The following is a 144,179-nucleotide window of genomic DNA, read 5'->3' as shown; positions in this document are numbered from 1 at the left end:
CCCTGATGAACTCCCAGTCTTAGTGGTGAAGCAGCCTGCTCAGACAAAACATGACGCTGCTGTCATGCTGGTGACAGCAGCCTCATGATTGGCTGGGAGCCAGTGCACAGCCGAGAAGAGGAAGAGGGCGAGGACGGAGGGGATACAAACCTGTCTTCCCTCCCTCAAAGGTAAGTGTTTTTTGTACTTTTTGTTTTCACCCTGCCCTCACCCCGCCCCGCCACTCCTGTTCAGTGGCAGCCGCCACTGCTGTCTAGTCCGTGGTAAGACCACCATTTCCTCCAAACACTTGCTAGCGCGCCTGGTCCTTAGTAAGTAAACTTACAAAGGGACGCATATAGGGGGCGATGAACCTTTTGATTCGCATGGAGTATCCTAGCCATGTAGTTATCAATAATCAATGTAACCAATCAATAAGCACTAAGAAAAACATCAATCGTTAGTCAATTATATTAGCATTTCACGAATAACCACAACTCAATATACGCTTTAACAATTTTTATTTCCCTATTTGTTACAATACTAATCCATATGGTTAATTCAAACTTTATTCAATCAGCTAAGAATTAGTTCATTAGTGACCACCTATAACATAATCTAATCAGAACTTGAGAAAACATATGCTCTAATGCTTCCGCATAAGCCAACAAAGATGAATATATCAACATGAATAGCAGAGTTCAGCAATCAGTTTATCAATCATTTGTCAACGTCACCCAAAGGAAACCTTAGCTAACCCAGATTAGCATTCGCATGTGGGACTTCAAGCGAAAACAATTTAGAACATGAATTTAGAAAACATCTAGCTAAGAGAAAAAAAAAACTTTGTAAGCAGCGCAGTTGGTACCCAGGAAGAAAGGCACAAAGTTAATCAGTCACATTGTCATAGGTACCTATTCACGCAATAAGTAAGCAACAAAGTCAGTCTTCGTCTTCAGGTCATCAATCAATCAGCACTGCATCGGGCTCTCAAGAGCATGAGCCCAATGACAGAATCTCAAATCTCTTCGAACGTCCATGCATAACCTCGATCATCTGAAGTTTTTCCCCCTTGTCATGACTTTTTATTAAGATTACCCAGTCCACCCCCCTAGTTCCTAATTGATCAGTCAATCACCAGTTATTACCCTAACCAATATTGCTTATTTTATGAATCTATACACCTCCGCTCTACACTGGACCGACCACAGCTGTGTCCACTTCACATTCCGACGCGAGACCCGCCACCTCCGCACTCAACCCATCCCTCGTCGACAGTGGAACAAAATCCCCGAAGCGCAACTCTTCTCCGCACTCGCCGCCAACCAACCCACCCTCACCACCGACCCCAACGACGCAGCCCTCAGCCTCACGAACTGGATCTCCAACTGCGCAGACAACCTTGCTCCCCTCAAACGCACGCATCGACAGGCCAACACCAAAAAACCTCTCTGGTTCTCTGGCACCCTCAAAGATTCGAAGAAAACTTGTCGCACCCTCGAGAAGGCCTGGCGCAAGGACCACACCGGTGACAACATGACCGCCCTCAAGAACGCTACCCGCGAACACCACCACCTGATCTGCGCTGCCAAAAGGAACTTTTTCACCGACAGACTGGACAAAAACAGCCACAACAGCAGAGAACTTTTTAGCATCGTCAAGGAGTTCACCAACCGCAACGCGAACGCCAATGCCGTCACACCCTCACAAGATTTGTGAAACTCCCTCGCCACCTTCTTCCATCGCAAGATCAGCGACCTCCACGACAGCTTCGGACACCAGACCCAACCAAGCATCACCGAACCCGCACCCCCGGCCATCACCCTCAACGACTGGACCCACATCAACACTGAAGAAACCAAAACCATCATGAACTCTATCCACTCCGGCGCCCCATCAGACCCCTGCCCTCACTTCATCTTCAATAAAGCCGACGACATCATCGACCCGCACCTCCAGGCCGTCATCAACTCTTCTTTTTCTTCTGCTACCTTCCCCGAATGCTGGAAACACGCCGAAGTCAACGCCCTACTAAAGAAACCTACGGCTGACCCGAGCGACCTGAAAAACTTCCGCCCCATCTCACTCCTGCCCTTCCCCGCCAAGGTAATAGAGAAGACCGTCAACAAACAGCTGACCACCTTCCTGGAAAACAACAACCTGCTCGACCCTTCACAAACCGGATTCCAAACCAACCACAGCACTGAAACCGCCCTCACCTCAGTCACAGACGACATCAGAACTCTGATGGACAACGGGGAAACAGTCGCCCTCATCCTCCTCGACCTCTCGGCTGCCTTCGACACTGTCTGTCACCGCACCCTAATCACCCGCCTCCGCTCCACCGGGATCCAAGGCCAGGCCCTGGACTGGATCGCCTCCTTCCTCTCAAACCGTTCCCAAAGAGTTTACCTCCCACGGTTTCGCTCAGACCCCACCGAGATCATCTGCGGCGTACCTCAAGGCTCATCGCTCAGCCCGACACTCTTCAATGTCTACATGAGCCCCCTCGCCGACATCGTAAGCAAGCACGACATCATCATCACCTCCTACGCCGACGACACCCAACTTATACTCTCCCTCACCAAGGACCCCGCCAGCGCCAAGACCAACCTACAAGAGGGCATGAAGGACGTCGCAGATTGGATGAGGCTCAGCCGCCTAAAGCTGAACTCTGACAAAACGGAAGTCCTCATCCTCGGCAACACCCCATCTGCTTGGGACGACTCCTGGTGGCCCACGGCCCTCGGCACCGCACCGACCCCCGCAGACCACGCCCGCAACCTCGGCTTCATCTTGGACCCTCTTCTCACCATGACCAAGCAAGTCAACGCCGTGTCCTCCGCCTGCTTCCTCACCCTCCGCATGCTCCGCAAGAGCTTCCACTGGATCCCCGCCGACACTAGAAAAGCCGTGACCCACGCCCTCGTCACGAGCCGCCTGGACTACGGCAACACCCTCTACGCTGGGACCACCGCCAAACTCCAAAAACGCCTGCAACGTATTCAAAATGCCTTGGCCCGCCTCATCCTCGACGTACCCTGCAACAGCCACATCTCCGCACACCTGAGACACCTGCATTGGCTCCCAGTCAGCAAAAGGATCACCTTCCGACTTCTCACCCACGCACACAAAGCCCTCCACAACAAGGGACCGGAATACCTCAACCGATTATGCAGCTCACAGTTCGTTGATTGGTTCACTGTACGATGTCCTCATCATCCGGTTCATCAGGTATCCTAAATGTTGCATCTTCTTCTCCAGTCAGTGTCTATATTGTTCGAGTCCTGGTAAAGTACATCTAGCCTGCTCTTCACAGTCCTTGTTGCAACATTTATTCCCACATCTCCTCTCTGTGGGTACATTGCAGAAAATTCTAGCTAAGCAGACTTTGTTAACATCCTGTAGTACAAGGTCAGTTCAACACATTTGCTTCTCTACAGTACATGGTTATTCCGCTGCTGCAGGAGGCCTGGCAAAACTTTGGCTAAGTTAGCTCTACAATATAATGCAAAACATACGTTATACATCTTAATATGACATATTACTACATTATTATTGCGCATTTTCAATATTTCATGCATTTCCTTTTCTTGTTAATCAAAACCATTAATCATTAATAATTTCAAATTAACATATTTGCTTCAACACCCTCTTGTATTTACAAGGACACCCTTGAATATTAGAACGTGTTTTACTCTTTCAGACGTTGCAGCAAAAGCAAACTACACACGCAGGCAACCCTACTTAGTTACAAACAATTCATAGTGGATAAAAACATACATAAAGCATTTCAACAGTCTGCCCTGCGTGTACTGCCTACGTGTGTCGAGGCCTGTTGATATGCAATGCAATATCTCCGATCTCTATGTTGTAGCCTGTGTATGAGTGACAGGTGGAGCGTGTTTTAAATACAGCAAAAAAAACAGCAGGGACGTTCAATGGAATTAAATCTCTGCCAGTAATTCCATGTCACACACGTTTATTCGTCTCCTGATTTTTCTACTTGATTCCAAACTCTCCCGTTGTTCACTGAGTGTGGGTGGTCGGATTCAGCTCATCTCGCTAACCAAGCTTGTCGTCTGACGAAACGGAATGGGTTTGGACGGCTGATGTGACTGCTGATAGCGCATCCAGTCTTTATAAATTACTTGTACTCGGACACGCTGGAGGTCGGTGGACCTTTTAACCTAGTTGGGCTCTCCTCATCCAAGAATAGTCGGGTCACTCAAATCAATCATCGTTAACTAATTATAATCAACAACTGATAATCGATTAATAATCAATACATTAATAATCAATAACAATCAGTATTTTGACTCAACATGACCTTTCAGCCATGAATAACCACACCCGTTTACTAGAAGTTAGTGAATTTATTTCCCTATAGTAACAACGCTAACACAATGTATATAAGTCTCAAAATCAAATGGTATATGTATACGAACATTACTAGCTGTCCATAATGGCGGAAGAAACGCAATCTACGCAAAATCTGAATTATAATGCACTCTGTTATAGCAATGCAAATCACTAATATAAGCAATTGAACTTGGCTAATTGCATACATCAGTCAGCATAACAAGATTTCAGTTCAACATGGTGCATCAGATGAATACCTCAACTAACCTCTAATTAGCATTGGCATGTGGGGCTTCATGCGAAACAAATTTAGTCAACACAATTTTAGAAAACTTCTAGCTTGGGCCCTATCAAAATAGCAGTTGGTACCTAGGAAGGAAAACACAATGCATAATACAATTATCCTTTCATATTTACCAAATACAATCAGCATTCAAGAAAAGTCTTCGTCCTTCAGGTATCAGTTCGATCAGCATGGGGCAGATTTCAAAAGGGGAAAGTTAAGGGCAAGTTTCCTTGCGGCAGCAAGGAGAATGGGGGGCAGGTTTAAAGTTAAAGTCTCTAGGGTGAGAATTCTTTAAAGTCTCTTTCTCTGCGACAGAGAAAAGGGCATCAAGATGTCGTCTAAGATGGCGTCTGGCATTTGGCTTCAGAATGGCATCAAGGAAAATGGCTGACTTCTCTTTGTCCGGTGGGTTTAAGTAAGAAACATTCCAAATACTTCAGGGTCTTCCATTAGAGGGTTCATATGGTGGCTTCAATTTGACCAATTGAAAAGTGTCTTTCTCCTAGTACTCATTTATTCATACATTGTCCTTGGAGCCTTGGAACACAAGTTGCAACAAAGTTTGCCAATTATTTTGGTATCAGTACTTTTATTGTCCACACCTGCAGAAACTGACCTTGCTAAAAAGGGATGAAACTAGCCTAGCACGAAACCTTGAGATAAAAGTACTAGTCATCTCTACTGGAAAAATACAACCTCTAAAATAAAATACTGTCTTTGTTCATGCAAGTGAAAACCACGCAGTTAAATTTGAGACCAGGTGACTTGGCCAAAGCCTCTGCTAAATTTAAGCTAAGCATACAGGGAGTGCAGAATTATTAGGCAAATGAGTATTTTGACCACATCATCCTCTTTATGCATGTTGTCTTACTCCAAGCTGTATAGGCTCGAAAGCCTACTACCAATTAAGCATATTAGGTGATGTGCATCTCTGTAATGAGAAGGGGTGTGGTCTAATGACATCAACACCCTATATCAGGTGTGCATAATTATTAGGCAACTTCCTTTCCTTTGGCAAAATGGGTCAAAAGAAGGACTTGACAGGCTCAGAAAAGTCAAAAATAGTGAGATATCTTGCAGAGGGATGCAGCACTCTTAAAATTGCAAAGCTTCTGAAGCGTGATCATCGAACAATCAAGCGTTTCATTCAAAATAGTCAACAGGGTCGCAAGAAGCGTGTGGAAAAACCAAGGCGCAAAATAACTGCCCATGAACTGAGAAAAGTCAAGCGTGCAGCTGCCACGATGCCACTTGCCACCAGTTTGGCCATATTTCAGAGCTGCAACATCACTCGAGTGCCCAAAAGCACAAGGTGTGCAATACTCAGAGACATGGCCAAGGTAAGTAAGGCTGAAAGACGACCACCACTAAACAAGACACACAAGCTGAAACGTCAAGACTGGGCCAAGAAATATCTCAAGACTGATTTTTCTAAGGTTTTATGGACTGATGAAATGAGAGTGAGTCTTGATGGGCCAGATGGATGGGCCCGTGGCTGGATTGGTAAAGGGCAGAGAGCTCCAGTCCGACTCAGACGCCAGCAAGGTGGAGGTGGAGTACTGGTTTGGGCTGGTATCATCAAAGATGAGCTTGTGGGGCCTTTTCGGGTTGAGGATGGAGTCAAGCTCAACTCCCAGTCCTACTGCCAGTTCCTGGAAGACACCTTCTTCAAGCAGTGGTACAGGAAGAAGTCTGCATCCTTCAAGAAAAACATGGTTTTCATGCAGGACAATGCTCCATCACACGCGTCCAAGTACTCCACAGCATGGCTGGCAAGAAAGGGTATAAAAGAAGGAAATCTAATGACATGGCCTCCTTGTTCACCTGATCTGAACCCCATTGAGAACCTGTGGTCCATCATCAAATGTGAGATTTACAAGGAGGGAAAACAGTACACCTCTCTGAACAGTGTCTGGGAGGCTGTGGTTGCTGCTGCACACAATGTTGATGGTGAACAGATCAAAACACTGACAGAATCCATGGGTGGCAGGCTTTTGAGTGTCCTTGCAAAGAAAGGTGGCTATATTGGTCACTGATTTGTTTTTGTTTTGTTTTTGAATGTCAGAAATGTATATTTGTGAATGTTGAGATGTTATATTGGTTTCACTGGTAATAATAAATAATTGAAATGGGTATATATTTTTTTTTGTTAAGTTGCCTAATAATGATGCACAGTAATAGTCACCTGCACACACAGATATCCCCCTAACATAGCTAAAACTAAAAACAAACTAAAAACTACTTCCAAAAATATTCAGCTTTGATATTAATGAGTTTTTTGGGTTCATTGAGAACATGGTTGTTGTTCAATAATAAAATTAATCCTCAACAATACAACTTGCTTAATAATTCTGCACTCCCTGTATAACAGTTTTGACAAGAAAATCATAGAATACATTTGCAATTATGACGGATTACTACATTTTCAATTCTTCATGATTAATTAAGCTTGTTTATAATATTGGCGAACTATTCCGTGGGCACAATTTCCCACGTACATTATTTTTCTTTGCTAAAATCACACTACCTTATACGATTTTGATTATATGATATATGAAAATTTGTTAGACCTTCTTTTCTGCGTCATCACTGCTGTGTGGCCTTCCATAGGGACGCAGACTACGCTGCCCAAAGGCCACATTCTATTGAGCACTACTTTTCCACTGCACACCAACATGCATTCCTATGGGTCTAAACAGCTGTTGAAATGCAAACCCTTCCTCGAGTAATGGGTTTTCTGGTCTTAATGTATTTTTTTTAGATAAAAATTATGTTGATGCAATTCATTTAGTATTTGCTAGAAGACACATTTTGAGATTCAAACAAATAATTCCTTGTGTTGTTATCATTTATTGTGACCTGTTACCTGTCATCCCTGATCTCTGCTGGGGTTTCATGAAATCGTCTTCTGCTGATGAACTCATACTGTGTTAGTTTTCAAATAACTAATGATGATTTTGATTGCTTGCGTTCACAATATCAGTTAACCTTATTAATATTTTCAATTTCTCCTTTTAAGTAATTGTACATAAAAGAACTGCTATTGCGTCTATTTATGTGCACAGCTCATGCATCATAGATCCCATTATCTTGTACAAGAACAGTATCTCACTCTATTGCCTGATATCAGCTGAGCGACATAACAAAGACAATTCTTGTGTTTTAGAGTGAAACATTATATGAGAACTCCAGGTTTTAATTCCTCAGGGAGAACTTTTTAGGAGAACCTTTTGGATTTCAGGTCACACGGAGGCAGTCAGCTGATCACTTTGCCCATGTACTCTGACTATTAAATCAATGAAGGGAGTGATCACCATCGGTGACCTAGGCAGAGGTGTAAGCAGTGGCATATTGAAACTTGAGGGGGTCCCCCTGCAAAGTTCCTTGAGCGTGGCCCATTCCCCGTGCACATTGTACTGTGCTGGGGGGCCCCACTGCAGCTGAGGGGGCTGTGGGGGCCTTTGTTATGCCACTGGGTATAGGAAAAATGAGACGAGGTACATTTCATTAGAACTTCAAATAATGGATGTTTCAACTTTGACGAAAATGTTTAATATTGATATTTTAATATTCACTTGTGCTAAGGCATTTCTAATATTAACTTGCACATAGTATAAGATAGACAGGTTATAAGCAAAGAACTTTAAAATATGAATACAATTTTGGTTTTCTTCAATGTTTAGGAACAAAGCTAGGATCTCAAATATCTATTTTTACCCTGATGAAATTCAGATAGATCTAAGATAATATGCAAACTGGCCCATCTGTGAGTCCTTCGGTCATCAGAGGGCAGGCGAAACTCTTATCTGTTTTCCATGCTCTGCAGATTCACAGACTAGTTACATGTCTCTAAGGACTAAGGGAAATCTAACCTGATGACAACAATTCTGGATCATGTCAATGTCAGAATTCACTCATCCTTTAACCAATGACGTTCCCTTTAAATTAAAGTACTGTAAATTAATTGGTCTGCATCATAGATCTGTGTTATTTATGCTGAGAGGAGCCCTGCATTTGTTTAAAAAGAAATCTGTTTTCTAACAAGCAAACAATAGCACTAATTGGACCATTCAGCCAAACTTTAATGCATACATAAATATGCCGGTGAGCTCATCCTCTGATAGAGAAGCATGACTTGCATAACGTCTGTACTAATATTGCTTCACTTGTCCTAGTTTAGCAAATGTCAGATAGTTTGCACATATGCTATCAGCTTTACAACTCTAAGACCAATTATACTGCTAACTATCCTTCAAAAGGGCAATCACTCTCTCCTTCTCACTTCTGCATGCCTGGCAAAAAGTAATTAAATGTCTCATCACGTCATTTATTTCTTGGATGAATTGTGTGTGACTTTGAAGACCTTTCCTCCCAGAGATACTCAGGACACCAGTGACTTTCACCTCATCTGGTTTCCTTGCTCTCTATGCATATACCCACATGAATATTCTGTTGTGCTTTTTATGCCTTTAGAACACAAAACAATTACTTCATTCTTTCAGACATCGCAAGTATGAAGATAATCAAGGCATATTATATAGACAGGCAATAGATTTTTGGCTGGTATAGCAATTATTATATGTAAGAAATTGGAGTATTAGTTGAAGGGATTCAGAACCCATCTCAGTTAATAAACAAAATCATTTTCAGGGTGAATCGTAAATATTACTAGACAGCCTGTGATCAACATCCCTAGTATGAATGGTCCAGAGAAGGGAGGCTTAACCTAAAAGCAATGTGTAAAGTATTTATGCAGTACTCAACAAGAATAAAGTGAAAACACAACATAATGAAACCCCCCCAAAACATATTGCAAAAAAAAGAGAATAGTTTAGTAAATAAAGTGAAGAAGAAGAAAAGGTTTTTAATCAATAAAACACAATGAAATCAACAAAATCTAACTTATAGAAATGGGGTTATGAATTTTAAAGTTTTAATTTAAAACTAGTGCCAAAAGGCACTAAGTGCCAACTGACGACAACCAGTCACACTAGACTGGGAGAAGGGTAAGACTTAGGGTTAGCTTTTCACTTAGAAACCTTTACGGAAGTAGAAAGTCTTCAATAAGACTATGCAGCCAATTGAATCCTAGGAAGTGATCAAAGATGATGGGGAGCCACTGCGTGAGGTCTCATAGTCAACCTGAGGTGGCTTGGCCTTGGGCCTGGTAAAACTGTCAACAAAGATTTGCAGTGTTGCTCGGATGCTGCTCAGTATCAAGTCCAGTGAAGCTGTTGATTGGGTACCTTTTGGTGTCTAGTCCAGTGAATCCACCAATCAGTTGCTGATGGTGGAGCTGTCAACAAAGACTGTCGGTCGCAATTCTTGTGTTGATTCCGGTGAAGATTACAGTTATGGAGGGAGGAGTACACTCTGACCATGATCATGTACAGCCAGTGCTTCGGGTCATAACTCAACCCAACAGAGGCCAATAGAGAGGATCAAGTCAGGTCCAATTGGGATTGGTCATCTGGCAAGCAGGAATCGGCCTCTTGCAGCTTGCTGTAGCCCTGTAGCTCAAAACAAAGGTCAGCCATCTGAAACTTGTAGTCACTTCTGGGGTCCTGGGTTCAAGGCAAGCAGATCTGGTTTTCTTTCAGGTTCTTCAGAAAGCACAGCATTACTTCTTCTGATTATTCTCAGGTACAGGAGTGTTCTGTGGAGGATACTGAGTATGCCACCTTTATGCCCAGTGCCAACCAGTGGAGGGGGCAATCACTGGCCACACCCTGGCCAATGAGTTGAGAGTTCCCAGAGATGTCCCCACCCATTTTTACAGCACTTTGTGTGAGTTTTACTGTAAACTCCCCTTGTCGTCTCTCCAAACCAGTTTAGGAGTAGCTCCCCATCCCTCTGAGTTTGGAGCCAAGTGGATTAGATGGACAGAGGAAGGGGAAAGGCCTGGTGTGAGGTTTATCTGTTTGTGAGAGAGCAGACTCTTTGAAGTAAAACGTGTCCTTGGGAACAGCCCTCATGCCACCCTGTCAAGAGAAGGACAACACCTCCACACACCACACTCTTTGTTCTCTGTCTCAGAGCAATCCACATCTCACCACAGGGTAGACATCAGCAGCCAGGCGAGAGTTGAATACTGGCAGAAATGCCTCCAGAGGTTTAGGCAGGAAAGATAACTTTTTCTAAAAGTACCTTTTCCAACATAGTCAAAATTTTATGTGACCAATAGATTGGATTTTTAATAGCTATTAAAATGAGTCCTTGATTTAAATTTGTCATTGATTTGAAATGGAAATTATCATTGTAAGGTGGTATAATGCAATCAAATGTTTTTCTACAGGGCAGCTAACCTTGCTAGAACAGAAAGCGCTTTTAGGCACTTTCACTGTCAGTACATCTGTAAAATGAATTACCACGTGCCCTACTTTTCAACACCATGCACCCTGATTTATTGGGCATGTTGAAATGGAAAAGCCCCTCACCTGGTGGTATATGCGTATCCTTGCCATGAGTGCCACTGCTGCAGTGATAGCTGGGTCTTTGGTAACAATTTCTAGTAATGAGCGAAACTTGATCATGAGTGTGCACTATGACCTAGGACTGTTGAAAGGCTCATGCAGTGGGAGCATCCTGCCTTCGCTGGGAGTTAAGTACAAGTGCGGTGGTGGCCGCATACTCTGTTTTTAGTGATCAGTAGAATGAACAGGCCGTTTTACCTGAGTCAAGGGAGGGGTGTCTCCTGGCCTACTCTGGCAACGTTTACCTGCTGTGTGCCTGAATCAACCCTGGCCTACAATTGATTGTGTGCAGCGTTAGGATGTATGTGTACCTGTGAAAAAGGTACAGTCCATCAGAAAATAGTGTATATGATTGTCTGTGCATGATGGTGTACCTGTGTGCCTGTAGAAAGGTGCAGTGCATCAGAAAATAGCATGCATGATTGCATGTGCATACTGGGAAACATGTGTACCTGCAACAAGGTACAGTACATCAGAAAATATCACACATGTTTACGTGTATGCACAGGCTATATGTGGACCTCTGAGCTGGCGTGCGGTCTTACATGAGCTCATTGGGATGTGTGGAGGTCCATGCAAGGGCACAGTACATTGAAGGCTGCGCACCTGTGGGAGTGCTTGCAATAGACACAACACATGAAAGGCACTGGGTTCTATTTTGAGAGTCCTAGGGCTTGCCGAAAGAACAGCGAGAGGTGGAGGTATCCACGGACAGATTTGTAGATTGCCACATTGCTGTAAATTGTGTTGGACATACACTGGAAGCCAGGTTCTTTGGTGCACATCAATAAGGGCTCTTTGATTCTGAAAGGAGATCTAGGCACATACGAGTAGATGGGGGCAGATAACAGGATCATAAAGAGTAGGGCTGGGGCCCTTTGGTAACCTTTTTATTCATGTATCACTGAGGCTAACATCCAGAGGTAGGCCTCTAGGCGTTCACTGTGCTTGGGGCTATTAAGACCAGAGACTGCCCTGCTGTGATAGACTGTTCTCTGGAGGCAGAGCACAACAGAGGAGTGGGACACTTTAAAGTGGACAACCTCCAGAGCATGACTTTCAAAGACAGAGACACTACATCACAAGTGTGTCAGGAAATGGATTATAGAAAGAGGAGCTTGACACTCTCAAACTGTCAAACTGAAGCTGTACATCAGCATGGAGAAGGTCAGCACACGTTCTGCCTGTTGTGACCAGGACTGGCAACTAATGGTTTGCCAGTCTCCCATGGTAGGTATGGAGACATCACTCAGGAGAATTGAGAACACTTGCCTGGATCCTGGAACACCAGCTTCTGTCTGATCCAAGGCCAGTGGGCCCTGTGACAAGGAGAATGCCAGGAGAGAGTGATTCCAGTGGGGGGGTCCTACTGAGAGGAACAGAGTATGATATTCTGGTCCATCAAGAACAGTGTGCCAATTGGGTGATATCCCTGTCCATGCTGTAAGATCCTTGTATGTCAGATGGGAGTTAATGCGATAACTGGACTGCTGCCCTGATAATATCATCTGCCCATATGTGTTGTGTGACCTCTTGATTCTAGGTGGAGGCTACTTCTGTGACAAAAGGCTGCCTCAACAGTGCCATACTGCCACAAAGTCATGGCTGTTGCCCTTGGTGGTGCTGAGACCTGAAGAGAGCCATTGCCTTTCAATGCTGTTAAAGGATTCTCGTATGCCAGGATGGGATAGTGGAAAAGGCTTAGGGCTGTCACTTTGTATGTGCTGTGGTCAGTAGGGGGCCATGGTTCAATAGAATAACACAAATTAACAAGTCTAAAATGTGCACATCAAATTCAGATTTCAAAGCAGATGATGGTGACATCATTAAATCATAAATCAATCAATCAGTGCTCTTGAATAGCATGGCTAATCACCCGTTAGGGTCTCAAGGCGCTAGGGGAGGACAGTTGCAGTTCAGTCAAAGAGCCAGATCTTGAGGTCCTTCTTCAATTGCGGCAGTGAGGGTGATTGCCTGAGATGTAGTGGAAGAGCGTTCCAGGTCTGTGCAGTAAGGTAAGAGAAGGATCTTCCTCCGGCTGAGTTCTTGCTGATCCTTGGGGTGGTGGCCAGGGCAAGTTCGTCAAAGCGGAGGTGTCTGTTGGGTGTGTAGAAGGACAGGCGGTGGTTGAAGTATGCAGGTCAATGTTGTGGAGGGCCTTGTAGGCATGTATTAGGAGCTTGAAGGTGATTCTTTTGCTGATCGGGAGCCAGTGAAGGTCTCTCAGGTGAGTGGTGATGTCGCTGCAGCGGGGAATGTCCAGGATTACTCTGACCAAGGCATTCTGGATTCTCTGCAGCTTCTTTTGGAGTTTTTGGGTGGTGCCTGCATAGAGTGCCTTTCCGTAGTCTAACTTGCTGCTGATGTGCACCTGGGTGACTGTTCTCCTAGACTTGATGGGGATCCATTTAAAAATCTTTCGGAGCAGTCGGAGCGTGTGGTAACAGGAGGATGAAACAGTGCTGATTTGGCAGTTCATTGAGAGCAAGGAGTTGAGGATGATGCCGAAAGTTGCGTGTGTGGCCAGTGGGTGTGGGGGGCTTCCGAGCACTGAGGGCCACCAGGAGTCATCCTAGGCAAAGAGGGTGGAACCCAGGATGAGGACCTCAGTTTTGTCAGAGCAGTTGATGGTGCGGCATAGTTTGGAGGCGATGGTGGGGCTGGCTCTATTGAAGATGTGGTGGGGGCATGAGTCCAAGGGGGCTCCAGAGTGAATGGTTTTTATGATCTTTAGGGTGTAGACGGTGGAAAGGGTGGTCCAGTTGAGAAGGGTCGGCTGGCAACTGGAGCCCTTGGGTGTGGTGGTTGTGGGTGGAGTGGGTCTTGGGTTGCCAAGCTGTTGTTTATGTCTAAGATCTTGTAGTAGAAGAAGGTGAAGAGGTTGAGCAGAGGTTTTAGGGGGTGTCTTTGGTGTCAATGCTGGGTTTGGTGAATTCCTTGAGCACAGTGAAGAGTTCTTTGCTGTTGTGTGTGATGGCATTGATGCGTTCCTGTCCGGCCATTTTCTTTTTGGTTCTGATGAGGTGGTGGTGTGTGGTGACAGTGGTTTTGAAGGCTGCTCCTCCATCTTCTCACCAGCCATCTGCAGGTGAGCTTGGACTCTTGGAGGGCGGGGCTGGCTTTCTTGGAGGATTGTTTGTCAGAGGGTTTCCTGAGGGGAGCAAGTGTATTGGAGCAGTCGGAGATCCATCGGTGGAGGTTGTGTGCTGATGTGTTGGTGTCGTTGGTGGACAGCGGTGGTGTTTGACGGAGGGTGGTGGTGAGTTGGTCTTCCGAGAACTTGTTCCAGCTTCTGCATGGGTGGCAGTGGATATGGTGGTGTTTGGTGGGTTTGGTGAAGGAGAAGTGGATGCAGTGGTGGTCATTCCCATGTAGTTCAGAGTGGTGGGTGACAGAGATATTGTTGTTAGCTGAGAAGACGGGGTCGAGCCTATGTCCTGCTGAGTGAGTTGGGTATGTGACCAGTTGTTTGAGTCCCAGGGTGGGGAGGTTCTCCAGTAGAAATGATTTGTTGTGGTCACTGAGCTTGCCCTGATAGAAATTGAGGAGGATGTAGGGCGTTGAGATAAGAGCGTGGTATGCCATGACATCAAAATTAAGTTAATCACAATTAGTTTCAGGACTGGGCCATCCTTATCTTTAATATGAATTTGGACTTGCATGTGTGGAAATGGAGTAACACATGCTGGCAAAACAAAGAAAAGACAAAAATAATTTGGAAAAATCATCTAACTAGGGTAACTCATTACAAAAAATACACTGGTATAAGTATCTACGCAGAAAAGGAAACAAGAAACCTCATTAATATGATATCTCTCCTCGCGGGACAGCAGCATCAGGGCAGAACACGAGCTGCATTTAGGGAAGGTCAGCAGTTCAGAATTTATTGGCTATAGTAGTACTAAACAGAATAAGCAAGTGGTACAATTTGAAAGAATGACTTTAATTCTTTATAAGGCATTTAAGCGTCATAGGGATTAAGGAGAAGAGAGTGCAGCAACACATCAACAATCATCAGTCAGCTTTGACTCTACTTGACTAACTAAAGATTTTAAAAGTCGCTCCCTAACTAGAAATTTCCACGAGTTTCTGATTGGTCCTCCAATTGGGCTCATCTTGCATTCAAGGATCAATATCCAAGAAGAATTCCACACGTCCATCAGGTTTGCAACTATCTCTAATTTTCTCAGGGAAGATGCATAGTCATCTCGATTAATTCATACAGTTTGGCCAAAATATTACATTTATTTGTCCATTGTAACTTTGGGATTCTTTCCCACAGCTCACAGGATGCTTTGAACAGTTCTCATACGAAATCAATAAGGCTTCCTGTCTTGTACAACAGATAGAACAAATATTGTTACATTTATTAACATCAAAACATGGTCTTGGTCTTTAATACAATAGAACATTCTCCAACAAATCAGCAGCCTGGAAAATAATTCAAGTTAAAGGGAAACAGAATAAGTCAGTAATTTTCCTTTGCTGCTGCAAAGTGAATCTTCAGGCCTAGTCTAGCTAAGAAAGCCTAAATACATATTAATACAATGAATACATATAAAACCTATTGCGCACCTTTCAATTTGAATCAAGTACGCAAAGCAAATTATTTAATTGCAAATGCTATTCATGACACTAGAAACAGTTTAAACATGCATTTATTTTTTTGCACACATGTTAATCATGTTAATAGATTCATTCAAATCAATATAAGTAAGATTAATTCATGTTTGTTTAATGCTCATAAAATACTTCATCTCTACTGTTTCTCTAAAAATAATACTTTTAACATTAATTCATGGTAATAGCTCACTCAAATATGAATGCGCAGCAGCTTTTATGTCATAACGTGATGTCAAATATAAATGGAGGCGAGATCGTCCACCATAATTCAAATGTGTACATTTTACATTTCATGTCAATTTCTCTGTTAGGCTTTTTAAATGAAACTTGCAAGTCACCATATGCTAACTTCTATGCCACTAATGTATTAGTAAATTTTGATCTCTATTACCCTTTGTCAAAGAATACATGCAGGAGACTCAGGACTGTGATCCTAGCAAGTGCGGGTTTGATTGACACCAGGCTGCCAGGCTCTGGTGGAACTTGTTTTGACTGATGTATCCAGGCACAGTAGACCTTCATAGACGACCTCACTAGCAGGTCCTAGCTGGGATGGCGCCACATGTGAATAGGAAATAACCATCATCCATAGGTGAAGAAATTGGACAGGAACTGACCTGGGTAGCACTAGCTGGTATGCCTTAAGAAAGCTGTGTATACTATATTGTTTGCAGTGTGTTGTATTGTACTTTGTGTTCGTAGATAAATTCTCCCTTTTCCATAAAAGCAAGTATTTGACTGGATAATCATTTGTTGAGGTTACTGGGTGTATTTTGAGAAGGGAGTCTGCGCATTCCCTTACACCTGTCTCCTTCCTGAGAAACTTCAAACTGTTCGATCCACTCTACTATTGAGAGTCAGGTGCTGAAGTGGTAGTTGGCCCAGTTGCTCAGAGCCCATTGTAGGCCAGGCCCCGGGAAATCTGGAGTAAAAGGCCTGAACCACCACAGCTGAGCCCAGTAGCTCTTGCTTTGCCCTTGGCCCCTCTAATAGGGCTTCTAAAAGGGCAATAAGGCCTACCTTAGGGGAGACATAAATACTTAAAAGGACAGTTTAGGCCTACCAAAAGGGTGATTTTGACACTTCGAATTGGCACTTTAAAAATGCACCGCCAGGCTACAGTGACAGGTCTAGAGACATGCTTTATATTGCTACTGTAGTGGGTGGCATAGTGAGTGCTGCAGAACACTAGTATTATTTTATTTAAAGGCCCTGATGCCTGTATTACCCTGTACTAGGGAATTAAAAGTAAATTAAATGTGCCAATCAGGTGCATGCCAATTTCAGTGTGTTTCAATGAGGGCAGAAACATTTTACGTCTGGTTAGCAATAGTAAAATTTGCAGTGCTAAGGCCAAAAGGCCAAAAAAAATAATGTTAACATCTGGGGGAATACCACGCACCATACGGTAATTTCCAACAGTACATATATTAACCATATATATCGTATAGTTAGGTAAAACCATTACATCCTATCCGTATATGAATATTCTTTTTACAAATTAAACTCATAACAAAACAACAATGCAAATAAAGAAATACTAATAGGAAGAGATTAATTCAATATGTAATTTATTTTGTATATCACATTGCATTGTTGTTTTTATGAGTTTTCTGTGTAAGAGGGATCTTCATAATTAGATTACCGTTAGAATTCGTGTAGCTTTGTCATCACGGTGTAATGGTTTTAACTGTCTATATAATTAACGTATTTTTGTGGATATTGCAGCATTAAATGCTAATCCACTCTGGATTTTTCTGTGGTCCACCTGCCCGAATGCGAATACATTTGCTTATCTGCAACAGAATTCAAAAACGTGAATGAGTGCGAGCTCGAGCCTGCTCCTCGTGAACCGCAACCCCCTGCGTAATTTTCCCAATATGCCGGTATAACTAGAAATTCAAACACGTTCAGTGGCAGAGCCTTATCTACTTCAGGCAATTGAAATTCCGAAGTGAGAAATACAGTGATCCTCCGCATACCAGGGCGTATTTCATACACTTTAATGGAACGTACACGTGGTATTACACGCACATATCCCTCTGAAGCCCTACCGCCGAGTGACAAGGACCCAAAGCAATAACGTGTTAGATCTAATAGAGCCCTGATGCTAACCTTGTAATAAGATGTGATGTATGTCTTGATAACATGCAGCCGACACTCCTTTAACCCAGAGAACGTATCTCCTTCAAAATAATCTTATTGCAGGGTCCGTGTCCCTCTTTCTCCTGCTCACAGCAATTTAGTTTATTTATCACCAGTCAAAGAAAATGAATTTCCTTTAAATGGGTCTTGGGTGAATTGGGAGCTGTGTATCTGGTTCTGCGTTTATAGATAACCAAAAGGTCAACAGAATATCTTTCAGAGCGCTATACGGCTGACTCTGAACCCCACAGGAGGAGTAACATATCCCTTCGCCTTGGGGCATCTCTCTACGACTGGGCGTGAAGGGGCCTGTCTGTATCTCAACCCATCAATGAAATCTCTCGCCAGCCGACAGCCCGAACCCTACTGTCTTGCGCCTGAGGATTAATAAAAGCTCTAAGAAACGTGTGCATTAAATTTATTTCCCATTATTTTGTACCTGAAAATGGATTGTGCCACATTGCCCATCAACTTTCTCATTGTAGTAGTCATTTATGCAATATTTTTCGAGACATATGGAAATATTACTTCAATGTTCATTCTCGGGGGGGGGGGGCGGGGGGTGCGCTGTGCTCGAGCTGTGAGAAGCCGAGTCGCAGGCTCAGGCACCGGCCTCTCTGAATCGCAAGTAGCTTCCCCCGGGGCAACACAGTGACATTATAAACCATGAAAACTGAGCCTCGTTAGTTTATGAAGTCACACACGCACCATTATTTTGCTTTATTGCGACGCTGCAGTCCTCTTAAAAATGTCAAGCTCCTTCTCCAGAAATATATATTCAGGAAAATAAGAAATTCACTTAAGATTTTAAGGTAAGCTCTAGTTGGGCCAAGCATGATTTGCTTCTGGTGAATGAGGTAACCTTTCTTTTAATGTGTGTCTTTCCTTTGAGCTTTCGCCTTTGGTTTTAACTACTGAGAGAACCATTTTTAATATCTGTATTTTGTAATGTACCATTTGGTGTCATTCCTCATGAAGTAAGCACACAACAGACAGCGTATGCTGCTAACATCACACGTACAAAAGGCTCTAATGTTCTCCAATAAGATGTTGAAAGTGACATTCAGAAAACAGGAAGTGGAATAACCAAGTTCCATAAACTAGCCAAGGATTCCCAGAAACCTCAGGAGACTTGCCCTTGCATCTCAAAAATATCAGAGCCCTTCTTCCAAGTCCATGGGGAGCTGGGCTTGCTTCAGTGGAGATGCAAGAAGAATTCGGGCCGGGTAAATATTACCAACTTTCAGAACGTCTTTGATTACCCCTCTTCAGTTTTGAAAGCGTGATACTTTTTGCACCACCAGGGGCAAACAATTCCCTTAGGGCTATATTTATACTTTTTGACGCAAAACTGCGCCGACGCAGTTTTGCGTTAAAAATGTTACCTCCGGCTAACACCATTTATTTGCGCCGCTCGGGTGTCAAATTTATACTTTGACGCACGGCGGTGCAAACCACAGGTGTGAGTCATTTTTGTTTTACTCAAACCAATGCGTCACGTCATAAAGAAAAACTACTTTAACGCATCGAAAATGACTGTGAGCCAGTTTACGACGTCGCAAACCGGATACATGCCTTTTTTTGGCACAATAGCATCAAAAAGCGGCGCAAACACAGCAAAATGTGCTAAGGAGAGCCAAAATGGAGCCCATATGCTTGGACAGATCCCAGGAAGATGACAACAGACCAGGAACCAGCCAGGAGGACACACACAAGACCCAGGAGAGGGAGAAGAAGAAAAGAAAGTGTTGCTTCAGTGCAGAGGAGCAGGACATTCTGGTGAAAGAGGTGACGGAACACCAGCACCAACTTTTTGTCACCTCAAAGTTGCCAATTAGTAGGAGAGAGGCAATATGGCAACAAATTGTTGACAAGATTAACAGTGTGGCAGAAGTACGGAGAACAGTCATCGAGTGCAAGAAACGCTGGCATGATTGCAAGCGCAGGACCAAGGAAAAGATGGCCAGGAACAGGAAGGCAGCACTGCAGACTGGAGGTGGGAGTCCAGCACCGCAGGAGGCCCTGGACCACATGCAGGAGATGGTGGCAGCCGTCATCCCTGAGGAGATCGTCACATGGATTCAAGGACAGGACAGCGCAGACTACCAGGAGACAACACAGATGCAGAGTAAGTCGCATGGGGAATTAAAATGCACAAATGTTAACTGCAAGCGGGGGGGGACATACCTACTACACAATGCATGTAAGTCATGATATTCAGGGAGTGGCATGGGTAAAGGGGCACGGCACAGGGGCATGGGCTGTTCAGAGGAAACCTGGGGCACAGTACTACACTACACCAACAACCTTTGCATGGGGGTATGTTGCTATGCCAAGGATGTTAGAAGGGTAAAGCCAGTCCAGGAGGGTAGGGTACAACATAAAACTGGCCTGCTGTCACACGACAGCTGGTATTCTCCCTACATGAACTAGGGCTCAATTAACAGTCTCAGGCCATATCTGCAAGTGGAATTTAACATTGACAACAGTTGCCATTACCACCTCTGCTGTGTGTGCAGGTCAAGTAGCTAATGGCAGTAACGTCCCCATGGATCAAACACACCCAAATTAGAGGGTTCAGAATGACAATGTTATCAATCTCCTGTAATCAATACAAATATTCTAATCCTCAAATGTGAATGTCCATAGTTGCTACAAACATCAGCCATTGTCATAAACATTAATAGGTACACAGCACTAATGTCATACCCATGCTGCATATGTCAGGGTCCACCCCCTGCCTGGGTCACAATAGCTCCAATGACACCATGCAACATCCCAAATTTCATACTGCTCAGACAACAGCATTGAGGGCGAGGACATATGTCACCGGCTAGTGAAATTCACACTCACAGTCAGAAGAGGACATGGAACATTGCTAGGACCATCAGTACAATCCAAAGTAGCACACATTCCCCAACATCAACATTACACACTACCAATGCTGACATCTGTAGTGTGCCATGCCAATGCTATACATGGTACATGCTAGATCTCAGCAACATATAGCTGGATGTGAAATATCTGAGACTGGCTAAGTTCCAGATTGTTAAGTGTGGTGCAAGTGCCATCAGAACAACCACAGCCAGTGCAAGCCCTCACCATGAGAATGGAAGTAGACGGAGGGTTGAGTAGGACATGAAGGTGGCAATGTACAATTTGGCCAGAAACCAACACCTAGAGGATGTGATGCTGACAAGTCCCCAAACTGACTACACCACATGTGAAATGCAGGTGGGGCATAGACTGGGGAGAATGCTAACATTATAGACAGGAATCAGGGACAGGAACCAAGATCACAATGTGCAACAAATAGGAAGGCAGGCACGTAACATTACAAATCCAACAACACAGACACACTAATTTTACAATATCTCATTGCAGAGGACGATGGCTCTCCTGGGGATATGCCTGTCCTGGACTTCCCTGATGACATGGATGACGAGCTAACAAACATCAGCCAGCAGACCACACAGATACAGCAGCCATCACAGAGGACCCACCCACCACCCCAATTGTACGACCTGCCAGCTCCAACCCAGCTGAGGAGTCTGACGACACTGGCACCAGCTTTGAGAGAACTGTAGTTGGAGTACAGCGGGAGCTGGCCAAGGAGGTGCGGGTGGGGATGGAAAATATGGCAGCCAGCCTAGAGGGAGTGCATTCATGCATGATGTGAACTGCAGAACAGGCAAGCCATGCAAGGGCGAACATCAATCTTGCAAGAACTTGAGAAAAGTGTGAAGGAAATCAGCACAGCTGTAAGAGAGTTGACACAACACCTCCAACAACAAACTTTTCAACACATGCACAAATGCAATATTAACCCCCTCAGGGCCGACCTGTCTGCCTACCACAATGATGTGGCTGCTATTCTTAAGAACCAGCAGCTCCTCCTTGCTGCAGTATTGCCCTTCGTAGCCCCACAGTTGGCAGCTACCGGGATGTCTGACTCCACATCTTCAAACACTGAGGTGTGTGTTGCCCCTTCACAACCACCACCACCAAGGGCAGAGGAGACACCACACACATCAGAAGATGAAGACGTGGAACAGATCACCTTCACCCGTAAGAGTACCCAGTAGCACTAGTCCCTGCCACATGGCCACTTATAACCAAGGTTCTGTGCTTTGTAACATGCCAGTCTTGCAACAGCGGCTCTCAAGCACTGTTCTCCAGCCCACTGTTTATCTTGTCACTCTGCCCTGTGATTGTCTCTCACTAACTCATTGGCAAATCATGTCCCTCTGCACTGTCTGTCACTTCATCCCAGCATGTCCAATGACATGTCCTTTTGCACTTGTGTAGGATCACAATGGAAGGTGTCACACTAATGGACTCACAATCATGGGCAATGTAAATATAGCACTACAGCACTTTGTAATAAATAGCACTTACACAACCACTTTGTCTCTGTGTAATGTGACACATCAACCGTTACGGAGATCAGTGATGTTTGCCTCATGTCAATGATTATAGAATGTTATTAAAACTGCCATGAAAGAATGTGGGCTGATAACTATGCACTGTGTTCTGGATTGTACCATCATCTGCCCTTCCTGAGGGTTAATTCCCAGGTAAATAGAAACTATACAGTATAATGATGTGTTGGACAGAATAAGTCTTCCTCAAGGGATGTCTAAGCCAAAATGTATTGTCTTCAAATTGTTCTTCAAGACAATCTTTACGTATGTCCCATTTGGCCCAAAATTTTCCCCACACACACCATACAGCAGGAATGGATATGTATGAGTATATGTGCAAATAAGTAACCTGGCTGAACTATGTAACAAATGATAGGTGTGAGGTATGTATACCATACTACATGAGATCATACCACCACTCACCATATAAGGCTTCACTTGAACATCAGGCTGCAGGCAGACGTAACACAGTGTCCTCAATACCAAATCTGGTCCCAAAGTATGTGAGATTGAAAACATACATCAGAAATTAACAACACATTGGAATCCATAGTAACCTTGAGTGGTGGGTGTAATGTATGGCAGAATTTTAGCAAAGTTGCTCTGGTGTAGCTGCCAATGTGACAGCTCATTTGGGAATTGGTTGCAGGATGGGATACAAATGCAAATACTAAAGAGATGTTGTTCAGCCATGGCAAGGCCCTGATCCCCAAGCATTTGACACATACTGTAAAGGAGTACCTAAATATTTATTTACCAGTAAAAAAGGAAGATAAAACCTGGGAGAACACCTTAACTAACCGAACCTATATCCTAACTACACATTACCCACAACAGGCCCTAACTAACCTAAGCTAAACTTGCTTATCACATTTAACTAAACACTCTAAACATCAGCCCCTAAACCCCCCTTATAAGATGGGACACATGGAGGACAACATATACTAACCTAAACACATACTATCTTATACTAAACAAATATATATTTTTTTGTATTTTTATATATATATATATATATTTTTTTTTTTAAACACCAAAACCTCAACATCATCCAACACCCACCCACACACATAATAAAAAAACATTTTAAATTATCTTACCCCCAACCCACTACTACTAACTAAACTCACAGCCCATTCTAACCTAACAATAAGCCCCCTAAACCCACTAATTAAAAGAACCAGGAAAGAGGAGGGAGGAGAAGGATTCAAGGCAGAGTGTATAATTTTCACAAGTTCGCCCTCCACAGGGTCTTCTTGATGGCACGCACCGTCTTATTAATTTGTGACACCTCCTGATGCAGCCTGTTCATTCTCCTCAACATACGTTGCATGTCACGTTGCATCCTTTGGAAATCTGCAGGGTCAATGACTGCAGCAGGGGTGGTCTGGGTGCCAGTTGTAGATGTTTGTCCGGTTGTTGGGGCCATGCTTGTAGGGGGAGGTGCAGGTGGTGCTGTCATAGGTCCGGGAGCAGTGGAGGTCAATGGTCCTGCAGTAGTGCCTGATATGCTTGGTGCCACCGGGGTGGTAGTGGTGGTGCTGGTGGTGGCGGCTGTTGTGGACACCAAAGGGCCCCCTTGGGCAAATGCCCTCCACACTCCGGAGGCTCTTTCATGGCGATAATGCCTTGCCATGTGGTGGAACCCAGACTCCACATCCAGAATGTGGCGGTAACACATCGCCCGGCGCTGAAACTCCGAATCTTGATGGCATTCATATTGGCTGCTGTTAAAAAAGATAAAGCCAAACATTAGGTACTTCATTGTGTGATATAGCTACTGAAGAAAATCAGACAATACATCTAATGTAGCTGAAACAGGCCATATCACCATACAGATCACAGATTCACCCTGAGGAAGTACATGCCAACGCAGCCTACACATGTCCTATCTAACAGCACAGCAATGTTCTAAAAGATGTGTAGCAACTTAAATGACCTATGCATCATTGTTCAGCCATTTTTCACGTGAAAAATGCTGCAAGTCCTCCACATGTGACAGGCCAACTAATGACTATCTTCTGGATGACAATCAAGGGCCACAAGATCTGTGATTTGTAAATGGAATTGCAAGGATGGAATGCAGTTCGCTAATCATGGGTGGGTATCCTAGTTTTGGACAAGTGATTTACAGATTTACATGTCTGTGTATGGTTGATCATGGCAATGTTCCAAGACTAAGCCAACACCTGTCCTGGAATGTTGGATTCCACTTCCTGGTCGCTTGTTTCGATACTACCCATGAGTCAGGCCTTGGAAAATGCTATGTTGGTACGGTGTTTGTGACACCGAGTCCCAAAACCAATCCACAAATGTAATGTCACTCCACAGTTTGAGTCGTATAAATGACCTATGTTTCTCCTGTGGCAGTGGAGGACCAGCAGATCAAGCAGCACCTGTTCACATATTTCCAGTGGTTAATTGCACAAAGGTGTCCAGTTCAAGTGTGTGGGACCATGTGTAGTCTGTGTCATTATTGGGGTCCATGTTGTCACAGTTACGTGCAGGTCTAGTCATGAGTTTGTGGAGTGATTCCCTGCATTAACAAAATATCCTTCATAGGTGAATTGAACGAAAGCCGAAGAGGAATTGAGAAGAACACATGTGGATAGTCCAGCTATGGCACTGCAGATGTTTTATGAGACTGACAACAGGGCAACCTTGGTGTGCTCACAAAGTTAATGGATCAGGAATTTTAAACCGGCAGGTTTCATCACAACATTTGTACACAGGGTAGCCTCTAAAATTCCCACTGCAGCCTCTGTGCCTCTGTGCTGATTGATCTGATAGCTATTCACCATGCAAGCCCCTTCAATATGTTGGGGCCGATGTGAATCAGTGTGTGGACCGTCAGGGTACAAACATGTGTTGACATTTCATGCACATTATCTAACCTTGTTTGTTGTGCTGGAGGCACCAAACCCAATCCATGCATACAGCCATGGTACACTGTTACTTTTTGTCACTCATGCATACATGAAACCCAGACAATGGATGGGCCGTGATTAGGCTATTTGAAGACAAGTTCCACCCCATGATATGATAAGTAAACTGATTATGCTATACAATGTATCTGAGTATTCATTGTAGACCTACCTGACACAATACCCCAGGAGGAAAGTGAGGGCATGGAAAACAACTATGAGACAAATGTTGCCACAGGGAACCTTTATGATAACGCAGACAGGAACCAGTCAGGCTAACAGGATGCAGGGTCAATCAGGAACAAAAATCAACAAGGCAAATACGCAGTGAGCAGACTGAGACTGGTCAAAGCTGGAACAACACTGTGGAAAATGTATACTGTTTTTGTCCTGTGTGCTGCAATGTTACACAATAACCCAAGGCCTGTGTTACACAAGTGATTTATACGGTAATGCATAAAAGTGATATACATATAATGGCAGTTTCTATGCTGTTCCAGGCAGCTGCAAGGGCAGTGCATGTTCAAATGGCTGGTCTGCATGGAGGTGCTCACAGGTATGTGCAGCCTCAGTCTCTCACAAGTCCTGTAGGTGAGAATCAAGTTCAAAGGGCCAACAGTACCTTTCACATGGGAAGCAATGGACAGGTGATTACAGGTCCTACAGACTACAAGGCAGTTCATTATCCGACCAGAAGTCCATGCAGACAGCTGAACAATGACTATGGCATACCATACTAGAGAGGGAAGCACACTGGAGTCAGAATGTGAGTCAGGGTGTGTGTAGGTGAGGGATTATCTGGGTACAAATAGTCAATTTCCAGGCCCCCCTCGAGAAGGGTGGGGGGAGACAGAAAACATGGCAATGGCAGGACTTATGACCTGGGATGGCATGTGCAGTGGATGTCTTGTGAGCAATGCTAGTCATGCCTGGGGAACTAGTGCTATCCGTTTGCTGCTTACATGGATTTCTAGTCACACCTTCTCCTTGCAAATATAGCTGATGTCACACTTACTGCTGTCAAGGGTCTGGTCATACATTCCCGTCACCTATGCAATAGCACATCCACTGCCTCATGTATGAGGCATTTCTTTCCATATTGAATGATGGTGTCTTTGTTGTGTTCCATATGCTGCAATGAACCATGTTGCCAACATGTATGTGTGAAATAGCTGTGGTCCTCTGCTATTGCTCTTCAAATGTGAAATGGACAGGATATATGTCATTTACAGTGTGTGTGAAGTTGGCTGTACATTCATACCCATCAAATGTGATGTGGACTTTTCAGTATCCTAATATGTATTTCTGCAATGCTCCATAAGGCTACACTCTGATTATGAATCTTAGGGATAATGTGATGCAAAAATGATTACCCAGACCATGATATAGTGATTAGAATAGGTGTTTAATTACATATGGTAAGACAGTGGTGATGGTGACTATAGTTAAAAGAAGTTTTGGACAATGTGTTGTCTCCGACGCAATCCTGTAGCTGTGTTTGGATGGTCCCCCTCATGTTGATGGACAACGTCCTCCTCTTCCTCCTCTTCAGCCATTTGTGGGTCTGGGTTATAGAGGGGAATGTTCCGCCTTACTCAAATGTTGTGCAGGATGGCACAGGTCAAAATGATCTTGCAGACCATTTCTGGTGAGTATAGGAGGCTGCCTCCGGTGATGTCGAGGCACCTGAATCTTGACTTCAGGATGCCAAAAGTCCTCTCAACTATGGTGCGTGTCCTCCAATGTGCCTCATTATAGGCACGCTCTGATACTGTGTTTGGGTTTGGAAATGGGGTCATGATCCATGGCTGGATCCCATACTCCTGATCAGCTGAAAGAGAAAATGAGTGAGACATTTTTGATGTTGCTTGCTCCATGATTATCACTTTGCATGGCAGTTGTTCTCTTGTGTTGTCTGTGACTCATCTGTGTTTGTGTTATTGTGTGGAATCCTAGGCTTCTAGGATGTACCATCAGCACTGGGTTGTTTCATTATCTGAACTGGTGTTTGGCTGATTGAACTGGATGTCAGCGGTATTTTTGTAGAGTTGCACTACATTGTGTACTCCCTTGCATTATGCCATGTGAAAGAGGTGTCCATGTGTCTTAACTGGGGGTGACATGATACTTCCATACACAGAATCAATTCAACAGTGGTGGTAACACGGTTGCATCTATATGGCCTGGACATCCCATCCAATTTAACATATGCAATGGAATTTGTTAAACATCAGTGAGGACCTTTGATTTGGCTAGGTGACAATGTACAACACATCTCCATAAGTTGTCAGCACTGAATTGTTGACAATTGACAATGCACAAATATCCCATGTGTGACAAGTTCTCTGCAGACCTATTTCTCTGCCCTTGCCGAGTTGACTCATGTTCAAACGTGTACCTATACTATTGAACCTGGTCCAGTTCAGCTGGCTAACTTGGCTGTGAGGTTGACGTTTTGAGTGTCAGAAGGTCCATATGCCTGTACATCTGTTGTGTATATGTGTAATTGTATCAAACCGTATGTGCAGCAATGTGCACTTTCAATATTATGACATCAATATGTGTTCTTAGCACAGTCCACTTGCTTTTGGTAGTGGGCAATGTCAGAGCAGGAGTGATGTGAGATATTGGTACTGCCTCAATGATTCCATGTCACCTTCATTAGAGTCATCATCATCATGCTATGTGTCTCATGGTGTTTGACCTGCAGCAAAACACATTGCACACCCCTTACACAGTTTTTATTGGTTGGATGTTTGATTGAGTGTTATTTATGTGATATTGAAAGATTAATCTTCCAAGTTGTACTGCCAGTTAAGGCCCTGTCATTGTCATTGTGTTGTTTTAAATTGTTCTCTTGTGTCTGTGGAGTGGCATCTGTTGTTATTTGGATCTGTCATTTGTCCATAGGTGTGTATCCCATTGGGTCAGGAATTCAAACATGCCTAGCAGTGTCACAACCTCAGTGTCTTCCTGGCCATGTGTCAATGTAGTGGTGTATGTACTGTGTGTTGTACAGGGTTGCTGTCCTGTGTGTATATAAGTAGGTTTCTGTACTTACCAACAATTAGGCCATTTCCATATCGTCCATCCTGGAAGGGTTGATTGATGGTGCAGTGGCGGAAGTTGAATGAATCATGTACACTCCCAGGATACTTCGCCACGATATTGGTGATCAATCCCCAGTGATCGACAATGGCCTGCACATTGACGGAGTGTGTGTGCTTCCTGTTGCGGTATAGATGTTCGGTTGCAGCGTACATGTGTGCAGTCAATGGCACCAAGCACGTGTGGGAAGCCGTTTATTTGATAGAAGCCATGTTTGGTCTCCTGCTGCTTCAGCTGTGTGTTGGGGAAGCTTATGTTTTGAGGGAGATGATGGCATCCAATATCTTGGGTAGGAAGGCAACAAATGAGGGCTGTGAGATCCCAGCAACCGGGGCACCAGTGGTTTGAAAGGAGCCACTTGCAACATGTGGAGGACAGCTAGCAGCTTGGTCTCTGGTGGAATGATGTGGGGTGTCTGCAAGCTGGGTGCCAACTGTGGCTCAATGTTACGCAGCAGCTGCTGAATGGCTTTCCAGTTGAGTCTGTACCTCTGGATGATGTCTTGTTGCCGGAGTCCCAGAAGGATTGTCCTGGTGCGGAATATCCTCTCCTGCTTTCTGCGTTGCCTTTGGGGTCCCTGCTGGTGTTGTGGAAGCTGCTGTTGTTGGTCCTGTGCTCTGCATCTTCGCGCATGCTGGATAAAAAGCACCTTCATGTCTTCCTTTTGGAGCTCTGCTGTTGCTTGTGTGTGTTTTCCTGAAGTAGTGGTGTGTTTGCCCTATTTTAATGCCTGCCCTGATCCATGCGTTATTTTGTACGCAAATCGGGCTGTGCGCCATTTTCCGCCTCCGCCTCCCGGCAGTGCTGGATTTTTACGTGGTAGCATAAATATGGCGCACAGGTGTTTAAGTAATTTTTGGGACGGGAACGCCTCCCTTACATGTCATTAACGCAAGGCGGTTTCCAGCATCCAGAAAATGATGCACATGGCGGAATTTTGGCGTTCGTGGGGTCAGGCGTTATTGGATAAATATGGTGCAAGGTTTGCGCCAACTGTGCCTCAACATTTTTGACGCGCATTCAGCGCAGACAGAGTATAAATATGCCCCTTAGTATTGTAACATTTGCGGTAGGAGCTAACGCTGAACGCCAGATTTCCTGAATTCTCAGGTCTATGTCAATGGCTACACATCATTCCACATCACATATTGGTGCTTGGAAAGTGGACCAATCCTGTTTTATCTGCCTAAAGTAGAAGTTTCATAAAAAAGGAACAATTGCATATGCACATCACACTTTCGAAAGGTAGAGTTGCATGACAATGGTGCACTTGTAAATACTAATTTGGTATAAACATAACTTGCTGTTCCTCTGATTTTGCGAAGTGTAGGCACGGCTTTCACTTCCTGTATCTTTATTCTAACATGTTGGTGTGTGTGTCAGGTAGAGATGATTTTTCTGTCCTTCAGCAGACTTGTACTTTTACTCTATCTCTCTTGCACTTGTCGCCCTAAAATATATTGGTGTAGTTAATCATTCAGTCACGTTTTAAAAAGATAATGTTTTATATATGGGCACAATCTCAAACGGCAGCATCAAAGGTTTAGGTGCGGGAAAGGGAGAGAGGAAAACAAAGTTGGCATACTTTAGATTACCTTGGGCTATGTATGCACCTTTCACAGTAGTGCAAAGCTGTGCGTGGGTGATGTCGGGCATAGGTTTAATATTGAAAGCCTACACTTCCTGTAAAAAATACCATGCTTAGACATAGTTTAAAACCAAGTTCCTATGTGTGCTGTACTTTATACTAGGCATGCAAAGTTGGAACTGTTTTGAGAAAGTTATACCTGTCTCAAGGCAGGTGAGAAGCCTTTACTACTTTTTTTAGTGGATAGAGCTTTGTATCAAAACCCATGGGTGGTTGTCTGGCTTCACCCATGTGACATGTCTGTTATGCCCTCTTGATGCAAAGTAGCATAAAGTTTTGCGCTTTAAAGTAAATCTCAATTCTACATTTTTGTGATGCAATCAGGTGCACAGTGCTAGTAAATCTGGGCTAAAGTATATATTTGGAACAGCTGTAATGACAATGTCATTGCTGTTATCGCCAACTCCTTATACCACTATCCCTGTTCATAAACACTTTCATCCCTACTACACTAACAGCATGGAACAGTTCACTTTGTGATTCCACCTATTCTTTCAGGCCTTCAGACAGAGGAGGGTGTCTCAGCTTCCATTACTCTTGCGCACACAAGAGCGAGTGGATCAGCCATCCCAATATCTGTTAGAAATGATGTCGATGTTTCATTTGAAACTCTAAAAAAGTTGAAGTCTTTATTAATATTGTTTACTGCTCATTATATTTCTGATGTTTGTAAACTTCTATTTGATCTGTCTAATGTATTTTTATCAACTTGTAAACTGTGTTGCATTGTTTCTTCCTTTTCACTTTCTTAGTTTCAATGTCTAGTTCGCCCTTTTTGTTTCTGTTTCTTGACAGCATAATCAAGATCTGTTGAATAAGTTCCTGTTTCATTTGTGTGATAAATGACTCAGAAAGGACTACTGCCTCATTGTCTTTCAAAAACGTGATTTTCATAATGCTCAAGGTGGATCCCACAATGCTATATTATTTTTGATTCGGCTTCTGAAATGTTTTTGGAACTTTCATTAGAGACACAATTTCGCATGGATGTCATTTAGGGGGAGATTAGGGGTGGCAACTGTCACAGCTAGCATGTCCTTTGCTACCCTTTCACTGCTCTCGTGACCACTGATATCTTGGTCATAGGGATATCCTCTGAAACATATCAGTTTTTACAGAGTGATGCTCACATTCTGCTTTGTTAGGGTGCATCATGTGTACATAGGTGTGGGAGTACATTTCAGAACCTTAAACATGCCTAAAACGACTCGCAAACGGGCCAGGGCGATGGGAAGAAGGAAGAATAATTTAGTGGGACAGAAAGAAGGGGGCCCTGCGATCGAAGTCCCATAGTAACATTGTGACATTTCACGCACCAATCATCACAAGATGTCAATGTGAGGAAGGTAAATTGAGCTTTTCTTTATTACACAGTGTTTTTGCCCTACATATCAGCCATTTAAAAGCCTGGCTTCTTAACCAGACCTTGAAAAATATATGCAGAATGTATTTCAGCACGCTCGGTGACTTTGCAGAGATCACTCCCCAGGGCATACCAGTTTCCCAAAACAGTTATGTCATCAGGTGCAAAGATCCAATGAATTCACTTCCTGTAATTCCAACAACATAAAAGGTTATGTAATTTCACTTGCTGTGATGTCATCACAAATGGCGCGTGACATCACGTCCACTAATCCTAGCATATTTGTGAAATGATGTTCATGTCTTTTCAATATGTCCAAGGACTGACAATGAATTCTAAAACGCTTCTGATCTTAAGGCCCATATTTATACTTTTTGACGCAAACCAGCGCCGGCGCTGGTTTGTGGCAAAAATGTTACCTCCGGCTAACGCCATTCCTACGCACCATGCAGGCGCCTTATTTAAGGAATGGCGTTAGCCGGCATAGGGGAAAATGGGGGTTGTGAGTCATAAAATGGTGCAAGTCAGGTTTGAGGCAAAAATCATGCCTCAAACCGGACTTGTGCCATTTTTTGACGCACAACCCCCATTAAAATGACTTCTGTCCCCTGGGCATGGTCATTGGGCACAGTGGCATGTAGGGGTGCCCAAACAGAGTATGTTTGCGTCGAATGTGCGCCAAGAATGTTGACGCACATTCAGCGCAAATTGTGCACCATATTTAAACTTTGACACCCAAGCCCGCAGATGTCAAAATTCCTCCATGTGCACCATTTTTTAGATGTGGGAAACTGCCTTGCGTTAATGACATGCAAGGTAGGCGTTCCTGCCCAAAAAATGACTTTAAGGCCTGTGCGCCTTATTTATACTCCTGCGTCATTTGACGCACAGGAGGGGGCGAGTCTTAAAAAATGGCGCACAGCCTAATGTGCGCCGTTTTTTATGCCTGGTTGAGGGCAGGCGTTAAGGGACCTGTGGGCTCACTTCCATGGTCCCTGACCATGGAAGGAGTCCAGAGGTGCCCTTCCCTGCCCCCAAGAACACCCCCTGCCACCCTCGCCCACCCCTGGAGGACATCCATGGATGGGGGGACCCATCCCAGGTAAGTACAGGTAAGTTGAGGTAAGTAGTTTTTTTTTTTTTTTTTTAAGTGGCATGGGGAGCCTAATTTGGGCCCCCCTCCATGCCACTGTGCCCAATGACCATGCCCAGGGGACAGAAGTCCAAGGGGGCATGACTCCTGTCTTTGTAAGACAGGAGTCATTTGAATGGGGGTTGTGCATCAAAAAATGTCGTAAGTCCGGTTTGAGGCATGATTTTTGCCTCAAACCTGACTTGCACCATTTTTTGACGCACAACCCCCATTTTCCCATACGCCGGCGCTGCCTGGTTTGAGTCCATTTTTTTTTACTCTGACCAGTCCGCAGCGCCGGCTAACGTCATTCCTTAAATAAGGCACCCACATGGTGCGTAGGAATGGCGTTAGCCGGCAATAAAAATTTTGACGCAAACCAGCGCCGGGGCTGGTTTGCGTCAAAAAGTATAAACATTGTCCTAAGTCTCTTTTTCTCTTCATTGACTCTTAATGATCTCTATACAGTTGCATTTTGACTCTTTCTACTGTTAGGTGAGGTCACAAAAGATTCATAGGGCTCTATCACAAATGGCCTCATAGAGATGGCACAAAAAATTGGATGCATTAACATTACTGCATGGTCTTCTCTCAGCTGTAACAGACAGTTATGAATTTCCACATCTAGAATAGTAAATAACATGTAGGAGTCAGCTTATGTTCCAGCACATTATCTCTCACTTTCATGGGGATTTTTTACTCTGCTCTGGCAATTCACTTACTTCGAGATGGCACAATGCCAGGATGAAATGCCAGGGAGAAACCTCTTAAAGTTGAAGTTTGTTTTTAAAAAAAAAAAAAAAAAAAAACACTTTTGGGAGTGTGGTGCACACCATGGTGTGGGGGACATTTTTCATTTTCTTTTTTTTTTCTACTGTCCCTCATTGCCAGGCTATACCTTGCCGTAATGTACAGTTAAAAAAGTCGACTAACTGTCCACTCTAGATAGGGTGAATGGTCAGGTGACTTATCTCCGATGGCCCCAACTTTGTTGAAGGAAGATTTACTCTGATGGGGTTAATTCTATTTCATTGGGTAAAACATGTGACTCAAATCGGATGGATGGACCTTAAGTTTGGCAGACAGGGTACTCTGTTGCTTTTTGCAACAGAGTACCTTTTCTATCAAACTCTAAGTTAGCCACGGAGGCCCATCCAATGTAAATCAGTACTGACTCTCCTCCTCCTCATAGAAATAGTCAATCCCGAACCTTGGTCCTCTCACCCATTCTCCCTGTGCCCCTGCTTTTTAGTTGGGAAATTTAAGAATCACTCCCCCCACCCCCTGGATCTCACTGTCTGACCTAAGTCCCTAGTGTAAACCCCAAAGATGTAGGTACATCCTTGTCTCTGTGACAAAATAAATAATAGATTCATATGTCACACCTTTCATTGCTAGCTGTATTAGAATATGCAGGTTTAAAGATTTCAGTGAAAATAGCAATAAAAGGCACAATGTGGCAACTGTGGTTACCTGGTCTCACTGAACTGGGACAAAGTCACAAGTTCAGGCCCACTGCGATTGAGCATGGGCCAGTCACAGTGACCCAGTTAGACCCGCTGAACAAAGTACCTTAGGTCTTGGTTGCTGAGCGTTGCAAGGTTTCATGTCAAGGATGTGTCAGGCAGCCGAGGTGATGCATCGGTTCTGAGGTGCTGCAGAACTGCGATGAAAGGTCCTATGCCATTGTCGAGGAATCCGTTGATGAGGGCACGCAATGTCAGGTGTGGTTTTGGGGATGCATCTAACAGTTGAGGTGCTACGTTGGTTCCAAGGTGCTGTGAGGCTGAGGTGCAAGAACATGCATCATCACTGAGGCTGCCGTCGATGAGGGATACAAATGCCTGAGTCTGGAAAGCTTCACAGGTGGTTGTTCCAAATCGGCTGCGAGGTCGATGCAAAGTCTGTTGTGCTGGGAGAGCCAATACAGCAGCATCGATGCTCCAGTTCTGCTCAGGCATGCACCACAAAGCACATGAGATACGTCCATTCTGCTGAGTCCACAGATCGGCTGTCAGAGCACCATCAGGGCCCCTTCCAAGGGTCCAGGACTGGGGCAGCACCACATGGCAGGGTAGAACTCACAGATGGCAGAGTCCAGGTGCTGGGCTTAAGGTTGTTGGAGCATTCTGTCTCTGGGGTTCTAGTCAGGAGGCCAGACAACTAGCCTGTGGTGTCACCTTGGGGTCTTGGTTTTACCAGATGTGGGTCCAGTCCTTCTCACCAAGCCAGCAGGTCAACACAGCAGGGCAACAGTTCCTTCAGGTCAGAAGTCCAGTAAATGGCAGTCCTTTCAGCAACACATCAGTCTTTCTTCCTGGCAGGGTATCACCAGGTCCAGAAGTGTACTGAAGAGTTATTGTCTGAGGTCCATTACGTATACATGATGCCCTCCTTCAGCAGGTTGTATGATTGAACCCGCATGCCATTACCACACATGCCTTTATCCTGCTGTCATTACAACAAAATATGTCTTTACCAGGCATGCCTTTACCCTTCAAGTCTTTATCATGAATATGTTTTTACCACGCATGCTTTACAATTAAATTTGTTGTTCTAATGGCATGTATGGTAAAAGCACATGTGTGGTTAAAATGTGTATATGTATTTTGGATGCACCCTCACCACCCAAACCCACTCGAAACCCTAAAATTACCCTTGCCACAAAAATACCTACACCCACCATAAATCCTAAAAATATAATTGCCACCCAAAAAACCCTACCAACACTGAACCCTAATAACCCCTTACCAACCAGAAACCCATACTCAACCTAAACCTTTAAAACCCATTACCTCCCAAACACCCAAAAATCTATATCCATCCTAAACCCTAAAAATGCCCTTGCCACCCAAAAGTCCATACCCATCTTAAACCCTAAAATTACCCTTGCCACCCAAAAACCAATACCCATCCTAAACCCTAAATTTATCCTTGCCACCCAAAAACCCATACCCAAACTAAATCCTAAAGACCTCTGACCACCAATTTACCCAAACCTTTCCTAAAACCTAAACACATTTCCCACATATATATTGTTAGAAATGGGGTCTTTGGTTGGCAGTCCAGTTACCCCCTGTCCAAGCAAGGACCCTCACTCCAGTCAGGGTAAAGGAGAATCACCCTTGGTTAACCCCCGCTAACCACCTAGGTAGTATGGCACGAGCCAGCAGGCTTAACTTCAGAAGCAATGTGTAAAGTAGTTGTACCAACACACACAGTAACTCAGTGAAAACACTACAAAATGACACAACACAGGTTTAGAAAGGAAGGTAATATTTATCTAAACAAAACAAGACCAAAAGGACAAAAAACAACATACATAAGTCAAGTTATGAATTTTCAAAAGAATAAGAGTCTTAGGCCCTCATTATGACTTCGCCGGTCTTATTTGCAGATCACCGAAGTCACACCTGCCACTTGACCACTAGTGTTGACAGTCTTCAGACTGCCATATTATGGCTGCTGGCTGCTATACGCCACTATTTGGCAGGTAAACCTTTTTCAGCCATACTGGCAGTCGGCAGTCTAGTGGAGCCTGCTCCGTCGCCCCCTCCACGTCACCACAAAACAGCCCGCCATATTGCTACATTGTAGATGGTGTGGCGGTGTTGTGTTGGTGGGGCACTGGCGGCAGAGTAGGCTCCATGGACCCCGTTCCCTCCCGGACAACCACCAGGTAAGGTGATAGACCGACAAGGGAGGAGGGGAGGGTGTTGATTGCGTGAATGGGTGTGTGTGTGTGTGGGAATGGAGGGGACTGGGGTGTGTTGTGGATATTTGTGTTCGTGTGTGTGCAAGTGTCTATGTGCCTGTGTGACTGCGTGTATGCGGGGGTGAGGGGAGTGCCATGGCCATGTGTGCATGTGTGTGTGTGAATGAGTGAGCGTGGATGAGTGTGTGTATGTATGTGTGATGTGTGCACGCATGTATGGGGTGGGGGTACAGTACAGGGGGAGGGGGTTGTCACTCCTTCGGGGGTGGGGGCTTCTGATGGGGTCGGGGAGGTTTCTGACATGGAGGGGGGTTGGGGAGTCATGTAGTGGCGACAGGAATGAGTATTCCTGTCGCCATTATCCTTACTGCCGGGGATTTCGTGGCAGGGCTGTCGTCACGGAATCCCTGACAGTAAGGATACTCAAAATACCACAGGCAGTGTTAGGTGGACCGCCAGGTCAAAGGTGGACAACCTTCTTCCAGGCGGTCCTTGTAGGAGGCTGGACTGGCTTGTAGTGAGTACCAAGGGGTACTTGCACCTTGCACCAGGCCCAGTTATCCCTTATTAGTGTATAGGGTGTCTAGCAGCTTAGGCTGATAGATAATGGTAGCTTAGCAGAGCAGCTTAGGCTGAACTAGGAGACGTGTGAAGCTACTACAGTACCACTTAGTGTCATATGCACAATATCATAAGAAAACACAATACACAGTTATACTAAAAATAAAGGTACTTTATTTTTATGACAATATGCCAAAGTATCTTAGAGTGTACCCTCAGTGAGAGGATAGAAAATATACACAAGATATATATACACCATAGCAAAAATATGCAGTATAGTCTTAGAAAACAGTGCAAACAATGTATAGTTACAATAGGATGCAATGGGGAAACATAGGGATAGGGGCAACACAAACCATATACTCCAAAAGTGGAATGCGAACCACGAATGGACCCCAAACCTATGTGACCTTGTAGAGGGTCGCTGGGACTATTAGAAAATAGTGAGAGTTAGAAAAATAACCCTCCCCAAGACCCTGAAAAGTGAGTGCAAAGTGCACTAAAGTTCCCCTAAGGACAAAATAGTCGTGTTAGAGGGAAAATGCAAGGAAAACACAAATCAGCAATGCAACAACGATGGATTCCTGACTGAGGGTACCTGTGGAACAAGGGGACCAAGTCCAAAAGTCACAAGCAGCTCGGAGATGGGCAGATGCCCAAGAAATGCCAGCGGTTGGTGCAAAGAAGCTCTTACTAGGCTGAAGAACTGTGAATACTGCAGGAACGACAAGGGCTAGAGACTTCCCCTTTGGAGGATGGATCCCCCACGCCTTGGAGAGTCGTGCAGAAGTGTTTTCCCGACGGATGGACGCCAACAAGCCTTGCTACACGCAAATCGTGCGTTTGGCGTTTTTGGACGCTGCTGGGGCCCAGGAGGGACCAGGAGGTCGCAAATTGGACCTGCAGAGAGAGGGGACGTCGAGCAAGACAAGGAGCCCTCACTGAAGCAGGTAGCACCCGAAGAAGTGCCAGAAACAGGCACTACGAGGATGCGTGAAACGGTGCTCGCCGAAGTTGCACAAAGGAGTCCCACGTCACCGGAGACCAACTTAGAAAGTCGTGCAATGCAGGTTAGAGTGCCGTGGACCCAGGCTTGGCTGTGCACGAAGGATTTCCGCCGGAAGTGCACAGGGGCCGGAGTAGCTTGCAAAGTCGCGGTTCCCAGCAATGCAGCCCAGCGAGGTGAGGCAAGGACTTACCTCCACCAAACTTGGGCTGAAGAGTCACTGGACTGTGGGGGTCACTTGGACGGTGTCGCTGGATTCGAGGGACCTCGCTCGTCGTGCTGAGAGGAGACCCAAGGGACCGGTAATGCAGCTTTTTGGTGCCTGCGGTTGCAGGGGGAAGATTCCGTCGACCCACGGGAGATTTCTTCGGAGCTTCTGGTGCAGAGAGGAGGCAGACTACCCCCACAGCATGCACAAGCAGAAAAACAGTCGAGAAGGCGGCAGGATCAGCGTTACAGAGTTGCAGTAGTCGTCTTTGCTACTATGTTGCAGGTTTGCAGGCTTCCAGCGCGGTCAGCGGTCGATTCCTTATCAGAAGGTGAAGAGGGAGATGCAGAGGAACTCGGCTGAGCTCATGCATTCGTTATCTAAAGTTTCCCCAGAGACAGAGACCCTAAATAGCCAGAAAAGAGGGTTTGGCTACCTAGGAGAGAGGAAAGGCTACTAACACCTGAAGGAGCCTATCACAAGGAGTCTCTGACGTCACCTGGGGGCACTGGCCACTCAGAGCAGTCCAGTGTGCCAGCAGCACCTCTATTTCCAAGATGGCAGAGGTCTGGAGCACACTGGAGGAGCTCTGGACACCTCCCAGGGGAGGTGCAGGTCAGGGGAGTGGTCACTCCCCTTTCCTTTGTCCAGTTTCGCGCCAGAGCAGGGGCTAAGGGGTCCCTGAACCGGTGTAGACTGGCTTATGCAGAATTGGGCACATCTGTGCCCAACAAAGCATTTCCAGAGGCTGGGGGAGGCTACTCCTCCCCTGCCTTCACACCATTTTCCAAAGGGAGAGGGTGTCACACCCTCTCTCAGAGGAAGTTCTTTGTTCTGCCATCCTGGGCCAGGCCTGGCTGGACCCCAGGAGGGCAGCTGCCTGTCTGAGGGGTTGGCAGCAGCAGCAGCTGCAGAGAAACCCCAGGAAGGGCAGTCTGGCAGTACCAGGGTCTGTGCTACAGACCACTGGGATCATGGAATTGTACCAACAATGCCAGGATGGCATAGAGGGGGCAATTCCATGATCATAGACATGTTACATGGCCATATTCGGAGTTACCATGGTGAAGCTACATATAGGTAGTGACCTATATGTAGTGCACGCGTGTAATGGTGTCCCCGCACTCACAAAGTTCAGTGAATTGGCTCTGAACAATGTGGGGGCACCTTGGCTAGTGCCAGGGTGCCCTCACACTAAGTAACTTTGCACCTAACCTTTACCAGGTAAAGGTTAGACATATAGGTGACTTATAAGTTACTTAAGTGCAGTGTAAAATGGCTGTGAAATAAAGTGGACGTTATTTCACTCAGGCTGCAGTGGCAGGCCTGTGTAAGAATTGTCAGAGCTCCCTATGGGTGGCAAAAGAAATGCTGCAGCCCATAGGGATCTCCTGGAACCCCAATACCCTGGGTACCTCAGTACCATATACTAGGGGATTATAAGGGTGTTCCAGTAAGCCAATGTAAATTGGTAAAAATGGTCACTAGCCTGTTAGTGACAATTTGGAAAGAAATGAGAGAGCATAACCACTGAGGTTCTGATTAGCAGAGCCTCAGTGAGACAGTTAGTCACTACACAGGTAACACATTCAGGCACACTTATGAGCACTGGGGCCCTGGGTTACCAGGGTCCCAGTGACACATACAACTAAAACAACATATATACAGTGAAAAATGGGGGTAACATGCCAGGCAAGATGGTACTTTCCTACACAACCCCCCCCCCAAACGAAGGACAATAAGACTAGCCATTACCTGATGAGTCTTCATTGTCTAAGTGGAAATATCTGGAGAGTCCATCTGCATTGGAGTGGCTACTCCCAGGTCTATGTTCCCCTGTATAGTCCATTCCCTGTAGGGATATGGACCACCTCAACAATTTAGGATTTTCACCTTTCATTTGTTTTAGCCAAAGTAGAGGTTTGTGGTCTGTCTGAACAATGAAGTGAGTGCCAAACAGGTATGGCCTCAACTTCTTCAGAGCCCAGACCACAGCAAAGGCCTCCCTCTCAATGGCAGACCAACGCTTTTCTCTAGGGGTCAACCTTCTACTAATAAAAGCAACAGGTTGATCCTGGCCCTCAGAATTAAGTTGTGATAGGACTGCCCCTACTCCTAATTCAGATGCATCAGTTTGGACATAGAATTTTTTAGAGTAACAAGGGCTTTTCAGGACAGGTGCAGAGCACATGGCCTGCTTCAGCTCCTCAAAAGCTTTCTGACAGTTTGCTGTCCATAATACCTTTTTAGGCATTTTCTTGGATGTGAGGTCATTAAGAGGGGCTGCAATGGAGCCATAGTTCTTAATGAACCTCCTGTAATACCCAGTGAGGCCTAGGAAGGCTCTCACCTGAGTCTGAGTGGTAGGGGGAACCCAATCAATAATAGTTTGGATTTTCCCCTGAAGTGGTGCAATCTGTTCCCCACCAACAAGGTGTCCCAGATAAACCACCTTACCCTGCCCTATCTGGCACTTTGAAGCCTTGATAGTGAGGCCTGCCTTTTGCAGGGCCTCCAAAACTTTCCAAAGGTGGACCAGGTGATCATCCCAGCTGGAGCTAAAGACAGCTATATCATCCAAATATGCTGCACTGAAAGCTTCCAGCCCTTGCAGGACTGTGTTCACCAACCTCTGAAAAGTGGCAGGTGCATTTTTCAAACCAAAAGGCATTACAGTAAACTGGTAATGTCCTCCAATGGTAGAAAATGCAGTTTTAGGTTTAGCATCTTCTGACAATTTGATCTGCCAATACCCTGCAGTCAAATCAAAAGTGCTTAGATACTTGGCAGATGCCAGTGTATCTATAAGCTCATCTGCCCTGGGTATAGGGTGAGCATCAGTTTTGGTTACCAAGTTGAGACCTCTATAGTCTACACAAAACCTCATTTCCTTCTTTCCATCTTTAGAATTGGGTTTTGGTACCAGTACCACAGGAGAAGCCCATGGACTGTCAGAGTGCTCAACCACTCCTAGTTCCAACATTTTCTGAACTTCTTGCTTTATGCAGTCCCTGACATGGTCAGGCTGCCTATAGATCTTACTTTTGACAGGCAAACTGTCTCCAGTATCTATAGTGTGCTCACACCAAGAAGTGGTGCCTGGCACAGTAGAGAAGAGTTCTGAAAATTGTCCTAGGAGATTTATGCAATTGTCTTTCTGCTCAGCAGTAAGACAATCAGCCAAAACTACACCTTCCACAAGAGCATCTTGATCTGTGGAAGAGAAGAGATCAGGTAGAGGATCACTGTCTTCTTCCTGTCCCTCATCTGTTGCCATGAGCAGGGTGAGATCAGCCCTGTCATAGTAGGGTTTCAGGCGGTTGACATGGAGCACCCTAAGGGGACTCCTGGCAGTGCCTAAGTCAACCAAGTAGGTAACTTCACCCTTCTTTTCAACAATTGTGTGGGGTCCACTCCATTTATCTTGGAGTGCTCTTGGGGCCACAGGCTCCAAGACCCACACTTTCTGCCCTGGTTGGTACTGAACCAAAACAGCCTTCTGATCATGCCATTGCTTCTGGAGCTCTTGGCTGGCCTGAAGGTTTTTACTGGCCTTTTTCATGTACTCAGCCATCCTTGATCTGAGGCCAAGTACATAATCCACAATATCCTGTTTAGGAGCTTTTAAAGGTTGTTCCCAACCCTCCTTTACAAGTGTGAGTGGACCCCTAACAGGGTGTCCAAAAAGAAGTTCAAAGGGGCTGAAGCCCACTCCTTTCTGGGGTACCTCCCTGTAGGCAAAAAGGAGGCATGTTAGAAGGATATCCCATCTCCTGCGGAGTTTTTCAGGGAGTCCCATAATCATGCCTTTGAGAGTTTTATTAAATCTCTCTACCAGTCCATTTGTTTGTGGATGATAGGGTGTTGTGAACTTGTAAGTTACACCACACTCCTTCCACATGGCCTTTAAGTATGCAGACATAAAATTGCTTCCTCTGTCTGATACTACTTCCTTTGGGAAGCCCACCCTGGAAAATATTCCCAGGAGGGCCTTTGCCACTGCAGGAGCTGTAGTGGTCCTTAAAGGAATAGCTTCAGGATATCTTGTGGCATGGTCCACTACCACTAAGATAAACCTATTGCCTGAAGCAGTAGGAGGGTCAAGGGGGCCAACTATGTCAACCCCTACCCTTTCAAAGGGAACCCCAACCACAGGCAGTGGGATAAGGGGTGCCTTTGGAGTGCCACCTGTCTTGCCACTGGCTTGACAGGTTTCACAGGACTTACAAAATTCTTTTGTGTCCTCAGACATCCTAGGCCAATGAAACAATGGTACCAATCTGTCCCAAGTTTTCATTTGACCCAGGTGCCCAGCTAAGGGAATGTCATGTGCCAGTGTTAGGAGGAACTTTCTGTACTCCTGAGGAATCACTAATCTCCTGGCAGCTCCAGGTTTAGGATCCCTATGCTCAGTGTACAAGAGGTTGTCCTCCCAGTAAACTCTGTGAGAGTCACTGACATCCCCATTAGCCTGTTTGACAGCTTGCTGTCTGAGACCCTCTAATGTGGGACAGGTTTGCTGTGCCACACTCAGCTCCTCTCTGGCAGGCCCCCCTTCACCCAAAAGCTCAGCAGTGTCTGCTTCCAGCTCCTCTGGTGTAGGTTCTGCACAGGGAGGGAATTCTTCTTCCTCAGAAGTTGAATCCACTGTAGAGGGAGGGATAGTAGGAAGTGGTTTGCTTCTACTAACCCTAGCTTTAGGGAGCACTTGGTCCATTGTTCCAGGATCCAAGCTTCCCTGTCCTTTTTGCTTTTTGGCCTGAGCCCTTGTCAAAGCAAAAATATGCCCTGGGATGCCCAGCATTGCTGCATGGGCCTCCAACTCCACCTCTGACCAAGCTGATGTCTCCAAATCATTCCCTAATAGACAGTCTACAGGTAAATCTGAAGCTACCACAACTTTCTTTGGACCAGATACCCCCCCCCCAGTTGAGATTTACAACAGCCATGGGGTGGCTTTGTGTTATGTTGTGAGCATCGGTTACTTGGTACTGGTGTCCAAGTATGTGTTGTTCAGGGTGCACCAGTTTCTCAATCACCATTGTGACACTGGCACCTGTGTCCCTGTAGGCCTGGACCTCAACACCATTTATTAGGGTTAGTTGCTTGTACTTCTCCAAGTTATGGGGGCAAGCAACCAAAGTGGCTAAATCAATAGCCCCTTCAGAGACTAAAGTAGCCTCTGTGGTCTCCCTAATCAGACCAACCCCAAGTAAATTACCAAAAGTGAGCCCAGCTACTCCCTTGGATTGGCTATTAGTAGGTTTGCTCCCACCACCACTGCTATTAGTAGGGACACTAGGTGTAGCAGTAGGGGTTGTAGTGGTAGGAGCTGTGGTGCCTTTCTTTGGACAACTGGGATCTGTTGTCCAATGGCCTTTTATTTTACATAAATAGCACCATGGTTTCTTTTCCTTGTTCTGATTAAAGGAGGATTTGGGCGCACCACCCCCACCAGAGTGTTTTTGTGGGCCTGATGAAGACTCATTTTTAGATTTGTCCCCACCCTTGTCAGAAGACTTACCATCCTTCTTTTTGTTGCCATCTTTGTCACCCCCTGTATGAACTTTTCTGTTCACTCTTGTTCTGACCCATTTGTCTGCCTTCTTTCCCAATTCTTGGGGAGAGGTCAGATCAGAGTCCACCAAGTACTGGTGCAACAAATCAGACACACAATTATTAAGAATATGCTCTCTCAGGATCAAGTTATACAGGCTGTCATAATCAGTAACTTTACTGCCATGTAACCACCCCTCCAAGGCCTTCACTGCCTGGTCAATGAAATCAACCCAGTCTTGTGAAGACTCCTTTTTGGTATCTCTGAACTTTATCCTGTACTGTTCAGTGGTTAAGCCATAACCATCCAGGAGTGCATTCTTAAGAACTTGGAAATTATTAGCATCATTTTCTTTTACAGTAAGGAGCCTATCCCTACCTTTTCCAGTAAATGATAGCCATAGGATAGCAGCCCACTGCTTTTGAGGGACATCCTGTACAGCACAGGCCCTCTCAAGTGCAGCAAACCACTTGTTAATGTCATCCCCCTCCTTATAAGGGGGAACTATCTTGTGCAGATTCCTGGAATCATGCTCTTTTGCAGGATGACTATGGGGAATACTGCTGCTGCCACCATGGGTTTCTAAACCCAACTACTGTCTATCCCTCACTAGTTCTAAAGACTGTCTATCCAAATCCAGCTGTTGCTTCTTGAGCTTCAGTCTGGTTTGTTCCACTCTCAATCTATTGAGCTCCCTTTCTAACAATCTGTCATCAGGGTGGGTGGGAGGGACATTTCTAGATACAGAGGTATGATGGGAATGAACAGAAGGAGACCTGTCCCTTACACAGGGCACCCTAACAGCTTGGCTACCAGTATAATGTGAGAGCACACCATTAGTATGGTGTGATTCAACCTCTGTACCAACTATGCTAGACTGTCTAGTAATGGGCAGGCTGAGAAGTTTCTTTCCTGAACCTTTTCCTGGGGGAGTCCCTGGATCAGATTGAGAACCATTAGCTACTTTTTCTACAGATTGGGCACTTATGGCCTTATCCTGTACTCTAAGCATATTAATTAACAGTTCTAAGGAAGGATTCTTCCCTACACTCAAACCTCTCTCTATGCAGAGACTCCTTGCTCCTTTCCAGCTAAGGTGATCATATGCAAGTTTGGACAGTTCAACATTTTGGCCTGTGCCAGACATTTTTAGAGAGAGTTGAAGTGATAGAAAAAGAGAAAAAAGTTTTCAGAACTTTTTGGAAAGACAGAAAAAAACTTTTTAAACTTTTAAGAACTTTTTGAAAGTTTAGAAGTACTTTTCAGCACTTAGAAAAGAGTGAAAAGAGGAAATGCTAAACTTTTTGGCTATGTGTATATACACTGACCTTGTTTTGTATATTTTTCTCTTATGAAAAGTACAATGACAAGAGTGGTAAGTAGTCTCAAGCACTTATCCCACCACTGCACAACCAATGTAGGAGGCTGGACTGGCTTGTAGTGAGTACCAAGGGGTACTTGCACCTTGCACCAGGCCCAGTTATCCCTTATTAGTGTATAGGGTGTCTAGCAGCTTAGGCTGATAGATAATGGTAGCTTAGCAGAGCAGCTTAGGCTGAACTAGGAGACGTGTGAAGCTACTACAGTACCACTTAGTGTCATATGCACAATATCATAAGAAAACACAATACACAGTTATACTAAAAATAAAGGTACTTTATTTTTATGACAATATGCCAAAGTATCTTAGAGTGTACCCTCAGTGAGAGGATAGAAAATATACACAAGATATATATACACCATAGCAAAAATATGCAGTATAGTCTTAGAAAACAGTGCAAACAATGTATAGTTACAATAGGATGCAATGGGGAAACATAGGGATAGGGGCAACACAAACCATATACTCCAAAAGTGGAATGCGAACCACAAATGGACCCCAAACCTATGTGACCTTGTAGAGGGTCGCTGGGACTATTAGAAAATAGTGAGAGTTAGAAAAATAACCCTCCCCAAGACCCTGAAAAGTAAGTGCAAAGTGCACTAAAGTTCCCCTAAGGACAAAATAGTCGTGTTAGAGGGAAAATGCAAGGAAAACACAAATCAGCAATGCAACAACGATGGATTCCTGACTGAGGGTACCTGTGGAACAAGGGGACCAAGTCCAAAAGTCACAAGCAGCTCGGAGATGGGCAGATGCCCAAGAAATGCCAGCGGTTGATGCAAAGAAGCTCTTACTAGGCTGAAGAACTGTGAATACTGCAGGAACGACAAGGGCTAGAGACTTCCCCTTTGGAGGATGGATCCCCCACACCTTGGAAAGTCGTGCAGAAGTGTTTTCCCGACGGATGGACGCCAACAAGCCTTGCTACACGCAAATCGTGCGTTTGGCGTTTTTGGACGCTGCTGGGGCCCAGGAGGGACCAGGAGGTCGCAAATTGGACCTGCAGAGAGAGGGGACGTCGAGCAAGACAAGGAGCCCTCACTGAAGCAGGTAGCACCCGGAGAAGTGCCAGAAACAGGCACTACGAGGATGCGTGAAACGGTGCTCGCCGAAGTTGCACAAAGGAGTCCCACGTCGCCGGAGACCAACTTAGAAAGTCGTGCAATGCAGGTTAGAGTGCCGTGGACCCAGGCTTGGCTGTGCACGAAGGATTTCCGCCGGAAGTGCACAGGGGCCGGAGTAGCTTGCAAAGTCGCGGTTCCCAGCAATGCAGCCCAGCGAGGTGAGGCAAGGACTTACCTCCACCAAACTTGGGCTGAAGAGTCACTGGACTGTGGGGGTCACTTGGACGGTGTCGCTGGATTCGAGGGACCTCGCTCGTCGTGCTGAGAGGAGACCCAAGGGACCGGTAATGCAGCTTTTTGGTGCCTGCGGTTGCAGGGGGAAGATTCCGTCGACCCACGGGAGATTTCTTCGGAGCTTCTGGTGCAGAGAGGAGGCAGACTACCCCCACAGCATGCACAAGCAGAAAAACAGTCGAGAAGGCGGCAGGATCAGCGTTACAGAGTTGCAGTAGTCGTCTTTGCTACTATGTTGCAGGTTTGCAGGCTTCCAGCGCAGTCAGCGGTCGATTCCTTATCAGAAGGTGAAGAGGGAGATGCAGAGGAACTCGGCTGAGCTCATGCATTCGTTATCTAAAGTTTCCCCAGAGACAGAGACCCTAAATAGCCAGAAAAGAGGGTTTGGCTACCTAGGAGAGAGGAAAGGCTACTAACACCTGAAGGAGCCTATCACAAGGAGTCTCTGACGTCACCTGGGGGCACTGGCCACTCAGAGCAGTCCAGTGTGCCAGCAGCACCTCTGTTTCCAAGATGGCAGAGGTCTGGAGCACACTGGAGGAGCTCTGGACACCTCCCAGGGGAGGTGCAGGTCAGGGGAGTGGTCACTCCCCTTTCCTTTGTCCAGTTTCGCGCCAGAGCAGGGGCTAAGGGGTCCCTGAACCGGTGTAGACTGGCTTATGCAGAATTGGGCACATCTGTGCCCAACAAAGCATTTCCAGAGGCTGGGGAGGCTACTCCTCCCCTGCCTTCACACCATTTTCCAAAGGGAGAGGGTGTCACACCCTCTCTCAGAGGAAGTTCTTTGTTCTGCCATCCTGGGCCAGGCCTGGCTGGACCCCAGGAGGGCAGCTGCCTGTCTGAGGGGTTGGCAGCAGCAGCAGCTGCAGAGAAACCCCAGGAAGGGCAGTCTGGCAGTACCAGGGTCTGTGCTACAGACCACTGGGATCATGGAATTGTACCAACAATGCCAGGATGGCATAGAGGGGGCAATTCCATGATCATAGACATGTTACATGGCCATATTCGGAGTTACCATGGTGAAGCTACATATAGGTAGTGACCTATATGTAGTGCACGCGTGTAATGGTGTCCCCGCACTCACAAAGTTCAGTGAATTGGCTCTGAACAATGTGGGGGCACCTTGGCTAGTGCCAGGGTGCCCTCACACTAAGTAACTTTGGACCTAACCTTTACCAGGTAAAGGTTAGACATATAGGTGACTTATAAGTTACTTAAGTGCAGTGTAAAATGGCTGTGAAATAACGTGGACGTTATTTCACTCAGGCTGCAGTGGCAGGCCTGTGTAAGAATTGTCAGAGCTCCCTATGGGTGGCAAAAGAAATGCTGCAGCCCATAGGGATCTCCTGGAACCCCAATACCCTGGGTACCTCAGTACCATATACTAGGGGATTATAAGGGTGTTCCAGTAAGCCAATGTAAATTGGTAAAAATGGTCACTAGCCTGTTAGTGACAATTTGGAAAGAAATGAGAGAGCATAACCACTGAGGTTCTGATTAGCAGAGCCTCAGTGAGACAGTTAGTCACTACACAGGTAACACATTCAGGCACACTTATGAGCACTGGGGCCCTGGGTTACCAGGGTCCCAGTGACACATACAACTAAAACAACATATATACAGTGAAAAATGGGGGTAACATGCCAGGCAAGATGGTACTTTCCTACAGTCCTACCTCCCTGGAGGAACAGGTAGTGAACTAGCTGCAATGCAGCCAGTTCACTACCCTTGTCATAATTTGGTAGTCCTGCACCGCCACGCTGTCGGCGGTCTGGCTGCCACCACCAGCGCGGCGGGGAAGGACCGCCTGCGTCAGAATAGCCCCCTTATTCCTTAGAAAACAGTGAGAATGCTGTTATTTCACAAATGTACCTGGGTAGCGTCAAAAACAAAGCTGCACGGGCGAGTGTGCATCGAAAAAAGGCCAGCAATGCGTCGATTTCTCACTTGCAAGCGAGACCGTACATTGTTCCTCCTCCGGTCGGGTTGACGTGCGTCTCCCGCTAGAAAGAGATGCGTAGATCCAGACAGGCACCTCGGGTCCTGGCAGGCTTTGCGTTGATTTCCATGCCCATTGATGTTGCGTTGAAAATCCGGCCCACGGTATCACAAAACCGCGCTGTGTGGGGTTTGCGTCATCATCAGCCTCCGTTAGCAGATGTTATGCATTGTTTCTCCAGCCGTGCTGCATCGATCTTCCAGCCACAAAGCTGGCAGTGCGTTATCAGGTGGGTCACGGAAGGTGCGTCAAAAATGTCCCCGCACGGCGATTTTCAGTTCTTGTCTGCCAACTTCACCTTTCAAGGGCCCAGGAACTGGATAGGGCACCACGTGGCAGGGCAGGAGTCTCAGCAGAGCAATATTTACAATATTTAAAGGCAGTCACCATGTTAATCTATGAGAGTGATAGACCTTGCAAAAGTGATAAACAAATTTGGCAGTATTTCACTGTTAGGGCATGTAAAACACATAAGTACATGTCCCACCTTTTACACACACTGCACCCTGCCCATGGGGCTACCCAGGGCCTACCTTAGGGGTGCCTTACATACATAAAAAGAGAAGGTTTAGGCCTGGCAAGTGGGTACAAAAATGCACACACAGGTACTGCACTGGCAGGTCTGAGCCATGTTTAGGGGCTACTTAAGTGAGTGGCCCAACCAGTTCTGCAGGCCCACTAGTAGCATTTGATTTATAGGCCCTGGGCACCTCTAGAGCACTGTACTAGGGACTTATTAGTAAATAAATTATGCCAATAATGGAAAGCCAATTACACATTTTACATAGGAGCACTTGAACTTTAGCACTGCATAACAGTGGTAAAGTGCCCAGAGTATCAAAAACAGCAAAAACAGAGTCCGGCACACTTCAACAATCTGGGAAAAAGAGGCGAAAAGTTAGGGTTAGGCCACGCCAAGGATGCCAAGTCTAAGATATATATACGTATTTATATATATACATATATATTGTAAAAGCATGTATGGTGAAGGCATACTCATTGTAAAGGCATGCGTGGTAAAGATGCATACGTGGTGATGGCACGCAGGGTTCAGCCGTCATTGTAAAAACTGTTTTCCCTCAGCAAGGAGGGAGAAGCTTCCAGAGGCTTCCCTTTCAAGTCCCTAGGCATCCTGTACTCCCTATCCTGAATAATACAGGGGGTATACAGCCCTTTGTGTGGAGACAGGACACAGACTATTCAAGTGTAAGTAGTCCTGTGACAAGCTTCGCCCTCCCATCCACCCCTCAGGGCCCAATGGTGGCTCAGCGAGGGGGACTGCATGCCCCCTCCCCATTATTAAGTAAATGGACGCCGGAGGTGGACGTCACCGGGTCAATTAGAGGCAAGGGGGGATGGGCTGCATGCCTCCCTCCCCTTTATTTTGAATTTGGACCCAGGGGATGGGGTCATGGGGGACAGGACTGACTCGTGAGCAGGGCCCACTGTTGCCTCCTTTCCAAATATTAGATATTAAAGATGCCTGGGCCCTGGTTCACCCCAGGAATCAAATAATTTAGTAAAATTTTAAAAAAGAACATCACCAATCGGTGTTTTGCCTTTCTTCTTAAAGCTGCTATCTCACAGGAGTCCTCTGGGAGTTCTGCGGGAGTTCGGAGGGATCATAAATTAAAAAAAATATATAGTTTGAGCCCAGGGAAGTCCTTCTGGGACCACTACATAAGGAATGGGAAGGGAAATTAGGGTATTTCTAACCTGCCCCCTATATCTTTTTTTTTTTAATAATCTAAAGAGAGGTGACAAAGTCCCTGAGTCTTGTAATGGCTGCCTGCAACATTTTTTCTTATCTTGCAAGCAGCCAATCAAAACGTGTGCTCTTGTGGGAATGAGCTGACCAAAGGGGGAAAAAGTCCCCTGGCCAATCAGAAAACTATATTCTTTCACACTGAGTTTGAGGGAATCTTGCTAAGTAGTTCAGACCCAAGCGTCCAGATATACATATGTTTTTTATCCTTAATATCTCAAAAACTAGTGAATGGATTCAGATCAAATTTCTGGACCAAGATCTAGCTTTCTGCCAAATTTGATGTAATTCCGTTCAGCAGTTTTGTGGTATTGCTTTCCAAAAAGTGTATGGAAAATGCATTGGGAAATTTGGTTTTGGGACCTCACTTTTTTCTACGCCCCCTTTGACTGATCATCCTAAAACCTTTCAGGAAAGAACTGAAGTGAATGAACTTTTCCGAAAAAAATACCCATAACTTGTTCCACCGTCTTTGACTCAAGATCTCTTCATTTGCTACGTGCTGTGTTGGAATCTGCCTCAAAATGTTTTTGGTGATGTCAGGTGCTACTGGAACGAGCCAACAGAATGTTACCGATGGACGTTCTCTCTGCCGGCAGTTGCCTGCTGACTGGGAGAGAGAGCACCACATACGAGAAGTTCTGCTATAATAAATACATCCTAAGTGCACCTCAAGCAGAGCTACCGATCATTACTTCATTTTTGGCGACGAGTCAGCAGGAACGACGATGGGCACTCAGTATGGATGCTTGGATCCCACTTTTTTGGAATTCAACAGAAGGCTTTAATTTATTGCTACCCGTGGATTCAATTCAAGTGCATTGACTACTCTTTACTAAAAACTATTTGTATTTTACCTGGTAAGTGTACTTTGGCTTTACGCTGCAATCGTCTTTATTCTCTCACGCATGCTTCGTTTCAAGCAGTTTGGACACGAGCGTGCTGACTTACTGGGTCCTAACATTACTGGAAAGGGGCTCAATCTCCTAGCAACAAAGACGTCAAGCCACGTTCACCGACGCCATCGGCGGCCATTTTAGAGATTAGGGAAAACACTTGTTATACATATATGCATTTGTGGTGTTTACCTTCATGTCTACAGAAGCAAAGCACGTCCAGCTACATCATCGGCTGCCATATAGAGCGCAAAGGAAGCTTTTATTGCTTAACTTTATTTTCAAGGCGTTCGTTTTCATCCCTCCCATACCGGATACACAGTTATGACATTACCATGCATATTATTGTACCTTTTGCGGTGATAGGCACACCTTAAGCTGAAAAAGGAGAAGGAAAGAGGAAGTAAAGAGGGAGAAAAGAGGAAGGATTAAAAATAAAAACAAAGAAGGATATGTTATAATTAGCGTTCTTAAAGTGCGTTTTGCATTTTTATTATTGCTATAATTAAAAAAAACATACACATATAGTACAGCACTTGTAAAAAAAAAAGGTTTTGTTAGTATAGGCATATGTGTCAATTTACTATAAGTCATATTGTACAGTAAGACATGGATATTCCAGCTACAGCTTTTAATTCCCCACTGCAATTCTTGATGCAATCGGGGAGTCCTCACATTCCCGGGAACATGGAGCTTTGGGTAGGTGCTGAGCTGCCTGGTGGTCCTGGATTGCAGGTTCACTAAAACCAGCTTGGACTACTGATGCCCGCTGTTTTCCGATGCGGCCCATCCTTTAATACAGGGAGGGTTCCAGTGATAAACAGATTCCTATTTGGTTTTGACATGTGGATTAGGTACGTTTTGGTCCTGACGAATCGCTTAGATCTTAATTGACATCTTTTGCAAGAAACATGTTGACTAGTATATTAGTAGCATGGTGATATCTGTGCCTACCTTTTGCTTTCCCTGAATTTTGGGATTGCTTTTTGTTTATTTTGAGGGTGGATTAGACATCATCTCTAATCTTTACCCGTATTTGGTTTTTAATCATGACATGGGTCGTTGTTTAATTAAAATAATCTTTCTAGACCTCTAGCCATTTTTATTCTCACACCCCCACATACCAATCCCATTTTCCGCCATTCACCGACCAGCATTTCTACATTTAAAAGATGTCCAGCAAAGAGCCCTCATGAGGGGCCCATCAGGCATTGTAGTGCCGGCCTGACGCGGAGCAAAAGCCCGATGATGAAGCATGTCACCATTTGGTGAGTGAGGGCTCTTGTTCGAAATCAAATAGATTTTTTGGATCCTTAGAATTTGTACAGTACCCATTGTTTGGAACTGTATACCCTTGTCTTTTTGAGCAATCGCGGAGTCCACCAATAGAATGGGAGGAGTGGATAGATATGTTTGATAACTATCTTGAAGCTTTAGATGGTTTAGGTTTCTCTTCTGATAGGAAAAGAGCTATTTTACTTAGGGCCATATGTACGAACACATTTTCCCATTGACACAAAATGGGAAAAACCCTTTGGTTCATCTGGCCCTTAGTTCTTTAAGCAAAGAGGGTCACCATGTATTTAAATATTTGCAAAAGGCTGTTGATGAGGCAGGACAACCTACTGAAGATGTATTTATAGAGGCGAGGTGAAAGTTGTAGTTGAGGTTTGCAAAAACTGAAAGTGTTGTCATGCAAAGATTTAAATTTTATGCGCAACCGCAAAAAGACAGTGAATCTGTGGACGAATTTGTCACCCGTTTGAGGGAGCATTCAGTTAAGTGCAGATTTGGGGCGATGACTGAGGAATTAATCAGAGATCAGCTCATTGTACAATGTAGAAGCAAGAAAATGGAAGAAAGGTTGTGTGCAGCAATGGATCCTATGTTGAACGATGCTATAGAGATTGCAAAAGTGGTTGAGTTTTGTATGAAGCAGATGGAAAGGAACGAGGCAAGATGTTCTAAAGAAATATAATTGATTGAGAGTGACGTAGCTGTCACTACTAAATCGTCGTGGGGGAGGTACAGTAATTATTTTTCCAGCAACAGTAGAGCTAATAGCAAAATGTGTACCAAGTGTGGTAGTAAGTATCTCACTTCTGAATCAAAGACTTGTTTTGCTGTAGAGAAAGAATGTCAGAGATGTGATCGTAAAGGGCATTTTGCAAGAGTTTGCAAGGAGAAAGAACTTAATAAAGGCAAAGTGGCCATGGTTGTTGATGCGGTAGGGGACATATTCAAGTGTGACAAAGTTGAGAGAGTTTTGTGCGTGTCTGAGGCTAACAGTGTAGAAGTAGAAATAGGAAGAATGTGAAAACCCAAAGCAGAATTTATCATAAAGAATATGCCAGTGGAGCTAATGGTACATTCTGGTTCCTTGTACACCATTATACCAAAATGTCTGTTCTTCCAAAAGTGGCCTTCAGCTCGATTGTTACCAAAAGACAATAATCCTCAAGGTTATCAAGGGAAACAGATTGATATTATTGGTTATATGCTCACTGAAATTGTATTCAAAGAAAGGAAGATCCTAGACAAGGTTTATGTGGCAGAGTATGGTCCTCCTATTTTAGGTTAGCAATATCAATATGATCTTCATATTATCATAAATCCTTGCGCTCCTACCCATGTCACTGTTGTAGAAGATATCTCTTTAACAGATATTTTTTGTGGAGCAAAGGACATGTTTATAAAGGAAATGGTGAATTGAAAGGTTATGTTCATGAAATCAAATTGAAACAGGGATCTATTCCTGTACAACATAAGGCCAGGAAAGTGCCAGTATTACTTAGAGGGGAGGTTAAAGAACTACTCGAAGAAATGTTGGAGAATGGAGTTATTGAACCTGTGGAGGCATCGGAATGGTTGTCACCTGTTGTCATTTTTTTTAAAAAAAGACGGGAAATTGTGATTCTGTGTGGATTTAAGAGGGATGAACCAAAATATAGTCACAGACAATTTTCCATTGCCAAATATCAATGAGTTGGTTTTGTTAATTAAAGGTGCTAAGTATTTCTCAAAGTTGGATCTTAAACATTCATGCCATCAAATAAAACGACATCCAAAATCAAAAGCCCTCACAGCGTTCATCACCATGGAAGGCACGTATCAGTTCACTAGGATGCTTGTCGGGTAAGCATCTGCTGCTAGTGTTTTCCAGAGAATGATGAATGAAATTTTCAAGGGCTTGGATAATGTTTTTTCAAGATGATATTCTAGTTTTTGGTGATACTATCGAAAATCACGATGTTACCCTGAAAATTATGTTGGATAGACTGTCAGTATTTGGACTGACCTCAAGGCAAGAAAAATGTCAGTTCCCGGTGAAAGAAGTGGAATATCTTGGTCACTCCTTGTCCGAGGAAGGGATCAAACCAAAAAAGAATTTGTTAGGAGCTATTAGATCTGCACCTCCACCTAAAGACAAAGAACAACTGCGATCCTTCTTGGGCTTGATCGAATATTACTCCAAATTTGTGAAGAACTTTGGCAGTAAGACGGAAAGTTTAAAAGTACTTTTGCGTAGTGGAACTGGCAAGGGATCAGCAAGACTGGGCATATTAGCCTCATGCTTGCAGGAGTATAGTTACAGAATTGAGTACATTCCGGGTTGGCAACTAGTGGATGAAGAAAAAGTGCTAGTGTGTGAACAAGAAGGGGCTGCTGCGAGTGTGCTTGAAATCACTCATTGGAGTAAGGGCATAGTAAATGAGACAGATTGGCTTTTGGCAATGGAGGATGACAATGTATTAAAAATGTTATAGACTTAATGAAAAAAGGGAGGAGGCAAGATAGCACTCTTCCAGTGCTAGTACGGCCTTACAACAAAGTATTGGATGAGCAATCAGAAATAAATGGTAGGATGGTTTTGCGAGGATTAAAAATTGTTCCACCTGCAGCTGTACGGGAAAGGTTGTTCGACATTGCTCATGAGGGACACCTGGGACAAACCATTACAAAAAAAAGTCTGAGAATGGAGTTTTGGTGGCCTGGCATGGATGATGATGTTGTGAGATGGGTTGAGCGGTGTTCTGAATGTATACAGAGTGAAAAGCATTTGAAAGTTGGAGCACAATGTGGTTGTGGCAGTATAACAGATCCTGACAAGCCATGGCATGGCGTATGCTTGGATTTCATTGGACCGTTGTCAGGAACAGGTAAAGGAAGGAATTTTGCACTAGTTATAGGGGATGTGCACTCTAAATGGCTAATTCATGACTCAGGTCACAACGTCTGCAACTATAAGAGCTTTGAGAGATAGTTTTACTGAGGAGGGTTTTCCCATAGTTCTGATCAGAGACAATGGTACACAATTGACTTCGAGTGAAATTAAAAAAAAATTGGGAGTTGTGTGGTGTAAAACATGCACATACAGCCTTATATAACCCTTGTGCCAATAGAATTGTAGAACAGGCTAATCACATGACCAAAGGGGGGTTACAGTTAGCAATAGCTAATGGATTGGATGTAGAGCTCGTAATCTCAGAGCTTGTTTGGTCATATCGTACCACAGAGAGCCTAAGAACAGGCATGATACCATTTTCGGACATGAGAGGTAGAAAACCCATGTGTAGACTTAAACCATCGTGGATGGGAAATTTGATTGAGAGGTGAGATTTACCCTACAATGGTCATGAAAATAAAACAGTTTGTAGTGATCTGAGGATAAAACCAGGAGATTGGGTGAAAGTTAAATCAGGAAGGGTGAGGAAAGGTATGAGCACATTTTTGGGACCGTTCAGAGTGCAGGAAGTTCAAAAGTGGCATGTGGTTCTCTCAAATGGACAACGCTGGAATTCAAGGAGGGTGGCGAAGTATGGTTCTGAATTGAATGAGAGGAATGGAGAGAGTAGTGGTGAGTGCAGTGGTTATATGTTAATGGAGGATGAAGATGTGGCATATCCTCGTGTGACTTGTAGAGGGGTAAGTGGTCAGGTAGGTGGCGGAAGTGGTGAGCATGGTGCAAATTTAGCAGCTGGTCTTGATGCTACTAGTGTAATTCCTAATCTTGTAGGCACTAGAATTTCTAGACTCAGAAGACCACCTTTGTTTTTGAATGATTATGTCACGTAATTTTGTAGTTGTTTATTATTTGTTATGGTTTCAGTTTATATTCACAGTGTATTATTTATCATTTTTTTATTTCTGGAGTAAGGTATTAATTGTTCATTTTACTGTGTAAATTATAGTCAATTGGTTATAGTTCATTTAAGATTAGTGAAGGAGGATGTGTTGTAATCTGCCTTGAGGTGTTTTTGGTGATGGCAGGCTCTACTGGAACGAGGAGACAGAATGTTACAGATGGACGTTCTCTCTGCCGGCAGTTGCCTGCTGATTGGGAGAATCTTTTAGACAAGAGTGGCAGTGCTTAAGGTGCTGTGCGAACTATGTGAATTCAAGGTGTGTGGAACTGAGTTTTACTCCACAGAATTCCACGGTGTTACATAAATGCTCAGCCACAAACCCCCACTATGTCCAGTCAAAGTCTCAATAAATTAATCCTGGCTGAACCCTTGGTAGCTTGGCAACGAGCAGTTAGATTCTGCAGAATTCTGTGAGCAGGCAAAATCAGGAACATTGCGCTGCTCATGATGATTGGTAGCATCAGTAGCTTCTTCTGTGCTGTAAGGGTGAACAGCACTACATCGCTCTCCAGAGGGGGCTGCTTCTTTCTGCCACACAAGGAGATTTTGTACTTGAGCAGCAACTTTCTCAGCGCAAATGGTCACGACATGCTGTGACTGTCTGCTTTGAGATACCCCACTGAGAGGCGTTCTAGCACCCAAAAATCAAGAAAGGGGATACAAATTTCTCTCTTGCTATCTTATCATTGGCAAGTGACACACGAGAAAAAACTGGTCCCAGTATGACTGACAAACATTACTGAGTTGTTTTCAACTGATTCAACTCATTTTCTTACTTGGGTCTTTGCTCAGCGACATATGTTTATCTCATTATAAGATGCTTGTTAGAAGACTTAGATTAATATATCACAGTTACTGATCGTTTATATTCCTATGCCAATGAAGTGGGACTCATCTTTACATACCTTCAGTGCCTTGAAAATGTCACAACGTGTGACGAAACATGTGTTGGCTGTTGTTGTATATTTGACTGATTCTGTGCAACTTGAAAAAGAATAAAGCAAACATTGATTCATCTATCACTAGCACGATCGGCTGATATTGATCGACTGTACAAGAAGATATAGATATTCATCGACCAATAAGTCAATAATGGACTGAGATTTAGATTACTTTTTTCTTTTCATATACATTATTCCAAAGGTCATTGAGTGCTATGGGAGTTGTGAGACTATTTCAAGTAAAAAATAGTTTCAGTTGGGATTAAAACACGTTGCCAATAATCAAGCTTTCACAAACCTTGGAGTGCAAGCTTCAAATAAAAACACCATAGAAATATATAAAAAAAAACAAGACATTTCAGTTAAGTTCAGATTTCACAAGCACAAAACCATAGAAATACAGCTATTGTACTTAGAGCTATGTCAAGTAAATCTATCTTGTGCCATAAGGTAACTACAACTCGTGTTCCCCCATGCACAGTTTGCTCATTATTAATTTTACTGCAAATGTTAAAGTGATATTATCAATGAGGTCACAGAAGATGTCATGAGTGATGATATATCTGGTGTAATTAGCAATGCATGACAAAGGCTTGAGTTATAGTTACCTCAGGACAGGAGTCACGGTTACTTAAAATAACTGTAACTATAACAGCTGAATATCTATTGTTTTTGTGTGTGTAAAATGTGTACCTCTTCATAATGTCCCTGTAACCTTTGTTTTTTCAGTGAATTTCTAGGTTTTTTTTTAGTGTTAAGTAAGATGGCCATGGGGCGTGGCCAACATGGCGGCCAGTGCGGTCGCATAAACCCCAGCTCCCCTCTCAGCCCTCGGCAAAATCCTTCATAACTCGCATCTGTTCACCTAAACGGTAGGCGCCGTATGCGCAATCATCGGGACCCCTCAGGCACTGCAGAAAACACTCCAGGTGCCTCCGGGGTCGCTGTGCCGCGATCATGTGGACGAGAGCCCGAACAGCCCACGCGGCCGCGAACAAGGACAGACTCGGCAGCCTTCGCACCCCGGTCGGGGGTGAAGCAGAGAAAGGGCCGTAACCTGAGCACCGTATAGCCGACCTGGCGGGGCGGCGGCGAACTCGGCTCGGGACCTGCAATAAAGGTGAGGGCCCAAAACAACAAGAAGCGGCCTTGCGGTCTCGAGGCCCCCCTGCCCAAGCCGCATTAACCAAGCACAGCAGACCCGTCACATGGGTGGCGGCATTGTACCAGCAGGCCTCCCGGCGCCGCTCCCTCGGGTTAGCAGGACTCCTCCCCTCTCCAGGTCGGGCACACGGGGCCCCGTAAAGCAAGTAAGCCACCCGGAGGCACCAATGCAAAGCCGCGGTCAGAAAAGGGGAGCTGGCGGTTTCCCGCCAGTTTCCCGCTGGCCCAGGGAATCCGACATGGCGGCGCTGCTTGCAGCACCGCCATGGGGATTCCGACTGCCTTCCCGCTAGCCTGTTTCTGGCGGTGTCCACCGCCAGAACCAGGATGGAGGGAACGGGTGCCGTGGGGCCCCTGGGGGCCCCTGCACTGCCCATGCCACTGGCATGGGCAGTGCAGGGCCCCCCCTAACAGGGCCCCACAAAGATATTCACTGTCTGCTGTGCAGACAGTGAAAATCGCGACGGGTGCCACTGCACCCGTCGCACCCCTTCAACTCCGCCGGCTCCATTCCGAGCCGGCTTCATTGTTGAAGGGGCTGTCCCGCTGGGCTGGGCGGCGGTCTTCTGGCGGTCGCCCGCCTGGCCGCCGCGGTCTTTTGACCGCGAGCGGTCTTTCGGCAGGAACCGCTTGGCGGGCGGCGACCACCGACCGCCGTGGTCAGAATGACCGCCATAGTGCTCAACTAACAACTGCTTAAAACTCCAACTTATTGACCATGAACGGCGCAACTTGCCTTGCACTCAAGCTCCCGTGGGCTGAGTCATTGCCCCCACTTACACAGAACAAGGGGCTTGTGCGTCTATATCAATCTAATCCTACACCCTCGAATTGGCGCTACCCTGATCCCAATAGTGCCAAAAAAATAACACTGCAAACTTAATTAATACAGTTCCAAGATCGATCAGAAGGCAACACGACAGCCCCACGGTACCAAAACAAGCCACACTTAGACCATTAATGGGCAAGCCAAAGACCCCATGGGCACCACCAGGAAACATGGACCCAAACGAGCCGGCTCCGCCACCGGAACCCTCTGTCACATACCAAGCACTTCAGAAGCTGGAGGCAACCTTACAAACTCATACAATGCAATTTGAGAACATACTACAAGCCATCCTAGACACCAAATCCACACTAGAAGCAAAAATAGGAACAGTCACAGAAGACGTCAACCTTCTTCGCATGAACCAACAAGCAGTTGAGGAAACAGTAACAACACACGAAGAAGATACGTCACGGATAACACCATCGATAAAAGACCTTCAACAACAACTGTCGACAGTATCAACCGAAGTTGAAGCACTGAGGCGCAGGGCCGAGGACTCTGAGGGCAGATCATGCAGGAACAACGCCCGATTCGTGGGTTTTCTGGAACGGGCAGAAGGTCCCAGCACAGAACTATTCATTGAGCAATGGCTAACGGGTACAATACTACAAAATAACATTCCTAAATTCTTCTCAGTGGAGCGAGCACATAAAGTGCCTGGAAGACCCCCCCCCCCCACCGGGAGCACATCCCTGCCGGCTCATAGCAAGACTCCTTAACTACAGTGATAGAGATCTCATCCTACAACTGTTCCGAAAATCAGGCCCTGTAAGATACGAAAACGCAGAGATCACGGCTTATCCAGACTTCACCACGGAAGTACAAAAGAAACACAACTCCTTTTTCAGGGTCAAAGAAAGACTACGTGAACATAACATTAAGTACGCTCTTTTATTCCCCGCAAAACTGCGTATACAGAATGACACCCAGACTCTCTTTTTCACCACCCCCGAGGACGCCTGGACCTGGCTGCATGCCAAAGGCCTCGCTGACCAGACAAATTCGAGGAACCCAGCGGAAAAATGGTCATCCCCGAAGACTAGACGAAAACCTCACAGAAAACAAGACACTAAACCTTCACCTGAACAGGCCCATGCAGAGCGTTCCTCACTACTGCAGGCTACAACGCGCTTTGTCAACACATCTCCAACTTCTCTGTCCACCCAAAATGAAGGAAAGCAGGAACTAGACACACAGTATAACTCTACAGACTCCAACCGCAGCCCTACCCTCACACCGCGCACAGCAGATGACATTTGCTAACCAAGCAGGCCCAGAACATCTCTACAACTGGGGGCAAGTCCCTCCCCCGTGTACACTGCCTACCTTGCTTGACAGCTTGGAACCAAGTGGCGTATAGTCAAGCCGTGCTACTAACCTAAAGCTGACGTAGAACCCCACGCGGACGCACCAGCAACAAGTGCAAAACGGGCCGAGACATCCGCCGACTCGTATACATGCACCCGAAGCACCCCCAACTCCATATGGACTGGTTCTTCAAGATGGCAGACACTGGCTATCTCCCAGCCGTGTTGTATGCACAATTAATGTTATATATAGTTGTTGATTTTTATGTCATTGGACGTGATCCACTTAAGGCACGTAATGTAGCTCACAATCATAATAATTGCCGTTATAAACACACCCTTACCACAAATATTGAAGTCACTACCGCAGCCGGTAAATGCCTATACATAAAGTTTACTGGGGAATTCATAGAGGCGCATAACACAAGGGCAACACATCTGCAAAGCTCAATAAAACGGCATACACACCATGGCACCCCAACAACAACATAGCACTCCACAATATAAAATAATCACATGGAGTGTCAGGGGCATGGCAACCACACGCAATCGTCAACAAATTCACGCGTATCTTAAGCGGCATTGGACACATATTGCTATGCTAAAGGAGACTCACCTCAACAAGGCCTCACTAGAAAACTTACGCGCAAAATGGCCGGGTCAAATGTATGGCGCTATCTTCTTGACCTTTGCTCGCGGGGTGGCGATCTGGGTGGCACCAGGGGTCCCATTTGTAATGTCCCGTACACAAATCGATCCAAATGGACGATATGTGCTAATGGAAGGGGTCCTAGATGGTTAACCTTTAGCTTCAACCGCTCTATATACCCTCAATGCAGGCCAACGTGAATTCCTATGGATGCTTAACAACTGCAAGCTCAAAGACCCATCCGTGGCTAGTATATGGGGCGGCGATTTTAATTCGGTACTAGACATACATATGGACCGTGCAATCCCTCCATTGGCCACTGCACCAGCCAGACACACATCTGCTGACCTAGTAAAATGGGCCACTAACAATGGCCTGAAAGAAATTTGGAGGGCGGGTCATCCCTCGCAACGCGAATACTCTTACTACTCATCAGTACATAAAATACACACTAGGATAGACATGTTATTTGCAACGCCTGACATAATTCACAAAATAAATAAGTCCGAATATCTAGCCCGCACCATTTCAAACCACAATCCTCTACACACCACAAAATCATGGGGTCACACATATGCTTGCATCCCAACCTGGCGCTTACAACCAGAAGCCCTCAATGACCCGCCCTTTCAAGCAGAGATATCCAAATTCTCATCAAACTACTTCACGTCAAATAAAGACACCGCCTCAACACGAGCCATTGAATGGGATGCCCATAAAGCTGTGGTTAGAGGCCACTGTTTGGCGGCCACTGTGGGAGTCAGAAGATTACTCACTAAAGAGTTACAAGAAATAGAAATCAAGTTACGTAAGGCGGCAGTGGAGGCCACTGTGAATATACCAACGCCAGATACGCTGATCGCTCTTAGAGCCAGCTACAGGAAGGCAGACACTAGGCTATGTAAACATGATTACAGACACTATCAGGCACGACAACACGCTGAGGGAGACAGATCCGGGAAACTGCTAGCTTCGTTGGTCCGCCAGCCAACGCAGTCATCACCTATAGGTGCGATTAAACTTCACACAGGCCTTGCTGTTAACACCCAGGTCAAGATTAACACAGCCTTCCATATGTATTACCGCACTCTATATCAATCATCCACTCCTCCCACTGAACAACAACTATCTGCACTACTAACAATGATTCCCCAAAACCCACACATAATGAGCAACTCAGAAATGTTAGACGGTCCCATCACAATAGAAGAATTACGCCTGGCTCTTTCTCAAATGGCACATAATAAATCTCTAGGCCCAGACGGCCTACCAGCGGAATATTTTAAATCACAATCTAATCATCTACTGCAACCCCTCCTTGAGGTGTTCAATGAAGCTCACAATAGAAAGCAACTCCCAAACTCTATGCGCGAGGCACTAATAGTTGTGCTCCCAAAGCCAGGCCGCGACCCCCTAGATGTAAGGTCATATAGACCTCTCCCTCTCCTCAACTCTGACTGTAAACTCCTAGGGAAGATCTTAGCAAACAGACTACTCCCTTACTTACCAAACTTAATACACCCAGATCAATCCGGTTTTATACCAGGCAGAAACACCTTCCTAAACATCAGAAGGTTAATTTGCTTAATGCACGAACCCATTGAGGAGGAAGCAGTAGCTATGTCCCTGGACATAGAAAAAGCTTTCAATACACTTAGCTGGGACTACCTCTACCGAACACTAGAAGCATTTGGATTCCAACGCGGCTTCATAAATTGGATCAGGACACTATATCACAAACCCATAGCCCAAGTTAAAACTTAACAAATCATCTCTGAAGAACTTCCCATAGGCAGAGGCACCTGAAAGGGCTGTCCGCTCTCCCCCCTACTATTTTCTATCGCAATGGAACCTTTAACAATCAAACTCTGTAATGATGCACATAAATGGGGCATACCAGAATTTGACTCATATCATATTGTGTCTTTGTACGCCGATGATGCCCTAATTTATCTACGTAAGCATTCTACATCCGTCACAGAAATAATGCTAATATTAGATAGCTTTGCATTGGCCTCCGGACTACACATAAACTGGTCCAAATCATGTATAGTCCCCCTTGCCCCTACACAAAATGAACAACACAGGAGATTACCTAAATATCAGCTCCCTTGGTCTACCTCAACTTTTAAATATTTAGGCATACAGGTCTACCATTCTATGGCGGACCTAAAGGAGGGGAACTTGGATCGTCTGCTCAGATCCACCAGGAGCTCCCTGTCATTCTGGACATCGCTACCACTATCCCCTATGGGCTGGACTGCCATAGCTAAAATGTTAATCCTACAGCGCTTTCTTTACTACTTCACAGCCCTCCCGTTGACATTACCACGTACATTCTTTCATAAACTACACTCCCTCCTAACAGAATTATTATGGGGCAGAGACAGACATAGGGTCTCGCTATCTATTACACAACACCCACAAGAAGAAGGAGGTCTGGGTATGCCAACTGCAATGGATAGCTTCATGGCTCAACAATTCAACTTCCCCAGAATGCGTAGCACTGAACGCATACACAGCACCACAAATAATATTAACGTTTTTATTAGCGGGCTCCCTACCCATCAAAAAGATCTCCAATACTAGATGCGGCTAAATTCTGCTGGAAAAGATATATCCAGGGCAAAACCAATCCCCCCCTTATTCTCCTTCAATACCTTTATCCCAAATGCCAAAGATACAGGACCTATCACCCTATCATTACATATGAGTAGTTAAAATGTTAAACGTGGGAGATTTATATTCTAATTCCCATATAACCACTTTAGCGGAACAAGTGACTGCGGGAACAATGCAAACCGGAGCATTCTTAATATATGGGGCCATCATCAAATTGATACGCAATATATGGGGCAACAATAACAACGAGCCCAACGAATCCTTACTACTTACAACACTCCTAACTATAGGTAACACTAAGGGCACAATCTCAACAATATACAAAGCTTTATCAGGAAGTGCCCATACAGACCTATCCCCATCCAAATCTCGCTGGGACACCGTCCTCACTGCCCCAATCTCCCAAAAAACCTGGGAAGCCACCCTTGCCACGATCAAAACGGTGTCTCGCAACACTAGACTAAGATACACTCAGTTTATCCCCTGCCCGCATCAACAGAATCTATCCTAGCGCTAAGTCAGAATGAGACTAGATGCACCACACCCACAGCTAATTTTTACCACATGGTCTGGGAATGTCACTCAATAAATGAGAGCTGGTAGAGAATCACAGAAAACACTTCAGAAGTCGCTGACTATGCACTCACCCCTTCCCCAGAATCGTGTCTCCTGGGAATCTGCCCCCGCTCTAAAGGAGACAAACATCAACACAGATTCATAGATCTGGCATTCGTGGTATACAAGCGCCTGATCGCTACACACTGGAAAGCGCCCCAAACTCCCTCTTATTCCACCTGGCTCCGTGACTTACACAACCGAACACAAGCAGAAGCCCACATATTAAAACAACTACAACAGAAGGGCCAGCCACAGGAGGGAGCTGAAATATGGGATAGCTTTGTAGTAAAAATAGAAACCAGAGATGACATGTTCCCCCCATGACTTCACACACTCCTTTCACCAACAGCGCTGATACTAGCGTACCCAATTAGCACATAAACCAAGCAATTAATAACATGCCCCCAGACAGAACTGCCGAACACCGCTAAGCCAATACGCACAGGCCAGATCCATTTAAAATTCGTCTTATTGGTAAAAGCCCGAACCCACAGCAGACACATACCTCCTTCTACCATGCACCCAATAACACTAAATATGTTTGAAACGCCATTACGTATATATACATAAAAATCACAGCCAGAGTGACTATAGTTATATAGTATATAGTTCTTACTTTCATTTCTCTTTTCTCTTTTTTCCTCAATCAATGCATATCAATAAAGCTATTGTCGATTGTGCGGCTTAGAGCTCGTAAATACGAGCACACTCCTCTGTAACAATTGTATTGCATTGACAGTTTTTGTACCTTGTTTAATAAACAGATAAAAAAAAAAAAAGTAAGATGGCCATCACAATGCATGGTGGAAGGGGTTGAATGCAGAGCGTGACTTGGCATTGTGTTGCGCTAACCTAAGATTGCTGTTCCTGACCCTGCTTCTCCTTGCCATCCATTATCTAACTTTATGCCCCACTCCCTCATTACAGCCCTGTGTGGCTGTTGTTCTTCCACTGCCCTTCCTACCTGCCCCAAACAGTTCGCTTGCTGCCCCTTCAACCTTCTCCCTACCCTATGAGTCCATGCACCTGCCCCCTCCTTCCTGCCTGGTCCCATGTGCTGCCACTGCCCTCCATTTAGCTTGAAGTCCCTGCCCCCTCATTCTACCCTTTTGTTGCCCAATTCTATGCCCCATCACACCCCTCCTGCTTAGTCTCTGTGCTTAGCTCGCTGTTCCTACTCTAGTTCCCTTGCCCTTTGATGTCTGTGTGGATGCCCCGGTGCCCACTGTTTTGCCCACCATATTCAATGGACCTGCCACTTCCCCTCTTATATATTCTGAGTGTTTGGTTGAGCTGTTACTGCCACTCCCACCTGTCTAGCATGATTATATGGCTGCTGCTTGTCCCTGCCACCTCTACCCTGCCTGTCTGAGTTCCATGCCCTATCACCTCCCTCCTCTCCTCCATGGTCCATTGTTCCCTCCATGCTCTGTTGTGTTGCAACTGCTTCTTCTGCCTGCCCTGTGTGGTCTGTTGTGAAGCCCCTTCCCCTGCCCTCTCTAATCTATGTCCAGCCCCTACCCTCCCCTTCTGTCCTCCAAGGTCCTTTGTGCATGCTCCTGCCCACTCCCTCTTGCCCACTGTTTGAAAATGAATTATTGACAATGGCAGGTAGCTACTTAGACTTAGCAATAGGTCACAAACCCCCACTAGGTTCAGTCAAGGTCTAAAAAAATTAAGCCTTCCTCAACCCTTGGTAGCTTGGCCCACAAGCAGCTAGGCGTAGGTGACATGTGTGTAAAGCTTTTCAGCAAAACAGTAAATAAGTAAAACACTCCAAACAAAAACAATCCTACACCAATTAAAAAAAGTAGAAAATAATTATAATCTCTAAAATGACAACAAAATGACATAAAATCAATGTAGGAAACTGGAGATATTAATTTTTAAATATTAAATGTAAAAAAATGCTTTCTAGCACCTAAAAACTAAAAGTGTCAACTGGGGATATCTGGTTTCTCTTGACAAGGGCAAAGTCAAATTTGAGATCAACTGCGATAGAGCCCTGCTTGGCAACACTCAGCGGGAGGCCTCAGTTAAAATTTTACCTTCAAACTTAGTCACTTTTTTTGGAGCCTTTTCTCTTGATGTCGGACGAGGCCCTTCTTCAGGTCTGGCTGCGATGCAACAATGATGACTTGCTTCAGCGCGGAGTCCCAGTCAACTGCTGGAAGTCTCGGTGACAGGAAAAGCTCTGAAGCTTCAGAGGGACGAACCTGAAATTCAGGCCGGGTCGCAACTCAATGCCGTCGGCTTGACTCTCGTTGACAGGTAGGTCACCTTACGGAGCTTTTTTCCAAAGTTGCTCCAAACTTCTCAAAAACTCTGGAACTTGTTCCAGGAGTACTTTTTGGGTCTTTAAAGTGTCCACAGACTTGCTCCAAGGTTCCAGAAGCTCTGAGTTGCTCCTTGAAAGTTGGGACTATAATTCCCAGAAAGCACCTGGTCAGAATACTCAAATGGACACTGGATACTGGTCAGCTGGGCTATTTTTGCAAGATTTAATGTAGGGGATTCTGGTCAGGCCAGGGGTCCAGAAGGGCAGTCATTCTTCTTCCAGTATCATCGTTCAGCAGGGATCTGAATTATGGGGCAGATCTGCTATATTTATCCTTGCTCCTGTGGGTCAAAGTAGGGACTTCTCCTGTCCAATGGGGTGCAGGACAACAGCCTCTGGGTGACCACTTCCTGTTACGTGTGGCAAAATCAATCCCAGAAAGCAACATTCTTTAACAATCCAATATTGAGAAAATCTCTCCTGGAAGGTTGCACTTGGCTGGGCCCACCCACTGGTGTGGTCAAGTTTCCGTACTACACCTCCTCCAAATCCTCTCTTAATCTAATCAGTGGGGCTCTTAGCTGTCTGGGGGTGCAGGAAATGAGGGAGGTCCAATTTATGTCCCAAGTGTCTTTCCTCCTCTGAAGACCAGTTTAGCTACTCTTCACCCACGCTGCTCTGCCATCTACTGTAGAAGTTCTCTGCCCCCCTGATGCTTCCTTTTTATGAGCCCAGGACACTACACACTTCATTAAGACAGCCTGGCTCAGCCTGCCTGAAGCTGACCAATCAGGAAAGGGCATTGCAGGGCTGAATTTGGTAACTTTCCGAAAGAATTCTAAAACTCTTTCCCTGTGCTAGTTATATTAAATTCAACATTGGCAAGTTGTTGGATTTATTATAACATTTAGTTTGGTACCAAACTTGCTATATTTAGCTCATCTCTATTGAAAATAAGACTTCATTATTTTAAAATGAAGGGGGTCATTCTGACCCCGGCAGTCAGCATTAATATGGAGGAAAGTAAAGGCAAACTGCCAGTGTACCACACTGACCGCCGGGCTGGAGACTTCACTCTCCAGCCCGGCAGGTGTCACTTGCCCACCTGCGGAATTATGACTCCGTCTACCCCCATGGTTTTCATAGCATCCTTACCGCCACAAAAACCATGGCGGTGGGCACTATCAGTGACAAGCAATCCCTTCCCTGTCACTGAAAGGTGTCTTTCCTGCCCCCCTCCCGTCCACAGCATTCCCACCACCCTCCTTCCTCTCCAGATCCCCAAAACATGCCCCTCCCTTCACACACGCACACACGTATACACACACCCATTCCAACATTCATCCATGCATGCATACATCCATTCACACACACATCCACACACACTTACATACGTACACGCAGACACGCATTCACACAACTCAACATACATACACTCACGCACTCACTAAACGCACATCCATACATGCACACACACACACACTATGCAACAAACACCCGCATACATGCATGCACAGACATACACACACACCCCCACACACACATACAACACCACCCACCCCCCGTCAGAGCACCCGACTTACCTGTAGTCAGGTGGTCCTCCGGCAGGAGACAGGACTGGGCTCTGCTGCCAGCAGCAGCATCCGCCAGCAGAACACCGCCCTCCATATTAATCTCATAGTATGGCCAGCGGCGGTCTACTGGCGTGGCTCTGCTGCTGGCAGCAACGCTACCTTACCGCCATCTGCCGGCATTTACACAGCCAGATTTCCGTCATCCTTCTGGCAGAAACACTGCTGTGGTCATAATTTGGTGGATGGCGGTTAGCCGCGTCCACAGTCTTTTGGCAGCCGTCGCTGTGGCAGTAGCTGGTTTTTACCGCTGGGTCATAATGACCCCCAAAGTCTCCAAAGTTAGCATATGGGGCCCATTGACTACAATGGGGAAACACAATTTTGGTTCTTTTTCCCTCAACAGGGCTTATAAAACATCTTTTATAAAGTCCCTGCTTATATTTATACTGCACCCAACCCTGGGGGCACTTGGGGCAGACCTTAGGGGTGACCTATATGTAAATATAAGGTAGTTTATGACTTTGAAGGTGCTTCTAATTCCAAAGTCAAGTTTGGGGTTAACTTTAACTTAAAAGCAACCAGTGATGCAGGCCTGCATTTAAAATTACACTGGACACCACAGCAGTGCACCTGTTGGTGCACTTTCTATACTGGGGTCCCTAAACCTACCTGCCCTACCATATACTAGGGACGTACAGGTAGATTGTCCGAGCCTGTTATAATTAGGTCTCATTTGCATATACCATTTTACACAGAGCACTGGCCCAGGACATAGTCTGAGTCAGTAACCACCAGTATTAGTCCAAATGTTTGGGGGGGGGGGTGATCAGAGCAAAAAGGATGACTTTCTTAGACCCACCATGGCTGCTTTGTTGCCGCTTGCCATGCACGGCCTTCTGTGCTGCCACAGCCCTTCCCACCTGCCCTTTTTGGTCAGCTTGCTCCACCTGACCACCTCCCGCCTTCCCTTCATTGTCTGCGTGTATGCCATTATAGTCTCACTGGTGCCCTCTAAGGTGTGCTGTGCTTCCAGTGCCCATCCCGTTTTCCCTCCACTGTCAGCTTGCTGCTCCTGCCCTGTCCCTTTGCCCCCCGTTCTCTGTTTTTCATGTGTCTGCCCCTAACTCCTTCCTCCTGTCTGGCCCATTGTCATGCCCTTGCCAGCCCTTAATGGTCTGATATGCTCCAACTGCCTCTCCTCTCTATCCGGTGTGGTCAGCTTGCTGTCCTTGTCTCTTTCACCTCTGCTCTCTGATGTCCATGTGCATGGCTCTGTCCCCTCCTTATTGCTTTCCATGGTCTGTTGTGGCATACTGCCGTCCTGCTTGCCCTGTGTGGTGTATTGTGCTGCTGCAACCCCTGACGTGTGCCCTGTAAGGTCAATTTGGTGTTCCTGCACATCTCCCTACTGCCCTCTGTTATCCATGGCTAGTCCCTACCCAATTAATCCTGCCCTTGGTGATCCAATGTACCATACTTGCCAACATTTTGGCCTGGGCAAGAGGGAGATTTGGAAATAAAAACGCTTTGAATTACATTTTACATGAAAAAGAGGAGATTTTAAGCAGGAGACAGATACAATAAAACATTTTGGGCTTAAAAACATTGTGAGTCTCCTGCATGAATCAAGTATGTTGATATGTATGGTTGTACTGCCACTGTCTCTTACTTCTGTCCTAAATGGTCTTTTATATTGCCACAGTGTCTCTTGCCTGTCCTGCATGGTTGTTTTGTTGACCCTGCCCCCCTTTTGCCCGTCCTCCATGGCAGGTTGGCTGCCACAGCCCCTCCTGTCTGCCCAGTGTGATCAACTTGTTGACTCTGCACCATCCTCTCTGCCCTCAATTATCCAAGTCCATTCCCTTGACCTTTGCTTTCACACAGTATTCTTATGAACAATTAGGCTGCTAACATTCAATATGTATTGAACTTTAATTATATTTTGAATTTTGTTATTTGTTTTTGGGGGTTCTGGAATGATGTGATCACATTTGACTTGCATGTGATTTTGGCCTGCACTCCCGAGACTATATACAAAGACAAGATCTTAATTTGATGTACCAATCCTAAAATAAATTGTTTTGTTTAAATGATAGGATGAAATATTAGTGTTGGCCAATTGGCATTTAAATGCTATAACTATGAATTAAATAATGAAAACTGTTATGGATAATGAGAGTAGGACTAGGATGGCATATTACAAACAGATGCATTGGTTTTAAATGGAATTATTTTTGAGCCACTTGGCATTTTTTATTATAATATTAACAATGGAAATAGAATTTGTTGGGACTCACAATATATATGTTCATATATATATGCCTTAGGAATTATTTTGGGTTGCTTTGAATAATATGATGGATTTATATAGTATTTTTTCTATACATCTACATGTTTTTATGTCTAGCAAACCAAATGGTATATTTTCTATGGGAGATGGGGCCTCTCTAAAGTTTTGGGCTAAGAAGAAGACCGCAATGGTTGAAACGCGTAGCCGATGCAAGTTGATATTTTCTTACTATTGAAGGACTTAACAGCCATTAAAGAAACACTGGAGTTGTTTGAAGTGCCGGCGTTTTTCTATCCAGTTACTCTGTCATTTATTGACGGATCCTGCGTCCATAGCTGTGCACCGATATTGTGTGGTGAGGTCAGGAAGAAAAGCTGGAACTGACTACGGCAATATATATATATATATATATATATATATATATATATATATATATATATATATATATATATATATGTATGTATGATCTACTGGTGGTTGCCTTAGTTTCCAGAGAGAAAGCATTTTTTATTTTGCCAATAACTTTCTTCAAGTTAAACAAATCTCCATGACATTTTCAAAATTAGTATGACAGTTCAGCTCCTGTCTTGAAAGTTTTTGCAGAGATTTGTCAAGTGCAGGGCAGAGAAAAAGGGTGCCCCACAATGCTAACTCTCCATGCAATTTCGCATAGGAATTTTAAACATGATCACAGCCCGAACCACTGGATGGAATTGCACAAAATTTAACAGAAAGGTAGCTCTTGGTTCAAAGTCAGCCCTTTTCTGTTATTTGGTGTAAATCTGTTCAGTAGTTTTAGAGTAATTAAAAAAAAAGCAAAATTCTATATCTAGGGACACGGAGTCTTTGCAAATCCCAGAGATCTCATGCTGAGACCTGATTGGCTCAGCCAAGTCACAAAATAAAGCAAATAATAAAGAAAAGGGGGAAAGGTAGGACTACCCTGACCCCCTAGCCTTGGTGCAAGGGTCCCCCAGAGACTCCGCCAGAGCAAAAAATCTTTTTTTTAAAAGTTTTTTTCTGTGAAATTCATGAAGGACCCGTGTATCTCTGCAAAAATGTTTTTAAAAAAAGGTTTCCTGAGATTGTTTTAGTGTAAGCCGTAGGGTGGGCAAGCTCCAAGGGGCATGTGACTTAAATCAAAATGGTGGGGGATGCACGGGCCCCTCTCCTTATAGCTCCTAAGAGATCCCATGACCACCATCTCCCTGGGGTTTTATAACTACATAGGAGGGGGGCCGCAGAGACCCCCCTCCAAAGATCCTAAAGAGCCCTGGGAACCACCACCTCCCCAGGGCATTAAAAGTAAAATGGAGAGGGGCCTTGCCGACACCCATCTGTGGCCAAAGAGGGCGCCCAAGACTACCAACTTCCAAGGGACAGAAATAGAATGTAAAGAGAGAGGGGGGCCACACAGCCCCTCTCCCGGGTCGTTTATGGTCCAAGGAACCACCACCTCCCTGGGTCGGCTCTGTGCAAAGAAAAGGAGGGGGCTGTGTGGCCTCCTTCCTGGAGCCACTAATGGCCCTGGTGACCGCCATCCCCCTGGGTCGGCTCCCTTTCTGCTGAGGTGCCCACCCCCTGGAGATAGCAGTTTGGTGTCTCTTGGCTGGAGCTATGAAGGACCCGCCAAGTAAGCCAAACTGTAAGTCCGCACCAAGCGGGCAGGAGCAGGAAAACTGCTCCTGCTTGCTGGGAGTAGACTTTTCATCTGTTATCCTGCCCCCTGTCAAGATTGCTCTAGATACAAGAAGCAGCATTTTTATCTGCTCCCTGCATGCAGGAGCAATGCTGGCTCATGTTGGAGGCGGGGAACCAGCAAGGACCATGGGGACTTGAGGCTTCCCCCGTGGTCCCTAGGAGGGGAAAATAACATTTGAGGCCCCCCCATGTGGCCCAGCCACATATAGGTTAGTGGTGTGCGACTTCTTTCCTACATTTTCAAGGATGGTGGAGAGCTTACCAAAAGGCCCTCTCAGCAGGTTTCCTGCTGCTTTGGAAGATACATTTTTAATGCAGAGGAACATAAGCCGGTCTTCACTCAACAAAAAAGCACTTACTACATATAATTAAGTGGACGTACCCTTATTTGTTGGAGAATCACCTCTTTGTAATCTTGTCATCTTCTGTACATGATGATTCATGTAGTTGCAAATTTCTGTATGATGGTGCTCTAGGAACAATCACATTGCCAAAATTACACACAAGTTCACTGGAGTCATATACTTGGGGTCCTTTATAAAGTTGTAGTGTGAAATATGCACTATACATTTACCTAACAAGGTAGCACCTACTAATTAGCCACTAAAAAGTACTCCAGTTGGGTAGACATTTTGCACAAAACCGTGTCCTCTTCTTTGATAAATGAGCAGGTCAGGATGCATTCTGCAACTGATGTGCATTTCACAGAAATTAAACCTTAACCCCCACCGTGCACAGCCAAAGGTCGTGTGTGGCACCAAGTCCTGTGGCCAACGCCTGCCATTCATGGCCGAAGGTGCTGGGTTAGATGCCTACAGGGGTTGGCTGAAGGACCTGCCATAGGCCAGGCCACCCTCTAGCCATGCACAACCAAAGCCTGTGTGCACCGTGGGGCTAGATACATGCAGGGTGTTGGCCACAGGCCAGGCCCTGCAACCAACCACCTGCTGTGTTACAAAAACCATAGAAATTAACTTAGAAAACCAAAGGTCACAGGGACGTTATAGTTAGGTTCTGAACTTACGTGCACAAAGCCATAGAAATTCAACTGTTACAGTTAGAGTTATTTCAAGTAACTATAACTCACGCCCTCACCATGCACAGCTAATTACTTCACATGTTACATCATTGATGACATCTTCTATGGCATCATTGATATTATCACTGCAACATTTGCAATAAAATTATTGATGATAAAACTGTGCATGGCATGGGTGTGACTTATAGGCACGAGTTATAGTTACTTGAAATAACTGCAACAGTAACAGCTGAATTTCTATGGTTTTATGTGTGTAAATTTATAACTTAACTATAACGTCCTTGTAACCTTTGGTTATTTTTCAGTGAAGAATATATGTAACTATATAGCTCGGTAGTTTGATGCAAAACCATGCTCCACAACCAGAGCAAATGTCTTTTTCTTCAGGGTATACTTGCACTTCTTTGGACTTCGTGGGTTTTGTTCACTGTTTGTGATATAAATCTCTGGCACAGATGCTGCATTTAATAATGCACATTGTAACACTAGCAACATTTTAAACTAGATAACAGCAAAGCATTATAGCAACAGCCATTGAAAGGATAATCTTAATTTACACCATGTACTTGGAATTGTTAGAATAAATCACCAGTAATACAGTGCTTGGATGGGGTTGCATTTAATTGGAAGCTTCTGAAAGGGAATAGGCTGTCTACAGAGTATATGTATGCCATTAGACTGTAGCATTTTCAGTGAATGAAATTTTGATTAGCCTCCTAATGTACAATTTCTGCACATGAAAGCGACTACTCAACCACAAATGAAATATCCAGCAAGAATTTAATAAACATAAATCCAGGAACATCATTTTTCAGTGTGAAACATGCCTCATTATATGCTTTTGGACAATGGTATTTATAATTATTCAGTTCTTTGCAAACAAATCCAAACAGGGTTGAAATTAGAATCAGAAGTGTATTCTTTTGTATCTTTAATGTTCTGAATGCTATTTACATATTTGCCTTTGACTGTGGTAATGTATAGGAAGCACTCTGCTTCGAACATGTAGACAATGCGAGAACAAAAACAGCATCTACGTATCTAGCTTCTGTTGCAGGGGAGCTTCAGCAAACTGAGAAAATATGATTAGATTCAATTTTATTTTCACCTCACCCTTATTCATGAAAATGTTAAATAATTATGCCCTAAAATCACCACAGACACTCTGTTCTTGAGATGTTCAATAATTTCCAGTTCTGTGCTTAACATTTCTCCTCTGGTTTCTTTATTATTGCTACAAAATAGCTTCAATTCAAAAGAACTCCTGCTCGGTAGAGTTACTGGTACCCCGGTATTGATTACCTTGGTGATTGACGTTATCAAGGGTATTAGCGGAATTCCTGTAGTGATGCCCCAAGTGCCTTACTACTGTCTTTCTACGTGTATTTCAGTGCAATGGTGGAGTGGTGAAGATATTGAAATTATAAGGAGGACACTGCACCGATCTCTGTCAGAGTTACCCCGTTTAGTAATTTGAATTACGACGCACATTGTCTCCCTCTCTCTTCCTCCTTGTTAGCTGTCTCACTTCCTCTGTGCTGAAATGCAGTGTAGTGACGATGGCCTGCCCCGAAAGACTGCGGTGCTCAATCCTTGAAATGAAAGTATCGCAGTTTATTTACAAGGAACATAGAAAAGACATTATCAAAATGCATTGTGGGTATAATCCTACTTTATCTATGGAGGTGTAATCAATCGTTTGTGATTTATGAAAGGAAAATAGACCTGGGTGAGGTGCCTGCCACTCACAATGGCCATGAGCCCAAGGGCTACAGGAAAAAGAGCTGGCGGTACTAAGACGAATTTGGAACTCTTCCGACCTCATTCCTCATTAGATGGCACCGAAACACCTTCTTTCCACATCTGTCATGATCTTGGTGGTCTCTATAGGCCATGGGGATCCAGGTAGTGGCATCAGTATCTGCCTCCCCTGACTAGCAGCCTGTAAACATTTTGGCAATGAATGGGTATGTATCCTTGGGGCAGAATTGTGCAGGAATTAGCCCAAGTCCCAAAGTTTAATACTCAGATCCAAGTTTTATCCCAATCCTACCCTATGTCCGCCTCGCAGGCAGATCTCCTTCAGCACTCTCTAATATGAGGACCCCCTGACCTAAACCCTGTCTCCTCAGACTGCTTCAAACAACCACTTGAACGCAGCTACCTTCTCCCATGCCCGATACAAGTGGGATAGGGCATTGTTCAAACTCCACCAGGCCACAGTTCAAATACCCCATCATCCTTGCTTCCTGGGACTCCCAACGCAGCAAGCCTCCCCTCACTCTAGACAACTTGCACACTACTCAATTGCAGATGGTGTTGTGATATCCTTACCATAATCTAACATCACACAGGATTGCCAAAACTGTTGGCACTACTCTCCTTGAATGTAAAAGGCCTGTCATATTATCAAGCAAAAGAAAATCCCACACTATCTCAAGGTAAAACATACAGACATAGCACTTCTGCAGGAAACCCATATTTCCTGAAGGAATCCTTAAAGCTCAAAAGATATTTGGTAGACAAGGGCATCAGCAGTAGCAGGACAGTGGATGCACAGGATGGGTCCTCTCTCTCACATACGTACTCTAAGAAATGTGGCATAGCCATACTTTTTCAGAAGAGCCTCCCCTGAATGTTCCTTAAGACCTGGGTCGATGACAAGAGCCAGTGTTTTTAGCAAAACTCCATTTCCTCAAGAGGACTATTATTGTAGGGTCTATGTATGGTCCTCTTATGGACAAGAGACATTGCTGGCCTCTCCAGTATCATAGCCTCAGTCAGGAGGACCATCTCACTGCTGTGGGGGACTGGAATTTAGCACTAGACCCAAACCTTAATAAAACTGGACGTCCTGAAGTCCACAACTGGACTCATAGAGCCCAGTTGCATGATCTGATGGCTGATCATGTGTTAATTGATAGATGGTGCCTGCTACACCCCACAGACAGGGACTACTCTTTTTCCTCCTGCCCACATGACAGCACACAGTCTTGAGGAAATTACTATCTGATGCAAGGAGAAGCTCCTCTCTGATGTCACACAGTGTACAATCCTTAAAGCTGACCTCTCTGATCATAGACTTACCTCACTGGGGCTGGACGACCAGCTCATATCACCGTATCCACTAAGATGGGGATGAAGGTGTTTGCCTACAAATACTCCACTGACAAGAGAAAACTCAGGAACCACATTCATATGTGCTTCTCGGATGAGGGGTGTGCTGCCAATCATAGAAACCTATGACTGGCTAGCAAGGCAACGTTAAGTGGGCAGACGATGACAGTCTTGGCTATCACTAAGCCAAAGGCCTGTGCGTATCTCTGTCAGCTGAAGACAACTATTCAAGCCCTAATAGAATAGTTCTCCCCCCCTCCACTACTGCGTTACAGAAACAGCTAGAGTTATCAAAAATACACTTGGGCTCCTTCTTCACCTTGATGGCCGAAAAGGCTTTGGTCCAGGAGAGATGACGCAGATAATGCCCACACTGAGAAGGCTGAGGAACTCTTGGTGGCACCACTTCACCAGAGGGAATTGCAGCTGGCAATTCCGGTGATCTGAGATCCAAAGGGGAGCCTACTCATTCATTTCCTGCAAATTGTAGGTTGCTTTGCCCTCTATTCTGCAAGCCTCTAAACATTATCAGGCCAAGTTGATGTATTTCTTGCACCTCCTGGTACTTTCAGATGAAGGTCGGGCCATTGTAACTGGGGAGCATACAGAGAAGGTGATGACTGACAAGTCTCCACTCACCTGAAGATCCAGTAGTCTTTGGGAGTGAAGAGAAGCTGCCCTTGCCCTTTGAGACTGACCCTCAACACATGGATAGTAATGGGTGCCTGTGATCAGTCCCAAGAGTTGAGGGCATTGTCTCAAGGGATGAACTACTCACTCGAGTCTACTATGGAATTAAGATTTCACTCTGTTGAGGTTTCTTCTTAGTTTTTCTATTGAGGCACCAAAAAGTATGGATTATATTCAACAACTCAATGCTTCTTTCACACTTATGCATTAACTGACTATGAACAACCACCTTTTCCTGTGTATTACATCATAGGGAATCTCTCTCATGAAAGTTCAGAATGTTTCTTGTCCACATTTATGGGAGCTAGTCTTGATTGTCTTCTTATTCTTATGTTTGTAGTACAATAGTTATTTCGTTTTTTCTCAGTTTTTTTTTCAATCTACAGTATCAAATCTTAAGGTTTAATGTTTTAATTTTCAAATATACCCAGTGGAAGAAACTGAGGGCCTGATTTAGAACTCAGCGGACTGCTTACTCCATCACAACGGTGAAAGATATCCCGTCTGCTGAAATCACAATCCCATTGAATATAATGGTATTTAGATTTTGGCGGATGGGACATCTATCACTGTTGTGATGGAGTAACCAGTCCACCAAGCCCGGCAGACATATCCACATAGGACGTTCACACCACTTTCCAGTTTTTCTATCACAAGAACAGAGAGGTATTGACAGCCCCGAACAATGCGCCCAAGAGTGCGCACTTGGCGCACTGATAACTTGCTTCGACATCTGGGCACGTTCCGTTCAGCCGTTCCAGTGGGACCATCCTTTTTCAGTTGGAATGGATCTTCCTCTTACCCATGCTTGCTAATAATTGTATTGATCTTTGAAGATGTATCTGCCCATATGTCAGACGATAATTATGTATTCATTTTCCTGCCAGCAGTTCTTCCAAAAAATGAAGCTGCCTAAACTCTTCTTTTGTATCTACCTTTACTTTCTCTTTCATTATTGCATGTGCTTGTAAGTTGTGTGTCTCTTTCATAGGAATCGACTGTACAGTAACATATACAATAAGTGATCTCACCTTTAGGACTGCAAACTGACTTCAAATCCTAAAAAATCTCATAAACCGCAGCCTCTTTGTTGTCTTCTATGTTGTAGAATGACGCCACTGACTTACAAGACAAACAACGTACGACAATTCTGTATTTCTGTGAAGGTATTCACTCAGTTCTGGTGTGGGGTATGGAGCGCTAGCCAGCCTGTGTAAGGCCTCATTACTGTAGATTGGTCCATACCTTTCACCTGCTTTCTGGTATAAAGCATGTACGCGTTTCCTAAGCAGCTCTTCATATAACCTGTACGTTTTAACATTATTTGTTATCTCTTCGTGATTTTCTGCTCAATTTACTACTGCAGCTTTAACTTAGTAAGTGATGGGGGCTGGGGGCTAACAATACTGCTACTTTACTAAATATGTCAAACCTTTGTATTTCTTTGACCTGATCCCTGACACCACAACACTAAACAAACACAACATTAGTAATAGTTATTCTGCTAGAGCACAGATCCATTATTGCATAAGAGTAAATACATGAAGATGGCAATAAATTCACCGGACCATATATATGAATGGGGTTGTTGGACATGCCATTGTTCCTCATGCAGCAAACACCAATCCAATTTTTGTGAAAAAAGCCCAGCGTTTAGCCACAGTCCTCCTCATGGCTTTGCTTAATCCGAAGAACAAGGACAGTGAGGTATTGGCATCTCAGAACATACAATCACTAAGTGGCTAGTCTTCCCACAATGGATGAGCAGGGTCTAGCAGTCATCCACTCAAGAGAAAATTGGAAGCTCTCCATCCATTCATACGAGTACTTGTACTAGTGCAGGTGCACTACGTTTTGTGCAGATATGGCTGTAGTCAACTCAAGAGAGCAACCACAGAGGTAATTGCAATCACAAGGATTTAAAGATAGCACTGATTACCTCCATTACAGACAACTAGTATCATGTTTTCAGAGATGAACTTCATTAGTTATACCATGAGGCGCACAAACTATGTACAGGAAATAAAGGGTGGTGATGGGCTAACTTTGTGGAGCACGGTTAATGTTTTTGATTTTAGAAAATGATGTGACTAGACATGCGTTAGTCTGTAAAATACATGGCTTTAATACGTTGAGTATTTTTTTATATTTCTTAGAGCTTTGCACTTTGAAGTTTAAAAAAGAAAGAAAAGCAGAGGTGATGTTTGGGGCTACTAGCTCCACTCAGCAGCTATACTTTGTCCAATACTCAATGCCCCTACACCACCTACGGTTTCGCAACCAGCATGACCCTGAACTGAACTCAGTGCTACTGTAAGGAGTGTTTCCCACCACCAGTGCTTTGCTTACCTACGTCCTACATTGTTCTATCCATCCTGATCCCACATAGGACTACCATCCATCCTCTAATCCATAGCCTTCTGCTACCATCCCTGGCACCTCTTGCAAGTTATTGTAGCAGTAGGGTACATCTGCAGGGGGCTCAGGTTAGAGGTGTTGAAATGGGTTTTTCTAAAAAGCTCTTAGACCATATCTGTTTTCAGACAAGTCAGAAACTTGGGTCATAGAAGCCTTAGCAAAAGATAGAAACCTAAAAAGGAGGCACTCAGTCCATCCACTGGCATACAGGCTTAGTGCCATCATAGACAAACGCTTGAGAGTACATTCCAACAAATATTTTTTTAATGATAAGGAACCGAACCAGAGAATGAATCCTGAGTAGGTGTCAAACAAACTACTTAAACCATTGCTGATTTATTATTTTTATAACATACTGCTTTTTCACAATGTTATCTTAAAAATGGAACGCATGTGAAAATTAAGAATTTTCAAACAAAAATATGTAGGGAGTGTGAAAACAACAATTGAGTGCCCGCTATTCAGAAGAGTAGACAGAATTCTCACAGTGGATGGTCATTGGATGGTCATTACATAAGAGGTATGCTGTAGTGTGCTTGTAAAAAAGCAGCAGGGCATCCTGAGGATACGTATTTTGTAGTATGAATTATTCAACTTGCCATGCAAGATAACTATGAATGTCAAATTCCTACTGTATTGATTGCCATAACTCTATACTTAGGTGGTCATAATGAACACGGCGGTCGAAACCACTGTGTTCATGCTGGCAGTCAAAACACTGACCGCCAGCATCCCCGGATCCCCACTGGCCGTATTATGAACATTCCTGGGGTCCAACGGGAGGAAAAATTGTTTCCGCCTGCTGGTACACAGGATTGCCTGGCCGGACATGCCTCTGTGCGACGGGTGCAGCTGCATGGCATGGCCAAGTGCATGGGCAGTGCAGGGGCTCCCAGGGGTGCCCCGATGCACCCGTTCCACCAGCTTCCCCGCCAGGTAAAGGCTGGAGGCTGAGGAATCATTATCTGAGGGGCAGCACCGCTAATGATTCCGACCGCCGCCAGGCTGCCTGGAGGAGGAAGCCTGGCGGTGAATGAGGGCTGTCGATGGCGGCCCTCATGGTGTTCTCTATGTGGTGGTGTGGCCGGCCATGCCGGCTGGCGGGTTTTCCCGCCATCGCCGGCATGGCGGTCCACAACGCCAACTTCATAATTACCACCTTAGTCTTGAAATTTCTTCAAGTAAGTTGTGAAGTTTTGTCAATACCAATAGAAAACGTAACAGCAAAGGACCAAACAAGCTCACCAATTGATTGATCAGTTTTAAGAGAAAATTATCAATGTATCCTTGCAGTGTAGGAAAAAAGAGCCCTTCAAAACAGAGTAAAATAATTTGGGGAAAATGATTTGGAATTGGTTGGCTTTAGCATTGTGAACCAAAACAAAGAGAAACAAGCACTGGCCAAGACAAAAAGTCTGGCTTTATGTGCCAACACCTGCAGACATGGATATTCGTTGCATGTTCAAGGCTGTTTTTCACTTTAAATCCTGCCCTGTTGACTTTGCCAGTGTTGGTTAAACAAGCAACAACAAAGGATTGCTGCCCATATTGAAGATAAAGAACTGAATGTGACAAACATTGCGATGACTGAGTGTAATTTTCAGATATAAAATAGTTCTTTGTGCATTCCAGGGTAAGCACTTCCTGGAAGGCTAATGATACAACAAATAGCCTTCTCAAAGAGGTGAAAGGATAATACTCCTTTGGGCAGAGCTAATAATACATCTTGCAGACAGCTGTGCTGCCACGTATACCTAAAAAGATAATTAGAGCATAGCGTCTTTTAAGATGCTAGAAACAATAAGTGATGGTAAACTGGGTTTATTAAGTCCAGCACAACAACCCTTGCCACATCCTTTCTTCTTAGTAACTGCCTGCTGTCTGCTCCTGGAATCCACAATGTAAAATCCAGTAGAGGACTCATCCAGTTGCTAAGGTACAACATAACTCCCCTTTTTCTAAAATAACAATATCATAAATAGATAAATTATGAAGAAAACTAACATTGGCAGCATATGTACACTAATGCAGGAGGGTTATTATTTTTTATGAACACACATAGGCCCTCATTACGACCCTGGCGGTCGGTGGTAATTTGGGGAAAGGTACTGCCAACAGGCTGGCTGTACCTTTTCCCAAATTATGACATTGGCGGTTTGGCTCAAGCCAAACCGCCAATGTACCACTCCGTCTACCAGGGTAGTAACGGCCGCTGGGCTGGAGACTTCAGGGATTATGACCCCGCCTACCGCCATGGTTTTTGTGGCAAGCATACCACCACGAAAACCATGGCAGGAGGCACTATCAGTGCCAGGGAAGTCCTTCCCTGGCACTGATAGGGGTCTCCCCTGCCCCCCTCCCCAGAGACCTCTTCCACCCCCCTCTCCCTCTCCTGCCCACCCGCACATTTCCACACCCACACGCGCACACACATACACACACGCATACCCAGATCCACCCACACATGCACACATACATACCCACACACCGCAACACACACCAATATACCTTGCCACACACATGCATTCACAACACACAACATACACGTACACTCACATGCAGGCATTCACGCACTCATTCAAGGCGACACACCCGCATGCACGCAGTCATAAACAGACACCCCCACACACACAACACCCCCACACACGCACACAACATCCCCCACCCCCTCTCCTGTTGGAGAACCCAACTTACCTGCTTGCAGGGGGTCCTCTGTCTGGACACGTGATGAGGTGCTGCTGTCAGCAGCAGCATCCTCCCGCAAAACACCGCCAGGCCGTATCATTGCTCATGATACGGTCAGCAGTGTTTTGCTGGTGGGGCGCTGCTGCTGATAGCAGTGCCACCTTACTGCTGCCCGCCCCCATGACCATCTGAAGGAATTCTGCCAGCCTTCTGGCAGAATTCCGTCGAGGGTCCCAATGCGGGTCGGGGCCTGGTAGCCACGGCGACGGTATGTTTGAGGTCGTCACCGCTTCGGTAGGAGGCAGTTACCACCAATATTGTAATGAGGGCCATAGTCTTTGTCCCAGTGTGGTTTTCTCCTGATCCACTTCATCTTATTGTTTCTCACCTCCAGTGTGAAATCAAACATAGAGAAGTTTTCATCACTTTTTTTTCTAACCAAATTTTGTATTCTAAATCATGGCACAATGTGATTTTTGTCGTATTCCACCTTTTATTGTCGCCCAACCACACATTGTTAACAACCACTGTCTTCACCTCCTTAGGCTTGGACCACCGTGAAAGTCTTGACTTCCACCTATATGGGGTGTTCTTACCCAATCTTGCGAGTTTTGTTTTTCAGCTTGTCATTATGCCTACATGCACATTTCTCTTGATATTTAGCCACCTTTTTGTTACAGATCCACCTTAGCAACCACCCTCTTGGTTGATTTGTTCATTGTTCTTGGTTGATTTGTTCATCCACGTAGGTGTCACCTTAGTGCCTGCTTGCCTATCCTTGAACAGGCAAAAGCCAGTCTCCTCTGTGGCCATATGTGGGGCATCCCAAGAAGTAATTCACAAAACGATGGCTTTTTTGCCTTCTATACCACTTCTGTTGAACAGTCCACATATGTCCATTGGCAGCCACTGTCATGGTTTTACTGATAGTTTGGTGGGCATGATGGGAGACTCTTCTGACCTGTGGGATCTGACCCTTCACAAATACATATACATGTTGTAGAATTATGTCAATTATCTCCCTGTCCATGCCCGGGCACCAGAAATCAATGAGGGCCCTCCTTGTCATACCTGACATGCCACTACGGCCCTCATGCAGTGGTTCTAATAACCTAGTCCGAAATCCTAAATCACCACCAAACTCTCATTCCTTCTCAATATGCCATCTAATGATGATAATTCCAACCATACCATTCTATAGTCTGCGTACTCCCTTCTTACATTCTCTTCTTGACCTGTGGTACTGGACAAACATCCCAATAGTTGCTTCAACATATCATCCTCCAAAATTGCTTTCTTCCATTTGTCCTCATTTATGGCTCCACCACATGCTTCATTTACACTGGCAACTAATCACTCATCCCCATCGTCATCTTCTCCATCCTTATCTTGTCTCTGCCTTTGTCTTGCTGAGACAATCAATCTGCATTCTGATTCTTACTACCTGGAACATACTTTAGCATAAAATCATATTCCTACAGATGCTATAATCACTTGGCGGTTGCCCTTCCAGCTCCCATGATGGGGGACATCAATTAAAGGTATAAGGTCGGTTCACACCTCGAACGTAGCCTCCCAAACATAAGTCTTAAAATAACTCACAACCCACCAGCATGCCAATGCTTCTCTCACTATCACAGAGTACCTTGTTTCTGCACCTTTCAGTGTTCGTGAGGCAAATGCCACAACATGCTCCTGTCCATTTTTTCTCTGCATTACCACTGCACCTAAACCATAGGCACTCACGTCCACTAACACTATGGTTTCATCTTGTAGATCAAACGGCTTCAAAGCTACTGCTTTCACAATCTCCAGTTTGAATACGTCGAATGCTTGCTGACATTCATGCATCCACTCAAATTGCACTCCTTGCTTCATTAGTTTCCTCAAAACATGTACCTTGACAGAATAATGCTTTAGAAATTTCAAATAATATTTGGCTACACAGAGAAACAATCGAAGTTGCTCCTCATCAGTTGGTGAGGGTGCACATTTTATCGCCTCAAGTAACTTTCTTTGGGTTTCACCCCTTCCCCTGACAATGTGTGTCCTAAGTAATCCACTTGCATCACCCTAAATTTGCAATTTGTCCACACTAACAGTCACCTCATTTAGTATGTGATTATCACCATCCACAGCTGCACCCCAGGCTAAAATATCATCCTGAAAAACTACAGCATTTGAGATCTCTTTCAACATATTATTCATGATCTTTTGAAAGACTGCTGATGCTGACACCAAACCGAATGGCATACATACAAATTGAAATGCACCTTTCCGGAGTTATGAACAATGTGAGGTGTTTTGACTCGGGATGCAAACGGATTTAGAATTAGGCACTGGACAAGTCTATGTAGGAAAAGTACATTCCATTCTTAATACTGGAAATCATTTCATTTATGTGTGGCAACAACTGGCATTCGACTCATATATTTTGATTGAGATCTCTCAAATCTACGCACATGTGCAATTTATCGCTGGCTTTGAGTACTAATACGATGGGACTAAGCCACTCAGATGATGATTCCATTGGCTCTATTACTCTTGCCACATACAGATGATCCAGTTCTTCCTTGAGCTGTGTTCTCAGGGCAAGAGGAAAATTCCTCACTTTGTGCACTTTAGGTGTGCTCCCTGACTTTAAAACTGTGCAATGCTCAAATTTGTTCAAACGCCCAAGGGATACTTCACACACCATTTTGCTCTCTCGGCTTCTTATGTTAATAATTCTTGCTCGGGGTGTTTGGGATCAGGATTGATACCTAACGCTTTTTGCTCACTCCACCCCAAGAGCGCTTTTCTCTTTTCCACAACATACATCCTTCCACTCACACATTTGTCTTTTTAAATTAACTTACAAATGAACTAAACTAACAATGGTAGTTTAGTGCCGCAATACTCTTCAGGTTCAATGTCAGGTGGAGACATATTACACTTGCCTAAACCTTTCCACACTCTCTTGTTATTTATAGTATATGGGGAAAATGAATCTGCCCAGTGACATCATTATCCATGATTTTCATAATACATTTGGGCAGACGCTATACTTCTTTCATTTCCCCTATTAAATCCTTGTATATCACTAACATCTCAACTCTGTCAGCCTCATCCTCTCTGACTAGTCATCACCGCAATCATTGAGTACTTTAACTATTCATTTCCCCCCACTACTGCCATCTGACTTGCACATACTCGAAAAAAATTCACATTTTTTTTACACTTAAAACATTTTGCTTTTGCAGCCGGACATTTTTCTGCATCTGAAGTATGATTAATGCTCCCAGATTTGTAGCATGTATGTTTTTCCTTTGTTACAGATATATTGGTTGATTTCCCAGCACCCCTTTTCACCTTCATTACTAAATTCACTTTGATGTGTTCACTTTTCTCCTTAAGTTGGCCCTTATTGAGTTCCTTTACATATTGTTATGTGTTTTCTATTTATCTTGCTACGTTTATGGTCTATTGCAAAGGAGGATCCTTCAATTCTAACAATCTTTCTTGGATTTTGGTATTGTAGATCCTATTTATGAATTGTTCGCTTATGATCTCTTTGTGTAAATCTTTGAACTTACACATTGAAGCTAGTGTTCTCAGTACAGACACACATTGTTCCACGCTCTCCACCAGCAATTGAGATCTGGAAAAAAAGTATGCCTTTCTACCAGTAGACTAGTATTTTTATGTAATAGTCATCAAAAGCTTTCACAGCATCTACATATTGTCTGTGACCACCTCCTCTGATTGTGACACCTCTTCTCTACTCCCCTCCTGATTTGATACAGCAGCATATGGTGGGTTTGGCAGTATTTTTAAAATCTTCCTTTCCTCAATGCTTAAATTATGTTTTAATAGTGCCAACTTGTGTGATGCTACAAAGGTTTCCCACATAGCCTCCAAATATGACTCGAAGGACTAGCACCAGTCCTCCCATATCATAACAGGACGACCCTCGATTTTGTAAGTACTTGGGAGGGAGAAGAGGCAATCATAATGATTCAGAATAACTATTAGCAATTCCTTGCTAAAAAAAACAGAAGAAACTTAAAAAAGAAAATCCTATTCAATACAATTGCCCAAATCCCTGTTTCATCAACACTTTGGTTGCTGCTCAGTCTTACCTCGGGTAGCTTTGTACAATTCAGTACTACTAAAGAGTTATATCTTTATTATACAGTACAGAGCCAATTAAAACAACAAATTACAATAAACAAATTCATTACAGCAGTCTGTAAAACAATAAAAGTAGTCCCCATTGTCTCCACCTTGTGCTTCTAGTGTGTGTTTGAATTCACCTTTCAGTCTTGAGGAAAATACTTCCGTAATGCAAGCACGATGAGCTCCATGAACCCTTAAGTGGTTGCTCAGAATGGCCTTGCTTTTTTTTATACATGTACATGACGCGCTCACCACATTATGGGGCATATTTATACTCCGTTTGCGCCGAATTTGCGTTGTTTTTTTCGACGCAAAACTAACTCCATATTTATACTTTGGCGTTAGACGCGTCTAGCGCCAAAGTTCATGGAGTTAGCGTCATTTTTTTGCGTGAACACCTTCCTTGCGTTAATGATATGCAAGGTAGGCGTTCCCGTCTTAAAAAATGACTCCGATGCATATGCGTCGTATTTATACTCCCGGGCAAAAATGACGCCCGGGAGTGGGCGGGTCTAAAAAACCCGCATTAGCGCCGGATTTTAGCGCCTGGGTCAGGGCAGGCGTTAAGGGACCTGTGGGCTCAGAATGATCCCAGAGGTGCCCTCCCCTGCCCCCAGGGACACCCCCTGCCACCCTTGCCCACCCCAGGAGGACACCCAAGGATGGAGGGACCCACCCCAGGGACATTAAGGTAAGTCCAGGTAAGTATTTTTTTTAATTTTTTTTTGTGGCATAGGGGGGCCTGATTTGTGCCCCCCTACATGCCACTATGCCCAATGACCATGTCCAGGGGACAGAAGTCCCCTGGGCATGGCCATTGGGCAAGGGGGCATGACTCCTGTCTTTGCTAAGACAGGAGTCATTTCAATGGGGGATGGGCGTCGTAAAAAAATGGCGCAAATCGGGTTGTGGCGATTTTTTTGCCTCAGCCTGACTTGCACCATTTGTGGACGCCCATATGCCATTTTCCCCCTACGCCGGCGCTGCCTGGTGTACGTCGTTTTTTTCAACGCACACCAGACAGCGCCGGCGACTAACGCCGGCTAACGTCATTCAATAAATACGGCGCCCGCATGGCGCTTCAGAATTGCGTTAGCCGTCGCTAATTTTTTTGGTGCAAAACTGCGTTAGCGCAGTTTTGCATCAAAAAGTATAAATATGGACCTATGTTGTATAAATTTCTGCGCAACACGCTCCATGTCCCATTAACACTGAAATGCGCAACACGTTCAGAACATTGAGTTTACTTGGTTGCAAGGACATGTTAACAGCACAGCTACATAATGACATGGGAAATGGCGAGTGCAACGTCACCTTCCCTACGCAGCCTGCTGTAGCTGAGATGAAAGAAGCTCACACCTCACTTCAGTGTCTTGGTGAGTTTGTTGATTATTCACCGCAAGTCTAGCTTCCCTACCTCATGCACATAGGCTGTATAAGCATGACATGCAACTCTCAGTTCCCCCGCCCCGCTTAGGCCCGATTGTTGCCTCGGGTAGATAGTGAATGCAGTCAAAGCACTTCAAATGACAACAATGCAGGCTCCAACACCACTAATATTCAGGATCACATGTGTAGAACAGCACACATGCCGATCAAATTCATAACTTCCAATGCTCCAAAATTGCGCGTTCTAGATATAAACTCACCAGTTTATCTCAGCACTTAAAGTTAGTATCTGAATAAGTTAATGAGGGCTAGGGGATATTCCGAAGAGTCCAGTGTCCAAAATTCACAATGTCTTCCCCAGTGCAGCGGGCTAGTGTTCAGTATGCCGTACTTGTTGCCACTTTTAAGACACCAGGACATAATAAGTGATCCTAAACTGGGTTTATTAAGTCCAGCACAACACCCTCTCCACGTCCTCTCTGCTCAGTAACTGCTTGCTTTCGGCTCCTAGAATCCACAATCTAGAATCCAGTAGAGGAAGTATCCAACTTCTAAAATACTACAGCTTTTAAATGGAATAAAATAAAAAGTGATAATGAAAAAAAAGTAGCACCTGGGAACAAAACATATTGCACCAACAAACGTCTAGTGGGAAACGAAAAAGAGCCTGAGCATATCAAGACCATAACACAAAATTCAGCTAAATCAGCTTTAAAGATTTATTCCACTTTGTGATGTTTGGCCAATCTTTTCTCCTGAGGCTCCTTTTGCTCTTAAGATCTGAAGAAGCCAGGGCATCTCTGCTCTGAAATCATCTGCTGCGCTTACAGGTCTGAAATAGAAATAAATTGTTGTCGATTATCTGCTCACAATGTGTGCTCGTTTTATGTCCATATTGATCCCAAAAGTCAGGTCAGTGAAGATAAATTAGCAATTTGTTCTCTTAATTGATCTCTGCGTCTACACTGGAGTCACGTTCTGAAAAAGAAAGGGAGAAGAAGAAAAAAACTGCAAGCACATGATATTAGTAGATGAAAGAAAATGTTTTCATAAACTTTAGAGTGTGACATTCTTGAAAGCATTAAGAGATAGCCGAAAACGTGTGGACAAACCCCCTGTTATGATGCGGAAAGATAAAACGAAGCAATATTAAACTTATCTGCTATGTATTGGCCCTTGGTTCATGTATTTTGTTTTTTGCATTGGAATATTTCTGTTCTATAATCCGGGTAACTGGAATTATGCTGTGGGGAGCATGAAATTATTCGGCAGTGTTGACAAAAATATGCAGCAGCAAAAGCCAAACTGCGTGCCGTAATGAAGCACATTTTGTAATAACATTACTTCATTATTTTGTCATTGTTACATCTGTAAACACTGAGAGGGTGAACGGTTCACATCATTAGTACCAAGTTAACACCCATATACAGCAATGAGCTACAGAAACAGTCAACCTTCTCGAAAGGCCTTCCACTGTACGGCAATGCATGTCATTGAATTTTAGCGGCTTTTAATCCATTTGCGCTAGAAACATTTTTTTGTCATTAAAATCTGCAGATTATGGAGTAGCTGATATTTTATGGGGCAAATGCGACAAATCCATAATTTTTCGGAAAAAGATGAAGCCGTAAAACCACATAATTCTGCTGCCCCTGCCTGTAATCCATGAATGGCAAATGACCTAGAACATAGACTGATCAGTCAAATATTTGGATCTGTGTTTTATGTAGAGCACAGTTTACATGAGGGCAGGTCACGAAGCAGACGACAGTGAACTGACATCTGCATCGTCAGAAATGAAGATTTCTAGCGTATCCAATTCTGGATCAAATAATTTTGCTTTGCTTTATGCCAAAATGGTTCCTCTGCATTTGACATTCGTAGAGCTAGCCTAAAAAAAAGCATGACACCTGTATGTTAATGTATGTTCTGTGCTTAATGTGTGAACGAAAAAGTGCCAGGACCTGAAGCTCTGCACATAGGCCTGCGGCCGAGCTATTGAAAGTTGATGAGCCTAAAAGCACTGTTGGTAGTCTTAAATCCACCTCTTTCCTCTTTAATCCACTAACACACACTCTTGCCTCTTTATTTCACGCTTGCATATTCATGACTTTTCCCTTTGCAATGTTTTTCTGCCTTTTTCTTCAAACTTCTTTCCCCTTTGTGTCATTTTCCCTCTCTTGCTAGTGGGCATGGACCTCATTTAGCGGTTGCCAGGGGTTGCAGTTACGACCCCTTGCTTGCCCCTGGCGACCCTGTACTGCCTTTGTGACCCCTGGCTTCAGAGGTGGCAAAAACAATGCCAAGAGCACAGGAGTAACTCACGTTTCCAGCGTCTGAATCTAAACTCATTTAACTTGTTTTATGCTAATTTTTAATACGCTAATATAGGATAATAGCAGCAGGGGATATATGATGGAACAACACATGCACTTACAACGCAACCCTTTACAACCCGGTAAGTACAATGCATGGTCATTACCACGCATGCACAAAATGTTTTTACCACACATATGCTTTTACCACGCATGTTTTTACCATGAAAATTTCATAGTAAAGGCATAGTTGGTAAAGGCATATGCATGGTAAAAAGTAGAGGTAAGTATGATATATATATATATATTTCTATATATATGTGTGTGTGTGTGTATAGATATACATATATATATATATATATATATATATATATATGTGTATATACCCTACCTACCTAAACCATAAAAATGACCTTACCACCCCAAAACTTATACCCACCCTAAAACCTAAACACCCCTTTCCACCCAAAAACCTTAAAAATTACCTTACCACCCCAAAACCCACACCCACCCTACAACCTACACATCCCTCACCCCCCCTAAATCCCATACCCACCCTAAAACCTAAACATTTCCTTACCACCCAAAAACCCATACTCACCCTAAAATACAAAAAATTCCCTTACCACCCCAAAACCCCAAACCACCCTAAAACCTATAAATGCACTAACCATTACAAAACCCATAATCACCCTAAAACCTGAAAATGCCCTTCCACCCCAATACCCGTACCCACCCTAAAACCTACAAATGCCCTTACCACCCCAAAACCCATACCCATCCTAACACCTAAAAATGCCCTTACCACCCAAAAATACATACCCACCCTAACACCTAAAAATGCCCTTATCACCCCCAAACCCATACCCACTCTAAAACCTAAAAATGCACTTACCACCCCAAAACTCATACCCACCCCCATACCCACCCTAAAACCTAAAAATGCCCTTACCACCTCAAAACACATACCCACACTAAAATCTAAAAATGCCCTTACCATCCAAAAAGCCATACCCACCCTAAAACCTAAAAATGCCTTCACCATCCCAAATCTCATACCCACCCTAAAACTTAAAAATGCATTTCCCACCAATAACCATTATAGTTATATCACTCAACCCACTTCATACACACCTGTACTTACCGTTAAAAGCTTTACCACATATACACCTTTACCATTCATGCCTTTACAATGAAATTCGTTGTAAAGGCATGCATGGTAAAGGTATATTCATGGTAAAGCCATGCGTGGTAAATGCATATGCATTGTAAAGGCATCGTGTTAAATTCATCTCTTTGCATTTACCGCGTTGTAAGTGATGTTTCCCAGCAGCAGTATCTGCAATAAACTTTCACTGGCGTTTAAGGCAAGAAATAGAAAATGGCTTTAAATGTATGTTGTGTGTGAGCATGTGGGTGAGAGTCAATTGTCAGTGAGAGTGTGCATATGTGGGAACATTTATGTTTGTGTGTGTGTGCATGTGTGAGTAAATATAAGTGAGTAAGAGTGAGTGCAAGAGACAGAGTGAAAATGAAGGTGAGCAAGGCTGAGTGTGAGTGAATGAGAATAAGGAAATGTAAGTAAGCAAAAGTGAGAATATGTTATGTTTGCAAGTCTGATGTTGCACCTGTCATGCTTCTTGGCTTATAGAAAAAACATTTTAAAAATGCTATCATTGGCATACCAGAGTCAATACTTGCATATGGGATACCCACTGCAAAATGCTAGCGCTGGCAACACTATAGGTCAGTTTTGAAATAGGTCACCTACAGAAAAATGTCAGCTCTGGTATACTTGAGAAGATCTTGGCATAGTTGACACCTGTGGCAAATTACTGATTCTGGCACACTGGAAGAAATTCTTTGGCATATGAGAGGACAACGTGGCATATGTCAGGGGGCTATCCATGACAAAATGTGGTCCATAACATACTAGACATAACTTTTTAAATAAAGGCCCCCAATAATACATGGACAGCAGTATTAGCAAAAGTCTGGCACTGGCATATTGTATGTAATGCTTTGGCAAAAGGGGTACCAATAGCAAAATGCTGGACCTAGCATTGGAGGTAATTTTTGACATATGGAGCACACACAGGAAATTTTGAAAACATAATTGAGTAAACTCATTGGGACTGTCAGATTTCAATGGCTTTGCACATCATGAAAGGACTTTAAATGCACTACTAGAGTCCTTTTAAAAAAAAAATTACCAGGGAAGAGAAACCTGCGTCCTCTAGTCTCCACTAGAAGTCATCAGACACACTTTGCTTGCTTACTACATTTCAGGTTCCTGTTCCCTTAACATACTATATATCTGCACCTTTACATAGATGATATCCAAAAATAGACATTTGTTTATGTTTTATTAATCATGCAGGTGTTATGGAGCTTCACCACTGTTAATTATTGTGATTTCATTGGCATTAAGGTCATCATGTGACATCACTGCATAGGAAGATTTAAAGTCAATGGTCATATGACATCACTTCCTGTGACATTATCAAAATCAAAGGGTATATGATGTCACTTCTTCTACCCCTAGCAGTTTGATGAATTGACGTCCATGTTAGTGGGAATTGCCTAATAAGAGAAAATAAGTGTCGGCTCCCAAAAATAAATGCCAATGGGCTTCACCAGCACTGATCAGCTCAAACTTAGCACTGTGAATGTACATATTCTGAGTGTTCTATGTCTGGTCTATGAACGTCTCTGACACACCACACTGAATTCAGGGCTTTCCAATCCATTTTTCCCTCTGATTGCTACCACATTTCTTCTCCCACAAGCTCTACAACATATGGTGATTTAGCATACCAACATATCAGTGCCCAACATATCTGTTCCATTAAGGGTTAGTATGCCATTCCTTTTCTGAGAGTATGTCAATGCATGTCCTTTTTCTTAGACCTGACACAGACAAAGACTGAACAGAGTTTCCATAAATTCCGAATCTATGATACCTGTGTAACTTCTTTTGCTAAGTGTGGGTTTCACTGAAAGTCACTGGTGTGACCTTCAGATTCTAAATCTGGTTATTCACTGCTATGCTGTTGTAAAAGTATTTCACACTGGTGAGCAAACGAAGGATGGACTGTAATGCAGCCTATAGTAATTACCAGAGGCTGAGATTAATTTGATAATTCCACTCATCACTTTTTGTGTACTTCAATTATCTGTGAGTACAGCACACCTCTCCCTGAAACTCTCTCCAGCCACTTGATCACTTTCTTCTTAACACATCTATTCAGTTCTCCCTTGCATACCTCTCTCTGCAACTCTTCTACTCTTCCCTCCTCACCCATGGAAGCCTTTTTTCCATATAATCCCATCTTCCTTGAAGCTCTACCTCCCACTATCACTTCTCAGTAAGCAATTTCCTTTCACCCCCTCCTCTGAACCTCAGCAGCTACTCATGACCCTCTCACTTCAACTGCATATCCTTTTCCCTTCCTCTTCTTCTTCTAGTTTATCTTCCTGAAGCTCTTAAGGTTTCCAATGCCATTGCAATCTGTTCCTGCCTCTTGATGAAGACAGCCTTAATTGGATGCCTAGACTGTTTAGTGCTTGCTCGGGCACCGAGTGTAACGAGCCTTTCTATGTAGAAGCTGCCCACCTCATGAAAAAACTGGCAACACATTAAAAAAATGCATATGATGTTTCAGTTCAGAGAACCAGACACACAAAGGGAAACAGAAGTTTGTTTGCAGTGAAATGTATCGGCAAAAGTGCAATTATCCATGTAACAGGGTCGATGTCATGCCAAGCGCTCGACTACTGCCCAGCGAGATCACGCTGCCTACGAAATAAAGAGAAAAGTTAGTCCAGAAACCATATGGAAAACATGGAGCCTCGTATTTTTTCATTAGTTGGCGGGTGTGCTTGAGGCGGGCTAAACACCAGAAAAGCCATGACATATGCATGTCTTTCACTAATGAAATCAAGTGAATTTTAAAAGGCAAGCCCACAAACCAACCAAACTCATGGGCATGGGCGTGGTTGAAAGCCCACCAGCGTGCTCGACCCTAATCAGTGGGACGAGGTGGTACTGTGTATCTGGTGAGGGCTGTATGAGACAAGAAATGCGTTGTTCTGGATCTACCTAGAGCCTTGGATTTGGTAACACTCTCTTAAGTCAACTTCTGGATTTTTTAATTCTATCATGTCACACGGTTTTTATGTGGTTTGTATTCCAAATATGGATTTGGTACAGTGTATTATGCTGCAATATCACATATTTATCATGTGATATGTAAAGTATCTGTCATGACAATTTGTTGCACATTTGTATGTTTTTTCATAGTTATCTTGCTGTTTGTAAACAATCTGTTGTGCCAATTGCCATGCTTTTGGTACAGTTTGTCATGCTGATTACCAGTCAGTTATGAGATGTGTTAACACACTGTCATACCACGTTTTTGTGCCTTCGGTGTGGTTTGTTATCCTATCACATTCCAGAGTTATCATATTGTTTGTAAGCATTCTATTGTGCCAATTTGCTGTGCGTTTGGTACAGTTTATTTTGCTGAAATAGCACACAGTTATGTGGGTTATTATGGGTGCGAGAGCCAGAGTAGCGACAGGTAAGTGGAGGGTGGTACCTAAAGAGGGCAGCAAATGGACGCCCTCCACATAAAATATACAACATAATTAATGCCACATGTGTGTGGTGTACTTTATTAAAGTGTGAACATCCACGAAATGACACGGGTTGATACCAAGACTAATGGACAACCCTGTAAGCCAGTCCCTTACGTCTGCTGGGCCGCAGTAGCCAGTGACCGAAAGGGGCTGTCCTGAATCCTCTTTCTGTATCCGTACATCTGTGTACGGGTGAACCTGTCTCGTAGATGAGGCCTAAAAAAGCCTAGGTGAAGTCCAGGTACTGGAGTTGCTAGTTGCTTTTGCCTGTAGAAAGTCACACAAAAGTGATGAGGCATGCATGCCTACAAATATCAGTTTATCTGAACAACATGCACGTTTATAAAAGTGATGCTTTCAGAATAATGGCAAAGAGTTATTTCAGAAGCAAGTTACTCACTGATACTGCATATGTAATAGCTTAGTTTTTAACATTGAAAATAAGAGTAACTTCCACATAAGGATACAAATGGACCAAATCATGAGCTACTAATCAAGCCAATTTATCGCGGCCTGGTTCAGACCTCTTTTCCGCAAAAAAATGGGAGTACTTGGAAAAAGCCGAATTTCCAGCATTAAGTGCTGTAAAATAGTGACACAATCATTTTAGATCAAAGACCCAGCGCCCCCAGGCATCCTACAAGGAAGTGAACCATTTTCTTCTGAAGAAAATGGCATGCAAATTGCTCGAGTAGCATGTCTTTGTTTCACAATCCTTACTGAAATCTCCTGTTAAAGTAGAGTGCTAAAATGGGTATTACGGCGGGCCATTGTGCATTGCGTTTTGAGAAAAAATAGTCACATAAATGTTCTTTTTTATTTTTTTATTTTTAATTACTAACGAAGAACAAAGAAAATACCATCGTAGGATCTGCTTGCTTGGCGCTGTCTCAGGGACGTGCAGTGGTAGGCATTTTACGAAGATACACTGTAAACCATCCATGTCTTCGGAAGGAAACAAAAAGTTGCATAATTTCAAGGTCAATTGTAAGCATGTCATATGTTGCTAGTTTCGAGTAGGTAATAAAAGGGGAAATATGTGTAAATATTTGCAAACGAGCATTCACGTAACTGCTAAGGACACAAGGTCAGCACTCAGTGCTTAGTCATATGGGTATGTATTGTCCTGAAATGTTTCAGGGTCATACAGACATGTTTTGGCACTGGGGCCCACTGGTGTGTGGAGCCCACTCCATCCTAATTCTGGATGTATTTTATTACTCAACAGTGGACCAGCGATTTTTTCCCCTTACTTAAGATGTTCTTTCAGCAGTCTAGTTTGGCATCCTAGCCTGGGTGAAACAGCGCTCACTGGTGATGATGAATGCATTGTATGGGGACGCAAACATTTTCCCTAGGGCCAAAAAGTATGGTTTGTGGTGTTATATGGGCCGACTTGTTGCCAGTAGAGTGGAAGCAGGGGATGCAGGTGTAAATTGGGCATATGGGGAGCAAAGCATTTACTTACCTTGGACCATGAGTCGTAGTTACTTTGAGAAGAAACACTTTTGACAATATAGTGTTAAACTGTATCTGAGACGCACGCTGGAATCAGCCTTCAGTGCTTGCTATTGTTACCTTTGGCAAGTGCACAAAGGAAGTAACTTAATTATTGAACTGTAATTAAATAAAATCTTAACCTCTCAAACTCCTCATGCATTTAATTTAGCATTTCATCTGTAAGTATTAGGAGTACTTAGAAACAGACTCAGTTAAGGAAAGAAGGGCTTTGAAAATGCTTGACAAAGACGCCTCCCAACAAGTTGTATAATTTACTGAGGTGGGCAGGCACAAACATCAACCTCCACCACTATACATGTTGCAATAGGAACAGTTCAGTCATGGCACCCAGCATTTGACAGTTTGCCAAAATATGCTGGTTGTGAACTCTGAGAGCTGGAACGGGAAGGCAGTAAGTCACAGCAAGTTTGGCAATTGGACAGGCTGTGTCGCACAGTAGCATTCAGCACTGTGGGGAGCAGCTGTGGTGGCCGAGGGGGGTGGTCAAGTAGGACCACACCGTAGCCCCCACGGCCAACAGCCTGTAGCAGAGGAAGCAGCAGGAAGGGAGAAGGTAACTCAGTGGTAATGCGCTTTTCACTCAGCCCTCTCCCGCTTGCCCACCCGCTTGGCCTCCTGTCAGCTGACCCACCTCTTTGCCCCCGCATAGCCTATTACCAAGCCCAGGAAAGCTCGGCAATCTCTGCAGCCATCTGTCCCACTGCCAGCCTGCGCTTAGTCAAGCGCTCTCCTATAGCTCAGAACTCAGTCCTGCCTCTCAAGCAGGGGCTATTTTTACACTTAAACATCCCAAGATTACCCCCACCCCTTGGAGCCAACTGTTAATAATCAGACAGCCTCATATGGGCTTTCACAAGTCATCCTTGACCGGTCAGCCCCACAATATGAATTTAATTCTTCAATAAAAGAAGCCGTAGAGCACCAGGACCCCAATGCACCTGCCTACATCAAAGCTACTAACAAGAAGGATGCAATACTTTTTAACCAAATCCCCCCAAACCGGAGAAGCACACCCTGATACCATGCAAAATCTTGCCAACTGAGTTTATAGAGCGGGGCGACTCAATCTATATTCACCTTTACTGCACAAGTGCACTCAGGCACCAACCCAGATGCAGGTACATCAAAATCACTCAATACCAAGGACGACGACAACCTCTACCTTCTAATTGAAGCAATAGATGCTCAGGGAAGTGAAATCATTGAGCATTCATCCTCCACCCCTTTTAAACTCACGCCGACGGTCTGGGGACCAAAAACCTGCAATGAAGCAGTGTCCCAGCTAACAGTAGCACCGAAGCAATTATCAAAAAAGGCACACTCAGGAAACAAAATCTTCCAGCCTTAGCCAACAGTGCCCTTCATGATAGCCCAGTTCAATTGGATATTCCAGAAGCAAAACCCTCACAAAACCTGCCATCGCTAACCTCAGCAGAATGGGAAGCTATGATAGCCATGTATGGCGAAGACCAGGAAAATTACTCAACATTCACTCAAGCAAAGGCTCACAAATCTGGAGATCGCTGGGACTGCAGCTCACAGTGAAAACCCTAAACTATCAATCCTGAAAATGGACATTCAGACTGAACGCTCTGGCAGTCTTTACTTCTGGGATTGGCATGAAATTTCCCAACCTTAAAAGCCTCATAATTAAAGCGCAAAATGCGGTGGAAGTCATGGCACCAGTAGCTCTCTATGCCTACTCTCCAACTCTAGATAAACTTGTGTCACTCCCTACAATCCTGGGCAATATGGTCAGGAACCTCAAGAAGGCCTCAAAGCTTACAAACCTGTATAGTAAAGGAACGCATCTCACCACCGGTCACAGGCACTGCAGCCCTGTGATGGCAACTCAGGGCCCCTTAGCTAACTCCCTGCCCACAGAAAGACCAACTCCTGGATGTAACTGAGACCCCCCCCACCCCAAGCCAGGAAATGCAACTTGCTCCTGATCAACTATCAGAAGGCCCACATGGGGAGAATCAGCATAAAGCCTGCAAAAACAGGGAAAAAATGATTATGAGGAGAAGCATTTATTCCTATTCAGCCACCCTAGCAGCAACCTAAACCTACACAGCAACATATCTGATGAAGAAGAAACAAACTCTGGTAGCAACCAGGTTGATCAGGTCGAACACACGGGACCCCCACCTGTCAACCCAGGCACCTCAACTATTGAAGAAATCACCACCTTGAGAGAGGTGGCAATGGGTGCCTGCAGCCAACACTAGATGACGGCAACCCAAGCAGACAATCAAGGTCTTTCATCCCCTCTGGTAAGTGCACCTGAAAACAGAAGAGCTGTCATCATCTGCAGCTGCTAACCAGGTATTAGAGGTCGCAGTGACCCTTAAAAATTGTGGGTATAGATGTCATCTGTAGCAGAACTGCCCTACTCCACATTCTAATATCTCTCAAGACAAACCAGATGCACCCTGCCCCACACAAACACTCAAGTTTAAATCTAAGGAGCGCACATAGCAAATCTACAACACCCTCCACGTCCATGCTCCTCTGTTGCATGCAACCACCAGAGTGCCCATGTAGGATAATGATTGGAGCTGTATTTCAGGAATCTTAAGTCAACCAAAAAGCCAAGCATGAATAAGCCCATTACCATTAACTGACCATACTGACAAGCTTTGAATCTGCTAATGGAACATTAACGGTTTGTCAGACAAACTATCAGACAATGTGATGTTGAAATACCTGGCACAAAAGAAGCCACTTATGGTTGCCTATGCAGTGGCCTAGCTATCTACATGAAGATGGTTCTAAAAGGTAACCACATTCAGCAACCAACAGCTTGAAGTGGCCTCACTCTTAAACAGGGCTCTCGGGTGATTAATGTAGTGCTCATGAATATCTACATTTCCCCAAAAACGAACTCAAAGCAAGTAGCCAAAGAGCACCTGATTAATGAAATAACAAACCTGCAGAATGGACTCATCCTTCGAAAAATAATCCTGTCCAGGGACTTTAATATGAATTAACTAGGGTCAACGTAAGACAAGGATCTCCTGTCCATTCAGAACGCTCTCTGGTTGGTCCCAGAACAAGCCCAAAATCCGATTTTCAAACACAACAGAAAAGGGAGAGAGTTCATTAGAAAACTTAAGTTCCTGAACCTACGAACAGCCAATGGACGATTCAAAGATGACTGTCCTCCATCTTTTACCTATCATAACCACAAGGCATGCTCCCTGATAGACGTTACAGTGCTCTCTGTTCTATTAATTCACTTGGTCTCTAGCTTTGCCATAACCCAGAGGGAAGACAGCGATCACTTACCCCAAGAGCTATCCCTCACATTATTTTTTGACACCCATAAAGCAACAGATGCATTCCAAGCCAGCGTATGCTCGATAAACAATAAGAAACTGAAATGGTCAACGAGGTCAATTCATGGTTCAGATGAAGGAGCAAAGCCCTCACTGATAGCCACCCTAGACAATTCGTGAGAAACACTCACCACCTGAGAGCACTTTATAACTGAATTTGTGGATAACCAGGTTACTACAGGAGGAAGATCCAGTGATGTGCTAACAACTGGCCACTCGATAGCCAATAGAAAAACCAAAGAGCTAAAGCAGTACTTAAATCAAGCTCCTCGAGCATACCAGAAATCACCCAGCGATGATGCACTGAAAACAAAACTGGTAAAGTTCAAGCTTGCTTACAGAAAGCACCTGTTAGATCTAAAAAGAGATGCTAGTGACAATTTAACTGCCATACTTTTTTATGACCTCAATACCAGCAAGCTCAATAAATTCTGGAAGACAAACAATTTAAGTGGCCTATTGCAGCTAAAAGACATAATTAACATCTCAGAAGGAAAGAAACTGATGTCAATACCTCTCAAAACACTTCAGTCATTCAGATAGCTTGATACGCGAGGACCAAGAAACAGAACATCTAGTGACAGCTGAGCCTGCCCTCGCTATTACCGCAACTGGAACCTGGGCCACAAACCTTCTGCTCATTCAGGATGCAACCATTGAGTGGATAATCTCAAAAAGCCAAAGAGAAGGTGTATCAGGCCCAAATGGCTTCCCAACATTTATCTTTGAAGAGAAGAAGTTGTTTTGGGCAAGGCACTTGGAGTCTGCATAGGAGAGCGTAATCATCCTAAACACCATCCCTTCCTCATAGAAAGGCTCCAAATTCACTCCTATATACAAAGGGGGAAACAACTCAGACCCAGGGAAATATCGTCTTATAGTGTTACATGATGTGGAATCCAAGTACTTTGCAGGTTATCTCCTTGAGGAGCTAGTAACCTGGACCACCAAGAAAAGCCTCATCCTGATCAATCAAACAGGGTTTGCTAAAGGAGTGGGAACTACAACAGATCTCTGTGCTATAACCTTGCTGTTTGACCAATCCAAGGTAACTAAGCAGCCCCTCTATAGCTCCTTTATAGACTATAAGGCCGCTTTCGACTGAGTGGACAGAGGTAACCTGTGGAACAAACTGGCCAGAAGGAACAAATCTAGTCCACTGCTGAATGCCTTGAGCCTTCTCCACACTGGCACCTGGGTTGGAGTCAAGCTGGGCGATGGATCCCATCTATCAAGAAAGATTCCAATTAACCCAGGCCAGCAGCAAGGGTGCATTCTAGCCCCTACTCTCTTCAACCTCTTTATAGCTGACCTGCTCACCTCCCTAGCCCAGGTCAACACCCATCCACCAAAACTGGGCTACATCCTACTACCATGCCTCACGTACGCACTAAGGGCTACTTAGTCAAACAAAAATTGCCCCCCAATGGCTTTTCTGCACCACAACCTCATATTTCAAACCCAATGCAATGGAAATTAATCACAAAAAGTCCAAACTAATGATTTGAGGAAAACTGGTGAAGCTGCTGGTTTTGGCCCCTGGGCATGGCCAATGTAGAGGTTGTAGAAGACTATGGGGGTCATTCCTACCCTGGCGGTCCGAGACCGCCAGGGTAGGGGACGGAGGAAGCACCCGCCGCGGTCAGAAAAGGGAGGCCGGCGGTTTCCCGCCGGCTTCCCGCTGCCCCAGGGAATCCTCCACGGCGGCGCTGCAAGCAGCGCCGCCATGGGGATTCCGACCCCCTTCCCGCCAGCTTGGTTCTGGCGGTTTTCACAGCCAGAACCTGGCTGGCGGGAACGGGTGTCGTGGGGCCCCTGGGGGCCCCTGCAGTGCCCATGCCACTGGCATGGGCACTGCAGGGGCCCCCTAACAGGGCCCCACATTGATTTTCAGTGTCTGCTTGGCAGACACTGAAATTCGCGACAGGTGCAACTGAACCCGTCGCACACCAGCAACTCCGCCGGCTCCATTCGTAGCCGGCATCCTCGTTGCTGGTGCTTTCCCGCTGGGCGGGCGGGCAGCCTTTTGGCGGTCGCCCGCCCACCCAGCGGGAAAGTCAGAATTACCGCGGCGGTCATTTGACCACGCTGCGGTATTCTGGCGGGGGAACTTTGGCGGGCGGCCACTGCCGCCCGCCGAAGTTAGAATGACCCCCTATAAGTATCTGGGCATGCGCCTTGAGAGATATGGCTCCTTTAACCAACACAAGGAGCTGATGCGCTGGAAATCAACAGCTCTCACAGTAGCCTTCAAACGCATAAAAGCAGCCATAGCAACTTCTACATACCTGTCTGTTTTTAAAGTAACCCAGGCCCAACTAGTTCCAGCCATCATCTATGGAAGCAAAACCTTAAGGGGAAGAAATGCCATTGATTTGGACAAAGCTATTACCAAAGTCTTTAAGTCAGTTTTCTCCCTGCCGGGACACACATCTCCTGCCCAGCTCCATTTAAAATTTGGCCTATTTAAGCCATCAATCAATCAATTAATCAATCATTCAATCAAACATTTATAGAGTGCTTTAAATCACCTGTGAGTATCTAGATGCTCTGCAACTGTATTCTGCTGCGTGGAGGAATGATCATTCAGTATCCAGGTCTTTAGTTATTTTCTGAATCGCTGGACTGACGGTCCGGTCCTGAGGTGCAGTGGGCAGGTTTTTCCAAGCCTTGGCTGCTAGGTGCGAGAAGGTGGTTCTCCTTTGTTGACTCAATGGATCTGTGGGGTGGCTGTAAGGGAGTGGGAAGCTGATCAGAGGTGTCTGGTCGATTGGTGGAAGGTCAGGTGTTTGTTGATGTATGTTGGTCCTTTGTTGTGCAGAATCTTGTAGGTGTGGGTCAGTATCCTGAACTGGCATCTCTTCAAATCGGGAGCCAGTTTAGTTTTTTTAGATGAAGTGTGATGTGGGTCCTTCTGGGAGGTCGAGCACAAGTCTTGCCACTGAATTCTGTTTTGTCCGGAGACTCTTCAGGAGGCGTGCTGTGATTCCTACATAGAGAGTGCTTCCATAGTTCAGTCTGCAGGTGATGAAGGCCTGCATGACAGTCCTTCTGGTGTCTGCTGGGAGCCACCTGAAGATCTTGTGGAGCATGCGAAGGGGGTGGAAGCAGGCAGATAAGACTCATCAACTTCTCTATTCATGGATAGCTTGCTATCCAGGATGATGCAGAGGTTCCTTGCTGGGACACGCATCTCCTGCCATGCCCGTCTAAAATTTGGCCTACTTAGGACATCAATCAAACATTCAATCAAACATTTATAGAGTGCTGCAAATTACCTGTGAGGGTCTCAAGGCACTGGAGCTGTATGCTGCTGCGTGGAGGAATGATCATCCATACATCTAGGCCTTAAGTTATCTTTTGAATCGCTGGAATGACGGTGCAGTCCTGAGGTGCAGGGGCAGGTTGTTCCAAGCCTTGGCTGCCAGGAGCAAGAAGGTGGCTCTCCCCAGTGGACGCAATGGATCCATGGGGTGTCTGTGAGGGGGAGGAAAGCTGATCAGAGGTGTCTGGTCAGTTGCTGGAAGATCAGGTGTTTGTTGATGTATGTTGGTCCTTCATTGTGCAGAGCCTTGTAGGTGTGGTTCAGCATCTTGAACTAGCATCTCATGTGAATCGGGAACCAGTGTAGTTTTTTTAGAAGAGTTGTGATGTGCGTCCTTCCGGGGAGGTCGAGTACAAGTCGAGTGACAAGTCTTGCCACTGAATTCTGTATTGTCTGGAGACTCTTCAGGAGGCGTCCTGTGATTCCTACATAAAGAGTACTTACGTAGTCCAGTCTGCAGGTGATTAGGGCCTGTATGACGGTCCTCCTGGTGTCTGCTGGGAGCCACCTGAAGATCTTGCAGAGCATGCGAAGGGTGTGGAAGCAGGCAGATAAGACTGTGTGAACTTGTTTCTTCATGAATAGCTTGCTACCCAGAATGATGTAAAGGTTGCAGGCATGGTCTGTTCTGGGGTGTGGGGGTGCCGAGCTCAGTGGGCCACAATGCGTCAGCTCATGGCGAGGTGTTGTTCCCAAAGATGAGGACTTTTGTTTTTTCAGTGTTGAGCTTGAGACAGTTGTCATTCATCCAGTCTGCTATATTCATCACACATCTATGGAAGTTAGCTTTTGTGGTGGAGGGATCGTCAAACAGTGAAAGGATGAGTTATGTGCCATTGGTGCAGGAGATGATGTTGAGCAATGGACAGCAAGGCAAGGAGCCTTCATTAAACCCAGCTTTAAGCTAAGGCAAGCCAACTGTGGGATCCTGAATCATCATCTCTGCACAGAAACAACTAGCAGAGGTTACTCCCCGGATAGAGTCTACCTCACTAGTTCTCTAGCAATCCTTGGACTAGCAGACCAATGGGTGACAACTCTTACCTACTCACAAGTCAAGCCCTTCGTAAATTGGACAGTTAAAAATCACTCGCTGCCAGCAGATAAAGAGTCATTTGCCCAGAGGTGGCATGCTTGGCTTACAATGGGTCTTATACCAAGCTAACACCACACCTGTATTTGGGCACTGCTTTCACAGCCCAGAACAAAGCTTCGTTCTCAAGATACCATCTGGGTTGCTTACCATCACTCCTGCACCTGCCACTGTGGAAGCGACCCGGGATTGTCGACTCTGCAGAAAGGCTCCAGAGACTGTGGTTCACCAAATATGCAAATGCAAAGCTAACTTGGAAGATCGAAGAACCATTTGGAGACCAGTCTGGAACCAAAGAGGTTACACAGCCGCAGGCTTGCCTAGCTAGCTTCCTTTAACTCAACAGATATCCAGCTTTGTTGCAGGCTTACAAAATACCTAGGCCCATATTTCTACTTTTTGACGCAAAACTGCGCCGGCGCAGTTTTGTGCCAAAAATATTACTGCTGGCTATACCCATTTTGGTGCCCCGTGCGGGCATTATATTTATACTTTGCCGCACGGCGGCGCAAACCACAGGTGGGAGTCATTATTTTTTACGCACACCGCAGCGTCAAGTCGTAAAGCAAAACGACGTTAACGCAGCGGAAATGACTGTGGGTCGATTTACAACCCCGCAAACCGGATATGTGCCGTTTTTTGACGCAATAGCGTCAAAAAAACCCGCGAACACTGCCATTTCAGCAGAGGAGAGTCAAAATGGATCCCAGATGCCACTACAGACCCCAGGAAGATGACAGAAGACCAGGAACCTGCCAGGATGACCCACACAAGAACCAGGACACTTTTAAGAAGAAAAGAAAGTGTCGCTTTAGTGCATAGGAGCAGGAAATTCTGGTTAAAGAGGTGACGGAACACCAGCACCAACTGTTTGTCACCTCAAAGTTGCCAATCAGTAGGAGAGAGGCCATATGGCAGCAAATTGTTGACAAGATTAACAGTGTGGCAGAAGTACGCAGAACAGTCATCGAGTGCAAGAAATGCTGGCATGACTGCAAGCGCAGGACCAAGGAAAAGATGGCCAGGAACAGAAAGGCAGCACTGCAGACTGGAGGTGGGAGTCCAGCACACCAGGAGGCCCTGGACCACATGGAGGAGATGGTCGCAGCCGTCATCCCTGAGGAGATCGTCACAGGGATTCAAGGACAGGACAGCGCAGACTACCAGGAGACAACGCACATGCAGGGTAAGTCGCATGGGGAATTATAATGCACTAATGTAATCTACAACCGGGGGCGGGATACCGACCACAAAATGCATGGAAGTCATCTGATACATGGTGTGGCATGGGTAAAGGGGCACGGCAGGGGGGCATGGCCCGTTCTGAGAAGACCTGGGGCACACCATTACATAACACCAACAACAGTCCCATGGGGGCATGCTGTCATGCCAACGATGGAGCAAAGGGAAAGCCACGCCAGGAGGGAAGGCCACAATGTCAAACTGACATCCCGGTACACTTAAGCCACCATACCCCTACATTAACTAGGGCCCTATTAACAACCTCTAGCCATACCGACAACTGGAATGTAACATTGACAACAGTTGCCACTACCACCTCCGCTCTGTGTGCAGCTCAAGTAGCCAATGGCAGTAACCTCCACATGGATCATACACACCAAAAGTAGGGGGTGAGGATGACAACTTCAACAATCCCCTGAAACTAGACAAAGGCGCCAGTACTCTCAAATGTCAATGCCCATAGTTGTCGCAAACATCAGCCAATGTAAACAACAATAGGAGCTACACAGCACTAAGGACACACCCATGCTGCATATGTCAGGGTCCATCCTGTGCCTGGGTAACAATGCAACATCCCAAATCTCATACTGCTCAGACAACAGCATTGAGGGGGGGGACACATGAAACTAGTCACTGAAATACACCTGCACAGTCAGAGGAGGAAATAGGACACTGATACGATTATCAGGGCAATCCAATGTAACACACATTGCCCAACATCAGCAGTACACATTACCAATGTAATCATCCATATCAGATCATAACCTTGCCATGCATAGGATATGCCACATGTCAAATACATTTAAGTGGATGTGAAAGATAAGAGATTGGGGCAGGTCCAGATTGTTAAGTGTGCTGCCAGGGCCATCAGAACACCCACAGCCAGTGAAAGGTCTCACCATGAGAATGGATGTAGACGGAGGCTTGAGTAGGAAAAGAAGGTGGCAATTCTCTATTTGGCCTAAACCAACACCTAGAGGCGATGATGCTGACAAGTCTAATAACTCAGTAACATACATGTGACATGCAGGTGGGCCATAGGCCTGGAAGAATGCCCATCTGAAGGACTGGAGCAATTAACACAAAACAAGATCACAAAGTGAATTCATCAAAAGGCAGACACGTCACATCAAAATTGCCACAACACAGATACACTAATTGTACCCTGTTTCATTGCAGAGGAAGATGGATCTCCTGCGGATATGCCTGTCCCAGATTTCCCTGATGACATGGATGACGAGCCGATAAACATTCCCCAGGAGACTATCCAAAAGGTCCTTGAAACCCTCCAGACCCCACCTTCTGTCACAAGGAGGAGCACAGAACAAGCAGCCATCGCAGAGGACCCACCCACCACCCCAATTGTAAGACCTGCCAGCTCCAATACAGCTGAGGACTTAGACGACACTGGCACCAGCTTTGAGAGAACTGTGGTTGGAGTACAGCGGGAGCTGGCCAAGGAGGTGTGGGTGGGGATGCAAAATATGGCAGCCAGCCTTGAGGGGATGCGTTCGTGCATGATGTCATCTGCAGATCAGGCAGCAGCTATGCAAGCCCTTGCAGGAACTGCAGAAAACCCAGAAGGAAAACAGCACAGCTGTAATACAGTTGACCCAACACCTACAACAGCAATCCTGTCCATGCGTGCACGAATGCAACATTGAATCCCTCAGGGCCGACCTGGCTGCCTACCATCGCGATGTGGCTGCTATCCTCAAGAACCAGCAGATTCTCCTTGCTGCAGTACTTCCCTTAAGACCTTCACAGGGTGCAGCGACTGGGATGTCTGACTCCACGTCTTGTAACACTGAGGTGTGTGTTGCCCCTTCACAACCAACAACAACAAGGACAGAGGAGGCAACACACACATCAGAAGAAGAAGACATGGAACAGATCACATTCAGAAGGAAAATTTCCCGGAAGCACTAGTCCCTGCCACATGGCCAACATTTACCAAGGTCCTGCGCTTTGTAACTTGCCAGTCTTGCAACAACTGTACTCAAGCACTGTTCTGCAAACCACTGTGGGCCAGATGCACGAAACGTTTAGCGACTCGCAAACGGCAAAAATTGCCGTTTGCGACTAGTTAAACGCATTTCCCTATGCAGAAATGCATATTGCGAGTCCGTACCGACTCGCAATATGCATTTCAGAATCGCAAATAGGAAGGGGTGTTCCCTTCCTATTTGCGATTCGGAGTGGAATGCAATACCATTTGTGACCGCATATGTGGTCGCATAGGGTATCACAGTTACCATCCACTTCAAGTGGATGGTAACCCACTCGCAAATTGGTAGGGGTCCCCATGGGACCCCTTCCACTTTGTGAATGGACCCACAAATATTTTTTCAGGGTAGGTAGTGGTCCAAAGGACCACTACCTGCCCTGAAAAAAACCCGAAACTAAAGGTTTCGGATTTTTTTTAAAGTGCAGCTCGTTTTCCTTTAAGGAAAACGGGCTACCCTTAAAAAAAAAAAAATGCTTTATTTAAAGCAGTCACGAACATGGAGGTCTGCTGACTACAGCAGGCCTCCATGTTTGCGAGTGCCTAGACTCGCTATGGGGCCGCAATTTGCGACCCACCTCATGAATATTCATGAGGTGGGTCATTGCGAACCCATAGCGAGTCGCAGACGGTGTCTGAGACACCGTACTGCATACCAATTTGCGACTTACAGATTGCGAGTCGCAGGGACTCGCAATTTGCAAGTCGCAAATTGGTTATTTGCTACATCTGGCCCCAAATATCTTGTCACCCAGCCCAGTGATTGTCTCTCTCCAACTCATTGGCAAATTCTGTCCCTCTGCACTGTCTGAAACAGCAACCCCAGCATGTCAAAAGCATTTTGGTAAACCCTTGTGTTGGATCACAATGTAAGATGTCGCTATAATGGACTCACAATCATGGACAATGTACAGATAGCACTACAGCACTTTTAAAAAAAATAGCACTTACACAACAAATCTGTCTCTGGGTAATGTGACATATCAGCTGTGTAGTAGATAACTGAAATGTGCCTACTGTCAACGTACGTAGCTTGTCAATACAACTGTCCTGATAATATGTAGTCAGAGAAATCTGCACAGTGCCCATGATTGCATCATACTCTGCCCATCCTGAGGGACAAATCTGATGAAGTGAGAAACCATACACCATCATGCTGTGTTGGACAGAAGAATGCTTCCTCAGGGGATAACTAAGTCATCAAATAGTGGCTGCAAAATGTTGTCAACATGCAAAAATAACACAAATAACATGGCACACTAATCTAAGCAAACACTACAAAAACTGCATAAATTAAGGTGTCTGAGTTTACATACAAATAGGTAATCATGCTGGACTGTGTCACAAATGATGTATGAGAGTCATGAAGACAAGAATACAAGATTGCCAATGAGAACTCATCTTATAAGGGTTTCCATGATCATCACACTGCAGTCAGACCTAAAACTGTTTCCCCAATACCAAGTCTGGAAGCACTGTTTGTGACTTTCAAAACACACTTATCAACAGAAACAGATTGTCATCCATATTAACTGTGATTGGTGGTTGCAACGAAGGGTCGACACTTTGCAAGGTAGCTCTGGGCTAGCTGCCAATCATACAGCTCAGTTGGGATTTGTTTGTAGCATAGGACACAGATGTTATTGTACAAACTTTATGTACACTGAATCCAAACCCACGATCAAGAACCATTCAACACATACTATTAAGGGTTAACCAAATATTTATTAAATGCTAATCACAGAAGAGGAAACTGAGGGAAAAATCTTACCTACCCTAATCTACCCTGACTACTCATTACCCACAACTGTCCCTAACTAACCTAAGCTACACTTACTTATCACATGTAACGAAACGTTCTAAACATATACCCCCCAACCCCCTTATGAGACGGGACACATGAAGGACAACACATACTAACCTAAACATATACTATACTATCCTAAAAAAAAAAATATATATATATATATTATTATTTTATTATTTTTTTTAAACACACAAGAACCCCAACATAGCCCATCACCCACCCACCCACACACTTAATAAGTAAAAATATAAAGATTCTGGACCCCGACCCCCCAACCACTAACACTAGCTAAACTAACAGCCTATACTAACCTAACAATAAGCCCCCTAAGCCCACAAACTATAAGAACTTGGAAAGAGGAGGGAGGGGAGGGAATCATGTCCATCAAAACATTTCTAGAGGTTGGCCCTCCGGAGGGTCCTCTTTATAGACTTAACACACCGGTTGATGTGGCGCACATCCTGGCTCAGGTGGCTCAACTTGCACAGCACTCCTATTTTACGCTCCATGTTGTGGAAGGCTGCAGGGTCAACAGATGGTGCTGTGGCAGTCTGGGTACCGGTGGAGGAGGTCTGTGCGTGTGTGGTGCCAGGCCTAGTGGGCTGTCCTGCACCGGTGACAATGCTGGGGCCTGGAAGTCCAGCAGATGTAGGACCAACAGTCCCAGCTGTGGGTGGGGCCACCTGGCTTGGATTGGTGATTGTGCTGGTGGTGGCTGTGGTGGGCAAAGTAGGGCCACCCTGTGGGAAGGCTCTCCATGCCCGAAGGCCCGTTCATGGCGATATCCACGGGCCATCCTCCTGAACCCCGACTCCACCAGCAGGATGTGCTGGTATCTCATGGCCCGGCGCTGGAATTCACGGACCTGGTCTGGAGTCATGTTAGCAGCTGTGAAGACAAATGCAGATATTCTACAGTAGTAACTGCATTGTGTGAAATGGCACAAGAAGTCAATCAGACAATACATCTACTGTACTTGTAACAGCTCATATCACAATACAGATCATTGAATGTCCCTGAGGAAGTACATGGCAGGCCAGCCTACAAAGGTCACATCACACATAGCCCCTCCATAACCTACAAAATGGGTAACAACTGTCTTTGAATTGCAATCTGAGTTCTGCCAGTTATCAGCTAAGAATCATGCTGCATATCCTCCGCCAAGACCTGGGCTAAAAATGTCAGTGTACGGAAAGCAAAACTAAAGCCATATGGTCTGCAAGTTGTAACTGGACTTGCCAGTATAGTACCAAGTGCCAAACCTGAGTGTGTATACTAGGTTGCAACCAAATCGTCACTTATTCACATGTATGTGTAACATACTGGTAGCATCAGTACTAGGTATCCCATTCACAAACCCATGCCCGTGTTTGATGGTGGGGGGGTGGATAAACAACTATCAATTTCCAACAACATGTACACCGAGGAGTGTATAGAAAACTCCACATGTGTTTGGCTTTACACACACACCACAGGTAAAGTCTATCAACAATTAGGAGTCAGCAAACCCTAGACCAATCATAGGGCCACACATGTCAGGAAATGCAGAACTTGGTACACAACATATACTTTCAGTGAGGCCTGACTTACATCAGACACATAGTTGCAAGAACACCCATGATTATGAATTGCATGCACACCTAGGCCATTGCACTCAAGTTCTACATACTTGTAGCACTACATGTGGAAGTACATCCTGCTAGGAGGTTCTACCTACTGTTTCATAATTACGTAGGTAAATAGGGAAGCAGATGTCTATTGGAAAGCAATTTGCTGTACCAATCTTGGAGAATGTGGGTCTGACAGGCTGACTAAATCAGAGCTGACTTCCAGTGCGACTCTTGGTGATACAAGTGTCATCCACATGACTAACCCCTGTACTCACAGTGGGGCCTACAGGAATGGCCTACAATCCCTACATAATACCATTGGATACGCATTGGCCAACTCAAAACATGTGAGAAACTGAATTCCCACTCATGGAATAAGAGAAAAGCTTGCCCAACGCATCACACCTTGCTATGCGTTCAACTCACACGAGTCCATTACCAGCAAACACAACACATAACAGACATATCAACACTTACTGGAGTGGTCCGGGTCCTCAAATGTCGCCACCTCTCCCACAGTGTAGGGTGCCGGTCCACCTGTAAGGCATGGAAGGAAGAAATGTGCTCAAAATCTGTGCACAGCGCAACAATTTCATAAACATATACAATGTGTAGGCTGAATAAGGAAATGGCAGCCATTCAGACATGATAGTACGCATCTGATATATCACGGCCAACTTGTACATAGCATGGGTCTCCTGTGACAGTTACACACATATCTGCACACAGACATTGGCCCTAACTATCATGTGGTTGCAAACATGCCCCGTAATTGGTGAGCAGAAAAAATTATGGAGTGTAGTCGTCTCATCATGTGCATCCAAGAGAGACATCCAAAGCCTGGTTACTTGAGGACTGCATTACCAGTCAAACATGCCTTGTGGCCATTACACATTAATGACACATAGGTACAATGTAGAGAGGGAGGGGCAGGGACTTTTGTAAGCCCCCATGTTGTTACATTTGATTCAGTTGATGTGGCCCAGCTATGCTGATTTGCACCAACCATGGAGATGTGAAGCCATGTGCATACACTTGGACTGCCATCCATATTTGGAATGTGGCACAACTAACTCCAACAGACATTCTAAGATGTTAGCCGAGGGCACCTTACACCTTTTCACAATGTTTTCAAATCCAGATCTGACATGTATCCAAAAAGATCAAGGAACACAATAATCCCAAACATTCATAGTACTTCCTTGAACGCTTTCCTTCCACACTCACCAGACTCACGAGACAGAAGTCTGAGCCACTTTGCTATTATCAATTGACGTGAAGGTAGCACTCATTTTCTGCATCATGTAGTGATTCTAAAGTCAGTCTAGCTATTGCGTCAACAAAGTTAGCCAAAATGTTGGTACATCTTTACTTCTCTGTCAATAGTACCCTATATAGACATTATTGGCTCCTATTTTGTTTGCTTTTCTGACAAAAAGGCTGCACCAATTTACTTCATGGAAAAGTATCCTGTAAGTTTGCTGAGCACGTGCTACCTGACAGCTAGCAATTGTGATCCTTGCCATAGTGCATCAATTATCCCTTTATGTTTCCCCAGAATTACACACAGTCAGCAAGTTAGCTGGCAGACATAGTACTAATCCTCTTATGTCACTACAGAGCATTTAATCGTGCAGATTTACATGATTCGTACTCACCAACAGTGCCACCAATCATGATTCCCAGGTGGTCCAAGAGATCCTGCTCCCTGGTGATGAGGTCAGCCCACCGGTGCTTCAGCTGGTGGTCACTCCTCTGGCTGGCATACACACGCTGTAGGTGATGCAGCACCTTTCCCCACCGGATTCTGCGTGCCTCAATTGGATACCCCTGTATTACCCTGCCCCCTGCCTGGATCATGAGTGGCAAGAAATGGCACACAAGCCAGATGAACCCCCCCAACTCCTCTTCACCTATCCTGCCAAGACGTGGCCTACCAGACATACTGTAAAAGTGAAAGGGAAAAGGGGTAAAATAAATAGAAAGGGGAAAAGGGGGAAAGCAGGGGTACAAATACAGATGAAAAGTAAACTTAACCACTAAAAGAGCCCAACTATCCCCAAACTAACACTACCCACAACAGACTCCCACAAACAACAAAAACACAAGATAAATGGACAAATGTAGACAAAACACAGTAGTACAGTATACAGCAACAATATTTATTTCACAAATGGACTTTACAGATAGCACACAGGACAAAAAAGCACAAAATCTCAGGACAACACTCTCTACACAGGCACACAGTCTAGAAGGATCATAGTCTGCAAAATGAAAGTGAAAGTACACCCACTGCACATGATCTGTAAACAGGATATCCTATTACATCACTTCCTGTATGAAAATTCCCACCTTTTTCGTGTTATGCGTCATTTTTTGTCTACCAAAACTGTATTTGTGTCATTTTTTTTGCCACACAGAAGTGAAAATTAGCCCGCATCCACATAATAGTACATGGCCTGTACAAATATCTGGATGCGGCCTAATTTTCACTCCTGTGCGTAAAAGAAATGACGCAAATACAGTTTTGGTAGACAAAAAATGACGCATAACGCTAGGAACGTCAACATTTCAGTGCATTAACTGGTTTTGGGCAATTTTTCTTGTTTTTTTGTTATGTTACATTTGGGACACATCAGAGATAGGCTGATTGAAGACACTATGGTGTTGATGGTGTATGTTCACATGTGTGACATCATACTGCAGCGGACCATGATCCCCTACTCCCTTCACAGTATTTTTACGGTTGGCTTACGCAATAGTTGGTCTTAAGTGTGGCCTACATATATGTGTTGCAGAAATTGTGCATGTTTGGCATAAGGAGAGGATAGCAATGTGAGGCACATATGTACAATACCTAAATGCCTTTGGCTCAAAGTGTGTGCTTTGGCAAATAATGTATTTGTTGACCAAGTGTGTGTGTATCACATGAAGCATATTTGTACATATGCTTGTATGAATGCGACGTCCATGTGTCCAATCCTTAGATGCAAGTCATTGTGGAAATGAGAAAGGGCATGTGTTAGTCATACATGTAACAACACCCGTAAAGTGGACTTCCAAGATTTAGGGTCACGTAGACACCACATGTGACCTAGCATGCACCTGATGGATGGCAGACGCTTGTTCATGTCAATGGTCCACATTTTCTACATGCTATGTCCTAGAGTATTGGTAACAGCTTCCTAGGCACTAGTTGGTGAATCCCACAGTGAGTCATACACATGCATTGAGGAAGTGGGTACCATGTTGTTTGCACAGACAGACAAGGGTGAATCTCAAATGTATGATGACACCACAGTTGAGGCCATAGAAGTGAGCCCCAACTATCAAGTGGCTGTGGTTGACCAGCATACAAGACAGCACGTGTCCACATATTTCCAGTGATCAATTGAACATAGGTGTCTTGTTCATGTGTGTGGTCCAGTGATGATCCTGTATATTGTTTGGGGTGTAATTTGTCACAGTTCGGTCCAGGACTCATCATGAGTCAGTGGCACCTATTCCTGTATCTACTGAGTATCCTTGGTTGATCAATGTGAGTAAAGTGGATGTGGACATGTGAACCTACATGGTGATGGTCCCACCGTGTCACTAAAGACGTGTAATGAGACAGTCAACAGGGCAACCTTGGTGTGCTGAGTGAGATAATGTCTCAGGTGTCATGTTCCGGCAGGTGTCATTACAACATTTGTACACAGGTTAGCCTCTGCAATTCCCACTGCATCTGGGAACATCATAGCCTCTGTGCTGATTATTCTCGCAGCTATTCACCACACACGGCCCATCACTATGTTGTGAGCACTGTGATTCTGTGTGTGAACTGTCATGGTCCTGACATTTGTGTATTTTTCATGGACATTATCAGAGGTTGCTGGTTGTGCTAAAAGCCCAGTACCCAATCCCTGCCTACGGCCCTGGGACACTGTCACACTTTGTCATTCATGCATAAATGCGACCCAGACAAGGGATGGGCCATGAATTTTGCTTTTCAAAGAGGATGTAACTCAAATGGTACAGTTAAAAGGCAGATGATGCTATACAATGTATTTGTGTATACATTGAAGAAGCCCTTGCCCAATACCCCCTGATGAATGAGAGGTTTGCTAACGCAAGTGTGGTACATATGTAGACACAGGGATACTTTAGTGTGACGCACAGACAAATGCCAGTCAGGCTGACAGAATGCAGGGTGATTCAGGATCCAGCAATTTGACAAGTTACATAATCAGTGGTCTGACTCAGACTGTTTGGAGGACAAACTAGAGAGCTGACATGTCAAACTGTGTATGTCCTGTGTTTTTGAAGGTGACAAATGAATCCAGTGGCTGTGTTACACGGCTTAATTAGTATCAGTGCTTAACGGTGTAATTGACTAAATGGCAACTACTATGCTGTTCCAGGCAACAGCAGGGGCAGTGCTTTTTGAAATGGATGGTGTGCATGGAGGTGATCACAGGTGTGGGCTCCATCTGTTTCTCACCAGTCCTGTAGGTGAGACTTGAATTCTAAGGCCAACAGACATTTTCACACGGGAAGCAATCTACAGGTGCTAACAGGGCTTTGAAACTAGAACAGTGTATAAATTAACCTGACGTCCATGCAGTCAGATGTTCTATGACAATGGCATACCATAGGAAAGGGTGTACCACACTGGATTGCTAATGTTGGTCTGTGTGTGTAGAGGAGGTAATATCAGGGTACACGTCTTAGTATTCCAGGGACCTCTTCCGACAGGTGGGTTGTGACCAGGTGCATGGGTGTGTCAGGAGTTAGGAAATGGGCTGACATGTACATGGAATGTCATGTGTGCAATGCTGCTCATATGTGTGGCACTTGCTCTGTCTATGTTCTGCTTCTATGGGACTCTGGTCACAGATAGTCCTTGCAAATATTGGATGCAGTTGGACTTACTGCTGTCAAGGGTCTGGTCAGGCATTCTTGTTACTGATGCTAAGGCACATTGACTGCCTCATGTATGAAGCTTGTTTTCCCCTTATTGAGTGATGGTGTCTTAGTTGTGTGCCAGATGCTGCGTTGGACCTTGATTTCAACATGTATGTGTGAAATAGTTGTGGTCCTCTGCTATTGGCCTTCAAAGGAGAAATGTACATGATATATGTCATTAACAGTGTGAGTGTATGTGACCGTTGTATGTTAGGCATCACATTAGCTCCGGGATGTTCAGTGTCCTACTCAGTATATCAGCAATGCTCCATGAGGCAACACTCTTATTCTGATAAGTAGAGATGAAGGTGTGCAAAAATGAATAGCCAGACCATGATATGATGATTATAATAGGTGTTTATTTAAATTAGTTAACTAAAGTGGTGAAGGTGATTATAATCAAAAGAAATTGTTGACGATTTGTTGCCGCCTGCGTATACCAGCGGCCGTGTTCTGTAGTTGACCCTCATGTTGCAGGCCAGCATCCTCCTCTTCCTCCTCTTCAGGCATGTGTGGCTCTGGTTCCAGGAGGGGAATGTTCCTTTTGATGCAAATGTTGTGCAATATTGCACATGTTAGGATGATCCGACATCTCCGGGGAATATAGGAGGCTACCACCAGTGATGTTGAGGCACCGGAACCTTGACTTGAGGATGCCAAAGGTCCTCTCGACAATGCTGCGTGTCCTCCTATGTGCGTCATTGTAGGCACGCTCTGCAGCAGTACTTGGGTTGCCAAATGGTGTCATAATCCATGGCTGGATGCCATACCCCTGATCAGCTGCAAGAGAAAATGATTGGGATCATGTTGATGTAGCTGGCCCTATTGAAATGACCTTTCATGGCAGTAGTTGTCTTGTGTTGTCTGTGACTCTTTTGTGTTATAATGTAGCATCCTAGGCTTGTAGGATGTACCATCTGCAGTGTGTTGTTTCCTTGACTGAACAAGTGTTTGTCTGCTAACCGTTTGTCAGCAGTATGTTTTGGGATTTGCAGTACATTGTGCCCTCCCTAGCATTGTGACTTGTGATACAGGTGTCCGTGTTTCTTCACTGTGGGTGAGATGATAATTCCATACACAGTTAAAATTGACAGTGTGGTTAACACGTTCATATCAATGTACCCTGGACATCCCATACCTTTAGACTTAGACAATGGATTAATGTAAAGGTTATTGGGACACTTACATTTTGCAATGTGACATTTGGGCAACCCACTCCACACGTTGTGATCTTTGACGTCTTAACATTAGGCTGTACAGTAATTTCCAATGTGTGACAGGTTCAATGGTGACCTAAGAAACATGGCTTGTGATGTCACAACCTCAGTGTGTTCCTGTTCACATGTTGCTGTTGTGGTGTATGTGTTGTGTGTCCTAGAGGGTTGCTGTGCAGTGTGTATATAAGTAGGTTTTTGTACTTACCAACAAGTAGTCCATTGCCATACCGTCCATCCTGGAAGTGTTAATTGATGGTGCAGTGACGGAAGATGAATGAGTCATGTACACTCCCAGGATATTTAGCTACGATGTTGGTGATCAATCCCTGGTGATCGACTATGGCCTGCACGTTGATGGAATGTGTGTGCTTCCTGTTGCGGTAGAGGTGTTCAGTTGCAGCAGGTGGCACAAGGCGTAAATGTGTGCAGTCGATTGCACCAAGGACGTGTGGGAAGCCACTGATGAGGTAGAACCCCTGTTTTGTTTCCTGCTGCTTCTGCAGTGTGTTAGGGAAGCAGATGTGGCGGGGTGTCAGTCCAATGATGGCATCCAGTACTTTGGGCAAAAAGGCGGAGAATGATGGTTGTGATATTCCGGCAACCAGGGCACCAGTTGTTTGAAAAGAGCCACTTGCCAGCATATGAAGTACGGCAAGCAGCTTGGTTTCTGATGGGATGGTGCGGGGTGTCAGCAAAGTAGGGGCCAACTGCGGTTCAATGTTGCGCAGCAGCTGCTGAATGGCCTGTCAGTTCAACCGGTAACTCTGGATGATGTTGTGTTCCCTGAGGCCCTGAAGGGTGGTTCTGGGGTGGAATATCCTCTCTTGCCTTCTGTGCTGCCTTTGGGGTCCCTGCTGGTGTTGTTGTAGCTGCTGTTGTTGCTGCTGGGCTCTGCGTCTGCGTGCACGCTGGATTAGTATCACCTCCATGGCTCCCTGTTGCTGCTCTGCTGCTCTGCTGCTCTGCTGTTTGTTCTGTGTGTTCTGATTAAATACAGGTGTATTTGCCCCATTTTAACGCCTGCCCTGACCCAGGCGTTAAATTTGGACGCAAACCGGGCTGTGCGTCATTTTCCGGGTCCGTCTCCCGGCCGTGCGTCATTTTTGCCCGAAAGCATAAATACGACGCACGGCCGTTTAAGCCATTTTTGGGACGGGAACGCCTACCTTGCATATCATTAACGCAAGGCGGGTTGCCGCATCCAAACAATGACGCACACGGCGGAATTTTGTCGTCCACGGGCTCGGGCGTCAAAGTTTAAATACGGGGCAACGTTTGCGATGAATGTGCGTCAAATTTGTTGCCGCACATTTGGCGCAGACGGAGTATAAATATGCCCCCTAATCACCTAAGTGATGCTATTTGGCACTGCACTTTTACCTCATGGGCAACCGATCACAATTAGCATTTTACCATAATCCTGCACTACATTCTCACTTATTGATTTTGTTTCCCTTTTAACTGTCCACTGCAATTGTATTTATCTGTTTTAAAAGTTTTTACTCAAGAGGTTTTATGTATATGCTTTTGCATAGGTTTTAATTAACTAAGCACTTTAGCAAATTTAAACTGAAACTGAACTCTGTATTAAATGTCTGGCCATACTTCACAATACACTGGCACTTCTTTTGTGATAGTAGTAGCTCAGTCTCACAATGGGATCAATTCTTTTGTGATGAGTGAGATGTATACTATGGAACCAGAAGACATGGTTAATCACTGCTGTTCCTTCTGAAAATTGTCTACACTCTGGCAATAACTTTCTGAACTTATCTCTCTGCTCCTTTTTCGTAATGGAAATAGGAAGAATTTAAATAAATCCACTGGTAGTAAGTATGTAATAAGAAAACAGAGCTGTAATCATACAATACTTTCATTTTATCTATTGTGGAGTGAACACCTAGCATTGAAACAAGGATTCCTGCACTGTGGTGTTAGTACTCCTTCTTCAACAACTTGTTCTATTATGGTCAAATCACATCCTTCTTATGCCTCTGTCCCGTTAGTTGCAATAATATGATAGAGGTGTGCGAGATACTGTAGGTTTGAGCCAAGTGGAAGACAGATGCTTGCTTCTGGTTCATCTAGGGGTCCACTTAGATCCCTGATCCTAAAAGGAGCAGATCCTTCATGTGGCTTCTGTCTGCCACCAATGATCTACCATCATGTTCCAAAAATTAAGACAAAACAAAACGTAAAACAAAACGTAAAACAAAACGGGGACCAGATAGGGTCCCAGTACCTAAAAAATGGAATGTAAAATGACCAACTTGTGTGATTTTAGGCAACAATTTTATTTCTCCTTGTCTCCATTTTCTTCATTATATCTATGAGAGCACCTTGAAATACAGGATGTGAACTGTACAAAAACCTATTGTGTGTTTGATTTAATAGACTTTAAAGTTGTCATGTAGAATTATCAACTTGGACCGCATAATTGATACACATTACAACTGATTTGCCTCTTGGCTCACTATTGGCATTGTCAGTAGAGATGGGGAGAAGCCACAAAGGGGCAGATTTAAGGAAAGTGGCAGTGCACCACTTTCCTTGCACACCTCAGCGTCCCCTACCACCTCCATGTGTGCACTGTGTTTAAAATACGCGCAGGGTAGGGGGCAATATCATCACTCTTTGTAACGCTATTGATGTACTCTGCAGGAGTAGCACCAAAATATTGGTGCTACTCCTGCAGAGTACATAGGGGCCCATTATAAATAATGGTATGCCCCCTTTTAATGCCTGCTCTGAGCAGGCGTTAAAATGGCAGAAAAAATGGCTCTAGGAAATCTCTTAGATTTCCTCGTGCCATTTTTTCAGCCCCACTAATGGGGAAATGCCCCCTTGCATACATTATGCCTGGCGCAGGCATAATGTGGTGCAAGGGTTTACAAACTGGCACAATGCAAGCAATGCACCACTTTGTAAATATGGCGTGTGGGAAATGCCACCTTAACGCCACATTTGCATCAAAATAAATTTTGCAAATGTGGCACAAGGTGGCGATGCAGGCTTATAAATATGCCCCAAAGTTCTTTAGCTAATTTATTTTAAATATCACTTTTAATAAATACCACTCATTGCAGTGATCAGAATTTGATGTGCTTGGTGAAAAACATCCACATTAGAGAAACGGACTATTTGAATTGTTATGAAATGCTATATTTTTACGTGTTAGTTACAGGTGGTAAACATGAAGGTGTTGCTAAAGATAAGTGGTGCAGGACATCTTCTCTGCTTCCCTTTCCTTTAATTCTGATGATGAGTAAGTGTTGCATGTTTGTGTGACATATTTTGGAATATAAGTGCTCAAGTAAGAAAAGAGTAGTCCTGTGCTACTGTTCACAAGGGAACCCATGTAAAGTTCAGGGGGAGCATAGGGGGATGCATCATGACCATACGTTTTAGGGAAACAGAGCTATGACTTGAAAAATGATTTATGTTTGTTAGGCGTTACTGTCCTGTTTTTTTCATTTTGCAGTTTCATGCAGTTGTGACTGCTGCCAGCAAGCCAAATTGAACTGGTGCAGTCAAATGAGGAACAAAACACAGCTCATTGTAGCAATTGTGCCTGTTCATTAGTGATAACCACTGTTGGGCAAATAGGAAAGGTGATTTGGTTGATGAGGAGCCCCCTTAGGACAGCCTTGCCTTCAAAAATCAAGAAAACCTGAGCTTAGGGTGTCTCATGTCAGCTTATATGGTCTCTAGCCCACCGGCAAAGAATTTGCTTATGAGCTTGTGGCAGTTTTGTTTAGCTTTTTTAAAGGATGATTTCTATCTAGTAGGGAGTATGATATCCTAGAGTATGTCAAAGATAAAACATTGAAAGAGATGAAGGCAAACTGAAAAATACAAAAATGTCTACTTATAGTTCTAGAAGAGTAAGGTAGGCATTTAAAAAAAAAAAAGAACAAGTGTAAGTTTAAAGAGTGCAGAGAAAATCATTAGGTGGACAGGGGATTCATGTGTGTGCAAGAGTGAATGAGGGCAAGAAAGTTCATAAGCTTGGATTCAGGGGTATGATTCCAGCAGTGCGGGTGTTACTCTCACATGTCTGCAACGGGCCCCCATCATGATTAATTTGTAAATAAAAATGTGCCATTGCCCAAAGCACTCCTCTTAAACATGTGGTTGCTGCAATTAAATGTGCGAACATGGAATACTGAGGCAGCGTAACCCTGCAGCCATCTCAGGCATCTTTAATTCATTTACAGCCACTCCCTGCCCATTCAGCTCACTCTTGCAGCTTTCTGCTTTTCCCCTTTGCAACGCTTTTTCATTTTTCTCTTCCTCCGTCTTTCCCATATGTGTCTTTTGCTCGCATGAAAATGCTTGAGGCAGAAAAATAAGTGTCAGCCCTAAAAAATAAGTGCCGGAAACAACAAGCACAAATTAAGCACTGGGCACGCATAGTCCGGGACTTCACCTCCAAGCACATGAAGTAGATGGAGATCTCAGATTCCCAGAAGTCCCCTCATGCTGGATAAAAAAGGGCTGCAGGCTCACTCTCTTCTCTTACCTGGCAGCACTGCTGAACATGAAGCTCATCATCCAAGATCCAAGCACACCTGACATTCTCCTGAAAACTGCAGAGTCTGCCCCAGGGAGAGCAGCCAAGTAGCAACATGGGAGCAATTTAACAGTTAATCACTGTTTATGTGTGTGTAGTGTGGTGTTGTGTGTGTGTTGTATGTTTTGCTTAGGTAACAGCCTGCTTTTGCAGGTGAAGCTGTTTAGAGCGCGACATAAAATTATTTGCTCTGGCATTTTGGTAACATATTTCAGAAATAAGCATTTACAAAACCAATATGTCCTGTGCATGGGACCTATTGGCTTTGCCAATAGTTTTAGACATACTGTGCATCATTCTGGATGCTTTGTTACATGGCTAAGAAAGAGAAAAAAGCCAATGATGCGACTGACTGCTTCATTTTGTAGGAAGGCGCACCAAGCATGCATGCCCACTAAATTAAATTAGTGTTTTATTTCTTTTTGAGATCTGAACGGAGTTGGATTGGTTAACAAAAAAGAAACAAATGTGGAGTGAGCTGGTGGGGAAAGCAACATGGAGGGGACAGAATATCAGGTGTTGGGAAGCAACAGGAGGCGGGGATAAAAGACCATAAGGAGCTTAAGGAAGCAACAAAGGTGCACAGTTTGGGGAAGCATGGAGAGAGAGAGGAATGTGCTGCGTGGAAAGTAAACAGACAAGAGAGCAGAACCTGGAGCTGGGGAGAAGCATATATGGTGAATGTATCAGAGAGGGTAGGATGGGAAGAACCACATGAGCAGAGAAAGAGCAAAATGTGAAGCTGGGAAACACATGCACTATTGTGGCATGCTTAAAGAAACAAATAGCTACTGAAAAGCGAGCAGTGGAAAAGCAGAAGTAATGCCTCCGTGATCAAGTGGAGGGTCAAACACAAGAAGAGGAAGGAAAGTCTTTGTTAGCTGATGATTAAGAAACAAGCAAATGAGAAACACAATTGTTACAAAAACGCTCCAATTCTTCTTTTAAGTTTGTTTATTGATACAGGTAACATCAATTGCACACATTCTAATTCCCCAAGTACACACACAGAACTACCATGTACATAACACATCCCCCCTTCATAGAAATACAAAGACACTAGTCATCATAACAATTACAATAAACATTTTCCTACAAGCATCTTAAGGACTATAATTCTACCATATCATTATAAACATCGAAAATTATGAAAATAAAATTACATAAGAGTAAGAACAGGCATAACCTACACATTACATTCATAATCCTTTAGCCTTTTAGATCTAAATCTCTTTCGACCATGTTTACTGACAACGGTGTGAGTCCTCAATCCTCATTACTAGAAGGTTGAACACCGACACCAGCTCTTTTTTTTTTGCCATGCAGGCTCCTGGATACTGGTCCCTTGCGGAATCATGATCCCTTGTATGTCCTTCTCCTTATCCAGCCTCTGTATCTCTTGTGTCTTACTACTAATCATTTCGTCCTTCAACCAAGTACTTTCCTGCACCCTATCTATTTTCCCACCTTTATATGGTGCAACCCTACTCACATGCCATACTCTTCCATCACTAAGTAAAACAGAATTGCACAATACTTTTTTAACCATTAGGGGTGGGTAGAATCTTCCTTCTCCTTTACTTTTAAAACCAGGAATCTTCAGTAGTATGCTTCTGTTTGATGCTTATATTTTTCTTGACCACATCTGGAGACCAATCACTTCTTCTTGACCTAGCCTTCCAACCTACACTATCCTTTCCTAACAGAACTCTACCTCTCATTATTTCAAAGGGAAATATTTTATCTAAATATTTCACAATAGTTGAAGAGTCAATTCTTGTAGTGATTTTCATCTCTGGCCACTTTGAAAAATGATCCGTTAATAGCATGATATATTTGGCAACCCCGTTCTCATAAATCAGTCGTATAACATCTAATCCTACTCTGTCCCAAGGCATATAAGGACATATTAACAGACACAGAGGTGGTTTACAAGTTAATAAATTCTTTCTGATTCTTTGCATATCACACAATCTCTCACTTTCAAAGGCCACATCAATCCACGGCCACAAATATAACTCTTTTACTCTATTTCTTCATTTTGGAAATTCCCAAATGCCCTTCATGGCAAATGTCTAACAATTTGTTTCTAAGAATTTCTGGAGGAACCAGTTTGCCCCCACGCAGTACCACATTATTCTCTAAGGACAGCTCATGTTTTAGTTTCCAAAATATGTGTAAATTCCCTTCCAGCTCATTCTTGCCAGGCCAACCTTCCAAAGTCAAAGAATGTACTTTTGATAAACATGATCCTTCTTTATAGCTATTGACCATTTTTCGTATGAAATTCCATGTACACCCTCCATAATTTCTGCTACACTCTCAGCTTCAGTCTCAACCAAAGTAGAGCCCTGTATCTTTAGCGGTAATCTGCTTATGAAATCTGCAATAATGTTTTTTACCCCTGGAACATATTGTATTTTATATTTATAGTCCACAAGTTTTATAGTTAAACGCGCTATTTGTGGTGAGGCTTTAAACAAACCACTCACCGTGAGAATTTTCGTTAGTGGTTTCTGATCACTGTGCAAAATTAGTTTCAGACCCCAAATTAATTGTCTGAAATGCTCCAAACCCCAAACACACGCCAAAGTTTCCCGTTCAATAACAGAGTATCTTTCTTCAGTTTCAGTTAGTGAACGAGAGGTAAAAGCATACACATGAGTCTACTTGCATGAGCACAGCTCCTATACCTTTCTTGCTTGCATCATTTGTTACAATACACTGCAAAATGGGATCAAATCTCTGAAAGGCTGGTGCCCTATCATTTTTAATCATATTGAAAGCTTTTTGACACTCTTCCGTCCACTCAAATACCACTTTGTTTTTTAATAATTGCCTGATGGGATATGTTTTACAAGCAACATTTTGTACATACTTAGCACAAAATTCTGCTAAACCTTAAAATGCCCTTACATCATCCTTGTTGGTGGGAATTGGTGCCCTCTTATGGCTTCCACCAACTCTGTTTTAGGCTCAAATCCTTTTACGCTTATCTTATGACCCAAATATGTAACCTTAATTCTCGCAATTTTGCATTTGGAATATTCAGCTGTGAGACCTTTCTCATTGAGAATTTCCAAAACCTTTTCCACTTTCTCGTCATGTTCCATTTTTGATCTACCCATAACAAGTATATTGTCTTGAAAAAACATGACATTTTGTATGTCCTTAAATAATTAGAAAATTAACCTTTAAAACATGGCCGCTGCAGACACCAATCCAAACGCTACTCTTACAAATTGGTAGCAGCCAAATGGAGTAATAAATGCAGTGAGCCTGCGACTATCCAGATGTAACAACACTTGATGGTAAGTTGAGGTTAGGTCAATCGTGGTGAACCAATTCATACCTTTTGTGAGCGCCATCATCTCGTTAATGTTTGGTAATGGAAATTGGTCCACCAGTATATTCTTATTTAAATCTCTCAGATCTACACATAGCCTCAATTTGCCATTGGTATTTCTCACCACAACCAAGGGAGCAACCTAATCAGATGCCTCAATCTGTTCAATCATGTCTGTATGCAGTAATTTCTCTAACTCCTTGCTTACTTCAGTTCTAATTCCCAGGGGAATATTTCTAGCTTTAAGAGCAACTGGTACAGCATCATCTTTCAATACAATTCTATATTGGAAATCAGTAAACAATCCTATTTCAACTGAAAATACGGTAGGATACTTTAGTTTGATCTTTTTTTCCATCCAAATATCTTCCTGTACCACAGAAACGGGTTCAGAACTATAATGATTCAGAATAATTCCTAGTTTACCTTGGTCCCACCACCCTAAAACTCATGGTCCCGACTTTGAAACATATAGGTTACACTCTGCTTCTCTGGTTTTAAATACACAACACACTTTTCTATACCCTAATATGTCTATAGGTTCACCCATAAAACTTTTTGGAGAAATGTCTGGAGACTCCAACTTGTTTCACAATTTTGGTTCAAGTTTATCAAGCCACCATGCTTGGCTGAGAATAGTAGATGGTGAGCCGGAATCTGCAATAACAGTAACCATCATTCCTTCTATAGACAGGTCACACTTAGGTTTTTTCCTTGGTGTATGAGAATGTTCTAAATTAGATTTATCTCTAATGTTAAACACACACATATTCAAGTCATTATCATCTGAAACTGGAGATTCCGAGTCTGAGTCCTCTAGTAATTTTATAGATTTTTCTTTCCTCTTTTTGCAAACTTTCACCAAATGACCTATGATTCCACATACTGAGCACTTTTGGTTCCATGCTGGATACTTCTTGTCATTCGCATAATGGCCAGAATGACCACATCTATAACATTTCACAGTGGATTTGTATATTTTGTTTTCCTTTAACCGCTGTGCGCCAGACTTGTCTTGGAGTGAATTATTGTCACGCAAACTTGTTATATTTGTCTTACCACCTTTAATTTTGTTAATCTGTTTTTTGTCCTCAGTCTCCTTTCTGTCTTTAAGCAGCACTGCTTTCGCACACCTGCCCGTAAGCTCTGATTTTTTCACTACCTCCACAACTTGTGATAATGATGCTTCTCCTTTAGCACAAAGACAATCTTGTATAGAAGGATTCGCAGCAAGCATTACAATTTGGTCTCTAAACATTTCATCATGTAAATTCCCAAAACAACATGTCAATGCTAAATTCTTTAATGCAGCCACGTAATCTTCAACTGATTCTTCCTTCAACTGTTTTCTATGATAGAATGTATTTCTATCGATTCCAACGCATACAGTCGGTGCAAAGTATTTGTCAGGTCTTCAATTGCCTGTGCAAAAGCAAACCTTGACCATCTAGTCTTGTTTTTTTTCTATACGATTGTAGATTTTTAAACCTTGAGGACCTAAACAATGCAAAATAATTTTCTTTTTCTTGGCAGGTGTGAATTTGTCTCTTTTATCACATGTGGCAATAAAATCTAGAAAATATTCTTTCCATTCTTGCCATTTAATAGCATTGTCTCCTGCAACTGATTGGAATGGTTGTGGAGGAGGTAAGTTTAGGGAACCATTGGAAGCCATTAATAATGTAATGATTTAGCACACTCAATAGTTTATTGTAGCATTCAAAATTCACAAGTTGTCTTTAAAGGCAGCCTTTTTTATCCTACAACCGGAATCGGTTATAGGCTTATAAATTCCTTTAATCTTCAATTTAGAAAGTTAAAATGGTTGCACAACGTGATAATGCATCGTTTTGCTATGAGGTATGCATATGGAAATCGGTTATCAGCATATAAATTGCTTGAATCTGCAATTTTCGAAAGTTAAAATGGCTGCACGACGTGATAACACGTCGTTGACTCTACGAGGTATGTGTATGGTTGATGTGCGCGGCAAACGCGGTTAACATTCCAGTTCTTAAAATGGCTGCACGCTGACATAACTGACGTGCATGATGTTTGACGGATGCAATTCAAAGAAGTACATAGCATGCCCGCGAGAGGAGCATAACAGTACGGTGCATACAAATATTATCAAATTTCCTTGTTTTTAATCACAAAATAAGTAAACTCACAATATAGATGCAATATTCGTCATACACTTGTCACTAGTACTGCGTGGTGCTGTCGAAGTTCCTCCCTCGAAATACGGTGTGTTTAGGCTTGTACAGATGGGTTCCAGTGTCAGGGCTGCTGCTTGCACAAATCGTCACCAAGTTTGTTACAAAAACGCTCCAATTCTTCTTTCAAGTTTGTTTATTAATACAGGTAACATCAATACAGCCCCGACTTCACCAAGCTCCGTCTCCTCCATCTCCTCTCAACCAAAGGTCTCCCAACCCCGACATTCTAATTCTATTATGTGCGTGCACACATTCTAATTCCCCAAGTACACACAGAACTACTATGTACATAACAACAATGAAGCCAACCAATGATAAACAATGGTCAGGCTTCAAGGCCACTGTAAGCTAACAAAATGTCTCACAACATACAGTGCATGTGCTATCTAGTAGGAGAGATTCGAAAAGGACTTACAGTTTATGCCACACTTTTCTTCGAAGGTAACAAGTAGAACGTGTTTATGGAAATTTGAGAAATAAATGTAGAATATAAAACAATAAATGTAAAATGAAATTCTGGATGCTTGAGAAATGATGGTGACGTCTAGAAATGACTTCTGCTTTCTATATCTTTCTTCCAGCCAGCATACATGTATTTGTTTGTGTATGTGTGTGTGTTTGTTGTCATGTAGGGAGAAATAAGATGGTCTAACAGGATCCCTATGAAATCATACTGTTTCTGCTGCAATAACAGGTAATATATTACATATCAGGGTCATATTCCTATTTTTTGTGTTAATTGCTCACCTCTTTGGGAGACTTAAGATGAATATACAGTTTTACCACTTTGGCCCTCTTTTTACTACTTGCTTTTGGCAGCTCGTCTGCCATAGCCCTTCAGCTACTAATAACATACACCACATAGGTATGGCTTTATGAAAACCTGAGTTATAAATGTGAACTCAAACTAGAGGCTGCAATTAATGTGAACACTTTTGGTTAGCCTTTAGCCTCCAAAAATAAAACAAGCTTTGATTTTATTGTCTTTTGATAATCAGTGTATATACTGGGGCATAATTGTGATTATATGGAACTTTGTTTCTACACACTGTTACTATTATTTTGTAGATCTGACAAAAACTTGATGTTTTGGATAAAACATGTCAGCTTCAAATTTCTAAAAATAATCATTATTTGGTGAATAAAAACATATGAATGAAGAACATTTGCATTTTGTTGTGGGTATACTTTGTGACTTTTATAATTGTTAAGAAACCCAAATATTTTGGTCTTTTGGTATTCACATTTGGGGCAATATTATACAAAGTGCCCTGGGAGTGCAACAGTTGTTTGCACCCACATCGTAGGCATTATGATATCACAGAAGGGGTCACAGATCTGTCTTTGGCCCTTCAGTAATGTGGATCGTGTCAGTGCTAAATCTGCACTGATGCAATCCCAAAGGAGTGTGTCCCCATATGCATGGGGTGTGACCCCAAATAAATTGAGGAAATACTTTCATTTGTCGATATGTCATATTATAAAATTGGCACAGAAGCTTAAGGAAGTGCACTGACTGTGTGCACCTAGAGGTATGGCACAGTGAGTGCAACCCCCAAGGGAGCCCCTTGTAAAGAGGGACAGGGGTCCAAGGCCCCCCCAGGCATACCCTGCAAACAATGGAAGTCACTCACTGAACCCACCTGCAAGGGGATCCCTGACCCCCTTTCAAAGTGAAAGGCTGACAAGCAGCTCCAAACAGCTAGCCCACCTTTCATTAATGTGCTATTCAGATGGCAGACATGAGTTCTGCACAATTGAATGGATAGAGTCCCATGCTATATGTCAAAATACCAGCACAACAATACTGTGATGCAAAAATGTCAATGTAAATATATGAAAACCAACAAACAAATGTGACTAGTCTCAAAGAGACAAAGGAACTCACTCGTAGGGAATTACCTTTTATCTGGGAGCTCCTTTGAGCCATAGTGTGTCTCCCAATATGTGTAGGACCAATGGATTCTCAAAAAATTGACATGTGCAGCCTCACACACCTGGGTGTTATGCTTCATCATTGGCCATTCCTCATTCACCAGAGAACATTCTATTGGTGAATGGGATCCCTGTTCTTGTGAGGAGTGCTTTCAGTGGTGGGTGTCCATGGAACCAGGATCTGGTGAATATACAAATCCCTATGGTCTAGCCCAAGGATTTCCCTTTATTAAGGATAGATTTAAGGTATGATTAAAAACTATGGTGATATATGGGACTGCCTATTATCCCTATATCTGAATCAACAACATGTTTCAGTCTTTATTATAGCCCTGTACTTCAAGACCTAGAACTCTAGTTTCCTAACTCCTATTCCAAAATCATCTTTATTTATCTATCAACAGGCACACTGTTGAATGAAGATGAGTTTGGAATAGGAGTTAGGAAAATAAGATTTTGGGTCCTGAAGAAAGGCTGGGACCTGTTACAGAGCCATGATAAAGGCTGAAACATGTTGACCTATTGTGATGCAGGGATAATAGTGTCTGTGTCTGACTATAGATGAATTAACATGGTTTTAGAAGGGATCTTTGAGGGTTTGGACAGGTGGAAGCATCACCATAAATCTGTGGTAATCTTGCCAGGCCAAATGTGCGGTTTCTCCACTGTGTTTAAGTCAGGGAAATGCTGGGTTTACACTGACATAGCCTCAGCTGACTTTACCAACAAAACCTTTGATTTGACAGCTGATCAGCCACTGGTCTGACAAGTCAGAGTGACATTCACTCAAAGTATTCATGGCAGTGCGACTGCCACTGATTTTCCCTATCTGGGTATGCTATGCAAATCACAGTGGTTCCGGGAAGGGAAATTGCTCAATAGTCCCTTAGTGCGGCAAGCGTTCTCCGTGTGCATCAGATTTGATGGAGCTTTTTCTTATTCAAGTCATAATTACATATTAACATGAATCTGTTGTTATTGAAACCATAATGTTGTGAAGTGCAGAACGGGGTTTTCCTGGCCCTGCTAACCTCAAGTATTAATCCCTTTGCTGCCAGGCCTTTACCCCTCAGGTGCCAAGCCTTTTTTGGACTATTTGGGGCACTTCATGCTTAGGCCCTCATAACATTTTGCTACCCATGCCAAATTTGTGTCCTTTCTCCCAACATCCTAGGAATTCTAGAGATACCCAGACTTTGTGGGTTCCCATGAAGGAGACCAAGAAATTAGCCAAAATACAGCAAAAATTTAGTTTTTTTAAACAAAATGGGAAAAAGGGCTGCAGAAGAAGGCTTGTGGTTTTTTCCTTGAAAATGGCATCAACAAAGGGTTTGTGGTGGTAAAATTACCAGCTTCCCAGCCTTCAGGAACAGGCAGAACTGAATCAGAAAACCCAATTTTTCAACACAATTTTGGCACTTTCCTGGGACATACCCCATTTTTACTATTTTTGATGCTTTCAGCCTCCTTCCAATTAGTGACAGAAATGGGTGTGAAACCAATGCTGGATCCCAGAATGCTAAACATTTATGAAAAGTAGACAACATTCTTCATTCAGCAAGGGGTAATTTGTGTAGATTCTACAAGGTTTTCCTACAGAAAATAACAGCTGAAATAAAATAATATTGAAATTGAGGTGAAAAAAAAACAGCCATTTTTCTCAACGTTTTACTCTGTAACTTTTTCCTGCAATGTCAGATTTTGGAAAGCAATATACTGTTACATCTGCTGGACTCTTCTGGTTAAGGGTATATATAGGGCTTGTAGGTTTATCAAGAACCCTGATACCCAGAGCCAATAAATAAGCTGCACCTTGCAATGGGTTTTCATTCTATACCGGGTATACAGCAATTCATTTGCTGAAATATAAAGAGTGAGAACTAGGTATCAAGAAAACCTTTGTATTTATGAAATGGGCACAAGATACGGTGTTGAGAAGCAGTGGTTATTTGCACATCTCTGAATTCTGGGGTGCCCATACTAGCATGTGAATTACAGGGCATTTCTCAAATAGACATCTTTTTTACACACTGTCTTACATTTGGAAGGAACAAATGTAGAGAAAGACAAGGGGCAATAACACTTGTTTTGCTATTCTGTGTTCCTCCAAGACTCCCAATAAAAATGGTACCTCACTTGCATGGGTAGGCCTAATGCTCACTACAGGAAACGCAACATGGGCAAATCTAATTTTTTAATTGAAATCTGACATGTTTTTTGTGAAGTGCCTAGCTGTTGATTTTGGCCTCTAGCTCAGCCGGCACCTAGGGAAACCTATCAAACCTGTGCATTTTTTAAAGCTAGACACCTAAGGGAATCCAAGATGGGGTGACTTGTGGGGCTCTCTCCAGCTTCTGTTACCCAGAAACCTTTGCAAACCTCAACATTTGGCCAAAAAAACACTTTTTCATCACATTTCGGTGACAGAAAGTTCTGGAATCTGAGAGGAGCCACAAATTTCCTTCCACCCAGCATTTCCCCAAGTCTCCCGATAAAAATGGTACCTCATTTGTGTGAGTAAACCTAGTGCCCACGAAAGGAAATGCCCCAGAACACTATGTGGACACATCAAAATTATCAAATACTAAACTACCAGTTTTTGGAGGAGGGGGTGAACTGCATTTGTGGTCCTGGGCTCAGCAGCCATCTATGGAAACCTACCAAACCCAAACATTTCTGAAAATTAGACACACAAGGGAATCCATTAGGTGTGACTTGCGTGGATCCCCCAATGTTTTCTTACCCAGAATCCTCAGCAAACCTCAAATTTAGCTTAAAAATCAAATTTTTCCCACATTTCTGTGTGGTATCACCATACTGGGACAAATTTCCTACCACCCAACGTTCCCCTCAGTTTCCCAGTAAAAATGATACCTCACTTGTGTAGGTGGACCAAGTGCCTGAAACGGGGAAGACCCGAAAACATGTTGAAATTGAGGGAGAACCAAAGCGGCATTGGCAGTTTGAAAAAAACATTTTTAGGCTGGCAAGTGGGGCAGAATTTTTATCGGTATAGAGGAGACAATGCTGGGTGATTGGAATTTGGTGGATTCCTTCAGATTCTGGAAGGTTCCATCACAAAAATGTGGAAAAAATGTGTGATTTCCAGCAAAGTTGGAGGTTTGCAGGGCATTGTGGGTAAGAGAATGATGCGGTGTGCATGTGAGGCACACCACCCTGAACTCACCCAGATGTTTAGTTTTCAGATGTGTCTAGGTCTTGTGGATTTTTCTACATGGCAGCGTCCCAAAGTCCAAAAAATGCAGCCCTCACCATTCCGAGTGGGACCATTTTGAGAGTTAGCCAAGCTCTCATGGCCCAAATGTAAAACCAAAACCCCAAATAATCAAATGCCCTCTTGCTTGCCATGGGATAAGATGTTTTAGTGTGCGGGGGGGGGAGAAAAGACTGTTATCTCCTTCAGTTGGGTTGGGACATAACCATGCCCATACTGGTTGGTAGCCACCACCACACTATATATATATATTTTTTAATTCCCTGGCAACTATTAGACTTTCTGCCCCACCCGGGTGTGGATCGTGGGTAATTGCCCCATCTGCCCACTGGTGGGCAGGACAACTTTGGCCCCAATTATTTGGGGTGGGGGTATGGCATACTCCCACCCTCTTATTTTGAAAAAAAAAATCTTCTGTGGTCTCTAGTTGGCTTTCTGCCCCCGGTAGGGGCAGATGAGCCTTGCAAAATTAGGCTGATCTGCTCCCAAGGGGGGCAGATATGGCCAACAGTAATGTGCCCCCATGAGGAGCGACCCTTGCCCAAGGGGCTGCCCCCCCCAAACAAAACACACACATACACACACACCAATCCCTGGTGCCTAAATGGTTTCTGCCCCCCCCGGGGACAGATCGGCCTAATAGAAATAGGCTCCAAGGGGAGCAGAAATGGCCTAAAAACAATTTCCCCCCTCCACCTGGGAGCAACCCTTGCCTAAGGGGTCGCTCCCCTTATCAATATAAATAAAAAATTTAAAAATCCCTGGTGTCTAGTGGCTTCTGCCCCCCTCAGGGACAAATCGGCCTAATTAATATAGACCAATCTGCCCCAGGGGGTCAGAAAAGGCCTAGTAAAGAAATTGCCACCGGGGGAGCAACCCTTGCCTAAGGAGTCACACCCCTTATCAATATAATTTTTTTTTTAAAACATCCCTGGTGCCTAAAGGCTTCTGCCCCCCCGGGGGCAGATCGGCCTAATTAATATAGGCCGATCTACCCTCAGGGGGGCAGAAAAGGCCTAATAAAAATATTGCCCCCTGGGGAGCAACCCTTGCCTAAGGGTTCGCCCCCCTCATCAATATAAATAAAAACAAAAAAGAAATCCCTGGTGTCTAGTGGCTTCTGCCCCCCCTGTGGGAAGACTGGCCTTATTAATATAGGCCAATCTGCCCCCATAGGGGGCACAAATGGCCTTAAATAAAACACCCCCCTTGGGGAGCGGCCCTTGCCCAATGGGCCGCTTCCCTCTTGTAGTTGAATTAAAAAAAAAAAAAAATACCTGGTATCTAGTGCCTTCCTGCATCACGATCGCTATGCGATCATGCTGCAGGAATGCACAGAGAGACATGAAAAGGGAAGGAAAAGCCTTTCCTTCCCTTTTCATGCCTCTCTGCCTCTCTGGCCCCCTTACTGAGGAGAAACTAATCAGTTTCTCCAAGTTTCTCCTCGGGTCGCGCTGGAAGCATTGCTTCTAGCGTGACGGAAGTTGACGTCTGATGAGGTTAGCGCACGTTGGCGCGCTGACATCATCAGACGTTATTGAGGTGGTCAGGGAAGGGAGGGGAAGTGATTCCCCTTTCAGCCTTGCCAGCGCTTCCCCCGAGGACCTATACCAGGACGTAAAGGTTACGCCTATGGCGCCTCAGCGCCGCGCCACCGGACGTAACCATTACATCTGTGGCAGAGAAAGGGTTAACAAGGCCTCAACTCCATTTTGAATTATCATAGCTGCTGCGTCATAATATTTACTGTATGTTTATATTTCTCATTGACAATGCACCCAGCAAAATGTGCACTGTTCGTTTTTTTAATGACAAGTTATTCTCGAAGAACTCCGGAGAAAGCTGTTCAGTACTTTTCCTGCTCTCTCACTGTAGGCCTTTCATCTATGAGTCTTTCCATTGTCTATGTAACCAGGTTTGTTCTGATATGTCCTATGACATTAGGTCAGATGGGGTTCATAATTATTCATCTAGGAGGATAGTGCTACAATGGTGGTATTATATGAAGTTTTATCATGCTTATCTATGATATGCTTTTGTATTGATACATTTTCTCACCCCATGCTGAATGTGAGAGTTCCATTGCTTTCTATGTTGGTAATTATTTATAAAAGGCCTTCACAATTTGGGTGTGAGCTAGACTTTTTTAGTTTCTATTAAGGATGCCGCCCTATTTTCTTTCGATTTACTGCACATTCTGAACTTTATCTATTTTTTACATTTTCCTCATTGCTGCATTTATTTTAAATGGAATATTTTTATGGCAATTGATTTATTTGTCTAAAGACTGAATTATTGAGGCTCACAATATATTTTTGTCTTCTGTATTCCACCTTAGCATTTTAATAAACCTCATGGTTTTTCTAATTTACTGATCTTGAGCTCCCTTTTTGAGGCAGTCCTTATAGATTGCCTGCATTTGAAATGCTATTTTGAATCTTGTCTTTATGGCACACACAAAAAGATAGGCCTTTCCTATCTTTATGTGCTGAGTTCTCCACCCCAACTGCAGAGTCTTCACAGCCATAAAATTACTAGTAGCAAAATTAAAATGGGGGTTTATGACTATCACAAAATAGTAACCTTATACAAACGTGTACGTTTACCTTTGTGATTCTGGCCCTCATTATTTGCCCCATTTGTCCATCTAAGTGAGAAGGGGCTGATGTGTTTCCAGTGAAAAATTTGGATTTATATGTTCTTGGATAAGGTAATCAGATTTGTTGAAATCCAAGATCTTGAGATACAATGTTGAACTTCTCTACAAAGTAGTGGTGTGTTTTGTGAGGCACCACCTACACACTGTGATAGGGTTTTTTCTGAAAATTATAAGTACTTTTGAGTTGTATATGTTCCAACCAGAATTAGGTATGTGTTTGTTTATTCTTGGGTGCACAGGAGTGAAGAAGTTAATCAGAGGTAGATTACTCATGGTTGAGAATCTGCTCTGCTATGATTAACAGTAGCTTGGGGTAAAATTGTAATTATGCTGTAGCAATCAGAGTAGTTCTCGTAATTTCATGTTACTCTTTGATGCAAGATTATTGAAAATGACGTGATGACATCCACTCACATAATTTAGAGTAATATGGAGGAAAGATGTCCACTGCAAGATCACAGACACAGACTGATAGTGGTTACTGCTTGTGTTCTGCATTTAGTGCTATTTTGATGGTGCAAAATGCATCCTCTGGTCAACTTTGGCTGAGAGCTAAGTGCATGTTTACACTCCTCATGTAATTTTCCTCTAATTTTGCATTGTTATGCTACTGCAAATAACGTGAGTTTCACCCCTAATTAGCAGTGCAATGATGATACTGGTTCTTCTTTATCTAGTGAGATAGGCTTTAATCTTTCTTCCTCTTATTTAGAATGAGTAGACAAGACTGATTTTGTTTGTGTGATGGTTTGTTGTAGCTGAGGGTGTTTGTGGTGATTTAATTCACAAAGAAGTTGCACTGCAATTGGTTAATTGTCACTTGAGAGTCTACAGAGATTGGTAAGGAGTCACCACAAGTCACGTTTTCACTGGTCAGTCGCAGATGTAGGTTGTGCACTGATTGAATGGCCTTTGTCATAGCCATGCTGCTATTGGCTGAGTGCTTTTGTATTTTGTGCAATATTTATATAATTAGATAGGAGAGATGGGTGCTGGTTTGAAAAGGCCGTGTGTTCCTAAGGTTTATTTTATGGAAGGTATAAAGATTTCTCTTGAAAGTTCCCCTGAATGTAAAATGATTGAAGACGTCAGTTTTAATATGTGTATCTGGTTAAAAGACTGGAACAAGATAACATCTGGTGACAAAAACATGCAACTTCCTTTGGAGGGTAGCTTTAATGTCAGAAAGCGGAACTACCTGAGATATATGATGTGTAAAAGAAAGTCACAACCAAGACCTACACAATTTGAGGCATTAAATGAATGGAATTGAGTGGCCATTTAGAAAGAAAGAAGGAGAATGAGAAAGTAAGCCAATAGTTAGAAGCGATGTGGAGCAAGCAGAGAAAGATACAATAATGGGTGTGCATATATTCCCTGCAATAATTAGTGAGACAGTCAAGAAGAAAATTTAATGAATCTGAAAAAAAGAAGCAAAAAAAGACGAACAATATGATTCAGATGAGGTAGATAATTTCTTAAATGATTTATTAGATTGAAGATTTCCTCCCTACACTAATAACACACAGGCACAGGGACGACCAGCACATGATATGTGTGCAGGACAACCAAGCACATCCAAGCATAAAATAGCTGTGCCGAGTGTACCGCCTGACAGTACATGGAGACTAGCTACACCTGGTCCTCGTGAGATTATTGCTACAGATGCTGTTCATACAGCTGTCCAAGTTGTTGAGGCTGTTGCTTCTGCAGCACAACCTGATGCACCTGAACCAGAAGGGAGAGAAATAGTACTGGAAATTTGAAAATTGAGTTTGGAGATATTTTCCAGGGTATGATTGATGTGGGCATTTAGGAAATGCAATTACCATTGACTTGAAATCAATATTAACTGTTGGAAATGGCCTCTCTGCAGGGTCATCCCCAAACATTTTGCCTTCCTCCTTCTCTTTTTCTGACCTCGTTTTTGCTGGTTTTAGGACTCTGCACACTTTACCACTGCTAACCACTGCTGAAGTGCATATGATCTCTCCCTTAAAACATGGTAACATTAGCTCACACCCAATTGACATATTTAATTTACCTGTAAGTCCCTAGTAAAGTGCACAGCATGTGCCCAGGGCCTGTAAACTAAATGCTACTAGTGGGCCTGCAGCACTGATTGTGCCACCCACATAAGTAACCCTTTGCCAAGCCGCAAACTCTCCTTTTTCTACATATAAGCCACCCCTATGTAAGGCCCTAGGTAACCCAGAGGGCAGGGTGGTGTGTGGGTAGAAGGCAGGATATATATCTGTGTGTTATATATCTCCTGGTAGAGGAAAGATCCTAAATTCATGTTCCACTGCTGGAAGGACTGCTCCTTTCATAGGCTAACATTTAGGCTACGCTCATAAACTCTTTGAGTGGTAGATTCTGATCAGAAAGAGGTAAACAGGTCATATTTAGTATGGCCAGAAAGGTAATACAAAATCCTACTTATTGGTGGGGTTCGATTTTATATTATTATTTTTGAAATGCTACTTTTAGAAAGTGAACATTTCTCTGCACTTAAATCCTTCTGTGCCTTATAGCCTGCCTCCAATCCATGTCTGGGCTGGTTGACAGCTTCCTTGCGCATTTTACCCAGACAACCACAAAACACAGGATGCTCAGTCCCACCTGCACACATCTGTTGCACCGCGGCCCGCCGCAGCCCAAGTAGAAAGTTTGGGTCGGGACGCAGGTAGAGCTGCGGTTCATTTTCTTGGCCGCAGGGCGTGCCGCGTCCCTTTTTTCCAAAATTATCTTGCACGAGGCCCTAGATTAGGTATCTGGCCTCGGGGAGTTCAGGGCACGGCACTCTCTCAAAATTAGTAGTAGGCACCCACACCACCCCCTTACTTACCTGGTGTTACCTGTTCTTTTCTTTGTCTTCTTTTCTCTTCTTTCTCCTTTTCTTCTTTCCTTCATTTTTACAAATAGGAGTCATGTTCTTCTTTCTCCCAGCATGCCTTTCTTCTACCTCTTTCCCTGCATGCATTAGGATCCTTTTCTAAAATGGTGTCTTCATCTATGTTCTCCTGTGGTCCTTTCCCAATCCAACATGGTATCCTTTTAATTCCTGTCACTTCCTGTTTTAGGGTATATAATGAGTGGGATTCTTGCTCTCCTTGCGCTGCAACACTTCCTTTGGTGGTGATCATGCTCCAGTTGTTTTTCCTCCAGCCTTTTCCCTCACCTGTTCCAGTGTCTTTCAGTATTTTGTTTCTTTTTATTGGAATACTTACCTTTTTGTGCTTATTCTCTGTTCCAGAGAGTTCCAGCCATAGAGGTTTTTCCTTTTGAGGTTTTTTCCTCTGGGACTCATTCTGGACGGCACGGACTGCCTTTTAATGTCCCTTTGTCAGCAGCACCGTGGCTACCAGAAAGGGCCGCACTTACCTTGCTCAAGGCAGAACCTACAAGGATCAAGACAACTCTACAGTTCTAGTTGGCCTGAGTCGTAAGCGATGAGTGCTCTGTGACAGATTGCACTGCCCAGAGAACCACTTTTCGTCAAGCAGTATGGAGAATACATTGACGGCTGCTGCAGAAACCAACCGGTCGCTACTCATAAGCATCCAACAACAGGCCCAGGAACTGCAACAATTACAAAATGAAAATGCGGCTTTACGACAAGCTTCGGTTTCCAGAACAAAGGATGTTCCCACTGTCTCAGCTAATACGCTACGTTTTTCAGGAAATCCCAACAAGTTGCATGAATTCCTTGATGCTCTGAGAGTCTATTTTGCATTACGACTGTCCCAATTTGCGCAAGATAAAACTAAAGTGGGATATTTATTTAGTGCCCTGTCTGGTCCTGCTTTGGCCTGGGCCACTCCTTTGGTAGCTTCCAATGATCCTGTGCTTGATTATTCAGCTTTTGTCGCTGCCTTTAAACAAATATTTGCACGCCCAGGATTGGAGTCATCTGCTGAGGAAGCTTTATGTGATATCGAGCAAGTAACCCAGATTGTTCTACAATATATAACGCGTTTTAGACAACTGGCAGCAGAGACTACTTGGGAAGAATGCAAAGTCCTTGCCGGGTGGAAAATAATAGACGCATTGTCTGCGTGCATCTGGAAATCCAACGCACACCCTTTGTTTTCTTCGCATTCCCTCCTCTGTGGTCTCGGTGCAAGTAATTTTAACACATACCAGGTACTTTTTTCTTGCAAGAGACACTTGTTGCTTTTTAAAGACCAAAGACTCTTCTTATCATTACGAAAGTGATATTTCAACTTGTACTTATCAACTCTTCATAGTTTTGACCTTAATTCATTCAGATGAATATCGTATATTTTTCTAAAACTGTGTGGTGTACTTTTGTGGTGTTTTCACTGTTTATTCATTGATTTATTGAACAAATACTTTACACATTGCCTTCTAAGTTAAGCCTGACTGCTCAGTGCCAAGCTACCAGAGGGTGGGCACAGGATCATTTGGATTGTGTGCGACTTACCCTGACTATGATTGTGGTCCCTACTTGGACAAGGGTGTATACCTCAGCCAACTAGTGATCCCATTTCTAACAGTAACCATGTGCAGTTTAAAAAAAGCACCCCAAAATGTTTTTTTAATTGCAATAGACCACACACATGCCCCTTGGGAATATGTGGGCTCTACATGTGCACCACTATTTTTGGGGTGCACCAAGCGGGGGACTTTTGCCCTTTGCCATCCTTGGTTTTGCATTTACCAAATAGTGATTTCCTGATCACTGTTTGGGAATGCAAAACGGGACCATTTACACAAATGCAATGGGATTCCTTATTTGCAATTTTCTAATAGCGATTCCTACTTTGTGGAAATCGTTATTAGAAAATTGGTGTCAGTTTACATAGCATTTTCCATTTCCTAAATAGTGTTTTTTATGAAGTCACTATTTAGGAAAAGCAAAATTGCATTTTAGTACATCTGGCCAAAAATCCCTCATTATGAGATATACAGCACAATCCTTTGATCATAAAAAGTGACTTTCCTCAGTTTACACATAATGCAATTAATTCACAATGATGGTAGGACGTTTGCATGTTTGGAGCTGTCCTAGTGGTATAAAAAAGAGGCCCATATGTAGAATTTGAGGTGAAAAGCCACCCTATATCATTTCTGATTGATACTAGAGCTACCCACTCCATGGTTCACTCAATGGAGGTTCCAAACCTACCCATCTCAGAAAAAGAAGACCATGTTGTAGGAAAGTTGTAGGAATCAGTGAAAAATAGAATACAAATCAAGTTTCATAAAATGCCCCTGAAAAGATTGGTTCTAACGAAAGTGATCACCAATTCATATGTATGATGCAAGTCCTATTAATTTGTTAAGAAGGGATTTGCTTTCCAGGGTGAATTATATGATTTATTGCACACCAGATAAGACCTCAATTCAAACTCAAAATGAGGATTTTCAATTCAAATAAAACTGCAAGAGCCAAAAGTTCAGTGATTCTCAGTTCTTATAAAAGATGACCTGTCTCTTGGGTTAAGACACACAATTAAAGAAGAGGTGTGATATTTCACAGGTAAAGAACAGGATTATTAATCAGTACAGAACCATTGAAGACACAATAAAACCAATGTGCCCTCAATCATGTCACTATAAACTTTCAAATAATAAAACCAATTTGCCCTCAAACATGTCATTATAATCTTTCAAAAGAATGGAGAATGAAGCCTGCCACTGGGAAGATGATAGAGCAGGGAATTCTAGGCAAGATGGTTTGTAGTCCTTGGAACTCTTTTGATGGGCATTATAAACCCAAGAGGGTTTTCCAAGATCTTAGAAACTTAAATAAAATTGCAGTTCCATGTTGTCTGGTGGTAGCAAACCCTGCTGAGTTTTATTTTAGATTCCTGAGAATGCTGAATGGTAAACAGTCTTTAAATTGTGCCAAGCATTCTACTCTGTTCCTCTTCATGAAGATATCAATATATGTGTCATATCCCACAATGGCATACAGAGAGCCCCTCAATCCTTACTCAGATCCTAATGGAAAAATTGGAAAATCTGCAGCTGCACTGTAACTCAGCCCTGGTGGAGATCATAGATTACCTGATGGTTGCTTCAAACACAAAAGAAGACTGCAAGTTGGATACAATTGTGCTCCTGCACCAATATAAAGTTCCACCTACATAACTTCAGTACTGTTTGAGAGAAGTGATCTACCTTGGTCACCGACTGCCATTAAAAAAACAAATCACTTTTTTTAAAGCTTTTAGGCCCAGATTTAAGAGGGACGTGCACCATTCTAATGCCACATTAGCATCATTTTTTTATGCTAATGTGGCAAAGGAAGGCCAAAAATGCTGTGCCATATTTACAAAGTGACGCAATGCATGCATTGTGCAACTTTGTAACCCTTTGAGCCGCATTATGCCTGCACAAGGTATAATGTATGCAAAGGGGGCATTCCCCCGTTAGGGTGGCCCACAAAATGGTGCAAGGAAATCTAAGAGATTTCCTTGCGCCTTTTTTTTGGCACTTTTAACGCCTGCTCCGAGCAGGTGTCAAAAGGAGGCTTCCATTGGTTTCAATAGGCCTCTGGGTGCTTTGTAGGATTAGAGTAAAAAATGTTGACGCTAATCCTGCAAAGCGCTGGACTGGCGTAAATTATTATGATGCTAGTACCTCTGACTACCGCCATGGTGCACTGTATTTTAAATATGGCGCAGATATGGTGCTGTTAGGGGGCTGCTAAGGGGTACAATGAAAGTGGCGCTGCACTTTTCATAAATCTGCTCCTTACTATGTCTTATAAAACACTGCATGTCAGAGGGCTAGAGTACTTGAATACAAGGTTCCAACAGAATTCTAGACTCTTCTTTTACTAAGAATGTAAGGGTTCCAAGTTTAAAAAAAGTTCTTTGGGGAGGCCAGAGCTTTTTACTGTCCACTGAAAAAGCGTGGAAAAAGCTACCCATGCACTTAAAACCCAGTCCAACTTGATCCTCTTGAGGAAAGGGCTTAAACCTGGGTTTTTTCAAACAAAACTTGTCTAATTACCTATTTCTGTTTCTAACAGTTCACCGGCATCAAGACACCATTGGGCATTCACGCACTTTATACAACTCAACCTAAACGTAACCATCACAATGAAAAAGGCGCAAAGCAAGAAAAGTGTCAAAAGAACAACTTTCTGCAATCCTGAAAGTGTTTCTTATGGCTACCCATTTTTTGGGAATGGTTGGCTACTGTTGTGAGTGGATTCTACATGTTTCTCTTGTTGCAGAGCCCTTAGAAAGGGTTACTCATAGTGACATAGTGGATCTGGTTCTCTAATGACAAATGAATGCGTGCCTTCCTGAAACTCAGAGACAAACTCTGCAGACCACCAGCTCTAGGAATGCCATATTATGATAAAGATTCCTTTTAGTATTGTCACAAAAGAGAAGGGTGCGCACTCCCAGTCCTAGTCCAGAAGCATGATGACATAAAGCGGCCTGTCACTTACTTCTCTGCTACAGTAGATTCACTAGCCACAGCTCTTGATGGTTGTCTGAAATCCATAGCAGATTTTCACCTGGTAATAAGGCAGAGTAAGGAGATTGTGATGTGATACACAATTATTGTATTAGTTCCTCATTCAGTTAAGATTTTGCTGACTGACACACAAACTCCACACTTCACAAACAGCCTCCTGACATAATATGAGCAAACAATATTGGCCGCTGAGAACATTTCAATCAGAAGGTGCAATACTTTGAATCCTTTAACACTGATGCTAACTCCAAACAATGATGAAGATAATGAAGAATTTGGCCATGATTGCACTGATGTAACAGAATTGCGTACCAAATGAACACCAGACATAAAAGACACACCACTTGAAGTGGCTGCTCTAACCATCAAGGAATAGTGAGAACAACTTACACATTCTGTTCTGTTCCTACAATTAATGAAGCATTATTGTAGGGTCATGTTCACTAGTGGCAAAGAATGTTAAGAGGGAAAGAATATTATGGGGATAAAGGTTCTAGGAGGGGGCTGGTAGAATGGTGAGTCTGGAGGAGGGAGCTGGTCGAGGAAGCAGCTGGTAGTTATGCTGGATGTACGTGTTGTTATTTACTGGAATAAAGAATAATCAGCATCAACTATTTCCGTGTGGTTACTACATAATTTGCCGACGAGCGATACTCTGCGCAGGGGGCAGAGTGATACATCATAACTCCCAACCCCTGGTTATGGACAGAAATAACCGAACGACGCGTAAACTAAGTGGAGAAAAAGACTGAAATCGACGATATCGCATCAAAGAACAATTTGAGTAAACGGCAAGTAATATTAATATTTAACTAATATTAATGAAAGCAGCGGTCTATGCCCGAGTGCAGTGTTTAAGTATAATCGAGCTCCACGTGCCGTTACCTGGCGATTGCCTTTCGTTCTGTGCGTGTGTTGTCCAACAGACTGAGAACAAGTGCATGTTGTGCACGAGACTGAGAATAAGCGCGTGTTGTGCGCAAAACTGAGAACAAGCGCACAACTGCAGAGCGATCTCCGAATCCAAGCAGAGATCCTGAAACGGAGCTTACCTTTTACAGATCTACTTGATCTGCCAGCTAAAGAAGTTCTTCTGACGACTTCGGGTGTGGGCGTGGCAAAGTGAACTCGACTTCCTCTTGCCAGAGTGAACCTGTTTCCTGCTGTCTGAAGTATAGAAAGTAAAGAAGGACTACGTGAAGGACAGAGGAGGAAGAAAAGAAAGAAAAAAAAAGTACTGTTAAAGCATTTCAATAGAGTTGTTATTATTTTAATTTCTTGCTTTAAATTGTTATTTTAGTTTCTTAATTTAGATTGTTATTTTAGTAAATTTTTGTAGTTCGTTATTTTACATTTCTTACAGGATGGCTGAACAGAACATGTCTTCACCACCATGTTTTCTTCCTGTGCCAGGTGAACCAACTAAAGCGTGGAAGAGATGGAAAAACATATTTTCCACTTATTTATTGGCCATAGGAGGGGATAGGTATAGTCCCATAAGAAAACAAGCGATATTACTTCATCATCTAGGAGCGGAAGGGAGAAGAATTTATGATGACTTACCTGAAATACCTTTGAGTGATGGTGTTGGTCAACCTTCGAATGTTTATGAGATGTCATTGCAAATGTTGGAAAAACATTTTACTCCCAAGTTGAGTATAGTATTTAAATGCCATAAATTATTTTCCCGTGTTCAGGGTCAGGATGAGGACATAGGCGGTCATTCTGACCGCGGCGGGCGGCGGTCGCCGCCTGCCACGCGGTTACCGCCGAATGACCGCTCTGCGGTCAGGAGACCGCGGCGGCCATTCTGGCTTTCCCGCTGGGCCGGCGGGCGACCGCCAAAAGCCCGCCCGCTGGCCCAGCGGGAAAGCCCCTGCAACAAGGATGCCGGCTCCGAATGGAGCCGGCGGAGTTGCAGGGGTGCGACGGGTGCAGTGGGACCCATCGCGATTTTCACTGTCTGCTGAGCAGACAGTGAAAATCTTTGTGGGGCCCAGTTAGGGGGCCCCTGCACTGCCCATGCCATGCGGTGCTTCTGCGGTCCCCGGCCCTGCAATGACCCCCATAATGTCATATGTGGCCGCTTTGAGAGGTTTGGCTGTCACATGTCATTTTCGTGAACTATGTGATTCCTTAATACGTGATCAGA

At 44.1% G+C, this 144,179-nt stretch overlaps 1 long non-coding RNA gene across 3 annotated transcripts; it reads right to left on the bottom strand.

Moving 5' to 3' along the window:
* Positions 1-22,533: 22,533 nt before the first annotated feature.
* On the bottom strand, positions 22,534-143,144 carry LOC138284223 (uncharacterized). 3 transcript variants are annotated; one of them, XR_011201363.1, is made up of 5 exons: positions 143,080-143,144; positions 141,999-142,067; positions 72,419-72,508; positions 51,109-51,294; positions 22,534-24,019 (listed from the first exon to the last, which is right to left on the bottom strand). It is a non-coding gene; the product is annotated as an uncharacterized lncRNA (long non-coding RNA). The 3 variants fall into 3 exon arrangements; XR_011201362.1 differs by lacking the exon at positions 51,109-51,294; XR_011201364.1 differs by lacking the exons at positions 22,534-24,019; positions 51,109-51,294; positions 72,419-72,508 and adding an exon at positions 87,266-88,510.
* Positions 143,145-144,179: the final 1,035 nt, after the last annotated feature.

The sequence above is a fragment of the Pleurodeles waltl genome, chromosome 3_1 (genome assembly GCF_031143425.1).
Source record: "Pleurodeles waltl isolate 20211129_DDA chromosome 3_1, aPleWal1.hap1.20221129, whole genome shotgun sequence".
Lineage (NCBI taxonomy): Eukaryota > Metazoa > Chordata > Amphibia > Caudata > Salamandridae > Pleurodeles > Pleurodeles waltl.
This window is presented reverse-complemented; position numbering and strand designations above follow the sequence as displayed.